Source organism: Coptis chinensis, chromosome 1 (assembly GCF_015680905.1).
Source record: "Coptis chinensis isolate HL-2020 chromosome 1, ASM1568090v1, whole genome shotgun sequence".
Classification (NCBI taxonomy): Eukaryota; Viridiplantae; Streptophyta; class Magnoliopsida; order Ranunculales; family Ranunculaceae; genus Coptis; species Coptis chinensis.
Genome location: NC_141456.1, coordinates 23714593 through 23858771, shown reverse-complemented (window position 1 = coordinate 23858771; position 144179 = coordinate 23714593). Strand labels below are relative to the sequence as shown.

General features: G+C 39.4%; 5 protein-coding genes, 1 non-coding gene and 2 pseudogenes across 6 annotated transcripts; 3 read left to right on the top strand and 5 right to left on the bottom strand.

Moving 5' to 3' along the window:
• The first annotated feature begins 47794 nt into the window (after positions 1 to 47794).
• LOC147523045 (uncharacterized) lies at positions 47795 to 51420 on the top strand. Its single transcript, XM_086596656.1, has 4 exons — positions 47795 to 50222; positions 50296 to 50451; positions 50546 to 50623; positions 50701 to 51420. The coding sequence occupies exons 1-4, from the start codon at positions 49812 to 49814 to the stop codon at positions 51157 to 51159; spliced, it is 1104 nt and encodes a 367-aa protein (XP_086452782.1). The 5' UTR covers positions 47795 to 49811; the 3' UTR covers positions 51160 to 51420.
• Positions 51421 to 56346: 4926 nt separating this feature from the next.
• Positions 56347 to 60151, bottom strand: LOC147523044 (organelle RRM domain-containing protein 1, chloroplastic-like). Its single transcript, XM_086596646.1, has 8 exons — positions 60125 to 60151; positions 59104 to 59679; positions 58827 to 58921; positions 58677 to 58739; positions 58279 to 58486; positions 57884 to 57981; positions 57739 to 57801; positions 56347 to 56734 (listed from the first exon to the last, which is right to left on the bottom strand). Exons 2-8 carry the CDS (start codon positions 59601 to 59603, stop codon positions 56658 to 56660), a joined length of 1104 nt encoding a protein of 367 aa, XP_086452772.1. The 5' UTR covers positions 59604 to 59679; positions 60125 to 60151; the 3' UTR covers positions 56347 to 56657.
• A 9923-nt stretch (positions 60152 to 70074) lies between these two features.
• Positions 70075 to 70539, bottom strand: LOC147523043 (uncharacterized). Its single transcript, XM_086569360.1, has one exon. It carries the CDS (start codon positions 70537 to 70539, stop codon positions 70075 to 70077), a length of 465 nt encoding a protein of 154 aa, XP_086425486.1.
• Positions 70540 to 81807: 11268 nt separating this feature from the next.
• Positions 81808 to 82634, bottom strand: LOC147523042 (uncharacterized; annotated as a pseudogene).
• Positions 82635 to 82754: 120 nt separating this feature from the next.
• Positions 82755 to 85251, bottom strand: LOC147523041 (protein FAR1-RELATED SEQUENCE 5-like). Its single transcript, XM_086569340.1, has 6 exons — positions 84385 to 85251; positions 83469 to 84297; positions 83326 to 83393; positions 83127 to 83222; positions 82959 to 83036; positions 82755 to 82841 (listed from the first exon to the last, which is right to left on the bottom strand). Exons 1-6 carry the CDS (start codon positions 85249 to 85251, stop codon positions 82755 to 82757), a joined length of 2025 nt encoding a protein of 674 aa, XP_086425466.1.
• A 4223-nt stretch (positions 85252 to 89474) lies between these two features.
• On the top strand, positions 89475 to 89564 carry LOC147523040 (small nucleolar RNA snoR8a). The gene has a single exon (XR_015206403.1). It is a non-coding gene; the product is annotated as a small nucleolar RNA snoR8a (small nucleolar RNA).
• Positions 89565 to 91032: 1468 nt separating this feature from the next.
• On the top strand, positions 91033 to 93132 carry LOC147523039 (uncharacterized). Its single transcript, XM_086569330.1, has 5 exons — positions 91033 to 91074; positions 91162 to 91259; positions 92632 to 92709; positions 92899 to 92970; positions 93054 to 93132. Exons 1-5 carry the CDS (start codon positions 91033 to 91035, stop codon positions 93130 to 93132), a joined length of 369 nt encoding a protein of 122 aa, XP_086425456.1.
• A 50079-nt stretch (positions 93133 to 143211) lies between these two features.
• The window catches only part of LOC147523038 (leucine--tRNA ligase, chloroplastic/mitochondrial-like), a 9302-nt pseudogene continuing 8334 nt past the window's right edge, over positions 143212 to 144179 (bottom strand).

Below are 144179 nucleotides of genomic sequence, written 5' to 3'. Positions count from 1 at the left end.
CACTTCAAGTCTTCAATGAGTTATTTCTCTACAAAATCTACTTTTGATGCGCAAAAGAAAAAAGAACAACTCCATCATGATTATTAAACTCAAAAATGAGCTGAAAAATAGAGATTTGCACATCCATATTCTAAAAGACCGAATTTTGGGCAGTAAGATTGTTTAGAATAGCAATCACCATTAATAATTTAATATAAACTAGGAAAAGTGAAAGTAAAATGAGATGACTGGATGAATACCTTCAAACAATACAGTGAATACACCAAGTCAAGTGTCTCTGTCAATAGGTTCAAAAGCAAGGGAGAAACATTTTCATTTGCATTTATTTCCAGCAACTTCATGAAAACTTCCAAGACTTCACGACTCCACGTTCTCCTATTTTTTGGATAATGCCTTCTTCACGTTTTACTTCTCAAAAGCCCGCCCACATTCAATTAAAATTTCTGACTCGACTCGCCGAGTCTTGCATTTCGATTAGTGTGAACGATTATACTCGAAATCAAATAGAGTCGAGTCGACGCGGCCGAGTTCCGGGTCGACTCGACGAGTTTTTAAACATTGGTGTTCACAGATAATCACATGAGACTAACCCTTGTACAAGAAAAATCTACAAGAAACGAACAGAAAATAATTGAGAAGTTAAGACTGATAGACCTGAGGTCATCACATAACACATCAACTATTGTGTAATTAATCAAAAGTGGAATCGCAAGGATTTTTCTTTTCTTTTTTGATCGGTGAAGTAGATATTTTATATTAATAATAGTAAAGAACGAGGATGAGATATCCTATTACAAGGCAAGAACTAGAAACAGGGGGAGAAACAAGCGCAAACAAATTACAAGAAAAACTACAAAGTTACAACATGCCAAGGTAGAGACTCCCAATGGAACACAAATAGGCCAAAAGGTGTATCCCTCAAAGTATCACAAACCTTCGACCAAAGATTTTTTTTTTTTTTTTTGTTAATCATCATATATATACTAGTATACTGCATGGGCAGTGGGGAGTGAGCAGAGTTGCGGAGAGAGAGAGAGAGTTGGGTGAAGGAGAAAGGGTATTGGGGCGAAGAAAAAACAAGAGAGACTCACGAACACCAAACAATTGACATTCTCAAAATTGTTAATCAAATTAATCATTCAACATAAACCATCACAAAACCTCAATTCCAACATTAAAAATTTAAAACATCATCGAAACTTCGAAACCTCATTAATCTTTGAGTGCAAAGCTGATTCCCTCATCAACTAGCAGATGTGTCTTACTACAAGATTTATTCCTTCTATCGTCTCTAAGTGTATTAATTGGTCAATGCTACTCCAACTCAATATTACAATTGACAAACACAAACTAAATATTAAAGAATACTCACATCGAGTCACCAAAGACTTTATGCTTTAAGACTCAACGAGACAAAAAAGCCCAACGACAACAACTGCCCAATAACAAATTATTCTTATCATTAACTTTGATTAAAAAACAACAAAATTATATATTCGGACAACACCATTTCAAATGAAGCTTCATTTGTCCAACTCAAGAAACTGACATTGGAAAAAAACGTACTTTTAGTTTGACCAAACACTTTTTCGTCTACAAAGAGTGGAAGATGGTAAGCTGTTTTTGAGCTCAATGGGTATTAGAGAAATTTGCGATGGGGTTCAAGAATCAGTCATGATTTTGTTCTTCTCCAACTTCTTCTTTCCACACACCTATGCGGTGTTCAGTTTATTTGGTCGGAATTATGGAGAGACATGTCATTAGGGAGAATTATCGCGATTGATTGAGTGGGGGAGGAAGAATAGAGAGGAGTGATTGACTGAGGAGAAAGAGAGGAGAGTGTTATGGCGTAGAAATGAGAAATGAGAGAGAAGTTGAGGACAGACAGAAACCAACCAAGCAACGTTTTGGGCCACCTACCCCCACCTGTCCCAAGAACGTTCGCTTCGCTCACTTGACTATAATCCAAAATTTACAAGAAGTCTATCACTCTTCAGAATGTCACCTAGCCATGGTGGCGGGTTTTCAACCCATTCTGAGAAGTCAGTGAAGTCTAGATTAGATCTACCATGCGCTGCAAGCATGTGGGCAACTTTATTTCCAGTTTTGTTCACCCATTTTGTACAATAGTTATCTATATAGTAGTTAAAAGTGCTAAAACATCCAAAAGTAGTAGTTGAGAAGACTATGATATGTTAACATTCTTCTTTTCCAAAAAGGTGCTGACAATTTAGGAGTCAGTTTCCACTTCCAAGTTTTGTATGTTAAACTTTAAACTCCATTTGATGCCTTGGAGCACTCCTCTACATTTTGCTTCTTCTGGGATGCTATCTCTCCCATGTTCTGTTCCTACAGCCAAGAAACGTCCATTAGAATCCCTTAGAACAAACCCATAATATGAGGCTCTCCCTTGGATGTACGATGCATCAATGTTCAGCTTGACATGATTAATGGCAAGTGGGTTCCAATGCATTTCCTTTGTGGGGTTCAATTGTGTTTCCTGCAAGTTCTGGTTCTCAGTGGAGTCAAAGAAATATTTAACAACCAGAGAAAGTTTAAAGAAATTTGGTGTTCTTTTTTCATGAAAAACAGAGTATCGTTCCAACCAAATTTTCTAGTACAAGTACAAACAAAATTTTGTCTAAAGTTTTTTATTGATGGGCCACTTTGGAGGTGGGTTAAACCACAGGTCGATCCACTGTTTTACCTGCAAGTGTTGAAATTGAGATAATCAGACACTCCAAGGGATATTAGCCCATAGTTACCCATAGTTTTCTAGTGAAATGACAAACTAACAATATATGATGTACAGATTTCACCGGCATTCCACATAGTAAACATGATTTATCATTGATATAAATAATTTGAGCTAGATGGTCCCTAGTTGGTAAGATTTCATTATAACATTTTCAAGCAAAAAGTGATTCTCTAGGGCAATGAATGTTGTGCCAGAAAGCTAGGTTGGTTGTAGGAATGGTGTGTTGTGTAGATTGAGAACTCAGTAGGTGATACATCGACTTGACTGAGTGGGAGCCTTTCTTTGTGAGAGACCATTGAAGTTTGTCTACCAGTTGTGATCTTGGAGGTAGATTTGTTGTATGTGGAGGCTGGTTAAGTTATCAAAGAGTTGATTAAGTAGGGTGATATTCCAAGTTCTGGTGGAGTAAATGATGAGTTCTGACACACATTTGTAGGACTGGTTTGGTATAATAGAGTTTGGAACTCTCCCTTGATGTATACCTGGAATCTAAGAATCTGTCCATATATTGATAGTATTGCCATCTCCAATCCAGTTTGCCAGATAGAGTTATCCTTGATCTTATTAAGAATTTGCTGCATACCATACCAGAACCAAGATTTATTATGTACATGTGGGGAGTTTACGGCAGTAGAGGAGTTGAAATACTTACCTTTCAGCTGCTGTGCTAAGAAGGATGAAGGGTTAGAAATGATATACCAAAGAATTTTACTAAAATGAGCTAAATTATCTAGTTGTGCATCTCTAATACCCAGACCACCATGTTTTCTAGATTTACAAATGAAGCTCCAATTTTTGAGATATAGGGGACGCTTCTTACTAGGACTAGTTCCCCACCAAAAATCCCTTTGAAGGGCACAACTAGAGGTCTAGAATCTTGGTTTGTGTTCTATGCCATTGTAGCTGTGACCTTTAGAGGCAGTAGAAAAGTATTCATTTGCAAAGAAATATCAAGCCTTTTATTACTATATTAATAATAGTGAATGATAGAACACAATCGCAATGATCATGTTGCTTCAACCTAACAAACCATTTGGTACAACTATTTAACCCCTACCCTGTTCATTCCCCTTAGTTTTTTCTTGCAAACTACTGAAGTACAAAAAGGATAAAACCACATTTACACAAAATCTTAAGCCTCCAGTGCACAAAAATTTGGATAATACTTTATATTATTAGTGCCCATCTGGACTCTGTACCTCTATCAGGGTATTCCCGTACTATTTTGTTTACCTTCAAGATATTTAAGACCACTTTGTGACAAGCTTAGCTGCTGGCGTGATGAAATAAATACATGCTAAGTTTTTTTTGTTTTTTTGATTGGCAAGCCTGTTTTAAATGAGATCAGTAACTCTTCGGTGTTGGCGGGGTTCGAATCCCAGACCTCTAGTATCATCACCCAGAGGTTTTACCGACTTTGCTAGTCGGCACCTACACATACTAAGTTATGCACTTCAAAATCACAGCCAATGTTAATTATTTTATATACTAACTTCAAAAGGTTAAATCCAAAAACAAGATCTCGATAGCACAGGTTTGTGCTCTGCACGAAATCCATTTTGTTATCAGGATACATTTAAAGGTGCCAAGCGCTCTCCGAGGTGACTTTCTTTGTATAGTGCCCTATTCTTAACAACTCCCGCCTATAGACAATCATGGAATTTCAGCCATATTCCTTGGCTGAATTGTTTTGATCCATTATGGTGATATATTCAACAATTACGAACATTTTACTTAGTATATAAAGATTCTGTGCTAGTTTAATCATAACTACTGATTTCAATAGCATTAGGAAGTTGAATAATTAGCAGTTTCCTATTTCGAGTTTAATTAGAACTTATTGTTTCTAGTTTATCAAGTTTGGTTTCTCATTTTCTCAACATAAGGAGGCCAAATGGCCAATGTAATTTTTATTTGATCTAACTGTTCAACAAATTAATGTAGCATGCCTCAGCTTATTATGTTCATCTGAGTCTTCATATTCAACAAAATTGATCTTCAACTTTCTTATGTGTCTCTTTATTTCGTCTCTTTAATATCCTCCTCCTCTTATTCTTTCAAAGATCTACAAACTCTTTCCTTTGAATCAGCTCAACCTTACAGTAAGTGGTATCAGCAGTCTCACTTAGTACTTTCCAGATCACCATCTAGAAAGCGATCCACTACCACCACCAAATTCGTTACCTCCACGGGTACTATTAGTTCATGTTTCTTTTTCTTTTTCTTATGTTGTGGTTTTCCCGCTGAGTTCCTCTCTCATCATTCTCTCCCGGTTTTTATCATTATGAAGTTACAGGGAAAAAATTGGTTTTTAGCTTTCTGCCTTTCAGAATTTTATGATCCCTAAGGGCTAAGAACACTTTGCACCTTCAATTTCTGAATCAAAACTTATTCAGAGAGACCAAATTTTCTTTCATTTATATCTAGAAAGTACTCATTTGAAACACACACACACAGGCACCTATTTGGTGTGGGTGGGCCTTCGTAGCAATGCAATGATTTTGTAAGTTGTTTGATCAGAGCAGGGCAAGGGGTGACACCCAGGTACTAGTAGGGATGTCTTAATAGATAATATGATCAAAACAGCTAAAGCTTCGATTGCAAAAGATAAATGGTCCAAGGAGTGACTACCTAGTAAGGATGTGTTTTAATAGGGATGCCTATATATCTCAGGTCTGGAGTGCAAATGATAAGTCGGCCAATGGGAGGCAGCCCAGTTGGGAAGTTTTAATATGATCTAAATAACTAAGGTTATTGTAAAGGTGTGTTTTGGTTCTACCCTACAAATATGATTGGGAAGAGATTGGGTTTAGGAATTGGATAAGACCGAGTTCGTTGTTGAGCGAACTGCCTACGTATCTATCTCTCAATTCTGAAGGGAGAGAAGAATCAGGTTTGACGTAGTTCATGTAGGTGGTATTTATAGATGTTGAAGATGTAGATCTGCATGACACATGTATTGTCAAGGACAAATGTGTGGTTCAGATCGAGGATGAGTGTTAGGTTGGTTTTGGTAGGAATTTTGTAATGATTGGGAGTGGTTAGAGTGGTTCGTAGATCATGGTGATTGGTTGTACAAGTATGTCCTTTGTAATGATTGAATTCGGATAAGGAATTATGCCTTTAGATGAAGCGTACTGCGTTACTCTGGAGCAAGCTGAAGTGTACCACCTACACGAGACAAGTTGCTTATGAAGCGATCTGGTAGGACGATGAGGTGAGGTCGGAAAGATCTCTGCTTATGCTGGACGTGTGTTTGATATTCATTAGATGTGAATATTACTCCTTCACATAGCCCCCTCTCAGTGAGTTGTTTTGCATGGGGAAGCGATCTACTGAGAGAGAACGGTGGCACGCATCCAACATAAGTGGAGAGGATGTTGTCGGATGGCAACATCGAACGAGTTGGAGAGGTCGTTTGTTATTGTACCACGAGCTGACGATAAACTGTAGTGGGCACATGACTGACACGTGGCAGAATCTAAGCAGTTAATTTTGAAAATGCACCGCCGCTTTTTTCGGGAAGTGCAAAAGACAAGACAGCGCTATTGACAGACGTGTGGGCTAGAACCTAGGGTGCAATCATCACACGTTGGGAATTGGGAGGTCGGTTTTACAAAACCAAATTGCAGATCTGAAAAGGTCATTTTTAGTTTCTCTTTCAACAAAACACAAGCTAGGGTTCATTGTCTCAGGTTAGTGCTTCTGCTGCTGCTACTTTTCTCTTTTGTTTTTCTTTCATCTGTGCAAGCGTTGTGTGTCCAGTAGCTAGGTCGTTTTTAAGTTGGGTTGATCAATTTTTGGGTTCATAAGAGAAAAGAAATATCTGAGTCGGATGATACTCGATCGGAGGAGGTTCTAGAGGTGTCATTGAGTTGTGGTGAATATGAGGAAGAACCGGAGAAATCGGTGAGTTTTGAGAGTGACAATGTTAAGAAAGCTGAGGGTAGAGGTGAAGGGGATGATGTGCACTCTGATTCTGTGGGTGCTGTAGCGAGCACGTCAGGTCGTGATGAAGGATCGACTTCTAGCGGGTTGCCCCCTACGACGGTGAATAAATGTGTGACGAAAGCCTTTACCAATTTGAGGGAAGTTTATAATATCCCTGTGAGCGGTCTGGAAATCCACGAACTGCCAAAGAACGTCAAGGTGTTTAGCGAGAACTACACACCACCAAACTATGGGATAATCGTGTGCGAGGGGCTGGTATGAGGATACCGTTCTCGAAGCTGACTTGCGATTTTCTGAACTTTTGTGGTAAAGTGTCGTGCCATTTTGTGGGGAACACATGGCGGCTGCTTAGAGTGTTTGACCTGTTGAATGCGAGTGGTGAATATCGCATAGAGGTCGCTAACATTATAGAACACTTCACTGTAAAGCGATCTAGCGCTTTTAATTTTAGTTTGCAAACATTGGTGAAAAAATCGAGAGTTTTGGATGATGTAAGCAATGAGGCTTGGTAGAGGAGGCCGTTGCTATTAGTTGGAAACTTCTGTGCCCGTGGGGCTGGTTTGAATTATAGGGTTTGTGATTTTACAGGTGCGTGGAAGTGTACTACTCTGTGATTTTGATATGCTGATTGTTAATATTGTAGCTGACATGGCTTTGTGTGTTCTTTTTTTTTTTTTATTGTGCAGAGCTCGTTATACAAGGACTGATAGGGTTATATACTAAAAGCATTACTTTTGTATTAACTCTAATTCTTCTTATTTTGAATGAGAATCATATGGGCAAATGTTATGCATATTATATAAGTTATTAGTTATATGCATGAGTATAATACTTTATATTGTAAATGATATGGTGTGTGGAAGACACACAGAAGATCATATCATCAGTACCTTATAAAGTATAAGTATACGTTCACAACCTAGATGGATTTGGACAAACCATTGTTATGGTTGTAGTATAATCTGGTATTAGTCTATCTTGACTATAGGATTACACTAGTACACTTTGTGTGTATTGAACAGGACTAAGTGTGGTTGTTTCTCTTTATACTGATTATATAAGAGAATAAACACCTCTGTTATTATGGATGTTTGTCCTCTTAATCCGGATATAATAACGGGCACTTACGTGCATTGTACATTGCTTTAAATCATCAATGAGTGAGATTCATTCGTGAATCAACAAACTCGATGGATTGGGTAATGACATTGTACGTAAGGTGTGTTGTTGATTATAAAAGGAATTCGTGACCCGCAAGAAGTCGGGTTGATGATGTCCCCTTGAGGAGCTCAAAAGGATTGTCATGTAAACCCTGTAGGTGGATTTATTCCGACATGACAATGAAGTTGAGTGGTACTACTCAAGGAAATAAAAAGTTGATTAATGTAGTTGTCAGTAACTTGACTTAATCAACGGGCATTCGATATCTTAACACGGGGAGATCAACAAGCATATAATATGGAGCCCATAAACGCTGACGTAATTTAGGATTAGGTGGTAGTGCAACAATGGCCTTTAGTGGAATAAGTCATTTGTTGACGGACTTGGGTCGTGTGTTCTGGGCGAACATGGGAAGCCCAAGCCCGTCAGGAGGCCCAACCCTAATTTTTTCTCATGGTCCCTGTTGTAGCCTATATAAAGGAACCTTCTTTCTCTAGCCGAAATTCACAAGCATCCACTCAGAAAACTAAGGTTTTGCTCAAGCAAAACAGATCTCATTTTTCGGTTTTGAATCAAGAGAGTGAGATAGACTAAGAGAGAAAGAAGGGCTGGTAGATCGTTGCCCACACAACGTCCGATCTAAACATAGGAATACGGCAGAAGATCTTGAGGTTGTTGATTTACGGAGCTTGGATTCTCAGAGAAATCAAAGCTGATCTAAGGGTATGTTTCCTAAACCAAATTATGAAACCATTAATTCCGCTACGCATGGTTTTCACGGTTTGTAGTATATTCACATTCTGAAATAATGGTTCCTACAAGGATGACCTGAGCGGGGGGTAATAGAGCAATTTGCAAGGTTAACTTGCACGGAGAAACAGGCGAAGTTACCCGAAGTATCGACCTACTTCATAGAAAGGGGAGGTCGCGCAATCAGGGAGAAGAGGAGAAGTTAGAAGATGAGGGCTCGAGGCCGAACTGTTGGTGAACCGTTCTGTTTGTCAGTGTTGGAGAAGGGAAAAGGCAGTCTGGTGATTAGGGAAGATCAGAATCGAAGTCGTGGTGGACCTAAGATACCTCCAGTAGGTACTGGAACTTCTGGAGCCGGTGGTTCAAGTAAGCGAGCTGAAGCTCCTCTGGACTTGGAGGAGTTCGAGTTCCATCCTCACGAGCGAAGTAGCTCATTGAAGAGGAAAGCTCTTGCTGCTGAACCAAGGGTGGCCAAGGTTTCTAAGATGGCCGAGCTGGTAACTGAGGGTGGCTCTGGTGAAGTGGCTGGTGTGGAACGAGTTGGTGGGAAAACCTCTCGCAGTTACAGGTCGAGGGCTGTGTTTGACCAAGACATCCTGGATCTAGATGCTTTTCAAGTCGGTCAGAGCCAGACGATAGCTCCTCAAGAACCCAGTCCGATAATGAAGGCGAAGGTCCCCAGCAAGATGAGTGGGAAGGCTGTTGCGACTGGGAAGGCTGCTATGACTGGGGACGACTTGGAGCGTTAGGTGGTGTATGTTGATGACAATGGGGTGCAACAGACGGTGCAGCGAACTGATGTCAGCTTCAAGTCAAGCAAGATTGCGTCCTGCATGATTGACTATATGTCTCTGGACGATAATCGCAAAGAACTGGACTCCAAGGGCCTAGCTGAGAATCTGAGGCGAATGGACCTGGCTTATTGTCTGGTAAGTGTCATTCCTCAGACATCGCTTTTTTAGTTCGTTATTGGAACTTCAAGATATTGATTATGGCTGTAATGCATGTGTGCGCAGCTTGTGAGTGGGTACCAGAAGCTGAAGGAGATCGCCCAATTTGCTGAGTCAGATAGGGAGTTGGTGGCCAAGCTGAAGGACGAGTTGAAGAATGTTGAGGAAGTGTATGACGTTGATCGCAAAGAGCTTGATGCTGTGAAGAAACAGTATGAGAGTATTATTTTAGAGAAAATGACGCTGACAACCGATCTGGAAGGGGTAAAGGTGGAGCTTAGCGATGTGAGGGCGGAGCTTGGCACTGCGAAGGCAGAGCTTGCCAGGGTGGTCGGGTATGCTGAACATTGCAAGGGGGTCGCTAAGAGAGCTACTGAAGCTTACGACAAACTGGATGCTGACTTGGAAGCAGCGTATAAGGCATTGAAGGAAAGTATGCTCACACTTGTGTTACCCGTAATTGAGGGTGCAAGTGGTGTTCCTAACGTGGTTGTACATGATCTGGGAATTGCTGAGCCCCGTGCTGGTGAGATCGCTCCTGATGTAATGATGTCGGTGGATGCTGCTGGTGCCTTGGTTATTTCTGATGTTGAGAACGCTGCTGGTGTTGGGAATGCTACAGCGGACGATCTGAACCCCTTGTCAACTGGAAATTTTTCTGGTCTGCCTTGATTTCGAGAGTTGCGAGTGATTTCCTGTTTTTATGTTGATGATGTTGGCTGTGATACATTAGAGCTGGTTTCCTGGGGTAACCTGGGCAGTTTGCCTTTCCTTTATTTTTGCATAAGATATTGAATGAACTGGCTCCCTAGATTGTTTTGGGGAGCCCGTGGTATGATATTTGATAGCTAACCGAGTTAGATTTCCTGAGTAGACTCAGCAACTCGCTTAGTAGATGAACTGGGGCCGGAGTATGGCTGAACAGTTCGTCATTTTGATGTTATGAAATGTATGCTTGTTGTTTTGTTTATCTCTTGATGCTTTGAATGTGCGATTCTTGATATTGTTGTAATTGTCTGGCTGTGTATGCGACCCTTGATAGGAGTGTGCGTTCGATTGAGTGTCTTGCTATTTAAGGTTAGCGTTGTAGGGGGCGTGAGAGGTCGGGTGAGCATCTCACTATTATGAAGCGTTCTCCTTTATAAAGCGCTCTGGCGAGAGGGGATCGTAGTACGTGCTTAGCATGTGTAGTAATATGAACAGTTAGGGAGATCCACCGATGGTTGCCAGCTGGTCTGACATTTGGCGTCTCGATGTAATGATGATATGCCTTGGGAAGGTACGCAAGTTGAATACAAAAGAAGTGTTATTGGAAGTTTAAGGGCATTTGCTCGTCATCCTCGTCAAGCTGCTCTGCTCCAAAGTTCCTGCACAAGTTTCCTTGTTCGTTGCTGGTAAGAGTCTTTCCTTGTTTCTCTTATGTTTTGAATAGGAAAACCTTGTTTTTGCGTTAACTGGCTGACCATTGGACTGTTTGTAGAATATACCATGGCCAAGCGACGTGGAGATGCTGTTGCTGACGATGGAACGAGGGAAACCTCTCCCCTTGTGATGGAAGAACTTGAGTTCGTAACTCATTGGCGCTATGACCGTGACAAAAGGAAGGTGGAGGCTTTTGAGGCTAGGAGTAATAAGCGATCCAAACGTGCAAGTCATGCAGCTGGGGGCATTATGTTCAGGTCGCCCAGTTGAAGGGATAGAGACGACCTGAATGTTGAGGAACATGGCGACATGAGTCCATTCCACATTGTTGATGGTGACAACTCTGTGCAGCGTTCTAGTAATGTAGGGAGCGAGTTCTTCTATATTGGGAAGACGGGGAGAAAGCGCGCTGTCAAGCGTTCTGATTGTAGCTTCCACTCGATGGTAACAAAGCAGAAGTCGAAGAAGACTTGAAGACGTTAGGGACGATGGATAAGGCTTGTTGTTTGGTAAGCTCTTCATCTGATGTGGTTTCTTGTGGTTTGATGGGATACTTTAACCTTAGTATTTTACTTATAGTTCCTTGCGGGGTATGATAAGCTAAAAAGTATTGTTCAACACCCTGATGATGATTATAGTGCTAGAGTTGAATTAGGGTGCATACGAGCTGCGTGGGGTGTTGACAAGAAGAAATTGTAAGCGATGACGAAAAAGTATCGGGACGTCGTGGATGAGAAGTCGGTGATGGTTAATTCGATGAAGGATTTGCAAGAAAAAACCGGATGGTTAAACATTGCCAAGGTGTTGCACGCGAAGGCTAAGCATACCACCGATTTATCGCGATATGCCGAAGTTAAAAAGAAACCTATGGGCCGGTGTGATTGTGGGGTTCTGGGCACGAGTATGCGTGTCGTACCTAGAGATGTGAGGAACACTCCCTCGACTAGTGTTGCTCCGAAGGACAAACATGTTGTGGCTGATTCTTGATTGTGGCTTCTGAACTTGGTTTTTTAATGTAAGTTGTGATTCCTTTTGAAGTTTTTATATGCTTTGAGATTGGTGAAACATTGTAAAACAATAGAACTGGTTTCCCTGGCTTGTTAGGGCAGTTCACTTTTACTTTTTAGTGCATCGACGTTAAAAGATTTTTGAGCCCCAGTTAGTGTAAACGAACCTATGTGTGAATTCAAATTTTGAATTCCATGGAATGCATGTATTTGGTTTATGTCCATGTGTTCGTGTATATTATTTGATTATGTCATAGTTGTAGCCTAGAGTTGTAGGACTATCATAGATGACATCTCCATGGACTAATGAAACGTGCTGCTGGCGGAGAGCGTTCTCGCTTAGTTAATCCTAAAATTATAGGTCATCAACTAGTTAGAATTTGTAAAGGTTATGAAACATGTGTGCTCAAGAGAGGATGTTAGCTTAAGAGAGCGTGTTAGTCTTAGAGAGCGTCCTCACTGAGTTGAGCCTAGAGGTGTAGGTCATCAACTAGTTAGAATTTGTAGAGGTTATGAAACATGTGAGCTCAAGAGAGCGTGTTAGTTTAAGAAAGTGTGTTGCTCATAGAGAGCGTCCTCATTGAGCTGAGCCTAGAGTTGTAGGTCATCAGCTAGTTAGGACTTGGAGAGGCTATGGAGCCTGTGAGCTCAAGAGAGCGTGTTAGCTTAAAAAAGTGTGTTGCTCTTAGAGAGCGTCCTCACTGAGTTGAGCCTAGAGTTGTAGGTCATCAACTACTTAGGACTTGGAGAGGCTATGGAGCCTATGAGCTCAAGAAAGCGTGTTGCTCTTAGAGAGTGTCTTCATTGAGCTGAGCCTAGAGTTGTAGGTCATCAACTAGTTAGGATTTGGAGAGGCTATGGAGCCTATGAGCTCAAGAGAGTGTGTTAGCTTAAGAAAGCGTGTTGCTCTTAGAGAGCGTCCTCACTGAGTTGAGCTTAGAGTTGTAGGTCATCAACTAGTTAGGACTTGGAGAGGCTATGGAGCCTGTGAGCTCAAGAGAGCATGTTAGCTTAAGAAAGTGTGTTGCTCTTAGAGAGTGTCCTCACTGAGCTGAGCCTAGAGTTGTAGGTCATCAACTAGTTAGGACTTGGAGAGGCTATGGAGCCTATGAGTTCAACTTGGACGAAGCAGGTTGCAATGATGCGCATAAGTAAAGTATACATAAACTGACAATACATAGTAGTATGAGTTCCAACACATGACATTTTTATTGATAAAATCTCTTTAACAAATAAGTGTTCCAAGGACGTGGTAATGCTTTTCCTTCTTGAGTCTTGATCCAGTATGCTCCATTGCCAACAACTCGCTCTACTATGTAAGGGCATTCCCATGTTGGTGCCAGTTTAGAGTTATCTTGAGTCTCTTGAGAACAAGATCGCCTGGCTGAAAAGTTTGAGGGTTGATTCACTTGTTGTATAACTTTTTCAGAGTCTGATGGTATGAAGTGACTCTGATGGCCGCTAGATCGCGGCGTTCTTCTAGTAGGTCGACCTCTCGAGCAAGAATAGAATCGTTTCGGCCCGATTCGATGATCTCTGATCGAGTCATAGTGACTGTCAGCTCGGTAGGGATGAGGGCCTCTGTGCCATAGCATAGTGAGAACGGTAATTCGCCTGTGCTGGAGCGAGCTGTAGTTCGGTGAGCCCAGAGGATGTTTTCTAATTGATTTGGCCATTGACTTCTGTTCTTTTCAATCTTCTTCTTTAAATTTTCCAAAATTGCCTTATTGTTGGCCTCTGCTTAGCCATTGCTTTGAGCATACTGGGGAGTGGAAAATGCATGAACGATCTTCCATTTTGCTAGGAACTCTTTGATTGTCTTTCCCTTGAACTAGGAACCATTGTCCGTCACCAATGTGTGGGGAAGTCCAAATCGGGTGATGATGTGAGTCCAGATGAAGTTTCTGACATGAGACTCCTTGACATGTGCTAAAGGGATTGCTTCTACCCACTTGGTGAAGTAATCAGTTGCAGCAAGGACAAATCGAAAACCAGTGCCCTTTTGTGGGTGAATGGGCCCATAATGTCCATGCCCCACATGTGAAATGGCCAAGGGCTGGTGATGTTGATTAACTTGAGAGCTGGCTAGATGATATTGTGGCCAAATGTTTGGCACTTGACGCATTTCAGTACGTACTGTTTGGCATCGATCTGCATTCGTGGCCAGAAGTAGCCTTGGGAGATCGCTTTGTGAGCCAAAGAGCGACCTCCAGCATGATTTCCACACTCTCCCTCATGGATTTATGCAAAAATCAACTGACCTTGTTCTGGGCTTATGCACCTCAAGTGAGGACCACCAGCAGATTTTCTAAATAGCTTATTGTTTAGCATACAGTAACGAAGTGCCTAATATTGCACTTGTCTAGCTTTGGTGCGATCTTCTGGTATTGTGCCGTGTTAGATGTAGTCTATGATGGGTTGCATCCAAGTTTGACTTATCTGAATATTAGAGAGTGGGCACAGGTCGTTGATTTCCAGCACCCGTTTAACTTGGTAAGCAGGTTGGTCAATTACTTCAATGAGTAACTGTCTAGGGGCGCAGTTCGGTGTTTGGGTTGCAAGGTAAGCTAAGCTGTCTGCGTGGCAATTTTCATCACGCAAGAATTGATGTATTGTAGCTGTCTTGAAGCGTGGAAGTAATTGATAAACAACTTGAAGATATTTAGAGAGGTTACCTTCATGGGTAGTGTACTCTTTTGCAATCTGGCGAACGACTAGTTGCGAGTCACTAAAAACTTTAAGTTCTTGAACACCGAGCTGTAACGCCATTCGCAGTCCCATAATTAAAGCTTCGTATTCTGCCTCATTGTTGGAGGTCGCAAAATCAATACGAATTGACTTCTCAATCATGGTGCCATCTGGTGACACGAGGACGACTCCTATTCCACTTCCGCCTAGATTGCTAGACCCATCAACAAAGAGTGACCAGATGGACTTGTCTTGTGATCTTGTGGATGGAATATCTGCTTCTGGTTTCCAGTTCAGATTGTCAACGGGAAAATCTACAAGAAAGTCTGCAACGACTTGACCCTTCTGAGAAGTTCGAGGAACAAACTCAATGTGATGTTCTCCAAGTTCTTCGGCCCATACTGCCATACGAGTCGTCTTGTTACCTTTAAGAAGGATCTTCTTCAGTGGGAGGTCGGTGAAAACTTTAATTGGGTGTGCTTGAAAATAATGTCTGAACTTCTGTTTCGACCAAATATGATCAAAATACCAAGTGGTGACGAAAGAGATGAAGAACGTAGAAAAGTAGTTAGAAAAGTGATGGTGATCGGGAGAATGATGAGACTGTACCTTGCAGTTACCTACGTACCCAAATTATCGATGGGATCAAGTCTCAAGAATGTAGTTCTGTATGAAAAATAGTTTGGTATTTATATAGGTAGAGTCGAGAATCCTTGTAGCTCAAGTATTCTTGTAGCTTAAGTAATTGTAATTGAATATAACTCTCAACTGATAATTATCTCTTTGATAGATAAGAAACGAATCTGGACATAAATTAATGTACGTTAGTGGCAAACCATGTGGCTAAGGTTCAGCCTTAGACACATGAGTTAATGGGCCTGTACATTAATCCATGGTATTGCAAATTGGGCTTTAGCCTTGTCGATTAAACGAATAAAAATGGAGACCCCTACTAATGGACGTTTGCCACGTAGGTGGGGGTCGAAACACCGCCCCCTCTTTGGCATGTGAACAAAGTTCATATGGCAAAGAAGAGAAGAAAAATCAAGGAAAAAATGGAATAAGAAAAGAGTAAGTAGAATGTATAACAAAGTGTCTTGTGAATGTAAACGATAGGAAAATAGACTATTGGGAAAAATTCGTGAATTATCGGGAACGAAAAAATGTCAAACTAACGTATATGGGACGCAATGTAATTAAATAAAAGATGGCTGAAAATGCACAGAAAAACTAAAAGATGCACAGAAAAAATTGCAAAAGAAATTGTTTGCCGAAAACTGTACCGAACGCATCACGTAACAATACGAAAGTTGATTTCGACGACGCGTGCCAGCGGAATAGCGATACTAGGATTAGACCTTTGAAATTAAATGTAGGGGCAGTTTAGTAATAATAGTAATAAAAGGAAGTTAAATACTAATTGGACTCAAAGTATTCAGATGAGATAAGAATGTGGAGTAGATAAGAATTGAGATTAGAGATGAAGTTGGATTAGATAAGAATCCCACCAGTACTGGAAAACAGCTCGACAAAACCTTATATAAGTGTTGTGCCGCATATCCCAATCCAGGAAAAACACAGTCACTCTCATCAAACAAAACGTGGTCAAGGCTCCCCTGAGGCAAGTACGCATAAACACGCAGCTATACTTCGTTCGCGAAACAACAGCCTAACAACCTGGCGAGAGTCCCTGAAGTCATAGAAAACTATATCACAGCAACGTGTCTCGCAGCAAACAACTTATCTGCGTACACCGACCCAAAACCTGTTGTTAGCGAATAAAGAAAACAATAAGAGACAAGGACAGAAGTAACAGGTAATAACCAAGGCGCGGATTAGGCTATCCTTAAGGAAAGATTTCGCCCCTTCCAATGGTGCAGAAAGGCAGCAGTGGCGTCTTCCTCACAGGATTCAATGGTTAACAGCAGTTTGACTTTGCACTAGAACAAACTACCCTCTAGAACGACAGCATAACTTTCTCTGGCTGCTGACCGGAAGAAGAGAAGAAGAATAGGATGGGGTTGAGTTCTATTTCTCTGAAGGTGTGAATTGCTGTTTTTTGGGGAATACTCTATATGGACGCAAGGTCCTGTATTTTTAGAGGTAAGGTGGTCGGTTCCAGATAGGATAAGGACTCACACTTCCACTCTAAGTCAGTTTCAAACTCTAAAGAGATAAAGACTCATCCTCAAACTCTAAAGAGATAAAGACTCATCCTCAAACTCTAAGTCAGTTTCACCAACAGATAAGAAGAAACCAACTAGACACCGAAACTAGTATTTAGAAATACTCCTAGAGATTCCAACAATCTCCCACTATTTCAAAATATTAATAGTCCCCCACTATTTTGGAATAGGATATTACAAAAGAAATGGGTTAACGAAGCGCCAGAGAGAATCGAAAAAACAATGCATAAGATACTGGTGCTTTACGGGATTGAACCAGTCATAGGATAACATGTCTTATAATACGTGAAAGTGGTGGATTAAAAAATCTTTGAACCAACATTCCCTTGTAGTAAAATAGATCACATGCACCCACACCGCTTTTTTCATTATATATGCGTTTCAGGGTCTTGCGCTTTTTGCCCCTCATACGCCTGTGTTCCGTGAATGCTCTAGAGTACCTGCCCGAATACTCATAAGAACCGACCCAGTTCTACATTCACGTAGGTGGATATCCATCAAGTGTACATTGCAGTTAAAATACACTATCTCATTATAAAATGGACTATGGATTCCAATAAGAGTAAAATAACTCATCCTTTCTTATTGTAGTTCAAGTTATACAAAGTATACAAAAATGCTATCTCGTCATAGGGTGGGACGTCTCAAAGAAAGACAATAACATACTAAAGCGACGAGGTGACTTGTTTTTCCCTTTGAACCTACTTCATGGGATCTCTAATCACATAGGTGGGGTTGCCGTCAGTGTCGCCCTCTATCTAAGGCAAAAGTCACATCCCCCTCGACGTATCAACCACTTGCCTCCTGCTAAGCGGTTTTGTTAGAGGATCGGCCAAATTTAACTCTGACCTCACATAATCTAGAGCCACAACTCCAGATTCCAGCAGAAATGCTTTATAGGCGTAGTCTCGCATTTAATATGTCTGCTTTTCCCATTATACAATTTTCTCTTTGCCTTTGCTATCGCGGCCTGACAGTCACAATGCATAGGTACAGCTGGAGGCGGTTTTGTACCAATAGGAAGATCTGCCAAGAGGTTTCTAAGCCACTCGGCCCTCGGACTTGCTTTATCTAAAGCAATAAGCTTGGACTCCATGGTTGAACGAGCTATCAAGGTCTGCTTAGAAGATTTCCAAGCGACTGCACCTCCACCAAGGGTGAAAATATAACCACTAGTGGACTTGATATCATGAGAATCAGATATCCAGTTTGCATCACAATAACCCTTTATCACAGGTGGAGTTTGTCTAAAACGTATGCCGTAATTCATTGTTTCTCTCAAGTACTTGGCTAGTCTCTCTAACGCACTCCAATGTTCCTGGCTAGGACAATGAGTGTATCTGCTTAACCTGCTAACTGCATAAGCAATGTCCGGTCTAATGCAATTCATCAAATATATGAGACTACCAATAATTTGGAGATATCTAGACTGAAGGACACTATGTTGATCATTTTTCTGAAGTTCACTAGTTGCCTCATAAGGTGTCAACACGAGCTTATTATCATAAAAGTTAAACTTCTTCAAAAACTTCTCAACATAATGCTCTTGTGAAAGCGTATAGCCATCATTGTTTCTGATAATTTTGATTCCAAGAATCATCACATTAGCTTCTCCCAAATCCTTCATTTCAAATTGGGAGGATAAGAACATCTTGGTGTTTCTCACAACATCAAGGCTAGGACTCATGATTAACATGTCATCCACATATAGACAGATAATCACATATGTATTTACATCAAAAGATTTAAAGTAAATACATTTATCAGCATCATTAATGTGATATCCATTAGACATCATGACACTGTCAAACTTTTCATGTCATTGTTTTGGCGCTTGTTTTAACCCATATAAAGACTTAACCAATTTGCATACTTTTTGCTCATTCCCTGGTACTATAGTACTCTCAATTTCATCATCAAGATCACCATTCAAAAATGCAGTTTTTACATCCATTTGATGAATAAATAAATTATGAATAGCAGCGAGAGCCATTAGAACTCTTATAGATGAAATCCTAGTTACAGGAGCATAAGTATCAAAATAGTCAATGCCTTTTTTCTGGGAGAACCCCTTGACTACTAGTCTAGCCTTGTATTTCTCAATGGAACCATCTAGCTTCAGTTTCTTTTTGAATATCCACTTGTAACGTATAGGTTTCGCCCCAGGAGGTAGATCAAATATCTCCCATGTGTGATTAGCTATAATCTAATCTAGTTATGAGTTTATAGCATCCTTCCAGAAAGGTGCATATCGAGAATTGATTGCCTCATTATACGTCACAGGATCATCATCAAGAAGAAACGTGTAAAAGTCATCACCAAAATTGGTGGATTTTCTGTCTCTTTTACTCTTCCGAATTTCTTGTTCAGAAATTTCAGGATATGTTGATTGTTGTTCACTAGGAGCAACCAACCTCTTAATGCCAATTTTCAAAAGAAATAAATTCTCAAAGAAATCAGAATTTTTACTCTCTATAATAGTGTTAGCATCAACAAGGTTATTATCAGATTTTACTACTAAAAATCTATATGCAGCACTATTATGAGCATAACCAATGAACATACAATCAACAGTTCTAGGTCCCAATTTTCTCTTTTTAGGTTCGTTCACTAGAACCTTTGCAAGACACCCTCACATTTTGAAGTATTTCAGGTTAGGTATATGACCTTTCCATAATTCATATGGTGTCTTATTCCCTGTTTTCTTGTTGGGTATCCTATTCTGTATATGGCAAGCAGATAGGATTGCTTCCCCCCACAAGTTCAGGGAAGCTCCAGAACTTACAAGCATAACATTCATCATCTCTTTTAGTGTTTTGTTTTTCCGTTCGACTACTCCATTAGACTCAGGAGAGTATGGTGGAGTAGTCTCATGAATAATGCCATTCTTGTCACAAAAGTCCTGGAAGGGGTTAGACTCATATTCTCCACCCCTATCAGACCGAAGTCTTTTAATTTTACAATTAAGCTGGTTTTCAACTTCAGCTTTGTACTTGAGAAACATCTCACCTACTTCATGCTTGTTTCTAAGTAAATATACCATGGTGTACCTAGAGAAGCCATCTATGAATGTAATATAATAAAACTTCCCCCCTCTAGACATGGTACTTCTGTATTCACCCAAATCCGTATGAATAAGAGTTAGCAATCCAGTTTTATCTCTAGAAACAGTTCTGCAAGGTTTATTTGTGGCTTTAGTCTCAGCACATATCTCACATTTATCATTAGAAAAATCAGAAATATTAGACAATAAACCACATGCTTTCATTCTTTTCATATACTGAACATTCACATGTCCTAGTCTACCATGCCATATATTAAAAGAGTCAAGCAAGTAAGCAGAAGCAGATTCATTCTTATTAATAATAATGTTGTCAAGTACATTTAACATGAAAAGACCACTGTTATTACAATAACCTTTCCCAACAAAACCCTTATTCTTCGTCAGAACGAACTTGTCACTCTCAAAAGTCACCTTGACGCCAGTTTTTCCTAGTAAGGACACAGAAATCAGATTCTGTCGAATCTCAGGAACATGAAGAACATTACTAAGTGAAAGGGTTTTCCCTAAAGTTAACTTCAAAAGAATCTTGCATGTTCCCTCAACAGGAACAGACCTTGAGTCACCCATATAGACGTTTTCATCTTTCACTAGTATGTAGTCTGAGAAGGCTTCAACATCACCACAGATGTGGCGGGTGGCACCAGAATCTAGTACCCTGTTCTTCTTCCTAGTGGCCATGAACACTTGTGATACTACAATAGCAATTATATCATCTCCCTAAACCATATTAGCATTGGGAGGATCATCAGTGTCTTTCTTGTGTCTGCACTGAAAAGCCTTATGTCCAGGTTTACCACAAACATAACAATTTCCATTGCCAGTACCACTCCTTTTAAAAGAAGTGTCTTTGACCTTGAAATTCTTATTTTTGTTGTACTTCTGTTTTTTTAGAGTTTTTGTTGGATTTACTGGGATTGCCTTCAATGATATTGGCTTTGGAATGGAATTCCTTAGACAACCCGTCATCTTGAGTCTTGTTCTTTTCCTCTATGTGAATGTGAATGATCACATCCTCAAGATTCATCTGTTTACGCTTATGTTTCATACTGTTTTTATAGTGTTTCCAAGACTCGGGGAGTTTCTCAATCAAACATCCAGCAACAAAGGTTTCGGGTAAATCAATACCCTTAGTTTTGAAATCATTAATCAGCACATGAAAATCATGGATTTGAGACGTTACATCTCTATCCTCTCTCATCTGGAACTTTAGAAAAGTCCCAATAGCATATTTCTGAGTACCAGCATCCTCTATTACGTATTTTTTGTTCAAACTCTCCCATATGTCATGTGCATTCTTATTTGAACAATAAATATCAAATATTTCATTGGACAAGGTACTCAAAATAGTATGACGACATACCTTATTCCCATTGAGTCAAGCAGCGTGATTTCTTTCGAAATCATTAGAACCCTCCATGGGTGCTATATCAGTGAGATACTTTGCATAGTTGAGTGCATCTAGAGCTGTGAACACCCTTTCTCTCCATCCCTTGAAGTGTGAACTGTTGATGGATTCAATCTTTGACAGATTGGGTAAGTTGCGAGCATTCAGTTGAGGTGCAACATCTCTCATAGTCGAAGTAACTTCCATGACTCCAGAATTGGTTTCTTTGATCGGCGTGGTGTCTGCTGGTGTAGACATCTTGATCTTTCCTTACGATTGTTGTTAGCGAATAAAGAAAACAATAAGAGACAAGGATAGAAGTAATAGGTAATAACCAAGGCGCGGATTAGGCTGTCCTTAAGGAAAGATTTCGCCCCTTCCAATGGTGCAGAAATGCAGCAGTGGCGTCTTCCTCACAGGATTCAATGGTTAACAGCAGTTTGACTTTGCACTAGAACAAACTACCCTCTAGAACGGCAGTATAACTTTCTCTGGTGGCTGACAGGAAGAAGAGAAGAAGAATAGGATGGGGTCGAGTTCTGTTTCTCTGAAGGTGTGAGTTGTTGTTTTTTGGGAAATACTCTATATGGACGCAAGGTCCTGTATTTTTAGAGGTAAGGTGGTCAGTTCCAGATAGGATAAGGGCTCACACTTCCACTCTAAGTCGGTTTCAAACTCTAAGTCAGTTTCAAACTCTAAAGAGATAAAGACTCATCCTCAAACTCTAAAGAGATAAAGACTTATCGTCAAACTCTAAGTCAGTTTCACCAACAGATAAGAAGAAACCAACTAGACACCGAAACTAGTATTTAGAAATACTCCTTGAGATTCCAACAAAACCATCCTCGCCAAGTTGAAGTGAGACAGAGAAAGTAGTCGTGGTGTGCAAATAAAAAACAAGAGAGTCGGTCTTTGCCGGCTCGGCTCTTCTCTTGCAAGATATCGCCACTACTGCTGCTTTACAACTCGGTGTTTTTCTTCGCGTTGCCTAACAGGTACGTTCCCTCGACATTAATCTCGGCTTAGATATAGATTTTCTTTGGTTTGTATAAAGCTAGAAAATTACATGTGGAGGACACAAAACTTTGTGGAGAAAACGCTGTAGAAGATGGCGCCCATATTCGAAACTGAAAACACGATGTTTATTCGCTGTAGTGCTGTCGCCATGAAGCTTTGTGGAGATAAAGTCTTGGGGTGGTGTGTATAGAAAGAGAAAAGTGCATGTGGAGGAAGCAGCGGATGTGAAAAGAAAAAAACGAAAACTCTGTGGTGGCGAGAGATGATGGTGGCGCCAGTATTTAAAAACTGAAATTAACAAACATGATACGGTGCAGCACCAGAAAAGGAAGGGCACCATACATTTTTTTTCTTTAATTTGGCCTGGTACATTCGGAACTAAAAGTAACAAACATGATAAGGTGCATCGCCAGCAAAGGAAGGCCACCGTACCTGTGTTGCATTAATTTGGCCCGGTGCACCCCCATTTCGATAAAGTGAACCCGGTTTTTATGCTATTTGACCCGATTTTTTTTTTTTTTTTGCCTAGGTAGAAAGGACCGTATTATATGGGCGAAAGATAATCGAGACGAAAAAAACTCGATGACGATCGTAAACTTGGTGAGGTGAAAAAAAGGTGACAGATACAGCAAATACATGAAGCCGCGGGGTGGTCACTTAAAGAACTAAGAAAATATTAGTAAAGTGAATTTTTGTCGCACAGAGAAATGCACGGTATTACGAGCAAAATATATTCACAAAGAGTCGACGGAGAAAGGCTTCGTGCATATGTTAATTAATGTCGTAGAAGAATTAAAGAAGCTGACAGAAATTTCGTTGAGAAAGATCGGCTCAATGCTTTAGAAAAAACTAATGAAGCTGTCGAAAATTTTCAACTTGCTCAGAAAAATCGGCTCAATGCCTTAGAAAAAATAACGGAACTGTCAAAAAATTTCGCTCAGAAAATTTCTTGTAGAACGATCGGCACAATACCTTAGAAAAAATAATGAAACTGTCAAAAAATCTTCGCTCGGAAAATTTCTCGTAGAAAGATCGACAAAATGCTTTAGAAAAAATAATGAAGCTATCAAAAAATTTCACTCGAAAAATTTCTCGTAGAAAGATCGGCACAATGCCTTAGAAAAAAGGGGCTTACGCGCGAGCGAGAAAAATAAAAGGACCGGATTGTAAAGGAAAGAATGATATAGAATGTCGGGGTGACTTCAAAAAGCAATGGCTAAAGAAAAAGTGTCGTTCACCGTGGATGAGCTCGAAAAATACTTTAAGCAGAGTCAATGATTGTCGACAGCATTAAATAGGTATGTTAGTATTTTTTATCAGTTATCTTAAAACTTTGGTTAAGTCTGAAAGACTGATGAAAAGATTTGTATTTTTGTCCCAGGTTGAAACGGAGGAATTACGAGCAAAAGATGTTGATGAAAAATTTCGAGTAGAAAGATCTCAATGCCTTAGAAAAAAATAAAGAAGCTGAAGAAAGGTTTTGTTCAGGGTGATCTCGCCGCAATGCCGTAGAAGAAATAAAGAAGTTGGAGAAAATTTTCGCTTAGAAAAATCGGTGAAAAGTGTCTCTCAGAAATATCGTCCCAATGCCTTAGAAAAAATAATGAAGCTGACGGAAAGTTTCGTTGAGAAAGAGCGGCGCAATGCCTTAGAAAAAATAATGAATGCGGAAGATAGTTAACCGAAAGTGCTAAGGGAAGCGAATGCAGATTTCAAAGAAGAAAACAAAGATTTAATCGAGCGACCGTAAGACAATTGACAAAGACAACTGATTAGGTAATTATGTGAATGTAATACCATAGAGCTAGAACTTCTTTTGATGAAAAATAAAAATAAAGTATAGATTTGCTATTGAATATTGTTGTTGTGCAGATAACATACCTGAGGAAAACTGACAATGTTGTTGATTTATGTAGTTGAAATGAAATAGAACGAGACGCTCCCATGTAGAGAAAAACGTCCCCAATGCTATCTTAACTCGGCAAAATTAGACTAAGCGAGTGTAAAAACGTTCAAACTTCGACTGACAAAACGAAACGCGGTGACTTAGTCGGATATTGTCGTAGTGATAGTAACGGACTAAGCGAGCGTAAAAGCGTTCAAACTTAGACTGACGAAGCTAAATGTGGTAATTTCGTTAGATTTTGTCGTAACGATAGTAACGGACAAAGCGAGCGTAAAAAGCATTCAAACTTAGACTGACGAAGCTACACGTGGTAACTTCGTCAGATTTTGTCGAAGCGATAGTAACGAACTAAGCAAGCGTAAAAGCGTTCAAACTTAGACTGATGAAGCTAAACGTATAACTTTGTCAGATTTTGTCGTAGCGATAGTAACAAACTAAGCGAGCGTAAAAGCGTTCAAACTTAGACTGACGAAGCTAAACGCGGTAACTTCGTCAGATTTTGTCGTAGTGATAATAACAAACTAAGCGAGCGTAAAAGCGTTCAAACTTATCTTGTGAAGGCTAAACGTGGTAACTTTGTCGGGGTTTTTTCAATAGCGAAAATGTAACGAACTAAAAGCGGCGTAAAAGCGTTCAAACCCGGTCGACCGAAGGCTAATCAGCGGTAACCGTCGGATTTTTTTGTCGTAGCGATAGTAACGAACTAAGCGAGCGTAAAAGCATTCAAACTTAGACTGACAAAGCTAAATGCGGTAATTTTGTCAGATTTTTTCGTAGCGATAGTAACGAACTAAGCGAACGTAAAAGCATTCAAACTTAAACTGACAAAGCTAAATGCGGTAACTTCGCCAGATTTTGTCGTAGTGATAGTAACGAACTAAGCGAGCGTAAAAGCGTTCAAACTTAGACTGACGAAGCTAAACATGGTAACCTCGTCATATTTTATCATAGCGATAATAATATTGCGATAGAAACAAAATTATACCATTAGAACTGAAGTGAAAGAAAGACTTTATTGATCATCAAATCTTGAAAAGTACAAAGATAATAATGGAAAAGAGACTATTGAACTGGGAACAGACTAACAAATTTTTGTCCAGTTTGTCGTTCAACTTTGTTTATTTTATCCGCTCACTTAGTAAAATAATTTGTTACGACGAGCAAGAAACGAACACTGCCGGGGCTGTCGAAAATAAACCAACAATGTCAAGGCCCCATTTGGCAAATGACCAAGGTTTATGGATTGGATGACGCTTCGTTGCGGGAAGTTTGACTCATATCACATATCATGTTTTTGACAATGCATACACTTTTCGGACAAACTCTTAACATCCTTTGGCATGTATGGCCACCAATATCATTGGGTCATTGCTATGTGAGCGAGACTTCGCCCCCGGGAGTGGTGTTCACATAGTTCTGAATGAATTTCTTCGAGGCCTAGTAAATTGTTCGTTCTGCCCAAACAATGAAGGATATGATTGAGACTTGTGCCGCTGCGATAGGGTTTTTGGTCATCAGGAATTCCAGAGCATTAGCAGCTGCATGATCGTCATCAGTAGATACCGAGACATTATCTGTGCCAAGCTCGTTGGAATCATCTGACAGCATAAGTGGTTAATCTAGTGTTATCGTGATAGTGATGACTTGATTTTCCACGGATACGTATGCGATAGAATTAGGATGCCTTACATTATAACGCGGATACTATACAATACTGATAGATGTAAAATTTCATACAATTCGTTGAACTAAGTCTAAATAAATGTCTATTCTATCATCGCGAGCCGCATATTATCATTCAAAGTGGATAGTAATTAGCTTAGAATAATTAATTATAACTTAGTCGCCCCCAGTTGAAGAGTTGTGCGTATACCGCAAATGACAGTTTCGTACTCGGCCATATTATGTGAAGCGTCAAAACACAAATGTAGAGACCTCCCAATTATGTCTTCATTCAGCTTCAAGATGTCAAAACCAAGACCGGAGCCAGACTTATTATGCAAACTATCGGTATAAATCTAACAATCAACTGATATATCCGATAAGTATTTCAAGTCATCGCCCCGGGGAGGTAATGACAATTAGGAATCGACGTGTTCCTCATCGAGTAATATGCTCGACATAGGAATATCATCGATAAGAAAATCAGCCATTAGCAAAACCAAAGTTTGTCTCGTTTGAACTGTATGAGTGTCAGAGACAATGTTGTAAGCGTTAAGGTAACTTTTCCATTCTACGACTCGATCCGTAGACATTGCAAAAAAACTTGCACAGCGGATATTCGATAAGTATAAACTTATCGAATAAGCTTAAGACGTCTGACAGCATGAAACATGGCCAATGCAATTTTCTCAAAGCAAGAATACCTCTATTCAGCTGAAATAAAAGCCGTACTAACAAATAATATGAGATGACCATCGTCACTATCAAACGACAATGGACAAATATGAATTAGATACGCTTTGCTGAGATTCGCGAAAAGCAACCATTGTGAAGTCCGTATTTATTGTCTTGAACTCGTGGGTAACCATTGCGAATAACGAGAATCTAATCATCACCACATAAACATCCCGTATTTTTATGTTTGCTAAAAAAAATAATAAGTATTATTAATAGGGTTATAATAGTAATATTTTAAATATAGGAAAAAAGGGGGGGCGATAAAGATTAAATAAAAATAGAGAAAATGGGGGGAGAGAGAGTAGGTACGGTTAAAAACCCTTTCCTATTTTTGGGGGTTTGGATATACAAAAGAAAATAAGAAAAGAGAGACGTACGCTAGCACTGGAGAGGGTTGGATAGAAAAAGAAAAAAAAAATGGAAGAAGAAGGCTCTATCACTTAACGCGCCGCCCACATTCGATTTTCTTTTTGGGATTATTTTGGTTTCGTATTCTATCGATTTGATTCATACAGTGAGTAGTTTAAATTTTAATTCTTTCTATATTATGAATACTTTAAAAAAATGGATTTTTCTTGTTAGTAAATTGTCGAAATTAATCCAGTTGGATCTAAGAGATGAAAATAGGTTCGAAGTCATGCATGATATACTGCCGGTTTGATTTTTGTTCATTGGTATGGTTAGATATTGTACAGAAAGTTCACATGATAAGTCGTACTTGGAATTGGAATAGGGAAAAAGGATTGCACATGCTTTTCAATCAAACTAAAGTAAAAAGGGGAGAATAAAACAAATAATGAAATAGACCACATGACATTTCTTTTTATCCTTCTTTACTGCACATGGGATGGTGTTGATGTTAGTTAACATTGTTTTGATTTTTTTTTTATGTGGGAATATGGTCTCAGTAGACTGTTAGTTATTGTCAGAACCGGGTGTTTTTTTTTTGTCAGTACTGGGTATATGCTTTATCTTGTTAGAAGTAGTTATTGTCAGAACCGGGTGTTTTTTTTTTGTCAGTACTGGGTATATGCTTTATCTTGTTAGAAGTATAAGCTTAAGGTTAAGGTTCAATAACTTGAGGCAGTTTCGGTCAACAATCTATTGGATATGTTGGTAGCTTCATTCACTATCTGTTAATCAATGATATTAGATATATTGGTATCGTTTAATTGCTACCTACAGGTGGAATAAAATACCATCCAAATAATGAAATGTGAGCATAAATGAAAGTATTGAACAGTTATACATGAATATATTTTTCTCTGTTCAATTGTTTAATACAATGTTGGCTTATTTGGTACTTGGCATAAAAGATGATGCTAGTGAAGGGTGATAATGTGTGATTGGAAGACTCTGCCGAGAATTTGTTAAGCTATGATATTCATGCATACCTATTTATTTACCCGTGTATTTATTAGTGGACAATGGAACGGGTTATATTTTATTAGCTAGAAAATTCTATTGCCGTTTGTGTATTTACATGTGTCACACATATCTTTAGAACTCTCCATGCCTCCTGGTTGAAGTAATAAAAAGAAATGTTTAATTATGACTAGTGAGGTCATGTAGGAAACCGCTCTAGAGAGGAACTAAGGTATTCGCCTTGCGAGTTGGTTCTATTTCTCGAGTGTACGGGAATGTAGGTCTAGATTCCTTGAATGTACGGGAATGACTTGTTAGTTTTATGCCCATAAGAGGCTTGGTTTTATGAGCATTAAAATCCCAGAGATGGTTGTGACTCACAAGTACGAGTTTACAAGAGGGATATATGATATTTATGCAAGACAAATAAGGCTAAGAACTACGAAGGTTTGATTCCAATCTTGAAAGATTTGAATACGTAGCCAGCTTTGAGCAAAAGTCCAGCCACCATATTACATATTATATATTAGTTTTAGTGATAACTATATGTGTACAATGTTAGTATTAAATTGTGTACATGATAGTGGTGGTTTAAAAAAGTATTTATTGAATGTGTCGTGAATAATCTGTTTGTGTTATGATATGTATTTTTTGAATATGGCGGGAATGACCCAATCAGGTATTCATTGAATGTGTCATGAATGACCTGTTAGTGTAAGGATAAGTGATATTTCCTAATATGCGGGACGAACTATGTGGTATCAATTACGCTTTAATGTCTTAAATGAGGTTTTGATTATGAATGGAAATTTGACTGGTTGAGATAAATCCTTTTATTGTGATGTCTAACTCTTTTTTTTTGCAGGAGGGTAAGATCCGTTAATCTTGTATGTAAGGACGTAAATATCCTATCCTAAGAGGACATGCTGGCTTAAAGGTAAAGTGTATCAAACTCATATTTAAATAAGTTATCATATGTATATATAATAAGTGGAATGTAAGTGGTATTTATATTGTGAGTTAATTTGGAAAATGGGTTATTAGGGTTTCGTTTCATCCTGAGTTTTCAGATGATTGAATAGGGTGACGATGAATATATTTATATCTTGGAAAAACCCCTGTTTTAAATTTTCTGGAAATTTGGGGTGTGACAGTTTGGTATCAGAGCTTAGGTTAGCCTAGATTTGGAAGGTCTAGGTGATTCTCGGAATGTGGTGATTGGGTGTGTTTGAGTTTAAGATGTTTGGAGTACTAATAGAAGTCCGTTTTATTTTAAGGTGATGGCTGGAGATGACAATGACATTACTGGTACTGGAAGTAATACCATATCTGCTGATTTGGGAGCAATATTAACTCAGTTAGTGCAAACCATTCAGAGTGGTCAACATGCTAATCTAGGGGATCCTTTTGCTAGGAGAAACAATGATTTTGCAACTTTAAGAGGCCAGAAGTTCAAGGGAGAGAAAGGGGACATTGATGCTGAGAAATGGGTTACTATGTGTGAGTCTGTGTTTGCTAAGATGCAACTCACTGAGGTGCAGAAACAGGAGTTGGCTTCTCACCAGTTTGAGGGGTCAGCTTTATTTTGGTGGAGGTCTATCAAGGATAATGTGGATGTAGGAACTATGACTTGGAAGGATTTCCAGGTAAGATTTGAGGGAAGGTTTGTTCCTAATGCTGTTAAGGAGCAATTAACTGAGAAATTCTTTAATCTGACCCAAGGAGGGAAAACTGTTACGGAGTACGTGACTAAGTTCAATGAACTATCGAGATATGTTCCTTATCTAGTGGATACCCAAGTAAAGAAGAACCAGAAGTTCATCTGTGGACTAAAGCCATATCTATCGAGTTATTTGATACCCTTTGATTCAAAAACTTTCGATCGTATTTTAGATTTGGCATTAAAATATGAACAATTGGATAATGAATCCAAAGATGAGAGGTTTAAAGAGAATATCCCAAAACAAGCCAGCTTACATCTTATTTCTAGTCAACCACGTCAAGGGCAGAGAAAAAGTCGACATCACCCATATAATAGACAAACAAGTAAGCATGTGAATAAGGACGCTAGTACTTCGCTAAAGAAATTTGATGGTAATTGTTTGAACTGCGGGGAAGTTGGGCATACTATTCGAAGATGTTCTAAACCAAATGAACTAGTAGACAAATGTTATAAATGTGGACAGTTGGGACACTATGTTAAAAACTGCACTGGTTAATGTTAAGTATGTTTGAATTTGTTATTTACTAGTTCCTCTATTGGTACTTAGCATGTAAGAATTTATCATATGATTATGAAAATAAAATGCTTGTTGTTTTAACGGTTAGTTTCTTATGAAACTTACAATCGATTGTTCAGCATGTTATAGTGTTGTTTTCCTAACGGAGTTTTCTATTTTAAGTAAGTATTGGCTAAAGAAGAAATTGTTATTTTAAAATTTCATATTTGAGTAATTTGGAATTATCCAAGGAATAAAGAAACCCTTTCGGTGAATGTTGGATTTGGAATTGTTGATATTGTCCAAATTATGTATATCGTTGGTGTGTAATCCAATATACATAGCATCTCTCTATATGCATCGTTGGAGTTTGATCCAGTGTATACATGTACACCGTTGGAGTGTGATCCAGTGTGCATACCACACATCGTTGGTGTTTGATCCTATGTGATGGTAGAAAGCTTGTATGCATCGTTGGTGTGTGAACCAGTGTATACTTGCATATTGTTGGTGTGTGAACCAGTGTGCATGCCTCACATTGTAGGTGTTTGATCATATGTGATGGTGGACATAGTGTAGGTCGTTGATGATATGAATCAGCCTATACGTTTTATATATTCATTTTGAACAGGTGGTATTTGTGAGACCCTGAGAGAAAGGTTAAGGTTTTTTTTTAAACACCAAGATGGTGGACAGAATTTGTGAGTTTTTTTAGCGAAAAGATTTGACTGGAAAGATTGTTGGGAAATGATTTTTTTTTTTAGATGTATATTAAATATGGAGCGCTGGGACTAGTTGGAAAATACTAAGCGAGGAACTAATTGCCTCGATGTGAGAGGAACTACTTTGCCTTCTTAGTATAATTTAACTCGAAGAATATGAATATGTTGAACTGAGAAAGAATGATTCTAATTAAGTGTTGGCAATTGAAGAAACTAATTACGTTTATTCTTTTTGAGTTGTGTATACTAGCGTATACATGTGTTTCTTGGGTTTTATACGTTTATGGACACACTTTCAAGGTTAGTATCTATATATACACTCCGATGTTAGATATTTTACATTAATAGAGCATGTATGTCACTGAATTTTTTTTGTCATTTCTATTATACGACTAAGTTGCTATGATATTACTAATTATTTGTTTGCTTCTATCTACTTCGAATTTCGGGACGAGATTCCTTTTGAGTTGTGTATATTATAACATCCCGTATTTTTATGTTTGCTAAAAAAAATAATAAGTATTATTAATAGGGTTATAATAGTAATATTTTAAATATAGAAAAAAAAAAAAAAAAAAAAAAAAAAAAAAAAAAAAAAAAGGAGGGGGAGGGGGGATAAAGATTAAATAGAAATAGAGAAAATAGAAAGAGAGAGTAGGTACGGTTAAAAACCCTTTTCTATTTTTGAGGGTTTGGATATACAAAAGAAAATAAGAAAAGAGAGACGTACGCTAGCACTGGAGAGGGTTGGATAGAAAAAGAAAAAAAAAATGGAAGAAGAAGGCTCTATCACTTAACGCGCCGACGGTCAATTTTCTTTTTGGGATTCTTTTGGTTTCGTATTCTATCGGTTCGATTCATACAGTGAGTAGTTTAAATTTTAATTCTTTCTATATTATGAATACTTTTTTTAAAAAAATGGATTTTTCTTGTTAGTAAATTGTCGAAATTAATCCAGTTGGATCTAAGAGATGAAAATAGGTTCGAAGTCATGCATGATATACTGCCGGTTTGATTTTTGTTCATTGGTATGGTTAGATATTGTACAGAAAGTTCACATGATAAGTCGTACTTGGAATTGGAATAGGGAAAAAGGATTGCACATGCTTTTCAATCAAACTAAAGTAAAAAGGGGAGAATAAAACAAATAATGAAATAGATACATGACATTTCTTTTTATCCTTCTTTACTGCACATGGCATGGTGTTGATGTTAGTTAACATTGTTTTGATTTTTTTTATGTGGGAATATGGTCTCGGTAGACTGTTAGTTATTGTCAGAACTGGGCGTTTTTTTTTTGTTGTCAGAACTGGGTATGCTTTATATTGTTAGAAGTATAAGCTTAAGGTTAAGGTTCAATAACTTCAGGCAGTTTCGGTCAACCCATCTATTGGATATGTATTGGATATGTTGGTAGCTTCATTCACTATCTGTTAATCAATGATATTAGATATATTGGTATCGTTTGATTGCTACCTATAGGTGGAATAAAATACCATCCAAATAATGAAATGTGAGCATAAATGAATACCCCTCCAAATAATGAAATGTGAGCATAAATGAAAGTATTGAACAGTTATACATGAATATATTTTTCCCTGTTCAATTGTTTAATACAATGTTGGCTTATTTGGTACTTGGCATAAAAGATGATGCTAGTGAAGGGTGATAACGTGTGATTGGAATACTCTGCCGAGGATTTGTTATGCTATGATATTCATGCATACCTATTTATTTAACCGTGTATTTATTAGTGGACAATGGAACGGGTTATATCTTATTAGCTAGAAAATTCTATTGTCGTTTGTGTATTTACACGTGTCACACATATCTTTAGAACTCTCCACGCCTCCTGGTTGAAATAATAAAAAGAAATGTTTAATTATGACTAGTGAGGTCATGTAGGAAACCGCCCTAGAGAGGAACTAAGGTATTTGCCTTACGGGTTGGTTCTATTTCTCGAGTGTACGGGAATGTAGGTCTGGATTTCTTAAATGTACGGGAATGACCTGTTAGTTTTATGCCCATAAGAGGCTTGGTTTTATGAGCATTAAAAGCCCAGAGATGGTTGTGACTCACAGGTACGAGTTTACAAGAGGGATATATGATATTTATGCGAGACAAATAAGGTTAAGAACTACGAAGGCTTGATTCCAATCTTGAAAGCTATCAAGATTGAGATATAACCTTTATAGAGAGACAAGCTTGTAAAGGGAGATGAGTGATCTAGTAAGGTGAGAGACTGAAAGGAGTGATTGTAATCTTCCTTCCTACTTTATAAAAGGATTAGCGCTTGTATAAATAGGCACCATTGGGCGAACCACGGTATATCTTTGTGTTGTGGTATGTTTGTTCTTCTCTTTACATTATTATCTGTTGTTAATAGTTGTTTAGAGAGTTGGGCATGTTAGCTAGGTTGTAGTGAATATTTAGAATTTGTCTGGAGTTTAAGTGAGTTCATATTACAAGTTATCTGTGTAGTGGGGATCGATTGGTATCGCTAATTTCCCAACAAGTGGTATCAGAGTCTTGGTTAGATTAACCTAGGGTGTTATCCAAATTTTGCTCGGAAGGTGTTTGACAAAATTCCTAAAAGAAGGTTTGAGTTGAAATAGCTTGTATAAATGGACCATTCCGTAAACACTCGCATGACTAGTTTGAATAGAGTGAACTACACCATTTGGAAAGTCAGGATGGAAGACTTGCTTTATTACGAGGACTTAGCACAACCCATTGAGAATGGGGAAGTAAAACCGGATACAGTATCCGATGCTGATTGGAAGACGCTTGATGAAAAAGCAATTAGGTGTATTAGACAATGGATTGACTACAAAGTAATCCGCCTTGTATCCCAAGAGACCACAGCTTTCAGCCTGTGGAAGACTTTAGAAGACCTCTACGAGAAGACAAAAAAGGACGCACAGAATAGCTCCTATCACTCAGAGATCCTTGTTACAGAAAAGCAAGAGAGAGGCAAAAGCAGAAAACCATCTCATTCTAGAGGTGAAGACAAAAGAAAATCTAGGAGCGCGAGCAGACCTCCTAAGAAAGACTTGTCGTGCAATCATTGCGTTATCCATGGCCACTTCAAGTATGAATGCATAGAATTGAAGAGGGATGAGAAGACTAGTACCATACATGAAGACAAGTTTGAGCTAAAAGAAAGCACTGCCAGTAGAGACGCCATAGATATCGCTTCACATGGTGAAGTAGGAATTGTGTCAGATGGTCACGAGTTATTCTTGAGCACGTCAGGCCAGGGTACAGAGTGGGTGGTAGATACAGGTGCTTCCTACCACGTCACACCCCACGAGAGTTTCTTCACTACCTACAAATCGGGTGATTTTGGTGAGGTGAAGATGGGCAATAGTGGAGTCTCAAAGATTGTAGGCATTGGTGATGTTCATGTAGAAACCAATGTCGGCTACACCTTGACACTCAAGGATGTAAGACATGTCCCTGACATTCGACTAAGCCTAATTTCCGCTGGGAAGTTAGATGATGATGGCTTTCTAAACTCGTTTGGTAACGGGGTATGGAAACTGAGCAGAGGTTCCATAGTAGCAGCCAAAGGGAAGAAAACTTGCTCTCTTTACAAAACACAGGCTAGTTTGTGTAAAGCAGAAGCAAATGTGGCAGAAGAATAAGCTTCCTCCGAACTGTGGCATAAGAGACTATGTTATATGGGCGAAAAAGGCATGGAAGTTCTTGCCAAGCAAAAGGCCTTGCCAAACATTAAAGGTACGCATTTAAATAGATGCACTCATTGTTTGGTAGGAAAGCAACACAGGGTGTCTTTCCAAAGATTCCAGTCTCATAGAAAGGACAATGTCTTTGAGCTTGTTCACACTGACTTATGTGGTCCTATGAAAGTAAAGTCCCACGAGGGAGCTTTGTACTTCTTGACCTTCATTGATGATGCATCAAGGAAGATATGGGCATATAGTCTGAAGACCAAGGATGAAGTACTTGGCGTGTTCAAGACATTCCATAGCATGGTCGAAAGAGAGACAGGGAAGCTTTTGAAATGTATTCGCTCAGACAATAGGGGTGAGTACATAGGGCCATTTGAAGAGTATTGACAGAGTCATGGGATTCGTCATGAGTAGACTGTTCCCAAGATACCGCAACAGAATGGTATAGCAGAGAGAATGAACCGGACCATTGTAGAGAGGATGAGATGCATGTTGTCTCACTCTAAGTTACCTAGAAGTTACTGGGTAGAAGTAACGCGTACATCCGTGTATGTGATCAACCTATCGCCGCGAAATCCTCTGAATAGTGATTATCCAGAGAGAGTATGGTCAGGCAGAGATGTTGATTATGGATACTTGAGGGTATTTGGGTACAGGGCATTTGTTCATATTCCCAAGGATGAGAGATCCAAGCTTAATTGACAACAAAGCCAAGCAGTGCATTTTTCTGGGTTATGGGGATGAGAAGTTTGGCTATAAACTCTATGATCCTATTAACAAGAAGGTAATCCGAAGTCGAGATGTTGTGTTATTGGAAGACCAAACCATAGCAGACTTTGAGGAGGGTGAGAAGCTACAGGCTTTCACTAATGATCTTGTTGATTCAGAACTAGAAGTTCCTATTGTGGAATGTGCAGAAGGCATTGAGAGTGCAGATAACCATGAGTTTGAAGCTCATGATGATGATCCTATTGCTCATGATGGGATAGAACCTATTGGTATAGAAGATGTAGATGAAGTGCATGAACCACCACCTGAGCAACCAGAAGTGCATCCTCCTGAGCCACAAGAAGCTGGTGCAAGGAAGTCTGACAAAGAGAGAGAAGCTTCAACTAGGTATCCACCACATACGTATGTTTTACTATCTGATGGTGGAGAACATATGTACTATCAAGAAGCTATTGAGGGTACAGACAAGGAGAAGTGGTTGAAGGCCATGCATGATGAGATGGATTCTTTGCATAAGAATCACACTTATGAGTTAGTTAAGAAACCGAAAGGAAGAAAAATTCTCAAGAATAAGTGGATCTACTAAGTCAAGCATGAGGAGAACAATCCACACCCAAGGCACAAAGCTCGCCTTGTTGTGAAGGGATTCGGTCAAAGGAAAGGTATTGACTTTGATGAAATTTTCTCTCCTATAGTAAAGATGACTTCTATCAAGGTGGTATTGGGTATGACCGCAAGTATGAACCTGGAGGTTGAGCAGCTAGATGTTAAGACAACTTTTCTTCATGGAGACCTTGAAGAAGATGTCTACATGGACCAGCCAGAGGGGTTTGAGGTCAAAGGCAAGGAGCACCTAGTATGCAAGCTGATAAAGAGCTTGTATGGGTTGAAGCAAGTACCAAGACAGTGGTACATAAAGTTTGATTCCTTTATGGCGAAGCAAGGATACAAGAAATCTACTTTCGATCATTATTGTGTGTTTGTTCAGAGATTTCTAGATGGGGATTTCATAGTGCTCTTGTTGTATGTGGATGATATGTTGATAGTTGGCCCAAACATCAACAAGATATCCAAGCTGAAGAAAGACTTGAGTAAGTCCTTTGAGATGAAAGATTTGGGTCAAGCAAAGCAGATACTTGGGATGCGGATCAGTCGTGACAAAAAGAGTGGGAAGTTGTGGCTTTCTCAAGAAAGCTACATTGAGAAGGTGATGAAAAAATTCAACATGGATCAAGCAAAGCCAGTCAGTTGTCCGCTTGGTGGCCAGTTCTGCATGACCAAAGAGATGTGTCCAAAGTGTGAGCATGAGCAGAGTCAGATGGAAAAGATTCCTTATGCATCCACAGTGGGCAGCTTGATGTATGTAATGGTGTGTACAAGACCGAATATTGCTTTCGCCGTTGCTGTTGTAAGCCGATTTCTGTCAAATCCGGATAAGGAGCATTAGGAAGGTGTTAAGTGGATATTGAGATATCTCAAGGGAACTTCCAAATCGTGTTTGTGTTTTGGTGGAAGTAAGCCCTTACTTGAAGGCTACACTGATGCAGACATGGCAGGTGATGTTGACTCTATGAAGTCCACCTCCGGTTATTTGATTACTTTTACAGGGGGAGCAGTTTCTTGGTAATCTAAGTTGCAAAAGTGTGTTGCCCTCTCCACTATAGAAGCCGAGTATATTGCAGCCACAGAGTGTTGCAAAGAGATGCTATGGATGAAGAGGTTCTTCGACGAACTAGGGCTAAAGTAGAAATAGTTTGTAGTCCTATGTGACAGTCAGAGCGCCATCTATTTGAGCAAAAATCCGAGTTTTCACTCTAGATCCAAGCACATACATGTGCGTTATCATTGGTTTAAAGAAGTACTCGAAGATAAACATTTGATCATTGAGAAGATCCATACCGACAAGAACGGGTCGGATATGATGACCAAAGTCTTACCGAAAGGTAAGTTTGATGTTTGTTGTGCTACCGCTGGAATAGTAGCACACTCCTCCTGTTGATTTGGAAATTGCATGGAGGTATCCCCCCTCACTGTTCGGGAGGGGGAGATTGTTGGAGTTATCCCTCACATGAGGAAAGGAGAGAAATTAGTTCATCTTGTGTGGAAAAGACAGAGTGCACCCCGTGTCCTCCACAACCTATTTTGAAGTGCGCCCTGTGCTCAAGCGCCTGGACATCGTCCAAGGCAAGAGCGCACCCTGCGCCCGTTGTAGCACAATTCCAAGCACGCCCCGCGCCCATGCCTATTTTGGCAGGATTCTATTTTTGCGGAACCGCGAGTTTTGCATTAGAAGTTGGGGTTTTTGGCAAAACCTAACACACAAGAGACAACACAGAAGTTAGAGAAAACCCAATCTTGAAAGTTATCAAGATTGAGAGATAACTTTTATAGAGAGACAAGCCTATAAAGAGAGAGGAGTGATCTAGTAAGGTGAGAGACTGAAAGGAGTGATTGTAATCTTCTTTCCCACTTTATAAAAGAATTAGCTCTTGTCGAAGTAGGCACCATTGCCTGAGCCACGATATATCTTTGTATTGTGTATGCTTGCTCTTCTCCTTACATTATTATCTGTTGTTAATAGTTGTTTAGAAAGTTGGGTATGTTAGCTAGGTTGTAGTGAATATTTAGAATTTGTTTGGAGTTGAAGTGAGTTCATATTACAAGTTATCTGTGTAATGGGGATCGATTGGTATCGCTAAATTTCCTAACAGGTTGCTCGTACATCTTTGATAGGGCGGCCATGAGAGACGTTGTCGTCTTCTCCATTGCAATATTGAAAGCAATTGATTTTGTGAGTGATAGTCGAATGGTGCCGAGTGCTTTTCTGTCAAGCACATCCCATTTATCTTGTGCTATGTCTGTCAGTTTTTCACCAAGTGGAAGATAGAGATCCTTTTGATAAAGGTAGTCTTCTATTTGCATCTTCCAGTACCCGAAGTTCGATCCATTGAACTTCTCCATTTTTAACTTCCATTCATCTGTAGTCATTGCTCCCACTCCAACTAAGCAAGAAATTAATTTCTTCTTAATTAGAAACTAACCGCTCTGATACCAATTGTTAGGGTGTAAACAACACAACCCCAAAAATAAATTAGATCTTCGAAGCAATGTAACAAGAAAGTTACAAGAGAATTTAAATGACTACGACAAAATTATGATAACAACAAGAATTTATGAGGTTCGGCAATTTGCCTACGCCCTCAAGAGCACACCATTTTTTTTTTTTGAAGTGGAAATTTTATTAATAACGATAACGAGTTTTACAAATAATTAAGACAAGCGTGCAACAAGTCCTTTCTGAATGGCAAATCCTATCCTCTTAAAAACAAACTCGTTAAAACCAGCTGTCATTACGTTGCAGTCCATAACTTTCTGCAATCTCTTAAGGAGCTCAACAGACTGTTGTGTTAAGAAACCAAAAGTGTCAAAACTAAAAGGAATGAAACAATGCTGGTTAGCTCTACAAGCCTCCTCGTGTTTCTCAATTTTCCCTGTCGCTGCTCTATTAGCTAATTCTCCCACCTCAAAGACTCCATTCCCAATCCCTACCAATAGAGAGGCTCTAGTTACATCAACACACACATGCCTCCCCTCAGACCAACTGTAGATAAATACATCCGCAGGCCGAACTGTCGATCTCCCCTCATTCGGATTAGTGGGAAAATTCACAGGAGCTTCCTTCTTCACTTGTACCCCAGCCCTCCAAAATGGATCACATAAAATATCTCTGACATGATCATGTCAGTATTTGAAGCCTAGAAAATGTCTACAATGTGTTGCATGGTCCCCGAAAGCATCTAGTCTACTCTTTTTGCAAACAGGGCATAGACCACCATCAGAGTACAAAGGAATCATGAGACAGTACCGGAGAATAGAACGATACTCTACAGGGCTCTGTTTTACCCCTTTTTCTCTAATATTCTACAAAACTCTATTTTTCACCTGTAGAATCTTAAAACATAACTTACAAACACTATTAGTCTACTAAGATAGCTAAACAAGAGACATAATCGAGGGTTAAATTGCACTTTTTGAGCACTTATCACAACTCCCAACTAGCCTTTTGCTAGTCTCTTAGCAAATAAGATAAAAAAAAAAAATAGATAAGTGATCAAAATCACATCCTAATAACAAAAATAAAATCCTAACTCACTTTCGCAGGCATCAGCGATTGCATTTACCATATGCAACAAGGCTTTAAACCTTTAAGTTCCCCAAAAGGACGAGTTATAGTCTCGTGAGGGTTTTCGGTGATATACCCACAAAATCAATCAATAGCATGTTCAAGAATGATAGTATTTTTCAGAGAGAGAAATTCCTTACCCACTTAGTGTTTACTCAACGAGGCGGTCTCCATTGCTAACTACATTCTTTGCAAAGACTCATAGATTATGATGGGAGATAGTAAAATTAACAAAATTCTCATTCAAGGCTTATGTGTGTACTCGGTCAATCTCCTATACTCTCCTATCCAAGAAATGGAATCCCTAGTTTACCTTTAGACAGATAATCTCGACTTTCAATCCTCACCGGTCATACTCTCAGCAAAGAATCTCTCAGAAGATGGTCTACTATTTTACCTCATGTATGTGGGGAAAAGAATAATGCATACGAACATCCCACATACTATCTTGAAAAAGAGACTTCTAGATGACAGTAGTCTCATGAAAAGAATGTCAATCACATATGAAGTGTCGGGTCCTTCACTTTAGCATCCTCTCACCTATTCTAGACTGTGTACCATACTGTAGTGATAAGTCATGGGTTGTAACTTGGCTTGGGTATTTGTTTATGAAGGAAAGGTAAAAATGATTCAAAGGTTGCTTCTGAAAAACACTAAGGGTTTTGCTTCATTCTTTGGAAGATTTCTTCAAATTCTATATTGCAGAGAAAATTCTTCCTTTAGCTTTTCCATCCATTCTGTTCAACTTTTTTTTTTTTTTTTTTAAAATTTAAAGCTCAGTGGTATATCCTTAATTAGTACTGGATATGCTTGTTTTCCACTAGCTTCTTTCACTTTGAACAGAACGATGGTCTTCATTGTATCTCTCTGATATTTCCTTGTAATCTTCCTTTTGTGGTCTTTCTTCTTCCTTGTGCCCCTCGTATTCTCAGAAACATATGGGTATGGCTGATAAAGATTTTGGCTATACTCCTTGTCTGGAGTTGGGTAAAGGATAAAGGGTTTTGGAAGAAAATGGCTTATTGTAAGGCTCAAAATGGTTTAACATGATGGTCCTACTATGTGGGATAAAGGGTGAATGGGTTCACTACTTGACTTATCAGTATGATACTCTTTTTCGAATAGATTACAAGACCTAATGGCTATCTCCCCAGTTGATGTCACTTCGTGATTAACCAAATCAACAAATAATGAAACTATATTACAATGACATAAAGAACTGAAAGATGTTGAGTCACTAAGACTCGGATTTTTCGTAAGAACACTCCAAAGAATGGGTATAAAGCTCAAGTCTCACGGGCTAAGTCTAAAAATTATACTTCCAGTTTACTAGGGGTTTAAATCTCTTATCTAGCAAAAGTACACAAAACTGACCAAGTACTATGGTGGTGCCTTGATAAAGAATTCTATCAATAAGAACTATGTCCGAGCATAATAAATAGTCTAAGCGGTAATGAAATCAATAATATCAACTATCTATCAAATTTAACACTAAGCAGTATAGAATATATATATATATATCCCGGACTCATCATTAAAATTCATTTTTCTCATGCTACTGATATAGAAACAAAAATATTTTTGTTTTTGAAAACTAATTTTTGAAATTCATTTCTCAAGTACACCTTCCCCCAACTTAACATATGCATTGTCCTCAATGTATAGAAATTAAGTAAATGAAATGAATGAGAAAAAGGGAAGATGTTACCAATGATGCCGAATATCAAAATTAATTCCAAAAATAAGAACATTTCCTTTTACCAAGATTTTTTTTTTTTTTTTTAGGTCTTTTTAAGTCAGATCTCTTAGACTATATATCATGCATTATCAATTTGGAGTGAGGAGATCATATTTTCTTACCCAAATCTGACGAATGTTTGGAGGACGAGGAGGTCTCACCTTGTGGGTCGTCAAAAATACTCCTTGATATGCTGGAAAGATTGTTGGTGAAGTTGCTTCTCTACCTTGAACTATTTCAGGTCTGATGATTGTGTGATAGGCCTTGTGGCTCCTCTGCGTATGAGATTGACAAAAATCTTTCTTTCTAACAGGACAATAGTATCTGATGTGCCCTTTACCACCACAGTAATGATAATAGATGTCTGGCTAACTGCGCTCAAGGTGGGCGGTAGACTGGTTCACATACTTCTCTCGTTCAAACAATAATGGTGTAGAAGAAGCTTCAGCAGTGCAATTCTTCTTATCAATATGGTTCATTTTCAGCTTCACAAGACTCATTTCAGTTTCTAGATTCTATTGTTTTTCCAAAACTTCTTTAAACTGATTCTCTAGCAACTGATTTTCTGGGTAGAAGTCTGTTGTTCATCCTTAAATGTACAGTTCATCTTATCAAGATATGATACTCTCTCTATCAATTTTCCATTCTGCTCACTTAAATTCTGAATTTTCTGTAGAGATTTCAAGAACATGGCTAGCAACGCCTCTGTGGTGGGATTCTCAGGTTCATCACAGTTTTCTGTAGATTGAGCACTTTCAATTGTATCTTCGAATGGGACGAATTCTTGTATCATGCTATCAAGGAAGTACACCTCTTCACCTTCGGTGTCATCACAATCCTTATGTAACAGGTGAAAGATATTTATGTCCATGGACATCTTACCAAAGTTGATCTTCATTTCACCATTGTAACAATTTATCAAAGCTTTTGCGGTAGCAAGGAAAGGTCGGCCTAGAATAATTGGAATTTTATCAAAGGCCTCCTGGGTGTCTATCATAATGAAATCTACTGGATAGTAGAAATCGGCTACTTGAACAAGAACATCCTCAACTATGTCTCTGGGAATCTTGGTAGAACGGTCAGCCAACTTCAATTTGACTTTTGTAGGCTTTAGGTTCTCCAGGCCTAACGTTTGATACACATGATATGGCAAGAGATTAACACTAGCACCAAGGTCTAAAAGAGCATTACTTGTGAATTTTTCTCCTATCTTGCATGATATTATAGGACTTCCTGGATCTTTGAGCTTGACTGGAGCTTGCTAATGGATAATAGATGTTGTTTGTCCAGTTAGAAACGCTCGCTTTGGAACATGAGTACTTCTCTTTATGTTGCATGCATCCTTCAAGAATTTGGCATATGATGGCAACTGCTTGATCACTTTGAGAAAGGGGATATTGATGTTATCTTTCTCAAATGCCTCATTCATCTCTAAGAATTGCTTGTCTTTTTTGCTCTGAGCAAAAAACATAGGAAAAGGTGCCTTTAGTACAAACACATCAGCATGTGTCTGCTCTTCTTTCTCTTTGGCATTCTTGCATATCTTGTCTTGGTTATCTTGACAAATGGGAGTTGAAAGGATTTCTCCCACTTCCTTTCGAACTTCATTTGAAATCTTGACCGATTGCTCTGTAGCAATGTCATCATGAGAAGGTAAGTCAACCTTGTTGCTATTTTCAATCCTGATCTGAGAGTAGTAACTGAGTTGACATGATCATGGAGGTGATCAGTACTAGAAGTTGTCCCAATGTGGCGTACATCTTCACTCCTCGATATCGGTTCCAATAAGCTAGGTTGAGTGGCTTGTGTCTTTACAGACATAGCAGTAGTGAGTTGGTCGACCTTAGCCTCTAGAGACTCCATTCTAGAACATTGACTTGCCTGAGATTGCTGGAGATTGAGCTGAGAATGTGCAATAAGCTCTAGAACACTTTCAAACTTCTGATTTTTCTGTGATAGCAAAGTAATAGCATTCTCCAGGTTAGCAGGTGCGGCATAATTTCTACTTGGATCAGGCACTAACTCTCCACTTGTATTGGAATTCTGCTGAGAGTATAATTGTTGTTGAGGAACCAACTGTGGAGCTTGACTTGTCTGTGGAATATAACTTTGATCTTGAGAACCTGGGGGTCCAACGTTCTGTCTCCAATAATTGCCTTGAAAATTATTACCACCTTGGTTGGGCCTCTGAAATGAGTTTATATTGTACTCTCCAACTTATGCATGTTGATAGTAACCAGGACATTCTAGAGTTGCATGGGAAGTGTCCGAACAGACTTCGCAGCATTGGCTATCTTGCATGACTGGGAGAGATTTAGCTTGAGACTTGTTGATCTTGGAGGGATTCATGGAGAACTGGTTGAATTTCTTACTCAGAGTTTCAATTAATTTGGCGGTGGCCAAATGTAGACTTCAGTTCTTGACCTACTTGTTCATGTGCTTGGTAACCGAATTGCTTTGGCTCCCCCTCCATGCTAGCGACATCCTCGTTGCTAGTAGTCCATTGTTGTGTTTCTTCAGCTAAATTCTCGAGAAAGTTGTAAGCTTCCTCTCCATCCATTAATATAAACTTGCCTTTGTGCATTGACTGTATCATCTGCTTGTTCATCATCGAGAGTCCTCAATAGAAAAAATGAGCCAGTGTGCTCTTGTCGTATCCATGATGTAGACCGCGAGACTAGCAGATTGTTGAATCGCTCCCAACTACAATGATATTCTTCAGTCGCCTTTCCTTTAAAATTGTTGATAGCTTGCTGCATGGCATCAGTCTTCTGGGGTGGGTAGAACTTGTTCATAAACTTCATTCTTAACTTCTCCCAGGAATCAATGGAATTGATCGGTTGAGCATATAACCATTCAGATGCTTTACCCTCAAGTGAGAGTGGAAAAAGAATTAACTTGATACTATCATCCCTGATATTCTGGTTCTTGAAAGTTCTGAGGACTGATAGAAATTTGTTCATGTGAACATAAGGCTGAACATTGTCTGAACCATTAAACTTTGGAAGCATAGAGATTATTGATGCTCTAAGTTCAAACTGGTTAGCTTCTGTCTCTGGAAAAACAATACTGCTGAGTGGGTTTCCAATGATTGGCGAATAGAAATCGTTCAGCTTCTTCCTTTGTTGTGCTTGCATGGGTGGGATATCTTCTGGATTATTAGTGTCCAAAACACCTCCATCATTGCGTGTGGCCATTGTATCAATTTCGTCTAGTATTTCTTGTGAGTCGGTTGTTAAACCTTGTCCACTGTTGTGTTCTTACCGGACGATGATATGGACGACGGGGCGAAAAATGACGAAAAACTATCCTACTGTACTTGAATGCAATTAAACTAATATGCAACTATTCTAAATTATACTAATATGCAAAACTACTTTCCTTTAACTGGGTTAGGCTTTGCAGCTAGTATCTCGCCCGTTGTCTAAAGCTGTCTCTTCTAGGATTATGGTGAATCACTTGGATTACTTAAGTACCACGGCCCACAGACGATAGTTCATTTGTCAAGATTCAGACAAGAAACACTAGAGTTTGATATTTCGTTGTGTTGGCTTACAACTTCAATTGTTGAAAAGATCTTAAATGCAATTATACTAGAAAGCAATAAAACTAAACTAACTATGATGCAACTAAACTAAGAATGAAGATTCGACTAACCTGGATGGTAGATATTGTCTTCGAGATCTCCTTCAAGCTTCTCTCTTTCTCAAAAGGATGGATGATGCGGCTAAAATTACCTCAAAATCCAAACTTCTAATCTTGAAAGAAAACGTTAAACATAAACAACTTAAACCGGCAGTTGCGCCATTTGACACACGCTCCTTTTTGTGTGTGTAGATGGTATATGGATGATGTAGATAGATGATGGTCGTTAAACAAATAGAAGCGTATCAAAACCTAATTATCCCTCAATAAGTAAAGGATGAGTAGGGTATCGTTCAACTTTTAAGTGTATGTTTATATGAAGGACAGGACTGGAAAGGGGGTTTGAAGGATTAAAAACTATGATTGTAGAGATTTTAGATTCTAATACTAAAATAAACTAAACTAACTAAACTATTGGGAATTTATAAGAGAAGGAATTCAAGATATTATAATCCACCAATACTTTTGATCTGTGACCTTATGCTTCATAGTTGTTCTCACAAGTAGACTACAATTAGGCAATCGAGCGAGTGCCAATGCCCTCTTGGACGAAACATCGTTAACGAATAACTCTACTTAAGGCTGTTCCAATGTTCATGTTACTAGTATCTTATTTCATTTTATGTGAGCTTGGGCAGCTATTCAATGAATCACCATCTAAGGCAAACACAAAGAATACTTCCCTTACTCTAAAACACTACACAACTAGAAGAAAAGTAGAGAATAATAGTATAATATTCAATTATAATAAATAAAACCCTATTCTAGCATTATATTCAATTGCAATAAATAAAATCATGTATCTAGCAAATATTCAATTGCAATAAATAAAACCCTAAACTAGCATGATATTCGATTGCAATAAATAAAAACTTTAATCTATACTTCCATCCTCTAGTCTGGGCAATGGAACTAATAACTAAAAACATAAATAACTAACCTGATTAGAGAATATCATGAACCATAAGAATCAACAAACCCTAAGCACCGGCTTCATCTCCTCCCTTGAAGGAGAAGATTAGTCTTCCATAAAGAAGGAAGAACACAAAGAATGAGAAGAAGAAGAGTCGAAGAACATAAGACTAGAAAGACTAATTTATTAAGACTCAGCTAGTTAAAACCGAATATTTTATTATTAATCTCTCTCTGCCTCAAGTTCTGGAGACAAAAGTATAAGTGAATTGGCAAATTACATGAGGCACTTAGGTCCTCTATTTATAGGGGTTACAATGAGTTCTAGAATCATTCCAAACCGTCATTTGTTTCCTAATACAAATCAACTTCTTTTAGAGTCCAACTTCATCTCCAAAACTGAGAAGGAATTGGCTATAGTGTCGTTTCATGCGTCTGGACTCACAATTAATGCATCCCAGACGCGAGCAATGCGTCTGGACGCGCGATACATGTGTCCCAAACGCATGAGTCGCGTCTGGACACACGATAGTCGCGTCTAAGACACGAGACTCTATTTTTCCTCTTTTGCTCCATCTTTCTTTCCTCTTTGTGGGTTTTGGTCCAAGTAATAAATCCTTTTTCTTTGGGCTTCCAAATAGGCTTTAAAATAGGTCCAAGTCGCATCTTTAATAGCTTCAATTCATTGGCCTTCTCCATGATTGTCCTCGGGCTTCCCATGTGATCCTTAATGCTCCGAATTGCTCTGTTTTACCCCTTTTTCTCTAATATTCTACAAAACTCTCTTTTTCACCTGTAGAATCTTAAAACATAACTTACAAACACTATTAGTCCACTAAGATAGCTAAACAAGAGGCATAATCGAGGGTTAAATTGCACTTTTTGAGCACTTATCAGTTGACAAGCTTTGGCGGTGGTCACTCATTCACTTTGAATTAAGTTGTTGCTTTAATTGACTTTATCAATCAGGCTTCACACTTACCTATCACAAATAAACAAGTAATTACTAATGATATAAATAACAACACTCCACAAACCAAACATAAACAATCAGTACAACTTAAAAAAAACTAAACTATCTTAGCATCCATAACTAGTTTAATCCTCAAAAGCATATTAACTGCTTCTTCTTTAGTATCAGTGGCTTCTTTCTGAAAACAAAATGCCTTTCTTTCACAAACCATAATCTTTCTTACAGTATTCAATAACATATTTGCATACACTTTCTTCAAAACCAAAATTTTCTGCAAACAAACAAAAAAATCAAATAAAATTAAAGAGTTTATGACTATTTAGTACCACATACTTTTATTTTTTTTTCTAAATGGTACCTATACTTTGTTTCTCGCTTATTAGTACCACGAACTCTTAATTTGTTTCAATTTAGTATCTCTGTCTGTTTGCCATCTCATTCCGTCCAATTTGTCTAATGGGGACCTCACGTGTTTAAGCACGTGAGCTGGGTTTATCTAATTAGCGGCTAAATAGCTCAATTAGCCCAATTAGTTATGACAGACATAAAAAAAAACAAGAGTACCCAAAAAAATCAAAAAACACAAAGAGTAAAGTGTTTAACCAAAAAGCCCAAGAAAGTGTGAACCCTAAAACTAAATTGAATGTCAAAGTGAAGACAAAGAATAAATTGAAGCTCTTTTGAGGAAGCTTGATTGTTGGGTTGTCTCAGTAAGTGTTTTTATTAGAATCAAAGTTATTCCCTTTGAGTCATCCCTTTTGTTTAGTTTATTTAACTCAAAAATTTTGGGGATTTGTGGATTGAAATTGTATATTGAATCTCATATACTTTTATTATAATGTAATAATTTATTGATAAATTATTTTTTTTGTTTGTATATAGTGGAAAAGTTCAACTTAGTATTACACCATGGTGGTTTGTTCTATTGGGAGCCAATATTGCATTATGAAGCTGGGTATAAGCAAGTGTACTATGGTCTTGATCTTGCTGCTATGAACTTGTGTGATCTTCATGCTAAGTTTGCTCAATTGGGTTATATACTCAACTACAATTATTGGAAGCTATGTTATTATTATCCTGGGTTGTCTCTAGCAGAAGGTCTTAAATTAATTCGCAGTGAAAGATCTATTTCTGAAATGTTAAACCAAGCTGTTGTGTATGGAAGCATTGATGTGTATGTTATCCATAAAGAAGAAGATTCTGAGTTTGAGGTTGAAGATGAGTTTGAAGAGGAAAGGGGTGTTGATGACATCAGTGAAGTTGGAAGTTTAGACTTTGCCACTGATGATGAAGAATTGATAAAGGTTAGGGTATCAAATGCACAGAGGAAGGTTGAGAAGTTGGCTTCGAAACGAGGTAAACAAACAGCTACTGAACCACCCACTGAACCACCTACTCATTCACCTACTGAACCAATCACTGAACCACCTACTGAACTAATGAATAACCCACATAATGAAGCTATGGATGTACCTATTTATCATGTTAATGATGGTTATGATACTAAGTATGCTGATAGTGATGATTATGACACTCCTGAGTCATAATTAGATTATAAGTGTGACACTCATGTTGCCAATAGGGGGAACCCAAGAACTAATTACCCTGTTTACAATCCTCAACAGGACATGTTTACATTTGTGCCTGAAGTTGGACTGAAGTTTACCTCTCCTCAACAATTGAAAGAGTGTTTGAGCAACTACTCAGTTGCAAATGGTTTATCCATTTGGTATAAGAAGAATAGGGCAAGACAACTTCTAGCTCTTTGTGCTCCAAAGTGTCCATGGAGGCTACATGCAAGCTATATGCAAGATTCATCAACTTTTCAGATCAAGACATTGAGAAAGTTACACAAGTGTGGTAGAAACTACAGTGTTAAAATGGGGAATTCTTAGTGGCTTGCGAAGAGGTATTACAATGAGATACTTGCTAATCCAACCTAGAAGCTTGCAGACTTTAAGGCTGAAATCTTGAATAAGTTTACATTAGAAGTAACGACAACACAATGTCTGAGAGCCAAGAGGAAAGTTTTAGGTGGTGTTGACAAGGGTTTAGAGCTTCATTATGCCAAGGTGTCTGACTATGCACATGAAATCTTAAGGTCTAATCCAGGTAGTACAGTGAAAATAGAGGTTGATAGACCTAACCCAGTACATATGGAAGTGGATGCACCACTACCAGTAGATCATTTCCAGAGGATGTATGTTTATTTTCATAGTTTGAAGAAGGGTTAGTTGGAAGGATGTAGACCTGTATTAGGTCTAGATGGCTGTTTTTTGAAGGGATTTGCCAAGGTTGAGCTTCTGATTATAGTAGGAAGGGATGGGAACAACCAAATGTTCCCTATTGCATGGGTACAAGTGGATAGTGAGAACAAAGACTCTTGGTGTTGGTTCCTTAACAGATTGCTTAATGATTTTAATATTTTAGATGGACAAGGGTGGACTGTTATCACAGATCAACATAAAGGACTGGTTGAGGCTCTACATTTATGCCTGCCATTGGCTGAGCATAGGGCATGTACTAGGCACATATATGCAAATTTTAAGAAAAAATATTGTGGTTGCAACTTAAACTTGCTTTCTGGAAGGCATGTAAAGCTAGTACACCTCAAGAATTTGATACTGCTATGGAGGAGTTAAAGAAAGTGAACCAGGCAACACATACATATTTGATGGATAAGAATCCAGTTGCATGGTCAAGGGCCTTTTTTGCAACTCACTCTAGTTGTGAAGCTGTTGAGAACAACATGTGTGAAGTGTTTAATGGGACAATTGTTGAAGCTAGGAGTAAACCAATAATCTCTATGCTTGAGGAGATTAGAATGAAGTTTATGGAAAGAATGGTCAAGAGAGTAGATATGATGCGAAGATGGGAGGATACGATATGCCCTAGAGCTAGAGAAAAGTTATAGGCAAACAAGTTGGAATATAGGCACTGGAGGGTATTTTATTTTAGGAACCAACAGTTTGAAATCAAAAGGGATATGATAGCTTATATAGTGGACATGAAACAGAAGACATGTACTTGTAGACTGTGGGAACTCAGTGGAATTCCTTGTTGTCATTCCATTGCTACAATGTTTAACAGTGGAGATGAACCTGAGAAATATGTTGCACACTGGTATTCTGTTGAAAGCAATAAGAAGGCATACTCACACTTTCTCATACCCATGAATGGTGAGAATCTCTGGATAAAGACCAAGGTTGCAAAGTTTTTGCCATCCAAGAATAGGAGAATGCCAGGCATACCAAAGAAGTTGCGGAGGAAGGACTTCCATGAATCACCAAGTAAGAAAGCAGATGTTGTTAGTAGAAAAGGTAGAAAAATGACTTGTCAAAGATGTAAGAAGGTTGGCCACAACAAGAAAGGATGTAAAGAGATACTAAATGCACCTGTAAGTCTCTTACATAATTGAATTAAATTTTAGTTACTTAATTACTTTGAGTACTCACTAACTTTCATTACAGGAAAACCAAGTGAATGATGACACTCCTATGAATGAAGAAATGACTAGTGATTACATGAATGTGGAAATGAATGATGTCATACATGAGACTGTAAGTATTCCCCAAAGGAAAGCCAAAGCCAAAGATAATGTTGTTAAAGAAATACCCCCAAAACATGTAAGTATTCATTTTTAAAATTTATTTTATGTTGTTTGAAGGTCTATTAAGAAAACCAAAACATGTAAGCTATTTAACTTCTTCATTTTAACAGGTGAGAAAGTACAATAATCCAATTGTACCAAGAGGTGTTTTAAACTTAGTTGGTCCAAATGGTGCCATATTCACGAAGGTAATTGTTTGTGTATGTTCTTTTGTGTCCATTTATATTCATAGCTAAGTTAACTTCTTCTTTATTTAGGTTCATAGCTTCCTGGTCAGAAAAGAGGTAGATGGAGTGCTCCACTTGATCCAGCTGCTTCAACAGATGTTGAGCAATCAGCTCCTAGTAACACTGCATCCATGCCAGCAGTAGTTGATCCAATACCAGTTGAACAGACATGTCCTAGTAACAATGCATCCATGCCAGCAATAGTTAATCCAATGCCTAAAGTGGATACCCAAACTAATGCATTATCAACAAGTTCTGTCAAACCAGAAATGGCTCAACCTGCAACTCAAACAAGGTCAATGGCTAGACAGACCAGAAATACCACAACTGCAAAGAAAATAACTCCAAAGAAGATGGTTGGTAGACCTGCAACTCAGACAAGGTCAATGTCTAGAGGACCTGCAACTCAGACAAGGTCAATGGCTGGTGAACCTGCAACTCAGACAAGAGGAAAGACACCTAGTGGTAAAGGGAATGCCAAAAGATGGCATATTTAGTTGAGTACTCGACTGTGTTTTGAGTACTTCAGTAGATCGAGTCATTGCAACTCTATGTTATTTTTTTGCTTTTTGTGTTTAGTACTCCAGTAGATCGAGTAATTGAAGCAAGCAACTCGACTATTTTTTGTGTATGGATTATGTTGGAGGTTTAATAGTTAATTTTTTGTATTTGTGTGGGGTTTTTTTATTAGTTAGTTTTTGAGGGAATGTGTATTTGTTTGTCAATGTATGATCCTGTCAGTTTTTTAGGGAACTAAACTCTCTGCATTTTTTTTATTAGTTTTATGTTAGAAGGGATTCAGTTTTTATGTGAAACAAGGACTTCAGTTCTTATATGAAACAAGGGCTTCATTCAGTTTTATTAGTTATGACTGTGAAACAAAGGATGTGAAAACTCTGACCGATGTGTTTGGGCTGTCAGAACTCACAAGCTAAAACTCTGACAGGGTTCGGGGTTTCACAGATGTGTTTGGGCTGTCAGAAGCTAAAACTTCAACATGGTCATGCCTAAGTGAGTTCAGTTTTTATGTCAGAGGGCGTTAATTATGTGAAAAAAAAGGGTTTAGTTTTTATGTGAAAGAGTAGGGCATTAGTTCTGTGAAAAAAAGGGGTTCAGTTTTGGGTCCGGATTTTGGTGATGTGTTTGGGGTGTCAGAAGCACAAGCTCTGACAGGGTATGTATCTCTTGAAGTTTCGGTGATATGTATCTCTGCAAGTTTTGGTGAGAACAAGGGCTTTTGGTGATATGTATCAAAACAAGTTTTGGTGAGAACTTTGGGCTGTCATAAGCTAAAACTCTGATAGGGTATCTCTGCAAGTTTTGGTGTCCTGTAAGTCTCTGCAAGTTTCGGTGACCTGTAAGTCTCTGCAAGTTTTGGTGATATGTATCTCAACAAGCACTTCAAACTTTCCAAATCATGATAGAGAATTACGAAAGTAAACAGAGAAGTACATCTCACAATTCATCAAGTATTGTCTGTTCAAGTACATCTCACAATTCCAGTACATTCTCTTCACTCTTGTATAAATAGCTAAAAGCTAAAACTCTGCAAGCTAAAACTCAACAGTAAAATGTATAATAAGAAAGAGTACTAGTCTAAAATCAACACAGAACTGTTAGATTACATGCCTTACAGAGAATCCTTTAACTAAGAAACAAGTCTTACATGCCTTACAAACAACAAAAACTTTTGTCAGATTACATGCCTAACAAACAACAAAACTCTAACAGATTACATGTCCATTACAAATCTAAAACTCTGACAGAAGTTAAAGATTAAGTTGACAGAGTTTTGCATTCCAAATTACATGTTCATCTATTGATATTTAGTTTAGAAAATTCTGACAGGGTCATTTTTAGGGTAACAATGGGTTCCGCAGCCAAAGTGGTTGTCTTCTTTCTTGCCTCTGCCAATATTGCATCATGAAGCCATTCAAATCCCCCATAGCTTTTGCATTTCAAGTACTTTTTTCTAACATTTAATCCATACTTCGTAATCTTAACAGTCCTCCTTCCCCTACAGTCATTTCTATTGCATTCGCAGTCTACCCAAGGGAAATCGAGCATCCAATGGCCTGCCTGACCACACTTAAAGCATTCATTTGTTGACGTGCTTGATCCAATCCCAGAAAGTTTTTCATAAACAGCTTCATCCAACCATTGCAAATAACTTCGACATGTAGCATGATGACACTTCAAGTATTTCCTTCCTGGATTGCGAGCTGTTTGCGATATGCCCAACAATCGGATACCATCACATGTAGCTTCTTTACATGGAGAGTATAGAAATTGGCACTCAGTAGCTGAGTGTCCAACTTCATCACAAATCTGACATTCAACCTATGAACAAAACATGTACTAACATCAAAATTTGAAACTCATGAAGATATGGCCTATTACATATGCAGAAACAATTTAGCCATAGTCCAATAGCATATGTATGCCTACAAATTAAGAATTGTCAAAAAAGAGGGAAAAAAATCCCAAAAGAAAACTAAACAAGCTGTAATTTTGTGTATTCATCAAGTTCCCATAAATCAGTATCTCATGCCTCCAAGGATGAACTTTCTTAGTTTTATCAACAATCCTCCACCCAAAAAAAAATAACATAAGAGAATTAACACATAAAAATTCATCAAGAAGCACAGGTAGTACAAACAACCATACTCAACAATAGAATCTTGGATTAGGGATTCTTCATCTCACATATCTTCATCACTGAGACAAAACTACATACACTTACAAGTACAAAAAATATAAGAAAACAGACATCATGCAAAAAGCTTATAAACTCCAATACATAATCAAAACCAACAAAAACAAGCAATGCATGAAACTAACAAACCATTTTTGAATCACTATTAATATAAACACTATGCTTCCCTATAGCATCACCATAACGTTTACAAGTACAACTACAAATAACTTCCACACAATCTTGACATCTTCTAACCTCAAACAACCATTTTTGAATGTTTTAAAAGCTGAAAAGCATTAAAAAACGAGAAATCAAGACGCCCCAAGAGAGAAAAACAAAACTCGTGAGTGATTCAGTGGAGAAACTCAACCAGTTCATCAAAAAAGATATTCAACAATTACCTTCATATATTCAACAAAAACTTAATTATAAAACTCAAACTTAATCAAAGTGATAAACTTAATCGAAATTACCTTCATTTTTGGTAAAAAGAACTCGTGATTAGCTTCGTCCTTCCTTCTTTTGGCAATGGAGATCTTTTGCAGTCGACTCTCTATGTTTTTTTTATTTTTTTTGGGTACTCTTGTTTTTTTTTGAAGTCTGTCGTAACTAATTGGGCTAATTGAGTTATTTAGGCGCTAATTAGATAAACCCGGCTCACGTGCTTAAACATGTGAGGTCCTTGTTAGACAAATTGGACAGAATGAGATAGAAAATAGACGGAGGTACTAAATTGAAACAAATTAAGAGTTCGTAGTACTAATAGGCGAGAAACAAAGTACAGGTACCATTTAGGGAAAAAAAAAATGAAAGTACGTGGTACTAAATAGTCATAAACTCTAAACTGAAATAACTAAAGCACCAAAATGAAATTTATATATATATATATATATATATATATATATATATATATATATAGAAAAAATGACCGTTTTGTACCATGAACTTTGTTGGTTTTATCAATTTAGGCCAAAAACTTTTTTTTTTAGCAAATTGGGCCATGACCTTTCTTTTTTGTATTAGTTTGGGCCACTGTTACCATTCTGTTACTTCACATGCTTATGTGGCGTGCCGGATGTATATGTGTCCAACCAAATGCTCATGTGTCACCGTTGAAGTGCACACCTAATCACTGGTGACATGGCATCGAAAATTCAAAGTGTTTCGAACCTGAAATTTCACAGAAAATTTCAAAGTGTCACTGAAATTTCAAAGATGGCACCGAAAAAACACTATTCATGTGAACATTGTTTTTTCCTTAAAAATTAATTCTTTAATAAAAAAAACATTATTCACGTGAACAGTGTTTTCACTAATCACGTGAACTTTTTTTTTGTGTGTGTAATAATCTTTATTTAATCTTTTGATAATAAAGATTATTACACACACACCAATAAAAAAAAATTGTTCACGTGAATAGTGTCTTTTGTTATTTAAATTTGATTTTTGAAAAAACACTGTTCACGTTAATAGTGAAAAATGCTGTTCACATTAATAGTGTTTTTTGGTTTTAAAATTTGATTTTTGAAAAAATATTGTTCACATGAATAGTGAAAAAGCACCGGTGACGTGGCACCTAATCACCGGTGATGCCATCTTCCGTTAGCACACATCAGTAGACGTTTGTATACATAGGCAGCCATTTGTACACATAAGCAAATTTTCTAACGAAAATACACCGGTGGGCCAAACTGATACAAAAAAGAAAGGTCATAGCCCAATTTGCTCAAAAAAAAATTCTTAGCCCAAATTGATAAAACCAACAAAGTTCATGGTACAAAACGGCCATTTTTTCTATATATATATATATATATAGTTACAGTTATGTTTATTTTGGTGATAGTGAAAATGGGTGTTTGGTGGTCTTAAATTTTATGGTTTTTTTTTAAGTTTTGAGGAAGGAACCGTGGGGAAAGAAGAGGTGGTGGGGTTTTTTTTTTTTTTTTGGTGTTCTTGCAAATCCACTCTTTTAATCAGTGTTATCAGACCCGACTCGGTGGTTTGACCCAATAAACCGATGACCTGGTCACCAATCCGGGTTGGGTGACTTAGCAGATCGTTTAAGCAATTAACCCAAATAGAACCATGTTAACTCGTCCGATTTTAGTGCAAACCGCTTAAACCCGAATGATTTATTTTGATAGTAAAGTATCGGGGCATATATGTAATTATATGCATAATTCTACATAAAATATGGTGGATGTTTTGTAATTTACGATGAAGTATAGGTGATGTTACGTTAGTTTATTGCCCATAAAAATTGTAATTATATTATGGGAGAGGACCAAAGGACATATATACGTGACACTTAGTTTCACTCAAGTTGCTGACCGTAAGATGGGTTTAAAATCAAGGACTACGAATTAGCCACGTGGCAAGCCAAAATCAATTCTTTTTTGTTTTTCCCTTCAGCCCAAGCCAAGGCAGCCACCAGTTCTGTCTTCTTCTTCCTCTTGACTTTTATGGCTTTTTTTTTCTCCCTTTTTAAGACGAATTGTGACTTGTGAGGACGCCAATTCCGTTTATCAAAAAACGATCTGAAAATCATACCAACAGAATCCAATTCAGTAGAAGATGTAGTCATGAACTACTATACTATTATCGTATTTCTTCCACTAAAAATGAACAACCTCTTTCAAATTCGTATCTCCTCACTTGAATTTATTTTTCTGTGTCTTACATCCCACAAATTCCATGATCCACAAAATCCAAGCCCCATTTGGTGAAATCGTAGTCTTTGATTTTAAATCCATCTTCCAGTCAACAACTTGAGTGAAACTAAGGTGTCACTCACGTATACCTATATGTCCTTTGATCCCCTCCCATAATATAATTAGACAATTTTTATAGGCATAACAATAAACTGACGTAAACAACCTCTATACTTAATCATAAATTACAAATCATCCACCATATTTTACGCAAAATTATGTATATAATTACATATATGCCCCAATACTTTACTATCAATTATGCAACCTGCCCATACGCTTTAAAAAAATTTATTTATTTATTTAAAACAATACGATTGGAATCTCAATACTTTGAGCACCAAATAATTGCGGAAGCAGCGCATCGCGCGTACCAAAAGACTAGTGTATACTAATTATTACAACCATATATATATTGTGACTTTTTGACAGTTTTTTTTATTTGATTGGCAAGCCTGTTTTAAATGAGATCAGTAACTCTTTGATGTTGGTGGAGTTCGACCCCCAGACCTCTGGTATCATCACCCAAAAGTTTTACCGACTTTTTAACAGTCACTCACAAGTTCCGCACTTTCCGGCCGCATTTTCAGATCTTCGCTTTATCATAAAAACCAACCCTTCTTGGATGATTTTTCCTACGGTTAGGAGGTGCAACGCAAAAAACTGCATAAAAAGTATATTAAACAGAGTTAATTTGCTATTATCGACAAAAAACAAGTAAAAAAATAAATAAAATAACAAAAAACAAAGTTAACTTGCCCAGGAAGCACTGTTAGCATATCACAAAAAAATTAGTATATCCTAGAAGAAACCAGTAATGATAGACCGACACACTTATTTGACCTACTATTTGGACCTACTGATGTGTTAAAAGTCATAATCATTGATTTACATAGAGATACGTGTCCGTCTGTATTGCAATGCAAACCAACGTTATCCAAATAGTGAGTCACAATAGTAGGTCTAAAAAGTAGGTCCGTGTTACTCAGAAGAAACACATAACTGAGTAATTTTAGTTCCAACGATAGGCAAGAATTTCATTAGAGATAGTAACTTCAACGAAAATTAAGAAAGTCGGTAAGTCAAAATTGTGTACTTGGAAGAATTTTTTTGTTTGGCATAAATAAAAAAATAATAATAATATTGCTTATGAATTTATAAATTAGACGTAACTTTAAAAAAAAAAATAGTGCGGATAACATACCCATTTGACACAATAAAACAAACAGCAAATAAAGAAGTGAGACAAACAAACAATTCATCTAAGATAATTGTGATCTCAAATTCTAAGGTTATAATGTCGAAATAGCACCAAAAAAAAATTAAATTGAAGACCTAAATACAAGTTGGTTGGTAGAAGTGTCCCTTATCAAAAGGGGGTTGGAGTTTGGATCCTGTTAGTAAGAATGTCCTCCCCTTGTTATTGAGAGAATTGCTCTAATCGTTTGCACCTAATTCTAATTGTATACAAGGACAACAGACTTGACCAAATCAAGCTGCCCAAAGGCAGGACATCATAACCAGTGTTCAAACAAAATAAAAAAGAACAAAGAGCAAACCACATCAAAATTTCAAACTAGGAACACATTTTTTTTTTCCTTCAAAATACAACAAATAAAATATAACAACTAAAATATAACAAATAAACGATGACATAGAAGCCTTACCTTCATCCTTGTACTTACAACTAACTGAATAATCCGGAAGCAGTGCCAGAACATCCTGCAATACTGTATAGAAGTAATCTACGTTAACAACGCTTCCTCTTATAAAATATTCAATAAATCATTCCTAAACAGAGAATACACTAACCTTTAAGCTTATTTACAGTTCCCATATCAATTTCAGCACCAAATCCAAATGGCTCCGCACACCAAACAACGTAGATTTTCTCTTTTGCTTCGTCTTCACTGATAAAAATGTCAAGATTTTGAAAACAAAACAATTAACAGATTAAAAGGGAATAAACTAATGGCTAAATGAATAAACGGACTAAAAAACTCGTAGGGGAGAACTTTCTTTAGTTTAACTTAGGGGGAGAAACCCTAACAATTCGACCTATAGATTTTTTTTTTGTGTGTGTGTGGGGGATGGATGTTCAATGTAAAACAAAATAGAGGTGTGTGGGAGGGGGTAACTATAACCCTAAATGAAGTAAATTAAAACAATATACTGTTCTACATAGCCCAACAGTATCTCTCACTCACCTTCCAACAACTTCGGCCAACAATCTAACACAATAACGAATACATTTAGTGTAATTTGAGAATAGACATTCAGGATCCTTTAGATGAACAAGCCAATGATCAGATTTGCACTCAATGTTAGGTTCAAACCGAAAAAAATGATAGCTGTAGAGATCATTATAAATGATACTATCCAGATTAAACGCGGTAAATCGAGCGACTGGTTGGACTGCAAGAGAGGAAACAAGTCCAAAATCAAAACTGATAATAGTTCCAAATTAACAACACGAACTTGAGTAAAATACAACAAACAAAATTAACAAAAAAAAAAACGGACTGACAAATGGGGGCGTCCGTCCCTGCAGCTACACATACATGTATGTGTACAGAGAGCACTTAGTAAAATAGTAAAAGCTTACCACTGCCGTCCTTGATCCGAGCACTATGGTAGCGATCTTCCCTGATAAGCTCAACTCCGCATTCTGTCGAGGAAAATATATACAAGCAGCTGCTTTAATTATGAAGAAGCCATTACATTACATGATATATACATGAGATATCAAACTAACCTGCCAGACATTTTTGGGTAGCCATATCGAACTCAGCACCATAACCATATGGTCGCTCACACGAAACAAGGTAAATTTTCAGTTTTGCTTGTGCCCTGTTAGAGAAAATATGAAGAAACACAGTTGGTTAACATATCATTATAAAAGCAGGGTATCGTAATAATAAAATACATTTTTATTACCTTTGTTTTTTTCTAAGTTAGCAATGTATTCATATGAAAGATGTTACAAGAAGGTTGGCTTAATTGGGATTATATTTCCCAATTAACCTCATTACCTGTCAACGCCAATAACATACGTTATTGTCTTCGCATAAAAATCAAACAACTCTTTCTCTGAAAAGGAGTCTATACCTTCGCAATCCACATGAACAAGCCAATGATTCTTATCTCCAAGTTTAGAGGGAGCTTGTAGTGCCTCATCCATTAAAGATCCAAAATTTTTAACCTTTAGAGGATTCCAAGCATAATCAGACTCGTTGAAGTAATGGTTACCAGTGAATATGATGTTATTTTTTTCATTAGGAGTGGTAGTTAAATCATGAGGAGAAGGTGCTGCTGATGAAGAGTAAGGACGAACATTGGCGGCTATGAGAATGGAAGAGAGAACTGATGTTGTTGTTGTTGTTGTTATCTCATTCTCATGATTGAAGACCAATTGGCAAAATACTGACTTTTGGCGGAGGTTGTTGATGAGAGGATGGATGGTGGACGAAAAAACTGGACTTTTGGCGGAGAAAAACGAGCATCTTCGGACAGCCCTCATTGCAGCAGCCATTGATTAGGGTTGTCGTTATCGGTTTCGGTTTCAGCTGAATTTTGCAAAAACTCGGGTAAAGATACCTAAAAATCATCTAGGGTGTGTTTGTTATTATGGAAACACTATGGAAAGGAAAGAAAAATAAGAGTGGTCCACCTTTTCCATAGTTTTTAAAGCGTTTGTTTACCCATGAAAAAGAAATGGGCTTTTCCATTTGGAAACAAAATCATATAAATGGAAAAGGTTTTGTGTCCTTAGCTAACCCCTGAAATTTTTGTAAAAAGGAAAGGAAAGGAAATAGATAGATAGGGCTTACTACTAATACACCCATGACCCAACAATACAATTATTCATTTCCATAGCTTTTGCAAACAAACATGATTATTCCTTTCTCCAGTTTTTACTTTCCTTTTCTCAGTTTACCAAACATATACCATTTAAAATTATTTCCTTTCCATTCCATTCCATTCCATATTGGACCACCCATTTTATTTCCTTTCCTTTCCATGAGTTAAAATTTAACAAACACACCCCTAGACGTCTAATCTAACTTCTTTAAAGAAAACTTCTTTAAATAAAATGAGGGCTTCAACAGTAAATTCGTCATTAATTTTTTTTCCAATTTTACCTCTCTCGACAAACACCAATATTACAACTCATGCTATTTTTATGTTTTATTTTTTTTATTTTGTATTTTTGTAGAGGTAAAATGGTAGTTTCACATCCATAAATTAATGAAAAATAAAATAAAACCGGAGACTGTTAACGCACAAAAGAGACTAGTCTCTTTAATCATCCTTATCACTGCTCTACTCTACTCTACTCACCCTTTTATATTTACTAGCAAAATGCACGTGCTCTGCACATGGATACATTTAAAACTGGTTGCAGAGTGTGATTTTGGTTTCTAAATGTTTTTTTGTGAAATTATGAGCACTCTTATACTTCAAGCTTTTGAAATTGGAATGCTGATACAATGTGGAACTGATGGGATACCAAAATAGTACACACATGCCAAACTCGAGGTTCAACTAATGAAAACTATTACACACAAATTTAAAATAGACACAACCTAAGCACCACCCAATAATCCCTCTTTTCATAACTCATGACACAATCCAGTATCGTCTCTATAGCACAATCGTTTAAGCTTTGAGTTAGATAATAAGGTTCTTCCGAGGTTTTAGGTTCCAAATATTACCATGTTATTTTCTTCTTGAAAATTACGAAACCTAACGGTTCCATTACATATCATGCTCAAAAGTGAGTACAAAATCTGATCAACCCACAACACCAGCCGAACATGGAAAAGAGTAATCTACTATCCATGTCTTATGGTCTAACATGAAAGCTAGTGAATATATAGATGTCCAGTTACTTTATGCAATTGTTACCAGACCTTGCCAACATTTAGAATGGGGTGACATTGATGCCATCATAGTATATAGGTGGGAATGACATATCATCCAGAAGGCATACACCATAGTTGGCGAACATGTCAAAAACTCAAAACAGACCAATGTGCCATATGCAAACATTTAACCTCGCTTGAAACCATGGGATATCTTGAAACGTTCCAGTTACATTGACAACTTCTGTCATACACCTGATCACCACAAATACAACAAAGTAACAAAAACAATCACCACAAATACATACAAAACCCAAATTTAGTGCATTTCATTTAAAAACGTATACAAAACTTTTGCTATTTATCATAAAGTGGGTACAGTTCACTAAAACACAAATGTTCACGCAAACTCAATAGGATTTTTACAAAGTTGTTCATTTTTCAGGGATTATCGCTAGCAACTTAGTGCATATGCATGTTCCATGATTTTTCAGAAAAAAAAAAAAGGAGGCATAGTTTAAGGAGTTGGGTTTCCATGCTCTCATTGTCATACCCAAGGAAACCATTTTCTCGGCCTTTAGAATTTGTACTTACTATCAACTGACAACCACTAACAGCCATTGCTAATTTCCTACCTGAATTATAACCATTGGACCGAAAAGCACTACTTGTCCTATAACTACTTCCATAGTGATCATACATCCTATCGATTGGAAACATTCTGTTTAGATATGCACACTCAACACGACAATACCATACCAATTTTATTAAATACCTCAAACAATATAGCAGTTTGATGAGCAATTCCATAGCTAGTTAATTCAAATTAAAGTTAGAAAAGAAATGATGGATAAGCAATGCTTACCATAAATTTTGGTTGCAGGAAGATTTCGCTTTTTTCTAGCCGAAATGATGTAGGCATGTGATAGAAAATAGGGGATGCTACTTGTTGCAGGTTTATATTTCTATGTTTCCCATCAATATAAGTTGGGCCATCCAACTAAGGCATATGCGCGACTTCACCCCTGTAAAATAAAATTGAATATGGGGTTCGGTCCTAGTAACCGAAAGCAGGGATGCCTCCAAACTTCAAAATCCACTGCCCATACGACCCATTCCAGTTCAGAGATGAGTTTGGCGTTTCAGCAGCATTAACCCATTACTGATTGCAACCATGATCTTAACCCTTTGACAATTGAATAATTCCATTAAGCACTTCAACTGACAAAGTTGGAATACCAACGATGATGGAAGTGGATAGCTCGCTTGTATGGCTTGCCAGGGGGGGTTGGTGATGGGTAATATGGATATTAGTACTGGTACAGTCCATATAATTGGCTATCATGTCAATTGTAGGAATTGGTGATCGATCCATGCATATTTGCATTATATGGATAACTGAAACCATGATACATGTCCCCATAGACTCTTGTAAATGAATATGAAAACTTTAGATAAAGTGATTAACTGAAGATTCGACAAAGTGGTCAAATTCTTGACAGATAAAAGAGAAAACTTCATTAATTTATATAGAAAACAATACTAATTGCATGTTAAACTAAGTTTAACAAACATACAGGGTGGGCATGAACCCTCTACCACAGCGCTTTCTATGAGTGAAATCCTTGTTTTCAGGGGTTTTTATGATACAAATACAATCAAAATGCAACCATACATAATTCTCCTTCTTACATGGATTTGCACATGGTTTGAAATATTTTATATTCTGCATTCGGGATTTGTGAGCGAAATTCAATTTCTGCATTGCATACTTGGGATATGTATAAATAGTAAGATACACAATATCTATAAACTATATTAGTGGTTCTCAACCATGGTTTTACCTTGCAAGCATACAATGAGTGAGCAGAGCAAATCAAGATTGTAACAAAAGTCCAATTTTACTGCTCAACTTGTTAACAACCACAACGATATCCATTAAAACGCCTTTGGACATCCATTCGTGATCTATCCCATCTCCAAAATCTAGCAACAAATGCATGTGATATGCATCTCAAGTTGACTTCTATAAAAAACTTTTTTTAATTCCTAGGGCTTTTAAATATTTAAAACTTTGAAATTCATTTTCTCATAAAATGAAAAATTGTATATCATTTGTGAAGTGTGAAGTAAATGCAGTAAATTGAGACTTACCCCAAAATCATCACAAAAAAAAAAAACTTCCATGGCTTTCCTTGCTTCATAAATCTAGTTCGAAGGAGTGGTGAACAAAAATATGTCAAAATTAGTTTTACAATGAAAAAAGAAGAATATTGGGAATATAACAGGTGTGTTAATCTATTGCTCATCTCTGGTCTCGTTTATAAGATGAAACTGGAAACTCAAGAAATACCTGAAAGAATGACAGGCAATTAATAGCAAATTGGATGTCTCCGGCACTATAACTTTGACTGGTCGACTTTGACTGCATAGAAGCAAGTTTGATACTGTTGAAGAGGCAACAAAGAATTGAGTAATAGAAGGTACATGTACATGTAACAAAGAAAAAAAGCTTCAATAATATAAGATAATTGGAAATGAACAAACAACCTCAGAAGAGCCACCCATTCTTCCCATATCAACAACCTTGCAACCTGGATGTTATCTATTCGAACCTGAACCATATTCACAATAACGATATTCATGTTGGAGCTTAATAGTAAACACATCATACAAAGGTAATAAATCATCACCATACCATCTACCAACTACTTACATATAGTAAAGACCAATGAAAGAAGACGCATAAACGTTGTTTACATGCTAACCATCCCTAGAAAAGTGTTAAACCATATCAGTAGAAATCCAGTACATAATACCATGAGCTTATAGAATTTGTTTTACAACGGATGTGGAAAAAATAATAAGAATATAATTTCTTAATTCAAATATATTGTTGGACCAATATACTATTGAATTAGCACTAAAGGAATTGCAAATACAATATTGAGATTGAATTTGCAGCAATGAACAAAACCAATACACTTTCCTCTAATTCAACCGGACACGCAAGTTTATCTTCATTTTTTTTTTGTGTTATCCCCATATCTTCGGATTGAAAAATTATGCTAAAAAATCAAATTTGATCATTCTCCATATGCAATTAATTACTACAATCGAATCGAATTGAATTCAGCCGTGTAATAATCCATGCCCAAAACTAATTCAATATATGGGAGTATGTCAAGAAAGCGGTTCCCCCGGCAAGCATATGGATGAAAGAAAACGTAGCGGCTCTTGCAATTAAAAAAGTACCATATTCACCTGAATAAGTCTAGATGACTATTAAACTTGTCATTTACACCGCACATGTATATGAAGTTTGATTATTTTCTTATTTTCCACCAAGTAGCCTCTGTGGTCTTCTAGCCTTCTTTGCCGAAGTGAGAGAACGAAAAAAGGTGTATGAGAGTGTAACCTGGTCATTTGTGTTTTGATGCATAAGCTATGTTTGTAGATAAATAAACCAAATTCTAACCTAGTAATAAACCAAAAAAAAGTACCAGTGTAGTTTAGTGCACTGTAATTTTCCAACAAAACCATCTCCCCATGAAAATCCACAATCTCCTTTTGTACATAAATCAACTTTTCGGGGGATTCATTTGCCTTCAACATTCTATCTTGCAACTCCTGCTCAACACAAATAAAACTCCCACAGTTCACAACGCCATTGAAATAGTAAATAACTAAAGACCCAAATCAACATAACCCAAACAATTAGTTTATTTCATTGGTAGTATAATGAATAGCATGTAAGAAAAAACAATTACCAAAAAGATAAAAAGTAAGTGTATACCTTTTTAGGAACAGGGGTACTGGTTGGGTCTTCTTCACTGCCCACTAATTTCTCGGCACTCCTCCCTTCCACTACTTGGTCTTTATCCTACTACCTCTACTAGATTCAAAGATGGTCCTTCTTCACCTCCTGTAGCAGCTTCTGGAAGAACTTCACGAGGAATCTCAGGTTCGATCTAGACCAACCAGCCTAACTCCCCGCCTCGCTGCCAGGTGAGCCGGCCTTCTGCGGTGTTCTTTGAAAAAGCCCTCTCCTCACAGCTGTAGCATTGCCACCCCTTCCTCTTCCAACACCACCACCCCTTCTTCCTCGTTCGAGGTAGGTTTGGGCTAAATTTTCTGCTTGATAAGAAGGCTGAATATCATCAAGTTTTTGGGATCTTAATCTAGCTTGCCTAACTCCACTGCTCAACTCTGGCATTATTTCCCCAATGCAAATTACACCCGCACCAAATTCCAGTGAATCCCTACACGTCTACTGCAACAAAACATCATAATCAAGACATAAAATGACATTGCGTTAACAGAAAAATAAAATTAACACCTCAACACATAAAAGACTGATTAAGAAATTCAATTATTCAACAGGCAATTGGAATTTCATATTAGAATTCCGCAACAACTACGTGTTCAATGTAAAACTACATGCAGCCTAATTTTCCAATATCAAATAAGAAGAATCAAATACTACCAAAGTAATTTTACTCCAATGCATACACAGAAACTATTAACTAACAATCACACCATTAAACACTACTAATTCTAAACAAACATATTGATCATCACGACTCAAATCAAATCTTACTAATGCACCAATAAGAAAAACATTGTTAAACAATCTAACTACCGATCATCATCAAACATCAAGCTAACTACAACTACAAAATCAACAACATATAGTTACCAGGAATATCAGGTGTAGAACTCCCAGGAGAAGTGGCTGTCCTAACCTGCCCAAAAAAGAGGGCCTGCACCCCATCAGTTTGCAGGTCCTTTTCCTCTCACTCTTGCCCACACCTGGGTGGCCCTTGAGAAACATATCAATAGCACGATAAAGTCCGTCATGAGCTGGCCTTTGATACAATATCAATATCAATAGCACGATAAATGCATACATTCATCACTACATTATCCATAAAAAATTAGTGTTTTAACTTTGTATAATCATTATTGGTTGCATCCCTTGAGCCAATAATACATTCTATAATCAACGATAGGCAGCCAATACTAATGAGTCATATTTTTACATCTATATTCTACTGGTAAATATATATCTAAACGAAAACCCAACTTCCGAATCAAACCACTCAAATTAACAAATATACTTCAAACACATAATCTAATTAATCCCTAAAACACCCAACTGATAGATAGAACGACAAAAAATGGAGTATCCCACATAACAATCACGCAAAAAATCTCAACTCTCACATCAAAGTTAATATAAAAAAAAATATGGCGGAGAAATAATAGTTACCTTAAGATTCGGAAGCAAGACCGTGAGGCCCAGTAATCAATTATATAGTATTAGTTATCTTCTCAACCCTTTGAGAGATTTCACAGACTCACCTGATTCCGAATCTTATATTAGAGTGAGGAAATCAAATCCTTGCAGGAAGACAAAATTCGCAGCCAAAACACACTGAGGATCCTAAGTTAGTTTCCTCATTCGCTTCAAAGACAAATTACTTCATCCACAAGTAGCAACCGAAGCAATAATGTGGCTGCAAAATAAACCAAAATAGTTATTACACATTCATAGTAGTATGGTACATACACATAGTTGTAAAATTCCAAGCGATATGTTTCACAAACCCGAGTTAATAAGTTGGCTTCCACATAAATAGTTGTCAAAGATTCCCTCCATTTCGATTGAAGTGGTATGTAGTCGAATTTCATAAGAAAATGCATTGTCAGTTGCAACAATGAAGTCTCTACATAATTTCTTCTCAACAGTAAAATTATAAATGCTATTACATCCTCCAATGAAGCATGCTAAGCATCAACAACTCAAAACATCTTTTGTATTGACAAAGTTATTGATCAAATAAGAACATTAATAGGCACGAATAAAACTGAAACAATGGGTAAGAACTAAATTACAAAATGAACAAATGGATACTAATAAAAATGAAAGATAAAATTTGAGTGGTACCTGTTAATGGATCGTAGTAACCCAAGACTTCAAGATGTTTGCCATCTCTGCGACAAGTACTATCAGCAGTCATAACTCTGTAAAACGGTCTGTTCCTACATCCCAACCTCGCTAATCTTATCTTAACTGCCATTTCAATAAGCTTCAGTTTTTGCTACTTCAACGATAGTGAAAGGATCGGCAGTAGAGAGACAATCAGGGATATATGTTTGTTTGTTTTTTTTTTCTTTTAGTTTTAGTTTTTCTAAGAGAGAGCAAATGATGGGAGATTTGGGAGAGAGAAATGGGCGCATAAGAAGAAAATGAAAAGAAGAAAAGAGACGGCTGGTTTCCTCATATTTAATTTCGGTATAAATGGTAATAATTTGGGGCAATTAATGTGAATGCTAAGTTGTCACACCCCGAATTTCGATAAATCAGATAATATAAATGATATCCGACTCCTCGATATCCGAGATGTGAGACCAACCTCAAAACCCAATCTATATCATAACCCTTAATGAATAATAACACATGCGGAAAACAAATATAGTAAAATACTCAAAACAATCCACTCATCATTATGAATACTTGTGATCAGAATTAAGTTACAAACTTCTTCACTTAATAATAATACGGAAAAATAAATTAAACATATATCCCCAACAAATTTCCACTACATCTCTGAGGAAAAATGAAACAACATCTTATTGAAAATAAATGCTAACATCAATCACGAAACGATGAGCCACCTTCTCCGAACATCATTAACCCCCCTCATTCAGTGATCGACTATGTTCATATAAGAACACACCCGATTAGCAAACATGCAAATCGGGTCAACATTATAAATAATGTTGGTATGAGTAGCCTTAAAAAACCATAAAGATATACATAAAATTTCATTCTCTACATGGCAGGTAGTTCCTCCATCGAGGCGCCTTAGCTTAAGGTAGTTAGTTCCTTCATAAAGGCACCTTAGCTTCTAACTATGAGTAAATAACTTATAGCATCCTAATACTTACCGTTATGCATGCTCTATCACAGAGTGGGTCCTCTCTGCAAGAATAATTAGTTTAACCCACTCTCCTGCAAAGCAATTTGTGATAATCATATTATAAATTGAAACTTAACTTGCTAACCACACCAAAGGGAATAGTAACATATCCGTAACATTTATCAAGTGTCCCTAATAATACGTCGTCTCTATGTTTTACCTAGTTTCCCCGGCTACCACAATCGCTACCCAACGCCGAACATGTACATCCACATGCCTCCCCTTACATAATGAACCACTCCGTGCGTAACCACCCTGAGCGGGATGCCGCACACCAGGTAAATCCTCACACGGAAGCAATTATGTAAGTACTGCCACTATTCGGCATAAAATATTGCGCATCATCGTTCTATTTTGCGAACGGAATAATCAAGCCACTATTCGGCTACGATTGCCCAACACATGGGTCAATCACATCTTATATATACACCCAACACATGGGTCAATCATATCATATACGCCCACACAAGGCAAATCACATGAGTTGTGGTAGTCAGGTTCTAGGATTTTCGTTACGTAATTTATTCCAAGGTATATATCTATGCATCTTAAAATTTCTCTATTTTCACGTGTCAATATTAACACAAGATCAACGTCAAATCTATATTAGATACTGACTAACAAGTTTATACAAGTATCACCCACATCCTATCATCGGATTGGTCCATAAATTCAATCTATAACATTTTTGGAAAAAGTCAACAGTCAACGGGTCAACAGTCAACGGGTCAACAGTCAACCCAACAGTCAACGGTCCTAACCGGTGGTCATTCCACCCGGTCCTCACCCAAATCCATATTTAAAAAGTTCAAACCACCTCGGTCCTAGCGATCATTAAAGCCCGACCGGGGTTAACCCGGTCCATAACCGATCCGGCCCAACTAGAAATCTCAATTCTAACTAGATCCCATGCAACCCAATTCAAATTTTAGGACCGACCACATAAACCTTGCAAACCGCCCAACCCGGAACTAATAGGGTCCGCCCAACTAATTAGTCCTAAGTCCAAAAACTACACAGCGACCTGGAGCACTGGATCGCTCACTCGGTCATCCCTTCCGCAGCAACAGCCGCTCCTTCCAGCCACCCCAAAAAAAACCTTCACACACCACCCAAATCTATCTAAGCGAAAATGGTGTGGGTGAAAAACCCCACCACTTTGCTTCACCAAGCACCCCCGATTTTCAGTTAGAAAATACTTCAAAAATTTGTTAGATCCGACCACCATCACTGTTCTTGGGAGTTTTCGAACCCCCACAAACTCTCTACCACCACCATACCTCAAACCAACAACCCTCCCTACCAAAAACAGCTCAAACCCGCACCAATAAATTCACAAACAAAAACTGTCTCCGATGCGCAAGAATAATGGCGAAATGGCGTTTTTTGACAGAGGAGGTTAGGGGCTCGCGCCTCCCTTCCCCACCACCTAATGGTGTTGACAGTAATACCAATCTACTAAGGTTTTAAACATTCATATAAAGGATACTCTTTGAAGAGAAAATGTGAGCGAAACCAAATATGAAAAACGAAATATGAACAGAAGGTTTTTTTATATTGGGCGTCATACGATTCAACGTGTCCATAAACGGGAAAAACCAAAAATAAACTACTCACCTCGTGTTATCGGCAACAGAAAAATATCGAAGAAAGAAGAGAGAACCAATCCCAGCTAGCTCGCAAAAATCCGCGTTCTTCTCCGTTTTAAGTTTGTGTGTGTTGTCTGTGGTTTTTCCAGAAAAACAAGTTTCTCCGGAGACACCCTATATTCTCCTTAACTTCCAAATTACTAAGTATTCTTATATCCTAACTATGGAAACATTATTTCTATTAACAGTATCATATATATTATGTTCCTTAAGTTAATAACTTGTTTCCTTTTTATTTAAAAGCTTACCAAAAATTAAAGATAAATTACCCCCATTCAAAATTCAAAATGCTAGTTTCCTATCTTATCATTATTCAAAATTTCTATTTAGTATTCCCTCCTTAACTATTTGGTATTCCACATGCTAGCACGTTGACCAGAAAATACAGTCAAATACAGAAAATATTAAATATTGGTACGCAGATAATGTAAATATAAAATAGGGGTCTTACAGCTATACACACCTTAAAGGGATCTCGTCCCGAGATTCAGCAGTAGAGGACACTAGGCGAATAACTCTGGATGCGCGACTCTAACCTTGTCCTCTAACTCCCACGTAACATCCTTTCCATCTTCACTCCATTGCACCTTCACCAAGTTCACTTGTCGCCGCCGAAGTTGTTTCACGTCACGGTCCACGATGGTGATAGGTTTCACCGAGTGTGTCAAATCGTCATTGATCTCGATCTCGACTGGCTCAACAATCTGTGTCGGGTCTTTCACACACTTCCGAAGCATGGAAATATGAAAAACATCATGCACCGAGGATAAAGTATCAGGCAACGCGAGCTGATATGCCACACTGCCAACACGAGCAACAATCTCAAACGGTCCAATAAATCTAGGGCTCAACTTGCCCTTTTTCCCAAACCTCATCACACCACGCATAGGGGACACCTTCAAAAATGCAAAATCCCCAACTTCAAACTCAACTCCCTTCCTCTTCCGATCAGCGTAGCTCTTCTTCATTTACTCGAAATGCCTTAATCCGTTCTCGTTATCACCCTAACATTCTCTGCGGTCTCCCTAACAATGTCCGGGACCAAGTAAGACACCATCACCCACCTCGCCCAACACGCCGGGTGATCTGAGGGCCTCCCAAAAAGGGCCTCGAATGGTGCCATGCCAATACTAGAGTGAAAACTATTATTATCACGCAAACTCAACCAAAGGAATATGTTCCTCCCAACCGCCTCAAAATCAAGGACACATGCCCCAACATGTCCTCCAATATCTCGATTCACCCGCTCTGTTTGTCCGTCCGTGCGAGGGTGATATCGTCAGCTCAAGTTTAGCCGTGCCCATAGCACGCCGAAGCTCCCCAAAACTCGATGCAAAAGGGGATCTCTATCGAGAGACAATGGAAACAGTGCATGCCATGGAGTCTCACCACCTCTCGAATGTACTTCACCGCCAAACTATCGGTGTTTTTGCACTCCCAATTGGAATAAAGTGAGCAGATTTCGTCAATCGATCCACAATAACCCGGATAGACTCATTTCCTGCGGGACTTAGGTAATCCATCCACGAAGTCCATTGAGATTTGTTCCCATTTCCACGTGGGAATCTCCAAAGGTTGCAACAAACCTGAAGGCCTTTGATGCTCTGCGCTTCACTGGCCGACATGTGAAACAACGAGACACATACTCTCCCACATCTCTCTTCATACCTTCCCACCCACCAAAGTCCTCTTCAAGTCATGATACATCTTCATTGCCGGGATGGATAGTGAACCGAGACCTATGAGCCTCATTCAATATCTCTCTCTTCAACTCAACATTATTCGGAACACAAAGTCTATTCCGGACTCTCAAAGCACCATCAGAATCCACTGACCAATCTGTAGGGCAATCATCCAGAAGATCCACCACTAAGTCACCCAAACGCCGTACCAAAGAAAGATCACACATCTGTAGGTTCAAAACCTTACTCACTAAGGAAGGCTGGACAGTCAAACTACCAACAAAAGCTCTAGCCGTCCCCGACTCAACATGCAAATCTACTGAAGCTAAAATCTCTAGGGACTTCCACTCTTGCACCATAAGTGAAGTCATCACACTGTGTTGCCTACTCAAAGCATCAGCTACCACATTTCCCTTACCAGGATGATAAAGAATCTCAAAGTCATAACTGCTAATGTACTCCATCCACCTCTGTTGTCTCATGTTCAACTCCTTCTGTGAGTACAAATACTTCAAGCTTTTGTGATCCGTGTACAACTCAAACCTCTCCCCATATAGGTAGTGTCGCCATACCTTCAAAGCAAATACCACTTGCCGCCCGACTCCAAATCATCGTGGGGTATCGCCTCTCATGGAGTTTCAATTGTCTAGATGCGTAAGAAACCACCTTCTGGTCCTGCATCAAAACACATCCCAAACCCGTACCGCTAGCATCAGTAAAAACCACCAACTTCCCACCTCTAATAGGAATAACTAAGATCGGCGCTGTAGTCAATCTTTGTTTCAACTCTTGGAATGCTTTCGTTCACAATCATCATTCCATAAGAACTTAATTTCTTCCGAAGTCAACTGTGTGTCATCGGTGCGGAATAAGAGAAAACTTCTCTATGAACCTCCTATAATACCCGCCAATCCTAAGAAACTCCTCACTTCAAAGGCATTTGTAGGTTGCTTCCACTCTTTAATCAAGCTACAACCTTCTGGGTCTCTTTGCTATCCCCTTACTCGATATCACATGCCCCAGAAATCTGACTTCAGCCACCCAAAAATGGCACTTGCTGAACTTTGCATATAACTGCTGCTCCCTAAGAATCTGTAACACTAACCGCAGATGCTCCTTGTGCTCCTCAACACTCTTGGAGTACACGAGAATGTCGTCAATGAAAATAATAACGAACCGGTCCAAATACGGATGGAACACCCGATTCATCAAGTCCATAAAGAATGCAGGTGCATTAGTCAGTCCAAATGGCATAACTGGAAACTCATACAACCCATAGCGAGTACGAAAAGCTGTGAGAGAAATACTCTGCTCTTCCACACTCATCTGATAGTACCCAGTCCTCAAGTCAAACTGCGAGAATATCAATGCCCCTTTTAGTTGATCTAGGAGGTCATCTATCCCGGGCATGGGTACTTGTTCTTGATCGTCGCCTTGTTCAAATTCCCATAGTCAATGCACATCCTCAAGGTACCATCCTTCTTGGACCGCGAAAATAGCTGGTGCAGCCCACGGCGAAGTTACTTTCGGACGATAAAACCTAGTTCATACACACCTTAAAAGGTTTATACTTATATCAACACATAATAATAAATAATAAGCACACAGCACACCACAACAAAAGTCAAACACAAACAACAAGGCTTACCCTTTCTGCAACAACTCCTCAAGTTGAACTTTCATCTCATCCAGCTGCTTTGGCGCCAGTCTGTACGCTGACTTGGAAATTGGAGCTGTCCCTGGTAGCAAGTCTATCCGAAACTCTACCTCTCGCTTAAGCGGTCCGGGGGATCTCCCTGAAAACGTCGGTATAATCGCAAGACTACTTCCACCGCGACTAATGTCCTTTTCCGTATTTCCACGAAATACGTGAAACTAGACATCACCGAATCTCCCGAGTACCACACTCATAAGTGGCAAATGGTAATCCCGGCTACTAAAAAAGAAATGGACCTCGCAAAGACAATCTAAAGTAGCATAGTTCTTACTTAACCAATCCATTCCTAATATGAAGTGAAAACCTTCAAACCCAAAAACTACCGTGTCTACTATGAACTCCGCGACCCATAAAAGAGATCTCAAAGCCCTTACGGTAATCATACAAAGTCACTGAACCTCCTAATGGTGTTTCAACACGTAAAAGGTTTAGGGGAGGGGGTGGTTTTAACATTTTCTTTTTCAACAAGCTGACGAGAAATGAAAGAATGAGATGCACCGGTGTCAAATAGAACTCTAAGACTGTTATGAGATGTAGCAAAAGTACCTGCTACATTTCCCTGTCCTGCAACAGCTGCGAAGGCACGAGCTGGTGGTGCCTGTCCTTGTCGTCCTTGCTCTGCCCTAAACTCGTGTGGGCAGGTAATAGCCCGGTGTCCCTGTCGTCCACATTTATAGCATCTGCCTGGAATTGGGGTGAAAATTCTCGGACCCGGAAGAGCTGCCATCTGGGGCCTAAACTGTCCATTCTGCTGTGGTTGACCGTGGTAACCTTGTCTCTGATTGCCATTTCCCGGTCGATTATGATATTGATTCCGCTGGGCGATTACGATCTTGATTTCCACGCCTCGAAACCATTTCCCTGCTGGGGTCTCGGCTGGATCTGTTGAGGTCCCCTGTTTCCCTGACCATACGGCCCGGGTCTGTACCGGTCCCCACCATGACCACGATGTGGTCCAGAATGTCTGGAATCACTAGCTCCTCCCTTACCCTTGTCCCGTTTCCGCGAAACTCCTTGTTACGCTCCTCATACATCAAAGCAAGATCCAAAACTCATCCAAAAGTGTCCTTGCCGAAAAGGAAGTAATGACCTCGACAAGTAAGGGTTCGATCCCTTGATAAACTTTCTATTCTTCTTCGGGGGTATCCACCAAATAAGTAGCAAACCTTGACAACTCATTGAATCGGGTAACATCTTTGTTCAACTGTCGTCGACCACAATGCGCTTGAGCTGGCTGAAACTCTTACGCCTTACGTTCCCTCACAGCTGGGGAATAAACCTAGCCTCGAACTTCTCCTGGAACTCAGTCCAAGACATCGTATCAGCATCAACATGTGGAAGAATAGACATCCACCAGAACTGTGCTGCATCATCCAACTGATGGGCAGCCAACTCCTGCTTCTGAACCTCTGTCAGATCCATGCGCTTGAAAATCATCTCGCAAGCTTTAAGCCAAGCTTCGGCTACAAGAGGGCCAAGGGTTCCAGCGAACCTCTTACCACCCAGGTTGGCAAAGTCCTTATTACGCTTAGCAAACGGATCATTATGATTCCCTGGATTAGTCTGCACGGCCTGCAGGAGCCGAGTCAACTGTCCCCCTGTCATCTGGACAGGAGCGTTCCCTACAGGTTCAGCACCATTGCTAGCTCGTGTCTCAACCATGATCTACAGTTCAAACAAAACTCCTATTAATACTCACAGAAACCCCAAAACACTTAACACTATAACCTATAATCCACATCCGAGGATCACTTAGACATTCCCAATCTAAGCTAACCAAATGCTCTGATACCAAACTGTCACACCCCGAATTTCGATAAATCAGATAATATAAATGATATCCGACTCCTCGATATCCGAGATGTGAGACCAACCTCAAAACCCAATCTATATCATAACCCTTAATGAATAATAACACATGCGGAAAACAAATATAGTAAAATACTCAAAACAATCCACTCATCATTATGAATACTTGTGATCAGAATTAAGTTACAAACTTCTTCACTTAATAATAATACGGAAAAATAAATTAAACATATATCCCCAACAAATTTCCACTACATCTCTGAGGAAAAATGAAACAACATCTTATTGAAAATAAATGCTAACATCAATCACGAACAGCCCGCCACCTTCTCGAACATCAGCCTAACCCCGGTCGGTGATCGACTATGTTCATATAAGAACACACCCGATTAGCAAACATGCAAATCGGGTCAACATTATAAATAATGTTGGTATGAGTAGCCTTAAAACCATAAAGATATACATAAAATTTCATTCTCTACATGGCGGTAGTTCCTCCATCGAGTATTAGCTTAAGGTAGTTAGTTCCTTCATAAAGGCACCTTAGCTTCTAACTATGAGTAAATAACTTATAGCATCCTAATACTTACCGTTATGCATGCTCTATCACGAGTGGGTCCTCTGCAAGAATAATTAGTTTAACCCACTCTCCAAAAAAGCAATTTGTGATAATCATATTATAAATTGAAACTTAACTTGCTAACCACACCAAAGGGAATAGTAACATATCCGTAACATTTATCAAGTGTCCCTAATAATCGTCGTCTCTATGTTTTACCTAGTTTCCCGGCTACCACAATCGCTACCCAACGCCCGAACATGTACATCCACATGCCTCCCCACATAATGAACCACTCCGTGCGTAACCACCACCGAAGCGGGATGCCGCACACCGTAAATCCTCACACGGAAGCAATTATGTAAAGTAATCGCCACTATTCGGCATAAAATATTATGCGCATCATCGTTCTATTTTTTTAAACGGAATAATCAAGCCACTATTCGCCACGCACGATTGCCTAACACATGGGTCAATCACATCTTATATATACACCCAACACATGGGTCAATCATATCATATCGCCACACAAGGCAAATCACATGAGTTGTGGTAGTCGGGTTCTAGGATTTTCGTTTCGTAATTTATTCCAAGGTATATATCTATGCATCTTAAAATTTCTCTATTTTCACGTGTCAATATTAACACAAGATCAACGTCAAATCTATATTAGATACTGACTAACAAGTTTATACAAGTATCACCCACATCCTATCATCGGATTGGTCCATAAATTCAATCTATAACATTTTTGGAAAAAGTCAACGGGTCAACAAATCAACGGTCAAACAAATAACCCAACCAATAACGGTCCTAACCGGTGGTCATTCCACCCGGTCCTCACCCAAATCCATATTTAAAAAGTTCAAACCCTGGTCCTAGGCGACTGGGCTAAACTGACCCGGGTTAACCCGGTCCATAACTGATCTGGCCCAACTAGAAATCTCAATTCTAACTAGATCCCATGCAACCCAATTCAAATTTTAGGACCAGCCCACATAAACCTTGCAAACCGGCCCAACCAGAACTAATAGGGTCCGGCCCAACTAATTAGTCCTAAGTCCAAAAACTACACAGCGACCTGGAGCACTGGATCGCTCACTCGGTCATCCCTTCCGCAGCAACAGCCGCTCCTTCCAGCCACCCCAAAAAAAACCTTCACACACCACCCAAATCTATCTAAGCGAAAATGGTGTGGGTGAAAAACCCCACCACTTTGCTTCACCAAGCACCCCCGATTTTCAGTTAGAAAACACTTCAAAATTTGTTAGATCCGACCACCATCATCGTTCTTGGGAGTTTTCGAACCCCCACAAACTCTCTACCACCACCATACCTCAAACCAACAACCCTCCTACCAAAAACAGCTCAAACCCGCACCAATAAATTCACAAACAAAAATTGTCAAGATGCTTCGGTAATGGCGAAAATGGCATTTTTGACGAGGAGGTTAGGGGCTCAGCCCTCCCTTCCCCACCACCTAATGGTGTTGACAGTAATACCAATCTACTAAGGTTTTAAACATTCATATAAAGGATACTCTTTGAAGAGAAAACAGAGCAGAAACCAAATATGAAAACGAAATATGAACAGAACAGTTTTTTTTTATATTGGACGTACAGTTCACTGTGTCCATAAACGGGAAAAACCAAAAATAAACTACTCACCTCGTGTTATCGACAACAGAAAAATATCGAAGAAAGAAGAGAGAACCAATCCCAGCTAGCTCGCAAAAATCCGCGTTCTTCTCCGTTTTAAGTTTGTGTGTGTTGTCTGTGGTTTTTCCAGAAAAACAAGTTTCTCCGGAGACACCCTATATTCTCCTTAACTTCCAAATTACTAAGTATTCTTATATCCTAACTATGGAAACATTATTTCTATTAACAGTATCATATATATTATGTTCCTTAAGTTAATAACTTGTTTCCTTTTTATTTAAAAGCTTACCAAAAATTAAAGATAAATTACCCCCATTCAAAATTCAAAATGCTAGTTTCCTATCTTATCATTATTCAAAATTTCTATTTAGTATTCCCTCCTTAACTATTTGGTATTCCACATGCTAGCACGTTGACCAGAAAATACAGTCAAATACAGAAAATATTAAATATTGGTACGCAGATAATGTAAATATAAAATAGGGGTCTTACATAAGTCGTGAACAATGAAGAGAGATAATGATTAATGTGAATGCTAAGTTGCGAACAATGAAGAGAGAGAATGATGGCTGATATTATTATATTTTCTATTTGAAAAAGAGGAGCCGTAAAGTGGAAGACGGTTGGTTTGTTGAATTTAATTTCATAAAAGGTAATTATTTGGGCAATCAATGATGGGTAAGTGGCGAACAATTGAATAGGGGCGTATAGTTGATTTCCGACCTGAATTTACACATACGTTCTTAAATTACTATATAATCTTGAGGGTATAGATGGTAGTAAATTATAAAATGACTAAGTAGTCCTTCTCAAAGGCATTGAATAATTGATTTTAATATTTTATTAAGGGCATTTCATGGTAGAAAAAAGATTGGTCTAATTTAAAGGTCCATATTAATTATGGTATACTATACTAATAGAGATATACACAAGTAAAATAGATAGGCATGTGATGAGTTTGTGTGTTGATGCCCCTTGATGGATGGTGGATTGGTAGGCAAGATAAGAAATTTCTATTATAGGAAGAAGTTGACAATAATGCTGAAACTTTACTATCTTCTGTCCAAGCACATTAGTCAATAATAATGACACAGTTCGCACACTCCACTTGTCACTTTCAACAAATGTTTTTTATGTCATGGACAAGACAACCTCTTATTTGTGAGTAATCCAAAATGCATTGTGAGTTAATCCAAAATCACTTCTGACAAAAGATTACAAGGACTGACAACATTTGAATACGAGGTTTTCACTTTTCATAGCAACATCCAGCTCAAGTTTGTGATTTGGGAATTTTGACAAATCTAAAAATCGGAATTCATAATATTTCAACTCAAGTCACATTTGAAATTTTGACTAATTTCAGAATCATCAATATTTTGACTCTATAGTGTTTTTTTAAAAAAATTTGAAAAACCAAAATATCAAGCGAAATTTCAATATTCTATTCAGAATCATAAACAATAATCTAGCACGAAAAAGTTTGGTGTACTTTAATTTAGATCACACACAAACATATTCTGGAATAGATTTTCATCTCGAAAATCAAAAATCAATAATCAAAAATAAATCTAGAACAGACAAATATTGCCGATTAGACCTTACTGAATAGACCAAATTAAAGCGATTTTTCAGTTGCCAATGTACTGATGAATACCTTTCTTCAACGTACGTAACACATGGAGTTGATGCATCAATAAAATTATGAGTCGTAAAATTATTGTACGCTGACTTCTCAAAAAATACACAAAACAAAAACGAAATAAAAGGTAAATATGTGTTTATTGTTGCTAGTGATTTTTAATACAATCTTGAAATTGTGCCGGATATATCGATTTTTGAAAAAACTAAATAGAATCTAAATATCAATATAGGGTCTATGTGCACTCCACCAAATATGCCCATCACATGAAATCAGGTGCGGACCCAGGAGAGAGCTACACTAGGCTTCAGCCCAGGTCCGTTTCGTTATAAAAAGAGAGTAGTATGCATCGCTCTAGACTTAAAAGACCCCCCCCCCCGTCTCTCTCTCTCTCTCTCTTGATTCTTTTATTATGCTATTTAGATCTATAATTCTCATATATTGATTATAAAGCTCAAGCTTTTACACACTGACTCGTTCAAAGGTATGTTCCGTTTATTATTATTATTATTATTACAATATATATCGTTGGTATTTTGAATGTTGTTGTTACTGGTCGAAAGATTATTGGAGCAACGAGCAACTAACCCTTCTAAGTCTGTTCCTGGAACTATTCGTGGTGATTTTTCTGTCAAGATTGGCAGGTAATTAGATTTGTTGTTCATTTGTTACATTGGTTTAGTTGTTGTTTTTTTATAGATTTTAGTTACATGAGTTGGTCTGATTATAGTATAATCTTGTTATGGTTGTTTGAATTAGAATTGGGTGAATAAGATATTTCATGAATTGCAAAACTATTTCTGCCTCTCCCATGGGTAGGATCTTTTTGTGCAAGTGTATTGAAACCATGTTTTCTTAAGGAGTAATTTGTAAGGTTTCATGGGGGCATTTCTTTTGGTCCTGACCATGATGGGAATTAAAATTAACAATTTATATTTTAATTAATAGTTATCATTTTCATTTAGTTTAACATATATGGATAGTGATGATAACAATTGAGGCTTTCAGTAATCCATGTGTGCTGCGTTTCAGTCTTTTAATTTTTTGTACCACCTTCCTCTCTATGCGTATAGTTTTCATTTAGGCTTTCTCATAAGACAGTTATAGATAAATGTGTTTTTTTTTTTTTTTTTTTTTTTTTTTTTTTTTTTTTTTTTTCAAACGTTCAATGTCGAAGGGAGTGCGAAAGATAGATTATTTTTTAAAACCAAAAGAAATGCTCGACACATCCAATGTTGCTAGTACTATTGAAAATGATGATCAAGGTCATTCAAAGTTCCAAAGAGTTTAACCCATTGAACAAGTTCGTTCAAACTCTCAGGGGATTGAACCTATTGAACAAGTTTGTCTCAACTCTCAAGGGATTGAATCTAGTCAAACCGGTGTTACTAGTTCTTTGGTACGTGACCCGGGGTTACTAGTTCTTTGGTACATTGAAAGAGATTTTGCTAATGATATTGATCTGTATTTGGTAATAAATGATTTTGACCCCCGCAAGACCCGTAAAATACCATTTAAGTTTTTCTTTTTAAATAGATTTGTAGTCGAACTTGATTAGATATTTAGATGAATTAGTATATATATTTGGCTAATTATGAATTTTGGTGTTTCAGTTGTTTCTTTGGAATGTGTTTGTTATTTTTATTTTTTTGTTTAAGACTCTAGTTATTATCGTTGTTTAGCCTCGAGAGAGTTGAAATGCTAGGTCCACCTTGCATGAAATCATAACTACTAGAAATCTTTTTGATAGTGGGGACTGAGGATTGGGGAGTGGGGACCTGTTATATAATCACGGGTATGGGGTACCACATAAATACTAGGAATCAATGTCATGATTATCATCTAACTACTATAAAGAGAAAGGTTCGGTGAACAGTGACTTTTTCCAGTTATACCCCTATATGGGTTCAATTATTACAATTATGGTCAGAAAGGTATTATGTAATAACACAGGTGAGGGAGGGGTAAAAATGTCAATTTCTACAGTGAAATTCAGACGTTTCTCTCTCGATTTAGCACATTGCCTTCAATTTTGTAACCAATTACGATATTGCTACTGACTGAATTTTAACTTTTTGTTCTGCCCAGCTGATCGCACACGTAGCCATGTGCCAGGAAGCTAGTGAATTTAATGAAAAAACAATTGTAGGCAAATTTAGTGTGCATAAAATTTAAACCTCGTTGAGACATAGCTAGATTACTCTAATCATGAAGCAAATCAAATGCAGTGGTCCATTTTAGTACTTTAAGCACCTGGGTTTAGGGAAATTGGTATAAGAGAGAGAATGATTTATTATTATTTTATTTAATTTTCGAAATTGGTGAAAATAGAGAGAATAAGAGACAGCTAGCTGAATGATGGTGATGTACTGGTTCAGAGGCCAACTCATACCGTGAAGACTGGTTGTTATTTTCATGGTTTTTTGCAGATCATTAAAGTAAAGTTTCAATATTTTTCTTATAATAGAAATTTCTTATCTTGGCACCATCCACCAACTGACCAACACACTTTTATCAGAAGACAAGCTTTCTACTGTTTCAGCCTTTAATGACACACCACACTATCACCCACCTTTCTCGTGAATTTTTTAATTTTTTCCTGTTAATAAAAAAGATATTGAATCTGGTTCAGTATTTTCTCCTACTTTTTTAGCGCCATGGAGGGTCCCATTTTAAGCAGTTTTCTATCCCCACCAACAAACTCTACCACGCCAAACAGCTAACAATAAATATTAAATAGTACACAGTACACCACGTCAGCAGCCCTTGCAGATGAGAAAAACTTCGTTCCATAGCGCTTAGGACGCAAAACCGTCCACAGCGCTTCTACACTATACACGTGTCCCATACTACAATTTTTATTAACTTGGTTTTTTTTGGATAACTCTAGTTAACTCTCACCTATTTTCTCTCTAACCTAATAAACTCGCGCCTAAAAAAAAAAGTTCGCTATATTGCCTTTTAGTTTGATGGCAAATATACAACTCACTATAGTTGCCTGATAGCATTCTTCAAAGTTCAAAAACAACTTCATGAAGAATGTTGACTTACAAGATGTCAATTAAAATACCAACTACGATACGAAAAGACATAAAAGCAACCTGTTTCGCATTCCATTTTCTACCACTTTTATGCTAAATCCATCTGTAATTTAATTGGATTTTTCACATTCACCACACAACAAGTTTCTCAATTTTTTAATATCCACATAATCCTAACAAACACCAGCATGTAAACAGTTAACCTAATTGAACAATTTCATTATGCACCAACCAAAGCCTATTGGCAAGGTACAACATTAGCTGCTGCTTCCAACGTTCTCCTTACTTTTGTATGTGGGTCAGAGAGTTCAGCAGAGATTTTTCCATAAATGTTCAGATTCAATGGTGAAGCTCCAGTAGCCAATAATATCCTCACAACATCCACATGCTCACCTCTTGCCGCGATGATGCGGGCGGTATCGCCTTCCACATCAATCAACGTGCCTAGCATCCGCTTCAAACAATCGAGCTGCTAGCAGCATTGATGAGAAGCTGGGCAATTTCGGCAAAACCCCCTGCACAAGCATCATGAAGAGGAATTGCCCCATCCTCATCCTTGGTTTCCAAGCTAGCTCCCCTTTGCACGAGTAACTGGACACAGGACAAATAACCATAGAGACAAGTCAAATGAAGGGCAGTATCTCCATCTTCCAAGGGTTCGTCAATGCTTCCGCTCAAGTTATCGAGAGCGTTAGTAAGGGCGGTGAGATTGCTTGAATGAGCAGCTTCTGCTAAAGGGCGAAGGTGTGGAGGTGTTTCAGTATCAAATTCTTCGAGTATTACTTCAAACAAACCTTCTTCTTCTTCTTCGCCATCAATCATTCCATTTCTTTTACTTGGAACCGCAATTTCTTCTTCACCATCAATCATAAAAATAGCTTGTATATCAAAAATAGATAGCTACTACAAATTAATCAAAAAATTGTACCACAATCCATAACAAAATAACAAAATGGCTGAGTTCGATAATCCACGATAAACTTTTGATCAAAAAGAAATAACGGTGTTGCTTTTGAAAAGTATCTCTGTCCCATATTGTCAGCTGCATCACAAAATTTGTTTGGGAAAAGACTTGTTAGACGAAGTCTACTGTATCTTCATGGTGACTCCCTTGTAATGCTTGGGTGCCCATGGATGGTTGAGTTAAGAGTCCAAGAAATCCCTACGGTACAACAACACAAATGATGCAAATAGCATGCATGCAACATATGTATCATTCTCTATCTATAAGCTTTTAGTTAACATAAAATTATATTCAAAGGAAGTAAGAAAGTCATACATGGTCAAATTGAAAAGTATCCATTTCTGCTTGTAGTGTTGCTTGAGTGGTAGCTTGTGTGGTATGAGCAATGGATTCCTATACATTTATAAAATCATGTAACCAACTACCCCAACATAAAATCTAATGCAAAATGATTTAATCAACAACTTTTACTTTATATTATACATGAGAAGTATGGTAGGGAACAAAATATGATGTCATGTTTGAAACACCACTTATGCCTTCGGTGCTAGAATCTGGTGGATACCCATGCTGAGCTACCTAATATATGAGTAAAGACAAAATTTATGTAATTAAAGATAAGTATGAGAATATATTGAATGTCATTGATTACAAGTAGAAATGTTTTTTTTAAAAAAGAAACCTTATGTACAACTACTTCATGTAGTCCATCATCTGCCATAACATCCTTATTTCTTTCTGTATTCAGGCCTAAAAAAATGGCAACTTTATTAGAAAGTGTAAACTGAAATACATATAAAAATTTATAAATAATAACTTACTTACCACGTCTGCCATTTCTAGAATTTCTTTGAGCTTTGGCTGTCCTTTTCTTCTTCTCCAATGCATGCTTGATTCTACCATATTTGTGGTCCTTATTTTTCTTGCACGGCGGATCTTTTAACCTGATATTGTGTTCCACATGGCTGCCACCACTCTCTTTATGTGTGCTTGCAATTTTGCCAAATAGACCATGATCACTTATTTGTAAGCATTGATCCATTTTTCTCAACAAAATCATTAGCTCTTCCTTTCCTAACTCATAGGATTGGAGAGTAGTGGCAGCTTTCACTACATAAGCAAGTGCAATGTGAGCCAACTCACTATAACGTAAAGCTGGAGATGTTTTAGAGCTAACTTTCGCTGTTTTACTCTTATCAATAACAAGACCAGATGTTGCATCTTTGGTCCATCTATGTAGATAGTACTGCTGCGGTATACTCGACAATTGCCTTCTTTGCAAAACTTTTAGAGCATGCGGGCATAAAATACCAACAAACTCAAACATTTTGCAACTGCAATGCACTGAACTATCAGAGGAATCAAATGTAACTCTCCGATTATCGGCATTACCAAAAGACGAAACCTTATATATGAAGATTGTTCCATCCTCTTCAATTTGTTCCTCAAAATAATTCAAACATTCTAACAGTTGATGCTGAAAACGCTTGAAGATGGTTCTTGTATACTTTCCAGCTGCTTCTTCCTCTACTTTCCATCTTGACTTCAAGATTGGTGATGTCTGCCTTGAGTCAAAATCTTCAGAAATTTCTTGTTCACGTCGATCCAATACCGCTTCCTCATATTTGTGACAAACTCTCGTAAAAGCATGGTCCTTTTGAAATACTTCTTGAAATAACTATTCATGCTCTCGCTTCTCTGTGTAGTTGTGATGCCCGCACAAAAATATTCTCTCGCAAACACTAGTGCCCATTTTTTTCCTTAATTTATATAAATTTAGTAGCCAACTATTTTTCTCTAAATCATACTCTTTAAGCAACATATTCCAACATGAATCAAACTGTTCCTCTGTCTCATTATTGTAAATGCAATTACTAAAACTTGTTGCAAAAGAAGTAAACTTGTCGAAAACATGAGAAAGATTTTTCGCTGCGTTTAGATTGATATGCCACAAACACAAACGATGATATGCATCAGGAAATACACTCACAATTGCATTTCCAATAGCTTGAGCCTGGTCAGTGAAAATTGTCTTTGATTGCTTACCCTTCATTGCTTGTAGAAATGCTTTGAATAGCCATTCAAATGACTCAGTTGTCTCATCTAAGAGTAAACCACAACCAAATAGCACAGACTGCCCATGATGATTGACTCCCACAAACGGTGCATATGGTAAGTCATACCCATTGGTTTTGTAGGTGGTGTCAAAACATACAACATCACTGAAGAAACTATAGTCCACTCTTGATTTTGCATCACACCAAAAACAGCTAGAAAATTGATTGTTATCATCCATATCTATGGCATAGAAAAAAGAAGGATTACTCATTTCCATGTCCATGAAATACTTGAGTAAATTCTGTGCATTTCCTTTCTTGAGGATCTCACTTCGCTTTCTTTGGACGTGGTTCTTCAAATCCTTTTTTGTGAAATTCATGTTTTGAAATCCGCCTGCTTCATTACGCATATATGAATGAATCTTTGAGGCACCTATCCCCGCTGTTGACATACTATTAATAACACCACCTTGGGAAAATTCAATTTTCCGCTGCGACTTCAACTTATGAACTTCAGATTGCTTCGCCAGATCATGGTTGTGTTCTTCCATAAACTTTATCAATATATATATTGCCTATTGTAACTGGATTACAAAGCATGCTTTACAACCAACTCATGTAATTGGTCGTGGCTTTTTGGGGGAAACCAATTGTGCGCGATTCCTACGAATACCTTCTCTCGAACAACAAAATTCCCTCTTCAGTATTGTTTTATCCTTCTTACGCGAGAAGGCAGTATGATTAATTCTAATGCTGAAACCTATGAATCTGGCATAAGCATTGTAGAAATCGTAGGCTTCATAAACTGAATGGAATAACATATTGAGTTTAGGAATACTATCCCATATATTATTTGATTCAACCGGCACCAGCTCTCTGTTCTCGTCATTCTCTTCAGTTGGATCCTCAGAGTCGGACTCTACTTGCAAAGCTTCTTCTGCAATTAACAAAATGTACATAGTTAACTACAAATTTGCAATCACATACTTGAAAAATAGTGTTAACACCAAGAATGGAATAAGATGTGTAACAACAAAAATTCTTCTATGTAAACACTAAGTAAAACAACCAGACAAAAAATCCACGTTTAACTATTGAGAAATTCAAAGAGAACAAATATGTTGGATACAAATAACCATTATTTTCTTTTTACCTTCGTTAATCATTGTTGAAATTGTAAAACACTTGTTTTTTTCTTCTTTTTCTCCTTATTTTTTTGGGCGCGAGATTATCAGTTGGGATATTTTTTTGGGTATAGTTGAGTGCTAAAAATATATAGGTAAAAGATTTGAGAAGAAAAAATAGGGGAGAATTAAGTTAACCAAAGTTGTAGTATGGGACACGCTATGGACGGTTTTGCGTCCTAAGCGCTATTGACCGAAGTTTTTCTCCAGGACATAGTAGATTAGTTGGTGGTAAATAAACTGGTATTTTGATTTGGACTTAGGGCTGACCCGCTGACGGTGGATCAGGAAAGAGTTGTGTTTTTACTTTTTAGGTGAAGCCCTGAAAATGAGGTGAATTGACTTTTTTTATGTGGTGAGACTGATCCAATGCACTCAATGGATCTGGATATGGACCTATTGGGTCTAGAAAATAAACATAGTTGGAGTTTCTCCAGCCTCCAGGCCCATTGAGTCTTGGAGCACAGGGGGCTTTAGCCAGGCAGCGATAATAAAGTTGATAAGCTTGGAGAGTAACGCTTTTCATTGAAAGGATGAGCGAACCAAAATTTTAGTGCCAATTGTAATTTGTTAATTTTCTTTTAGCGCATTAATCATTTGGATTTGGACCACATACCAACTTCATAGATGACTTTTATTAGTACCTGGGTTTTGCCAATTGGTTGTAGATTACAACTTCACAAGTTCACGACAACATAGCGGAAAGCTAAAAAGATAGATTTAAAACTTCATAATGACCTTAAGGAATGATTACAGTGATTAGTGTAATGGAGTAATATTCTCGTTAAGGAATACTAAGCACGCGTTAAGTATAAGTAGAGATAGTAACGAACTCATGACATCGACTTGCAAGCAGCTCGCTCAAGAATGCTTCAAGACGAATGAACGACCTAACGCAGAACGCTTCGAATAAAGACACTATCCCTAATCCAGATGTAATCATCACCAGAGCCTTACCTGTACTTCCAATCACCGTGAAATATGAACTACTGCACTCACTCCCAATGATCACCGCATTCCTACCAAAACCAACCTAACACATATTCATAATCTCCACCCTACATATATACATGTCAGTACACATGTCTCATGGATCAACACCCCCTTATGCCTATAAATACCACCTACGTGAGACCTGATTCTTCTCTCCCCCCAGAATCAAGAGAAGATACATAGGCAACTTGCTCATCAACGAACTCGGTCTCTCCAAAACCCAATCTCATTATCCTTCCTCCTTTGTATGTAAAGGAAAACTAAAACACACATTTACATTGGCGCCGTCTGTGGTCTCGATTACTTGAGAAACCACTTTCACACAAATAAAAAATCCAAAAATCTCAAGCCCACGAAGCATGGCAAGCCTCGAAGCTCAAGTTCAAAGCCTCACAAACCAACTAGGTGTAACGAATGAGAGCATTTCCTTGCTCAGGCAGGAAAATGTTGCTCTACGTGCACAAGTAGACGCTCAACAGCAACCAGTTGGTAACATCACTGAGAATGACATCAACGAAGTTAATCAACAGATTAACGAACTGTCACAAAGGATCGGTCAGAGCGCAGTAAGAAAAGACGCCACCCAGATCGTTCAGAAAATGCTCAAGACGTATTGCGCATCCCCGTTCACTACTGAGCTACTCAGTAAACCTTCTCAAGATTTCGTTAAGCCACGTTTTCTAATGTATGATGGCAGCACGTGTCCTGGTCAGCACGTGACTCGCTATATTCAAAGCCTGACACTTTACAGTTCTCCTGAGTTTGATCATCTCCATTGTCGATTATTTCCTTCCAGCCTCAAGGATGGAGCACTCGATTGGTTCTTTTCACTCGAATCAGACTCAATAAAGACCTTCGAGCAGCTCACAGATCTATTTGCTAGTCAGTACGTCCACAATAGACATAAAAAAGTAGATCTTGACTCACTCTTCCAGCTATCATTTGGCGAGGATGAGACCATTTGCCAATTCCTGGGTCGGTTCAAAGCTGAACTCTTATGCATGGAGAGCGGCCTCAAAGAGTCTTTTGCCACATTGGCATTCTCCAACGCTTGTAGAGTGTGTAACACAGATCTCTCCAGATCACTGATGAAAGAGCGTCCGGAAACGCTATCCGAGCTATACGCTCGGGTAGACAAATACATTAAGTTACAAGAAGGTCTGAAACGCCAAGGCCTCCCAAAGGACCAAGAGGTCGCCGCGATCTCTGATGACATCCCACGTGCCAAAAAGCGATCCAGGTCGCAAGCACCAAAATCGGGCAACCGATTGGACAACAACAGAGAGTTCACTATCCTGACACGCTCCCCCAGTTACATATTGGAAAAGATCAAGCGAGCTTCATATTTCCGACCTAATGTGCGACAACCGGTAGACCGACTTGACAAACCATACTGCGCATTTCACCAAGCCAAATGTCACTAGTCTGACGCATGCTGGACATATCAAACAGTACACCAACATTGCCGATGGCGATTTGCACCATAAGCTTATGGCTCACCGAGTGCGCAGCAGATCTCCACCTCGCCAGGACCGCCACAATGCTCAAGCTCCCTCCCACAGCAGTGGCCATCAGTTGACTAGTCAAGGATCATAAATTGTCCTAAATACCCTTTTTCTGTGGAAATTATGAAATTTGCCATTGACACTGTTCAAAGCCCACAACTCAAAGCCCAAACTCGAAATTACACTAAAATTAAATGTTGAAAAACTTTACTGAATATTTTAGGAAGCCTATACGCGTGTTAATAAGGAATCTAATTAGTCCCCACGAGCCATCCTCTGCCGAGAATTTAAACCGTGACAACCTGAAATGGGAGAAGCATCTTTTGCTTTGTTCTTCCCCATCTGAATCAACTTTAAAGAAGCCGCCTCAATGCTCAAGACGTCCCTCAAACCACCTTCAGGCAAAAGATAATTCGTGGGGATTGTTTTTTCAGATTTGAACTTCAGGTATGTCCTCAATTCTTAGTTAATCTTCCATCAACCTGCTTTGTGCATGCCCTGTTTAAATCATGTCGCGCTTGGATGGAAGAACATATGCCCAAGTTTGTTGTCCGAAAGTAAAAAGGAATGTGGATTCATCTTCTGATGAAGTTAGTAGAGGTGGAAGAAGTTACCTGGATTTGTATTTTGAGATCATCTGTGATATATTTTTGAGACTTCCCATTAAGGATCTTATGTGTTGTAACTTGTAAGTGCGTATGTAAGACCTGGTACAAATTAACAAGGGATTCTGAATTCATTAATATGCATTTGAAGAGAGCACTGTCTCATCCGCTTCACATTATTCTTGAACCGAAAAATGGCTATACCTATACTGTTCCTAATGTCTATTATTCTGACGGCCATTTGTTTCCTAATTTATATTATGCTGATCCCCGAAACTCTCTGTTCTTGATCGATAAACAGAAATGTATCCCCATTCCAGTGAAAAACCTAATATTGAGAAGTGGATATACTATAGTTGGTTCTTGCAATGGTTTGCTTTGTATGGCTTCAACTGACATTACTTTGTATAGATACTATGAAGTATCTATACCGATATCCATTTATAATCCAATCACGATTAAAGAGAGATAAGAAACTGGTTTATTGGCGGTTGCTATGATTATACAAATTCCTCGTACTGACTTGCTAATGCTATTGCATGACAGACTCCATATACACCCATAGAATATGAGCATCACCACTGCCAAAATAGTTTCACATTTTTTTTATTTTTTTTAGTTCATTTTTCTTATTTGGTTTTTGTTTGAATAATTTTATTAGGTAATTGATTTTTAAACTTTGATTGGAGTTTTATTTTTATTTGTATTTTAACTTGTATTTTCGAGTTTGGGCTTTGAGTTGTGGGCTTTGAACAGTGTCAATGGCAAATTCTGTAATTTTCACAGAAAGAGGGTATTTAGGACAATTTATTATTCTTGACTAGTCAACTGACGGTTGGTTGACTCCTTTTTTTGATCGTCAAGTTGGGGAAATCTAATTTCAATTATTATGGGGGTAATCCTAATTTCAACTAGTGGTGGGGGTATGTCAATATAATCCTTAATTGTTTTACCCGACTAGAACTCTCTCAAACCCTATTCAAACCTAGGGTTCCAAATATATCACCCATGAAGATGAAGACGACGCATCTGGTTCGATCTTCGATTAAAACTGGAGGTACACCGTTATTTCTCTTCCTCACTTGAAATTTTTTCTACTTATTGTCACTCGGTTTGGGAATTTGATTTTGGATGATTCAATTGAGGAGCTATTGTTGCAGAAGTCAGTTTTTCAAGTGTTGGGTTTCATGTTTAGGATTTTTGTTAATAAGTCTTGGAAAATAATAAATCTTGTTACTTTGTGAAGCTGTTGTGTCCGTCTGTGTCAAAGTAGTGTGTAGAAGAAGTAGTGGTTTTGGAAGATGAGAAGGTGGACATGGGGTTCATCTCTCGTTACTTCCGGGTCGGGACCACACTCTTGTCAAGCTCAACCGACACTTAATCGGCAAGTCGTCCCCTCTTCTTCTTCCCCCTCACTTGGAAATCTCTACTCTCTCTTGCGGTCGTCCGAGTTTGATTTCTTTGTCTGCTGAGTAGCTGCTATTAAGCCTGTTTACTCAGCATGCCATTTGTTTGTAACTTTGTCTGTGCTTAACCCTTTATGTGTGCCTTATCTGCATTTCTTTTTTAATCATCTCTTGATTATTGTTGTGATTGTTTTGTAATAAATTGCAGTCTCAATTCTTGACAAGTGGAGCCCAAGGAGATGGACAATGAATTGTCCCAATCACAGTATGATGTGGTTCATATAATGCTCGCAAAAAATTTCTCTTACAAACAAAATCGAAGCTGTAGAAATGATGGATCTTAAGGCTCTACAAGTGCTACAGAACCACCAGAAATGGATTAAGCTTAATGTTGACCAAACAGGCTTCTACAGAGTAAAAATATGATGATGAACTTACAGCCAGACTCCGACATGCAATAGAAGCCAACGGATAGATTTGGTAAGATGATTGTTCACTCACTATGACAAAGCTTCTTCCGCAATATAAAAAACTCGATCATTTTATTCTTTCTATCAAGCATTTTGGATGATTCATTTGCTCTGTCTATGGCTTGCAAACGGTCATTGTCTTCATTGTTCAAACTTTGATGAAACTTACATGGAGGAGCTTGAGTATACTGTCTTGTCGAAATTGATCACTGTAATGTTGATCTCCATAGTTTGTATGTGCTTGCTCTTCCAAGTCTATGCTTCCTTGACGTTAATTTCCGGTTTCTTGATTTGTCAGATGAATAAGAAAGTTGCAAGGATTGCTGCTGATGCCAGTCCTGAGTTGTTAGAGTATATCAAACTATTCTTGATCAATCTTTTTCAGTATTCTGCGGAGTAAGTCTAATATCTTCATTCCATTAGTACTTAAAACATACTTAAATATTATTATTTTTTTACCACTAAAACTGATGTGATTCTAGATTAAACCATTTATTTTCGTACTTGTTAACAGTTCATGATCCTTAGCCTAAAATGAATTTTGTCTATGTGCCACCCTTTTTACGAGAAAGTTTTCGAGAGGCCGCTAACAATGGCTTGCTTGGTCCTCCTTAAATGTCTCCAGAACTAGGACAAAATGTAATGAATATAACATTCTTCCCTATTGAACTCTCTTTAACTTGAGAAAGTGTCTGCTTTGTTGAACAAAGTACAAAAAAACTCTGCGGATTTACTCTTATGTATCCATGTTTTCTACATGAAAAGATTCAAAGCATCAAATGATAAAGTTAAGAAAAAAAAAGTTTACACCAGAATGGTCAATTCCTCCAGAACAATACTAGGTAAACTATGTAGGCTCTGTTAGCTTGCGATGATAACCTATTTCTTGATTCTTCTACCTGCATTGTTTATTGTTTGACCTAAATTCATGATATGAGATTATAACATGGTGTGAAACTATCATTTTTATTTTTATTTTAATATAAAATGAGTATTTCCTTGTAACATACTTGTTATGCACTGTCTCTCCTCCATTGAGATGCTCTATAAATATCCAAATTCTATTGAATCCCTGGACCTGGACTGCTTTAGTTTTGTTGGGTAGAGATTTTAACTTTCTTTCTTTTTCTAACTTTCTCTTGAGATCTCTTTTACCGCAAATGATAAGCCCCGACACAAATCTTCTTCTCAACATTGAAGTGATTCTTTGATCTTTGTTCAAATATATTTAATGTTAATGGCAATGTACATCTAAATGATCACCTTAAGTGGGTTGTGTCTTCCATATGGAATAACTTTTCATTAGTTCAATATCAGAATCTCCAAATGCTTTTTTGATTTTTCTCCAATAGTTAAGTCTTTTCGGGGAACAATATTCCATCTACATCTTCAATTTGGAATGTTGCTCTTTTGGAAGAAAAGAATGTGTCTTCTTTTTCCAGCTTTGTGGTACATACCATTTCTTTCCCCATGGTTTTAAATTTAAACATTTTCTCCTAGTTATGCTTCTTTTGCAATATAGTATATCCATCTTATTTGAATCAGCTATGTCTTCTTTCCATTAAGTTTTTTTCGTTTTTAAAGTCTGCTTACAATGATTTCCTCTGGCATCTTTTGAAATTACTATGATATACACATTTTTGAGTTGTGTGAGACCGTAAAGAGTGAAACCTTCAGAATTCATGTAGTTGTAACTTGTAAATATGGACTCAACGTATTTACGTCAATACAAGGAAAGTGTCAATTACGATCACATTGTTTACTGTAGTCTAGATGGTATCTTGGAGCTGAAACCAATGAGTTTGTATGATCGCCTTCTCTTGCATCGCCTGGCGGACATTTTCGGGTAAGTTTTTTTTTTTATGTTACAACCCAACTTCTTTCTTCATAATTATATATTTGAAAGCTATAGCCAGACTTAAAATTTCTAAATCTTTTTGCATAATTATTTGATATTGCCGATCATATTTGTTTCACCCATCTGTCTTTATTACAAGTTCATTCTAGTGACTCCGTGAAATTTTTTTGGTACTAGATTGGCTCATAAATCTGTTGGTGAAGGAGATGACCGCCATTTAATCTTAGAGGGATCCCCTAAGTCATCAATGTATGTTGATCCCACAGTCGAATGGAACATTGGTTCATAGATTACTTTTCTTGAATGTTTCCTGTTCATGTTTGGAATTGCAGACCATCAGTTCTTGTCAGTGATATCCTGTGGCAATGTAATGACTATCGGGTCTCTGCTTTGCATCCCATCAACCGTTGAGGAGAACAAAGGCTTTACCGTAGTGCATTTCCCACTTCTCTTTGTGCTTAGTATCGGTAGTTTTAAATAACAATATTGAACTTCGGCGTAATATATGTCCAATGAAGCTTGACTTTGTACTTATTAAAAGTTTGTCATTTTTCACATTGTCATGTGCTACAAGCATTACGTAGAACTTATAGCTTTGTTCTACAACGTACTGTATCTTTGATAGAGTGAATGGTATAAACACATAGATTGGAAATTGTATGCATCCTTTTATATAAGTGATTAACGAATTGTCATAATTGTGTACTTTAATGTCTTACTTTTCCTGATTATGATATCCTTCTCACAAAATTCAGTTTGTTACTAGTGTGATTGACTTTTTCTTTTCTTTTTATTTTCTTTTCTCTTTATTTAAGCCGCAAAGAATAATCCAACATCTTTGGGGACTACGCTAGAGGAAAGAAGCAGCTTATCTTGCTGCTCGTGAGCGGATCTTTTCTGAAGAGAATGGAGGGATAAGAGAGTCAATCGCACCAAAGCCGCGGAATGTACCTATATATGGTTGCACGCCGGCTGATTGCTCATGCACTGTTTGAAAAGAATGAGGAAACCCCAAAGAACCCTCATATTCATGCAAATGCTTTGGGTGTCAAAGACGATAAGGAATTTGAAGGTCAGGAGATGCTTCATAATAGCACATTCTCTCTCCTTTATTCTTATATAGTAACTCTCACATGTTGTGCTTTGACTCATCCAGATGACAAATTTAGAACTGAAGGAGACATACATGCAAGATGAACTTGACGATGTTCGACTCGATATTATTCAGTTCATCCAGGAAAATGGGGTGTTTCAGCAGGAAGCGAATGAGGATGAGTTTTAGCTATGTTTGGACCCCTCCAGTTTAATTTATGAGTCTTACCTTTTTAATTTATGAAAAGGAATTTGAAGTTTGTTTTCTTAGTGCACTCAAAAAATTAATGGAAGTTTTTTTATTTTATTATTATTATCTTTTTTTGCAATGTTTGATAGTTTATTGTACATTTTGGAATTTGTTGGGAAGATGAAAATGTTATGCGTGGGCGGTATGTTTTGTTATTTTTGTTTTATCTAGCATTATTTTAAATTTTAAGTGGAAGATATATATACTAGCATTATTATTAAATAAATATATATATATATATATATATATATATATATATATACCACGGTTTATATAATGAGCATAAACCGTAGTATTTAAACATATAACTATATACCATATACGGTATTATAATACATACACTAATATAAACCACGGTTTCAATAGCTTATATGCCATAATTGGTTACATGCATTGACAACCGTGGTATATAATGGATACATACAAACCACGGTTCTTTGAAAAACCGTGGTATCCGTTAAACATATATACCACAGTTTTTTGTTATTATTATATACCACACCACCTATTGTCACGGTTGCATAATTTTTCAAGCTTTTGCATTCCCTTTTTGATTTGATTTGGTAAATATATTTATACTACACTTAAAAACAATGGTATAAGTGTCATTCGTAGTTAATCTCGGTATCTAGACATCTCACTAGCGGGGGAACAAGGATTTTATTCTTTTTTTTTTTTTTTTTTTTTTTTTTCAAGTTAATATACATACAATAATTGAAACATCTACGTTATGAGCATGCATGCAAAATCTAATAATGAAATGTACGAAATGCGGGGCCGTTTCGGATCCTTTGGATAGCGTCCTTAATTAGGTTCTCCGCGGTATGTGTCGAATCACAATTTCTCTCTTATTTTTCCACTCAAGCTTTTGCTTATCTCCAAAAAGCATCTGTGCAATGGGCACGTTTCCTCACATACTCAATGATCTTTGTTAGAGGAAGCCAAGGTCGAGAAGTCACAACTACTACTTTATTATCACACTATCCTATTCCTAATTGATCGGGTGAAACTCGCTAGAGGTCTTTATTAGGTGTTATGGGGCTTAGGTGGTTACCTAAACCAGAAAAAATGGAATAGAAAATTCAAAAATGATAAGTATGAGAGAATAAGGTCTTGAGATATTTATACTAGAGGATCCTTATTTTCTTTCCTCGCTTCTAACACGGGTTTCCATACTTGGATTTTTCAAGCTTTTGCATTCCCAACTGAATGGTGGATCTTTTGATTTGATTTGATTTGATTTGATTTTTTTTTTTTTTTTGGGGAATTCTAACCTTGACATTTCTTTTGATTTTTGGAAACATATTTCTATTTCTTTTGATTCCAAACTATTGTAATACACCATGATTTTGATTTGTGACAAGGTTTTTTTCTTTCATTTTTCAATCTTGGAACACGGACTTCATCCTATTTCTCATATTATCATCATCTAGGTAGGGTTATTTATTTGTGGTTACTAGATGGGTAATGATTTTTTTTTTTTTTTTTTTTTGAAGTAGAAAACAGGATTAATGAAAGGTTTTCTTTTCATTTTTCGCATTCATCCTACTAGCGGTAAATTTTTTTTACAGGTCGCGAATTTTTTTTTTACAGGCTATATCGATCCAAAGAAGGCCTAAATTCTCTAGGATTTGGGTAGTGATCAAGTAAGTAGGCGTGTGAACTCTCTATTCGGAAGAACTACTCCTCCGTGGTAATGGATTACTCATATATCATACATTTTGAGGCTTTTGGTTAGATTCTTATAGGATATGGAAATTAAGTTGTCTAACCGTGGGTCCTAGAAACTTATCATGTACATTTAATGATAGTCGGTGCATGAATGCTCATGAAAAGATGTAAAACTATTGCATACATTATTAAATTAAGTTTCTAAGAACAAGTCCTAATTTTGATGCTAGGGTGAGATTTCTAAATATTTTTCATCATAGAAAGAGAAACGAGAATTTGTCACTAAATACGTTTATTTAGACATTAAGTAACAATATACAACTATGCATGCCTAATTTTTGCAAAAGGTTCTCACCACCCCCAAAAAAGATTCGGACAACGGTCCTCAAAGTGTTAAGAGGAAGAAGGAGTATACCGGTGGGCTTTGAGCAAAAATAAAGTTGACATCTTCCACAGAAATTTATTGTAACACACTATATATTATGCATCATAAAAGTAGAAGCACACTGTTAGAGTAGCACACTATTAGGTTATTTATTTATTTCATATCAAAACGTAAAACAAATATGTACATGCATCAACTCACATTGCCCCATCCTTGAACTGGGGGATAGTCCCTCCTTGCCTCGTCCCTGTAGAAATGCCATTCCTTCGCATCCCGCCAATCTATCATAGCTTTCCAGACTTCACTCCACTTCCTCTTCTTTGCATTGTCTAGATGAGCTATCATTTTATCATCATCAAGGAAAGAATGAACTTTCTTAAGATACCTTGCAGGGCGTGTCCATGTCCGAAATCGCAAAGAATGAATTATCTTGTTTGTTGGACACATAGAGTCGACCTTTACCCAAATTCCGAAAAGGTAGCTGCAAACTTCGAGGGAAGTATCGTCCTCACTATCCCCGCATCTTTGAATCGGCGGGGGTGATATAGTGTTGCCGAAAAGACCGAGCCTTCTTAAGATTCTCAATTACTAGTTCTATAATGTCGAAGGTGGTATGTTGCTGGGCCAATGCATGGAATGTCTTACATGCTTGACTTTGATCAGATGGAAAAATGCCAATCCCCATGATGTTGAAAGAATAAATAACATGGCAGTTCCAACATTCATGGTCATAATCAAGCTAGTGGAATAGTGAATTCCGCCATCGGCCCGGCTTGATGCGTTCTTTGACGTGGGCAAGGCCATCTCCATACCGGGCAACAAAATCTTCCCTAGAATAGTCATTAAGGTCATTCTCTATCATGTATTGAATGGGGAGATCTGGCTAAAGAGGAGGAAGATCTAGAGCCATAGCCACTGTTGGCTCATAAAAAGCGCGTCGGGTGTTACCAATACGTGAGTGTAAAACCATTCAAAGGGAAAACCCTGGACACCTGGTAGATCTTCCATGTTATCATAAAAATAAGTTGCCAAACCTGGGGAGTATGTCTGCTTCGGTGTAGAATGAGAGAGTTCCAACCAACTTGAGTTATGTACTCTCTCAAAAGATGTCCATATGCTTGGGAGAATTCAAAGAATGAATGGAAAGATTGTTCGGAATCATCTTTGGAGCTTCCATTGTGTGAAAAAATGTGACTGTTTAGACAAGGATAAACAAATATTAGAGTATGATGAGAATAATTAAGTAAAAACAATTTACCATACACGAAAATTAAAACTAAAAAGGAAAATTGCAAAATTTAAATGGTTTCATTGGCCCAAGTAACGGGCGAGGATCCTTTTGTGGGAGGAATCCGTTTATAAGATTCTCTATGCCGTCAATCCGTTACAAATGTACTGTTGCAACATTTTGTTTTCTGTTTGGTAAATCTCGTGGTTCTCCATTATGAGAGTGTGATTTGCCAAGAATTGGTTATGGTCATGCAAGAATTGTGCTTGTTCCTCTTCGTTTATTGTCCGCAGTCCCCGAAATTCAAGAAGGTGGTGATAATAATGTTCGACGTTTGAATAATGTCATCAGTCCTTGTTGAATTAAGCGAAGCCCTTCCATGGGATTAAATACGTTGCATAATGCATTTTAGTAAAGATGTTGTCGATTGGAACAATCTTCGTTTGGTCTGTCCGACATGGTTCTTTGCAACGCCGGGGTTCCGAGAATCCGTTCCTACATACCTTGAGTGAATGGTAAGAATGTTGGTCGTTCAAGAGGTGTATGAGGAGAAATGCTAGAAAAACCCCAATGTATCATGATAAGTGTCACAATGGTTGGTAAAGGAGCTGCCTTTTTCCCGCACGTCGCGATCGCGATTCCGAGAAATTTAATAATGCAAAAATCATTGCGGTTACTCGCAAGACCGAGTAAATGGAAGAGGGGTTTGGTTATTTCGAAGTCTTAGGCGTGCCTAGGACATTATGAGCTACCCATTGGATCCGCGATAATTGGTTCTTTTGTAAAGATCTCTGATAAACAATACGGTTTTTCCGGTTGTATTCGCCGTGAAGGATAGTTGCAAACATCAGATGCCGGATATTATCGAAAGGTGAATCCTAAAGGTGTACTCCTTGGTTTGTAATAGGAATTTGAAGTACCTCAGAGATGATTTCCATAGTCAATTCATTTTTCGCATCCGTTAGCACGGACAAAGAATTGTCCGTTTTGGAAATAACCGCTTTTATAAAATAACAAGACCAATTCTCTGGAATAAAATGCTTGCTTATGGTGTAAAAGAGGGTACCATCCTTGCCGTAATATTTCAGTGTCAAAAAAGGGATGAAAAAGACCATTTTGGAAATTTTCCATAAAATTTTGCTCGGGCACGAAACTTCGAGTGAGGGCCATTAAAGATGGAGTGGTGGAAAATTATTTTTGAAAAAGGGAAGTTAAATTTTTTGAGGTGCCTATCCTTGTTATAAATAGGCACCCATCCGAAATGTAAAAGATACGTTTCGAGGTGTCACAGGGTAGTTAGAGCACGTGTATCTTCTAAGATATGTGTAAAAGTGGATGGTGTGTGGATGAGAAGAATGGGGCATGTGACAAGGAGTGCCCCCTTTGTTTGTTTGTTTGTTTGTTTGTTTTTTTTTTTTTTTTTTTTGTTTGTTTGTTTGTTTGTTGTTTGTTGTTGTTTTTTTTTTTGTTTTTTTTTTTTAACTGAAGTAGAAGGACAAGAAAAATGTAGATATACTATCACAATAAGATGTAAGAACGTACAACGGTATGGAAACACAACATAATGATTTGATGACTTAAATACAAACCTAAATGTTAGATAGAACTATATGCCACATGAACAACATGACTATAATAAAACAACCGAGCATGAAGACTTGAGTAGCATATTCAATCTGCTGCTGCTCAAACTTTTCTAGTGCATCAATGAATCTTGAGCTTGGAGTGATCCAAAAACGGTTTTTAGAATAAGAAGTGTAGAGGGAAGAATATGAAATGAGTGAATATGGAGGAAGAGTTGAACTTATTTATAGAAAGAAAATTGCCGTTTTCTGACCGTTTTCTGACCGTTTTTTAGATGTGGTTCATGACCATTTTTTGATGCGTTTTCATTATCGGTTTCTGAACGTGTTAGTTACGTTAAAATTTGTTGTTTAAGTATGACATGTGAAGTATATTTATATATATGTATATAATTTATTATTACCAATATATGTTCCTACCTATATACTATAATATTAGATATAGCTAATATATCAAGATAGAAATATTTAGGAACTATCTACTATTAAGCTAGAAAATGCAAACACGTAAATAAAATATCTTATATAAATATTATACAAGACCGGAAAAAAATAAATCTAGCTACTGATGATCCTCCCCAGTGTCAGAGCGTAATCCTCGGGGCTGCGGAAGAAGAACCGAGGAGTCCCGGCGAACGTCGTGCGATCTGAGCTCCGTGGAGGCTAACTGCTCCTGGATATCACCCAGAGTATCCATCACCTGAGCCTGAAACTGATGATGGCTCGCCATGAACATTCAATGAAACTGGTTACGGCGAGTAAGCATATTGTCTGAAAAATGCGATCATGGAGGCTCTCATTTCCTGCTGGAATTAAGCCCATCTTTCTGCATCATCGACTTCGTGGCGAGTGGTCATATCTATCCTTAACTTCGCCCAAAGTGCGTCTCATCGATACCGGCGAGTGTACATGTCTCTCGACCCAGCTGTTCCGCGACGTAGGGCCTCTATGGGTTGGGTGATCTTACTCATGGCAGTCTCATCAAAGTATGGTGGGTGAGAGGATCCTACGCTAGTGTGCTCAGGCAGCCCTAGGTGCTGTGGGTTCCCAAGGGTCTTGTATGCATTTCTTGAAGACAAGCATATTCTCATATTGTGGTATAGGGAGTAGTGGGGTGGCAGACAGAAAACCCAGATTAATCATGACTTGCGTTACTAGAACGGCAAGGGGGGCTGACCTAAGAGTGGCATGTGTGATAATATCAAAAAGAAGGTAACGATCAGAAGTTACCCTTTCGCTCTGGAGGATCCGAGAGAAGGTGGAGGAAGGTCTTGTTGATGTCCGGAAGGCCGAGGTGCCAATGACGTTGAGTCCGACCATTGAGTCATCAAGAGCTGGTTCCGTCGCCTTTGGCCGATACGGCGCATTTCCCATCGATGTTGTACTCTCCCTCGATTAGCGTGTCGAGCATTAGGTCTTAAGTTCGTGGGTATATGGACTGCTGCTGAGTCAGTACGTGGTCGACCAGAGGAATGCCCGTGATCCCAGAGAGCAACACAGGTGTGACTACGTGGCGCACACCCTCGACGATGACCCAAAAATGGTCGCCATTAAAGCTCCCATTGTCGTAGAATTTCGTCACCAAATCCTTGGAATAAAGCCCTCCATTGGCATATAACAAACTCTCCCATCCTCTAGAGTGAATTTCGTGATCAAAGAACGGAGCAAACATCCCATTTTCAAACAAATTTCCAAAATTTCTTTCCACACAAATCCGTCTGTTTCCGGCCATTGCTGGTCTTAGAGAGAGGATGACTATTGATTACTGATGAGGGGAAGAATTGGGATGTTCTGACGGAAGGAAAACTTTGTCGGAGCTGTGAGGGTCTCGCGCAAGACCTGGTTTTAGTGTGGGCCTGTCTCGTGCTAGACTTAATCGAGAGGGGGCAAGATCCGGTTTTTGAGGAAGAAGAGTGATGGAAATGTGACGCGTGTTATCGGTTATTTTGGGTTTAAATAGACCGAGAAATCGATATTTTGGTTGGGCCAAAAATTTTCTCGAAGCCCAAAGCAAGCCTAAAGCCCGATTTAAACCTACAAAATCTAAATGCTTACCCACGACTCGTTTTGACTCCGAATTGGACGAATGAGATACCGAAACGATCGGCACGAAAAATGCTATCTAATTGTATGAGTCTTTCTTGAAAGTCACAATTTTTTTTTTTTTTAAAAGAAGGAGAGTGTTTTATTTATAAACAAAGGAGATATACGTGAAAAACACTGGATGTCCAGGGGATTCACCATCTTAAATCATAGACAACTGTCATGTCGGCTCTGGAGCGAACCAAATCCAGCCAGACTGTGGCTTCACCTCTATGTATTATGGGGTTAGGGGCAGGACGGTACCATCCTAGACCGTGCGCGCTACGGTATAATAAAATTTTCCTTATTACATACGGCTATCCTCAAACCGCCCCAAAAGGAACTCAAAGTAACCAATTGTAGGGTTGGTCTGGTGGAATCCATTGCCCGTTTGTGTTCCAAGTGTGCAACATCTGAGGTTGGACACGAATCTCATGTGCAAAACTTAATGCAAAGGGAAAAGGCAACAATATAAACATATCTACAAGGTGAGTCTTTTAACGTCAGATCCTCAAGACGAGTCCCAACCTGTGGGAGAAACGGCGCGGCGACGAAGATTATCTTGCGCAGCTGGTGTCAGACAAAAGTATACCATAAACTGGCTAGTATCGGATAGGAAGTCAGGGCCTGAGATGAAAGGGTGTTTGGCAATGCATACACCAGCCCATTCTTCGCGCACGTCGTTGACGAGCAAAAGAACTATGACCATTCCCTATTCGTGATGAGTGAGACTTACACCAAATGATTAGCTGAAGTTCGCGAGGTAGAGAGTAGAAAAGGGAAGAGAAGGAAGGAGGTGAAATTTTAGGTACCCATCGTTTACCGAAAAGCACGTTTGCTCGTGTTGCAGAAGACATTTATACTCAGTTCTGAAAAAGAGTTTTCGTGGACTAAGGTTCCGGCGCTTGCAACCACACACTTCAAAGAACTTTGGAGATCATAAGATAGAAGATGGCCCGGCTACCAAAATGGCATGCACCCTCTATAGAAACAAGATCGAGTATGCCAAACGAAACATCTAGTCGATGTATCTTTGGATTCGAAGAAGAGTCCGTTTAACGGTGGTGGCGTAATTAATTGGTAATGTTTTAGCGTTGTCCATTGACTTGAAATTCACCGCTTATCTTTTGGATTAAGCAAAGAGATTGCCCCATAATGTTTCACAGGTGACACAATGAAAGGACCGGACCATCGTGTTTTCAATTTACCGGGGAAAGATGTGTAATCTGGAGTTATGCAAGAAAACTTTTAGGGCCAATTTTGAAATCCTTACGCCAAAATGTGCTTGTCGTGCACTCTTTTCATATTAACTTTGTAGGATTTCGAGATCATAAGCATCACTCGAATCTCCTCCAGTTCATTTAATTGCAGTTTTAAGCTTCTGCCTGCCTCGATGATATTGTAATTGAGGCTTTTGATGGCCCAAAGGCACGATGCTCAAGTTCAACCGCGCGATGACAAGGTTTTCCAAAACAATGCGGTAAGGAGACATCCCTATAGGTGTCTTAAATCTTTGTTCGGTATGCCCACGGGGCATCCGATAAAAGCGGAGAGACCAATCCTTCCTTGATGGGTTGGTCAGTTTTCTCGAATAGACTTTATCTCTCTGTTGGAGACTTCCACTTGGCCACTTGTTTGTGGGTGGTATGGAGTAGCAATCTTGTGAGTAACTCCATATTTCTTCATTAAAAACCCAAAAATTTTGTTACAAAAATGTGTACCCCCATCACTGATGATAGCTTTGGGAACACCAAAAGGAGAGAAAATGTTTTCTTTTACAAATCTCACGACAGTCTTATGGTCATTTGAGCGACATGGGAGTGCCTCAATCCATTTAGACACATAGTCTACAACGACTAAAATGTATAGAAAACCTTGAGAAATAGGGAAAGGTCCCATAAAATCAATGCCCCAAACATCAAAAATTTCCACAATCAAGATAGGATTTAGGGGCATCATATTTCGTTTGGTAATTCGACCTAGGTGCTGACAACGAATGCAAGCTATGCAATGTTAGTGGTGCATCGCGAAAAAGGGGGGCCATAAAAACCACATTGTAACACCTTGGCCGCAGTTTTCTTCCCAATCGAAATGACTTCGCAAGATTGTTCATGGCAAAAGATAATATCGTCGGTGTGTTCCCGGTCGGAACGCAGCGATGAATGAGTTGGTCGGAACAATACTTAAAGAGGTAGGGTTCATCCCAGAAATAATATTTTACAGTGGATAAGAACTTTTTATGATCAGGACGTGACCAAAATGAGGGGACTTCCTCAGTAACTAGGTAGTTAACGATATCCGCGTACCATGGAGATGAGAAAATAGAGTACAAGTATTATTGCAGGAAGGAATCACCGATGGCTTCGAATCACTATCGATGTCACCAACCAGCCTTGATAAATGGTCGGCTTACATTTTCGGTTCCTTTCTTGTCATTGATTTCCGGGGTGAATTCTTGTAAGAGAAGGATCCAGCGAACAATCGTTGTTTTCGTCCTTTTTCGCGAAAGTACCGAATTGCTGCATGGTCGAGATTATATCACGATGGTTGATGTTCCAACTAGGTAGGGCTTAAACTTATCCAAAGCATAGACAACAGCTAGGAACTCTTTCTCGGTTGTGGTATAATTACGTTGGCGTCGTTAAGAGTTTTTACTAAGCGTAGTAAATGACAATGGGTTTGTCGTCACGCCCTTGGCCTAGCACGGCACCAATAGCAAAGTCGCTAAGCGTCACACATCAGTTCGAATGGTTGAGACCAATCAATCAGGGTTGAATGATAGGAGCGGTAGTCGAGGCGGTTTTAGAGTATCAAAAGCTTGTTTGCAATTGAAATTGAAGTCGAATCTGCATCCTTAAGTAGGAGATTGGTTAAGGGTCGAAAGCAACTTTAGAAAAATCCCCGAATGAATCTCTGTAAAACCCGGCGTGGCCTAAAAGGCACGGGATATCATGAACTATGCGTTAGAAAGGTAGCGAAGAAATTTTAACAATTTTAGCTTTATCGACCTCTATCCCGTCTTTTTGAAACAATATGACCTAGAACAAGTCCTTTGGTAACCATGAAATGACACTTCTCCCAATTGAGTACCAGATTTTTCTCTTACGCAACGCCATTAATACTTTAGAAAGGTTGGATAAACAAATCGTTAAAGGATTTCTGTAAATGGAAAAGTCGCCCATGAAGACTTCCATATAACGCTCCACCATATCACTAAAAAATGTGAAGCATGCAGCGTTGGAAAGTGCACTCGGGGCATTACAAAGACCAAAAGGCATTCGATGCGTATGCAAAGGTTCCAAAGGGACATGTGAAAGTTGTCTTTTCTTGATCGGGGATCGATGACAATTTGGAAGTATCCGAATAGCCATCAAGAAAAAAGCGATAGTAAGCATGACCGGCTAAACGTTCTAGCATCTGGTCAATGAATGGGAGAGGGAAGTGATCTTTACGGGTTCTGGCATTAAGTTTATGATAGTCAATGCAAATTCTCCATTTCAAAGGAATGCGAGTGGAGATGCACTCACCATTTTCATTTTGCACAACTTGAATGCCGGACTTTTTGGGAACAACGTGGACAGGACTAACCCAGTCACTATCTGAGATAGGATATATGATACCCGCATCAAGTCAAAGTAAAACTTCCTCTCTCACTACTTCCTTCATGGCAAGATTAAGGCGGCATTGTGGTTCTCGCGATGTCTTTATGCCGTCATCAAGATGTATACGATGCGTGCATATGCTAGGGTCTATCCCCTTAATATCATCTAAGGACCATCCGATAGCGGAGCGGTGTTCACGAATGACGTGAATCAAACGTGCCTCTTCATCTGTAGTCAAGTGAGCAGAAATTATTATAGGGTGACTGCCATTGAGATTGAGATGCACGTACTTCAAATCAGAGGGTAAAGGTTTTAAATCCGGAGTTGGAGGATTGGGGATCAAGGATTCGTGAGGGATCATCTCTTCAATGGAAAAGAGCGAATCCGGTTCTTCTGAATTAGTTTGCACCAAGCATTAGGGTCAATAGTGGTACCGACTCTAATAATGCATGGACATCCCTTATGTGCGAAGCCATCGTCAAACTCCGGATTATCAAAAGAGAGGAATTGTGTATCTCGTGCGGGGAAAAGAGTTTGTGAAATAATCATGACCCGGACTATCAACCAAGCTAATCTAAGCCCTCCATTATAGGATCGGGAAACTGTTTCATTAATTTGAACACGTTGAGTTTGACAGAAAGGTTCCCAAAAGACAATGTCATTGAACCGTCTCCGACAATTTATGAGAGCGTTAGCAGTTGCAAGAAAAGGACGTCCCAAGATGATAGGGATGGAGTCACAAAGCTACTTCATATCTAGAATGACAAAATCCACTGGGTAGTAAAAATCTTGGACCTTTACTATAACGTTCTCTACTATGCCTTTTGGGTATTTGATGGAGCAATCCGCGAGTTGCAGAGTCATATTGGTAGGTTTTAATTCATGAAGACCTAACTGCTTAAATAAGTAGTAGGGAAGTAGGTTAACACTGGCACCTAGGTCTAAAAGTGCGATAACGGTATACTTGTCGCCAACGCATGGGTTAATTGGTCACAGGTCCTTGTACTTTACCACACCATTGGTAGTGGTAATTGAAACCGCTCATGAGGAACGCTTTGTTGAGGTACATTAGATGCGTCGTTTGGTGGTGCACATGTCCTTCAAAAACTTGGCATGCTTGGGCAAATGCTTTAGCGATCTAGGAAAGGTAAGTTTATGGTCAAATTTTTGAAGGTTTCCGCGGATCTCATCAAAATGTTCATCATGTTTGTTCTTTACCAAACGGGCGGGGGAATGGAGCTTTTGAACGAATCGCCGATATAAGGATCAATGGCGCGTCTTTCCCTAGGGGCGTAGGTGTAGATTTTGAAGGTACAACTTCGTCCGTTATAGGGTTGCAAGGTAGGAGTTGGAAGGGCGTCGGTCGTGACTTCCGTCGATTCCTCGTCGGCATAATGATATTATTGTCGATGGTTCGCCCGAATCGAAGAGTGGTAATGGCATTTACCTCACCCTGGCTTGGATTACTAGGTCCCCGGTGCATTGTTGAGTTCAAAGGCGGTGTTTGTAGGCTTAGGGTTTGAACCGCTTGCCCGGGGAACACGCCTTTTGACTTTTATCCCGAGCTAACAAACAAGAAGAGACCGTGGATAGAAGCTAGGATTTGATTCTGTTGATTCATGTATGTCGGGGAAAGTTTCAGCCGTTTATCGGTACGTTGATTGACTAAAGGGGCAGCAGGGAACTAGTTCACGGTTATTATTCACGGGTTGATTTTGGTAGCCATATCCTTGATTAGCGGGAACAAGGTTGCGGTTGTTTTGGTACCTATATTTTGCGTTGTTGGGAAAATTACTTTGCCCCTTGCTGGAATTGTGGAGGATTTCCTTGACGATAGGAATTGAGTTCGGGGTGGTCGTGACAGAACGTTGTTGCCACACCAAGGAGCTTGTTGTTGGACGGGGCTTTTGAAGCTAAATTCGGGATGTTGTCGCCAAGGTGCATTAGGGATGTTGAAAGCACAAGCCTCTTCAGAAGGTTGGGGATGACACTCATATACCAAAGGACAATAAGAATCGGCGTGCTCAAGACTTAAACAAAGAGGGCATGGGGAAGCGTTGGCAGCCATGACCTGTTTGGGTTTTTGTTCATTTAATTGTACCGAAAGAGCATCAACCTTTTTGTTTAGGGACTCGATTAGAGTTTTTAATTCCAGATCGGGTTTCACCTCAAACATAGACGTAACTTTGGTAAGAGTATCTTTAGAAGATCTAGAAGAATCAGTGTTTCCCCAATGGGTGTTTCGTGAGGCCTGTTTCTCAAGAAAAGTGTATGCTTCGATGGCCCCTTGTCCATGAAACAACCGCCGCTCATGATATCTAATGTTTCCTTTTAATGGTCGAGAGACCATTAAAGAATGAACGGACTAATACAGCGTGTGTCGAGTTGATGATGGGGACATTCGAGAAGTAGATCGATAAAATCTGCTCCACGCTTCAAAAAGGATTCACCCGGGTGCCGGCGAAAGAATTGAATCTTTTGAAGCATTTCGTAGTTTTCTTCAATATAAAACTTTATCATGAATGCTTGAACAAGTTTGGCCCATGTGTCAATGGATTAATTGCTTGTCCGGGCGAGAGCCAAACCGAAGCTTTATCAACCAAGGTGAAGGGAAACAACCTAAGCAAGACTTGTTCGTTGGTAACGGTTTGGATGGCGGAAAGTGGTGACTACTTGTTGCATCCGACGAAGATGATTGTATGCGGTTTTTCATGGTCTAACCCATGGTAAACGGGTAACAAACCGAAAATGTTTGGCGGAATACTGAAAATCACCTACAATCGCATTGAGTTTAATGCGCAGAAGCGTGTCCTTCACGTAAAGGCAAGATAGAAATCCGAAGGGGTTTCTCGATCAGGAGATTTTCCTCGACCATAATTAAAGGAGATAATGGCAACGGAGATGTTTGACGAGGTTGATTTACGGAGGAGGGACTATGTCTAGGAGATAACATAAACAGTTGTTTCTTGTATTTTCGACGATGATATGTAAGTTCTAATTCCTTATGTTTACCATACCGTAGTCTCATACAAATATAAATTTTAATTTAAGGCTCATAAGGAATGAATAATGACTGGAGGTTTTAGAATTTAGGAAGGAGGGAGTTGAAGCACGTCTTCCCGAAGCTGCCGCTAACTTTCGAAAGCAGGAAGCTAGGATAACGTGTGAATATTCCAGCAGCCAGGTCACCTGAGAGAATTGAGGGAGGTTGTTCGTGCTAGCACGTTCCTTAATTAGGCAACCTCAATTTTTTTCCAACTTTCCTAGGCACTGATGAAATAGGATGATGATTTATGATGGTGTATTATGCGGGGTGTTATTAAGATGATTTAGATGAAATTTTTAATTACTATGATTTTTTATTTTTTATTTTTTTATTTTTTATTTATTTTTTATTTTAATTTACGTAATTAGTGTATTATGGAGACGTGATTACGAAATATGTAATTAAAAACGATAGATGCCAAAATAGAAACTAACTAACATATACTAGTTTACGCAGAAAGTCTACCCATGCAAATCTATATTACCTATACGTGCAACTATGTGTAAGTTATACGTGAGCTAGGGGAATGTCAAGAATGAACTCATGCAATTGAATACCGCGTACGTGAATTGATGTAACATACACATACAAAAATATTCTAAGCAGTGGTTTTGGCGCCACGATATATCAAAATATATTCAATCATATTAATTGTGTTTAATGAATATGTAATGACGAACCACCTTTACATGCATGGAGAGTTCTCATGCCAACATACAAAATATACGAGGTAAAACAAGTTATAGCAAATAATATCCTCGACAAAGTTTGAGGAGTTTAAGAGTTTGAAACACAAGGCGTCCCGCGATTCCTTGTATAGCGATCGACTACTCCCGAAAGCTATGCTTACTAGCAAAACAGGACCAAAGAGCCCAAAAGAGTAATCGAAAAGGAAAGTGGCCTGTACCTGAAAACCGGAGTGTTGATAGTCCGTGTTAGTCTCAAGATGCTACTAATTCAGTCTCGTCCCGAGACTCTTTTTATCGCTGTTCAAGATTTCAAATTCCCTCGAGTTACTTAGGATCAGCTCATGAAAATAAACAAACTTGGTTCACAGATATTTGTTAGTAGAAAAAGTTAAGGTAAACTGTTCCGTAACTTGTTAGTATTGTAACAGAAATGAAAATTAAAAAGATGAGGTAGGGGTAGGGGTTTTTATGGATGTATTCCAGTTATTACGTTAAGTCCAGAGTCCTTCGGCGTGCAGCGGCGCCATTTGATAAAACGCTCTTTATACACGTTTATTGGTTTCAGTTACTTATTTTCTTAAGTCCGAGGTCCACAGTCCAAAGTCCGAAGTCCACGTTCCAACGTCCGTATAGTCGTACGTTTTAGTCAAGTTACCTTACTCACGTGGGTTTGGTAGGATAGGTTGAGTAAGGGATCGTCCAAACCTTAGGGCTCGGATAGGTTCACAACTGGAAATTACAACTTTTAGTGAGTAGGATTTTTAGGTTTCTTTTTAGTTGGTTTTAATTAAATTAACGGTAATGTAAATTACTACAGCGATTAAATGTAGGTAAACAAAATTAGAGAAATAGGGAGAGAGTTAATCATGCTCATGCAAGAATCATTTTTCAACAGTTTTTATTACCAAATCACTACATCTCTAGTTCGCCTCTCGTTTAGACGACGCCGAGTATTGATCCTTAGTGCATGCCCACATCTCTAGGTCGCATTTCACTAGCATAAGGAGTTTCAATAATACCTCATCATCTCGGTATATTATTTCACTCTCGCTCGATTTCACATCACCGGACGAGTTGGAGAGCTGTTTGACACCGCAGAGAGTCGCTACGAGACATTTTAGTCGCGCGGCCCGTCTGGAGCATCGGCAAATCCAACTTTGTACGATCTCGATCATTTTGGGACCGGATGTCAATTCTATGCCTAATTCCTAAGTAGTGATTCTAGAATAGTAACGAAGTCAATCCAGTTTTCACGAAAGCAAAGATAACCCTCCCCCGAGGGGGATTAGCTCATGGTCATAGAAGGAATAATAAAACTTGTTGTATACATTAAGTAAATAAATGCGGGACGTAAATTAAACTAGAAAAGAAATGACTGTTATTAAGGGTAAAATAACTTACGGATTTAAAAATTTCTGAAATGGAAATGGCAAAATGTAAGTAATCAAGAAGAAAATCTAACTAGGGCGTAGCTAAAGCATTAATATCTTTGAAGGAAGATATATGAAGACCCTCTCACATATATATATAGGGTCGGGGACCCTTCACGAAATCTTAATATCGAATCGGGTTTTGTTTTTAGCCCAATTCAGTTTGTTAGGATCAAAACTTCGGTTTTATAAAGTTTTGTTTTATTATCATTTGTTTTGTCCTTTTATGTTTTGGTTTTGTATTTTAGCCCAATTCAATTCAAACATTGAATTGGTAATGCGTCTTCCTCATTGCAAGGTGACACTAAATTGAAACCATCCTTTGCCACCTGCCTATCTTTGACTCGTCATGCCTTACGGGCCCAGAGTGGGTCCACTTAGTGTGTCCAGATCGCTTGCGCCGATTTTGGCATTTTTATTTACTTTTTGTCCTTTTGTAGAGTTAAGTTCGCGTTTCGGTCGCTATATGGCAGCTTCACTAGCCAACGCCGGCATCTAGATTTATCCGATTTGAGCTTCCTAAGTTTGTTTGCTTCTTTATATGTGGACCCGCTCTGACCGGGTTTTGTTCTTTTGAAACTTCGGCTCTAGTCGCCTCTGTTGGGCTTCACGGGGTTGAGTGGGAAACTTCAAATATTCCTCAGATTTCGTGATTTGGCGGCTTCACTAGCCAACGCGGCATCTAGATTTATCTAATTTGAGCCGGAAGTTTGTTTGCTTCTTTATATGTGGACCCGTTCGCACCGGTTTTGTTCTTTTGGAAACTTTGGCTTTAGTCGGCTTTGTTGGGCTTCACGGGGGTTGAGTGGGAAACTTCAAATATTCCAAGATTCCCCGCATTCTCGATGCATGTTTTATCATTATATTCATTTTAATTCGGAAACCTACAAAAGTCACGAAAAATATAATTATTACATGATTATTAAACACATAATCGACCAAAATGCTATGTCTCTCCGGGGTTTAATATTACAGTTTTGGGTGCTTATCACACCACCCCCAAAAAGACTTTGCTTGTCCTCGCTAAAGAAGAGACATTAAAACGATAAGTGATAAAAAATGTGTTGTCCTAAGCTAAATCTCATTTAAGTAGAGTCGCGGTTGCATTGACCGTGATGCAACAAGGCCTTGAACCACTAGGAATTCCCTAGTTGACGAGTTATAGCCTCGTGAGAGTTTTCCAGAGAAGATACTTACAAACTTCATTTATACTACAATGACTCAGTAACAAAGGCTTGTTTCCTTAATTAATCTCAGGTATCTAGACATCTCACTAGCAGGGGCAACAAGGATTTTATTCTTTTGAAATTCAAGTTAATATACATACAATAATTGAAACATCTACATATGAGCATGCATGCAGTAATCTAATAATGAAATGTACAAAGGGGGCGGCTTTTCGATCCTTTGGATAAGCGTCCTTAATTAGGTTCTCCGCGTGTATGTGTCGAATCACAATTTCTCTATTATTTTTCCACTCAAGCTTTGCTATCTCCAGTGTGCAGTGGGCACACGTTTCCTCACATACTCAATGACAGTTAGAGGAGACAAGGTCGAGAAGTCACAACTACTACTTATTATCACACTATCCTATTCCTAATTGAGCTAGAGGTCTTTATTAGGTGTTATGGGGCTTAGGTGGTAGTGTAGAAGAAAATGGAGTGTGAACTTCTCTATTCGGAAGAACTACTCCTCTGTGTCATTACTCATATATCATACATTTTGAGGCTTTTGGTTAGATTCTTATAGGATATGGAAATTAAGTTGTCTAACCGTGGGTCCCAGACTCACAAGGAAAATAAAACAACTCGCATGGCAGTGTGGGCCGAAGAACTCGGCGAACACCACATGGAGTTCGTCCCTCGAACTTCGCAGAAAGGTCAGGTCGTAGCAGATTTCCCTGTCGATGACCCAAATTGGGAACCAGAAATAGAGATCGTGTCAATAAAAGAAAATGTCAAGTCAGTCTAGTCTCTCTTTGTGGATGGTTCTAGTAACCCTAGAGGGAGTGGAATCGGAGTCGTCTTAGTGTCCCCAGATGGAGCTATGGTAGAGAAATCAGTTCGCATCGAATTTGTGACCTCCAATAATGAGACGGAGTACGAGACATTAATCATGGGACTTCGAATGGTGCTACAGCTCAGTGTAAAGGAACTTCAAGTCTTTAGTGACTCGCAACTGGTTGTTCGCCATATTGCAAAAAAGTACACTACCCACGAAGGTAACCTTTCTAAGTATCTCCAAGTCGTTTATCATTTACTACCTTCTTTTAAGAAAGCCACCATACACCATTTTTTGCGTAACGAGAATCGTCACGCAGACAGTTTAGCTTACTTAGACACTCAAACACTGAACTGCGCCCCTAGACAGTTACTCATTAAGGTAGTTGACCGACCTGCCTACCAAGTGGAGCACGCCCTAGCAATCAGCGATCTGTGCCCACTCTCTGACAATCAGCTGAGTTAGGGGTGGGCAATGGGCCGGGTCGGGCTAGCCCGGCCCTAAACATTTAAAGCCCTTCAGATATTAGGGCCGGGTCGGCCCGACCCTAAAGTTAGCATAGGGTCGGGTCGGGCCGGGTCACAAGTCTAAACCTCAAGCCCTTACCCTACCCTAAGCCCTCTTTAAAGGCTTTAGGGCCGGGCCTATATATATATATATTTTTTTTTTTAACTACATAAGTTTTAAAACTCATTTATATTACAAAAATGTACAATAATCTACAAACTCAAAGTCCAACCAATCTAGTAATAATTCTGTATAAGTCCAAAAATTTAAAATGCACATCCACAATCTAATGAACTGAAGTACATTGAGAGTTCGGAATTTGTTCTTCCTTGTACTCAAACCTCACTACAATTACATTTAACATTGAAATACATAGACAAATAATTATATTATCATTTTAAAGGAAGAAGTAATAGATATAAAGAAGAAACATAATAGTTTTGGTTAAGGGTTATGGAAGTTGTTAAACTATTTGTAATATCATAAATTATTTCTATAATAGATTCAAACAAATATAATATTACCTTTCTTCTAATTTAAAAGTGATTCAAGCTTTGTAAATGGAAATGAAAATATTGGCTTTTGAACAAGTGATGGAGAAAGGTTTGAGATTACAAATGTCATTTTTCTGACAAAGGTTGTTTTTTGGTTTCTATGTTACAAATGTCCGCTCAGATTTTGCTTTAATGGTGTGGAAGGAAACCTTTAGTTTTAGACTTGGCTTGGATGTGAATAAAAATATAATTTATAAGAAATAAGTGAGAAAAGAAATTGAGAATAATAAGTTATGGACTTTGACTTGATGATCAAAGGAATAAAGTCTTATTTTTTATTAGGCTAGTGCTCATTGTTCTTCATGGCTGCTAAGTTGACAAGTTTTTGTTATATAAGACAAGTTATTGGAAGTACCCTTGGGTGTAAGTGATAAATTATAAAGGACAATGTTATTTTAATTGAAAATATTTAACAAAGAGTTGGACAATTATGGTATGTGTATTTATAGTGAAAGTGTGAAACAGGGCCGGTTAGGGCTTGGTTAGGGTCGGGCTAATGAGGGCTGGATTAGGGTCGGGCCTATGTTTTAGAATCTTAGCCCTAGCCCTGCCCTAGAAGGCATTAGGGCCGGCCCGGCCCGGCCCTAAACTCTGTGAGGGCTTTATAGGGCTTAGGGTCGGGTCGGTCAGGGCCGGGTTAGGGTCGTTAGGGCCAAATTCCCACCCCTAAGCTGAGTCAAACATGGATGCAGCCCATCATAGAATACATCCAACACGGCATGCTCCCAGACGAGCGTACCAAGGCCAGGAAAATCCCATATCAGGCACGCCGTTACTGCTTAGTCCATAACAAGTTATTCAGGAAATCTGTTGGTGGACCTCACTTGAGATGCATTAGTCCAGAACAAGGTCAATTGATTTTTGCTGAGATTCATAAAGGAGAGTGTGGAAACCATGCTAGAGGCTTTTTGGCCCACAAAGCAATTTCCCAAGGATACTTTTAGCCTCGCATGCAGATCGATGCCAAAGCATACGTCCTCAAGTGTATAAAATGCCAAACATTTGGCCATAACATCATCCAACAAGCTCGCGAGTTGATCAACATCGCGAGCCCATGGCCATTTCACATGTGGGGCATGGACATCATGGGACCGTTCATCCCACAGAAAAGCACCGGTTTCCGCTTCATCCTAGCGGCAACCGACTATTTCACTAAGTGGGTCAAAGCAATTCCATTAGCACATGTCAAAGAGTCACATGTCAGAAACTTCATTTGGACTCACATCATCACCAGATTTGGTTTGCCACACACACTGGTGATGGACAATGGCTCCCAGTTCAAGGGCAAAACTGTCAAAGGGTTTCTGGCCAAGTGGAAGATCGTTCATGCATTTTACACCCCCCCTACGCCTAGAGCAATGGTCAAGCAGAAGCTAGCAACAAATCAATCTTAGAAAATTTGAAGAAAAAGATTGAAAAGAACAAGAGCCAATGGCCAACTCAGTTAGAGAACATTCTATGGGCTCATCGTACTACAACTCCCTCCAGCACAGGCGAATCTCCATTCTCCTTGTGTTATGGCACAGAAGCCGTTATCCCCACCGAACTGACAGTCACTACGACTCGATCAGAACTCGTAGAGTCGGGGCACAATGACTCCGTCCTAGCACGAGAGGTCGACTTGTTAGAAGAACGGCGTGACCTAGCCGCCATCTGAGTCGCATCTTATCAACAAATTCTGAAGAAGTCCTACAACAAGCGAGTGCATCCTCGATCTTTTCAACACGGCGATCTAGTTCTGAAAAAGACTCAAGATGACTCCAAACTGGCACCAACATGGGAAGGCCCATACATAGTGGAACGTGTTGTAGGCAATGGAGCGTATTGGATCAAAACCCAAGAGGGGAAATTGTTGCCACGCCCTTGGAATACTTATTTGTTAAAGAAGTTTTATCAATAAAACTACATTGTTGTATATTCCATGTTTTCATTTGCTGTAAATTCAAGTTTAGTTTCTTTATGTTTGTTATTACCATATACTCCGTTTACTTTCATCACCAAAGTCATGCAATTCGCACCACAAACGTCACTAGTATACGCGCGCTGTCAACACTTTCTGAAACAACAACGCTCTCAGTGAGCAATACGCTTCCATAAGCTACCACGCTCTCTTGAGCTTACAGGCTCCATAACCTCTCCGAGTCTCGCTAGTTGAGGACCTATACTTCTAGGATCAACTCAGCGAGAACGCTCTCAGTGATCAATACGCTTCCATAAGCTACCACGCTCTCAGTGAACAACACGCTCTCTTGAGCTTACAGGCTCCATAGCCTCTCCGAGTCTCGCTAGCTGAGGACCTATACTTCTAGGATTAACTCAGCGAGAACGCTCTCAGTGAGCAATACGCTTTCATAAGCTACCACGCTCTTAGTGAACAATACGATTTCTCAAGCTTACAGGCTCCATAGCCTCTCCGAGTCTCGATAGTTGAGAACCTATACTTCTAGGATCGACTCATCGAGAATGCTCTTAGTGAGCAATACGCTTTCTTAAGCTAACACGCTCACCACGAGCCGCACGCTCTCTGGAACTAACAGGCTCCAGCGCCTCTCCAATTCTCTCAGCTGAACACCCTTAACTTTAGGGTCAGATCAACGAGAACACTCTCAGTGAGTCTTACGCCATATAGTTACTGTATGTGGGCAGCTCACATATCAAAACGTAGCTCACTTGCCTATACTATCGATATTTGTGGTCAGCCCACAAAACAGAATGATACTTACGAGCAAAACGCTTCCTTAAGCTAAGTCTCAGGCTCCTTAGCCACTTCACATCATAAGCATAATAAACAGAATAATAGCTACAAGCAATCAAGCAAAAATATGCATTCCATATACATCCACCAATAGAACTGCCCGGCCAACCCCGGGAAACCAGTTCACGAATCACCAATCTGCTGGGTCTACCCAGAAAATCCATATCGGTTTTTCGAACAATTGTAGCAAATTATCGAACTGCCACTTTCGTGGAAACCAGTTCTCTGTATCAACACAGGCGAACTGCTCAGGCAAGCCTGAAAACACAGCTCTATTGTTTAACTCTCACATAGAGAGGAGAATAGACAAAGTGATCACAAATTTTCAACAATTACAGAAGACAAGAGTAGAAATCACCATCAAGGAGCAGCCACAACATGTTTGTCCTTTGGGGCATCACTGGTCGAGGGAGTGTGCTTTGCAGCTCTCAGCACAACGCGCATACCCGTACCCTGATCCCCATGTGCCTTCTTCAACTGGAAGTATTTCTCATCCAGTTCGGCGTATTGGATACAGGCCGTGGTGTACGCATCTTGCGCTTTGCGTGCAACCCCCTGACATTGCTTGGCATACTCGGTAACTTCAACTAGCTTCCCCTGCAGATCAGTCATCGCGGCAACAAGCTTAGCATTCTCCTCAGCAGCATCACGATACTTTTTAGTCATCGTTTCCAGCTTCTTCTTGTCAACTCCCCACGCAACTCGCATACATCCCAGCTCGACTCGAGAGTTAACATCAGTATCAGCGTGCTGCACAACATTCTTCAGTTTGTCCTACCCCACAAAAAACTACAAGTACAAGACCAAGGTTAGAATCATTCAGGAAATAGAAAGAAAAACATAACAAATGAACGCTTACCAAACAAGTAGCCATATCCATGGTTCCCAACAGCGTCTCTATATCTTCATCTTCAACCTCAGCTTTGTCACCATCCAACACGATCCCTTTCAGAAGACTGGTCGCTATGGGTGTCGAGTGGAAGCTGCAGTCAGAATGTTTCATAGCACGCTTCTTCCCCGTCTTCCCCATATAGTAGAATTCGCTCCCCACATCCCCGAGACGCTGGGGCGAACTCTCACCAGCATCGGGGTGGCCTTGCCCAAGGTCGCTACATTCCTCAGCAGCCCGATCGATGTCATTCACCTGCCGGGGCGACCTGAATACAATTCCACCAGTCGAGCAACCTGATTTCCTGGGTCGCTTGTTGCTTTTTGCCTCTGAAGCAACAACTTTTCTTTTACCACGGTCACCATGCACATGAGGATGGATCTCCATTTCTTCCATTATCAGAGGGGAAGTCTCCCTCAAACTTCCCTCTCCCCTAGTGTATTTGCGGCACCTGGCCATAGTGAAATCTACGAGCAGAATGACACTACGTGAGTTAGCAAACAAGCCGTAGGTTTCTTTTCAAAAGGTATAGCCAAAAATGGAAACACACATACCTGAGTAAGCAGTGAAGAAGATGGCGCACAGCGGTTTGGAGAAGAGGAGCTAAAGCAGGAAGACAAGCAAATGCCTTTGGTATTCTAGGAACAGTTCTACTTATTATGAAATAACGTATCTTCCCTAGGTACATCATAATTACATCGAGACGCCAAACATCAGGCCACCTGGCAGCCATCATTGCACATCTCTAACCGCTCATTTTCTTACACGTGTCACATACGTGCGGAAATACTTCCGCTCTCCAGAATGAAGGACACGACATATGTCCTACTATCTCCGCAGTCCCTCATGAGTCAATAACTCTCACTACATGCGACCTACAACGCTAAATGATCAATTAAGGACAGGACGCTCATTCAAAACTACAGGTTACTTAGACTCACCTACTTTTGCAAGCAATCATCTATGCAACTACACAAATATAGCAACATCGCCACTCATACATTCAACCATGCAAGAGGTAAACAAAGCAGAGAAGCAAGCAGCAAACGTAATATATAAGCAAAAGATGAACTGGTCGTAGAAGCCCAGATCACAGTTCGCATCTTAGCCGAGCTGCTGAGTCTACTCAGGAAATCCAGCTCGACTAACCACCATTCATCATCATACTGGCACCCCAAACCAATACGGGATACCAGGTCGTTTAGTACGTTAACAAATAGAAACAAGAAAAGCGAACTGCCCAGATTACCCCGGGAAACCAGCTCTATTGTATCACACCTTACAATCATTCAAATCAACAAAACAATCTCACAGCTTGCCAGCTCCAGGTAGAACAACCAAATTTGAAGCCGCCAATGAGTCCTCAACTTCAACGTCCCTCCCCTCAATCACAACTGACACTCCATCCGCATCTAAGTTCACAAATACATCTGACGTGCCAGCATCAGTTCGAGGTTCAGCGACCTCTGGAGCAACAACTGAAGAAGTAAGAGCACCACTTGCATCTCCTTGTACCTGTACCACTGAGGTACGAGGAACCCCGTGTTCATGCTCCTCTTTCAAAGCTTTATAATCGGCCTCCAGCTTAATAAAATCAGCATCCATATCGTCATAAGCTTTCGTAGCGTCTTGAGCAACTCCCTTGCAGTGCAGGGCGTAGTCATTCAACCTACCAATTTCCACAGTCGCTGCAATAACGTTCTCTTCAGCACCCTGTAGTTTCAGCTTCAGATCTTCCGCCTCAGTATCCTTCAGCATCTTCGCCAAACTAAGAGCTTGATGTGTTTTCTTCAGTTCCTCAAGCTCCTCGTGTTCCATCTTAGCGGCGTCCTGAACATTCTTCAGCTCATCTGTCAACTTCACCACAGTTTCCCTATCTGTCTCCGGTAGAAATGGCAATCTCCTTCAAACACGAAATCCACTCACAAGCTGCAATCACACACATATACTAACAATCAGTTCGCAGCAAGTTTTATAAGTGAACAAATAAATCAAAGTGGGACAATTCCATGTACCAGACATTGTGCGACTTCCATCCGCTTTAGGTTATCAGCTAGCCCCTTGTCATCCAGCTCCTTACGATTGCCATCCAGAGCTATATGTTTAAGCAAACAAGCCGATACCTTACTCGACCTGAAGCTACAATTAGTTCGCCTTACAGTCTAGTGTACCCCATTGTCATCTAAGTACACTAGCTGTGACTCCAAGTCATCAGCAGTCATAGTTGACTTCCCACTAGCCTTACGGGGACCCTTTGCCTTCGCCAGCGGACTAGGCTCTCTCAACACAGGGGACGAGCTCGGTCTAGCTCCAAAAGTTGCCAGGTCCAAAACCTGTTCCGGTCTCGACCGAGTCCTGCAAGTGGCTGTACCGCCAACTCGACCACCACCAGAACTGCCCCCCGTGCTGGAGCTCTCCCCAAGAACGTGCCTCGCAGCTTTGGCAACCTTTGCAGCGTCTTGCTCCGACGCGTCGGCTTTCCTCTTTGCAGAGCTGCTCCACACACGAGGGTTGAAGACCACCATCTCGACTCTACAAAGTCAATCAACCCCCTTCAAATTCGCCAGCTTCGACCCACTTTGCCCCGGGCACCGGCAAGACCTAGAACTACCACGACCTTGGTTCCTATCCTCCCTGGTTACCAGGTCGCTTGTTCGTTTCTCCATCACTCCTCTCCTAGCTAGCTTGACCTCGAGCCCGGTCCTTTTGAACCATTCCTTTCTCCTGGATCGTTGGACCCCCCTTTTCAACAAAGAAGTGAGCTACTTCAGGCAGCTTCGCTTGTTTCTGTGCTCGAGTCAACCGTACGAACCTCTCTATCTCCCGTCGATCAGTTCGGGTTTTTATAGGGAAATCTGCAAACATAACAAAAGCACAGGTCAGTGAAAAATAACAGTAACCCACCCATTAAAACGACATGAGCAAGACACTCCCACCCACCGGAGATATTGCAAATCCTAGTTTGCAACCTACATCCGCTAGCACAGTAGTTGCCAACTAGTAGCAACGACCTCTTTTTCCAAGCCTCGTTGCTTACACCGTCAATCACACCAGAACGTGTTGTCATAGTTTGCAAGTTAAAGTTGAAACTACCAGATTGTCTTACAACGAAGTGCTCAATAATATCAGATACCCCTATGTAGTATTCACCACTTGCATTCAGCAGGTCGAACACCTTGAATAGCCGCCAGGTGTTACTAACAAACTGACAAGGGGATTTCCAACAATGAGTTAAAAAGTCACAAACCAACTTCGAGAACGGTATTTACATATACGCTCTCAACTGGCCCTCACAGATTATTACCCCACCGTTCGGCGGGTTGTATTTCTCACTCCGCACATTTTCACTCGACCTTGGTTTGTATATCTCAAAGTCTGGTACATTTATCCCGTAAGCTACCCTCAGTTCGGGGAACGCACTTGCTGCACGACGATCCACCGTCCTAAGGGGCAACCCACTTGAAGACGACCCCTCACCACGACCTGACATGCTAGCCACAGCACCAACAGATCCAAATCGTACACTACCCTCGTCTTCCCTAACTTCCTCACCATGCTCAGACTGACTACCAAGACTCACCGACTCCTCTTTATCTTCCTCATACTCACCACAACTTAAAGAGACCTCCCAAACCTCTTCAGATCGAGTATCATCAGAGTCAAACATTTTAACGTTTTCTTCTTACCAAATACCCAAGCTTAAATAATAAAACTTAACACTGACCTACCTACTAAACACACAACACTTGAACAATAAGACAGAAAATTGAAAATGGAAAGGCAGCGGCAGCAGAAACACTCACCTGAGAAACCCTAGCTTGCGGTTTTGCTGAAGAAGAAAATAGGAAATAACTTTTCAGTTGTCCCAAATTTGATTTTGTGCAACCACCCGTTTAGTTACCAAAGAGTTATGATTACAGCCTACGCCCTAGCCCGCACACGTGTCTCAAGGACCTGTCTTTTCACGATTTTGGAAAATGCGGCGACACGTTTCTTTACCAACTGCTATGATTCTGTCACGTGCCAACTTTTGTTTCCCGCCAAATCATCATACAACACGACTCGAACCTTACGATGTGCCAATCACTCCGTACACCAGCCCGCTCTTCTACTCATGCTCAACACGTGCTGCCGTTTTCTCTCAGCAGATCGCTTCAATGAACAGCACAATCTACTGAGAGGGGGATGTGTAAGGGAGTAATATTCTCATTAAAGAATACTAAGCACGCGTTAAGCATAAGTAGAGATCGTAATGAACTCATGACATCGACCTTCAAGATCAACTTGAGAGCAGCTCGCTTCATGTGGGTGGTGCACTTCAGCTCGCTCAAGAATGCTTCAAGACGAATGAACGACCTAACGCAGAACGCTTCGAATAAAGACACTATCCCTAATCCAGATGTAATCATCACCAGAGCCTTACCTGTACTTTCAATCACCGTGAAATATGAACTACTGCACCCACTCGCAATGATCACCGCATTCCTACAAAAACCAACCTAACACACATTCATAATCTCCACCCTACATATGTACATGTGTCTCATGGATCAACACCCCTTTATGCCTATAAATACCACCTACATGAACTACAAGAGAAGATACGTAGGCAGCTCGCTCATCAGCGAACTCGGTCTCTCCAAAACCCAATCCCATTCTCCTTCCTCCTTTGTATGTAAAGAAAAACTAAAACACACATTTACAATTAGCTTGTCTAATTTCCTAAGAATAGGTCCACCACTAGCCTATCAAAAGCGGCTTTCAAGGCAAGGGCCACCAGTCCACAAGTTGTTGCCTCCATAGCTCGGAATTTTTGGAATTTCGACAAATTCAAAAATCGAAATTCATTAAATTTCGACCCTTGTTATATTTGGAATTTCGGATGATTAACGGAATTCCGAATATTGAAAATCCGGAGTTTCGTTCGGAATCACGAACTATGGTTGCCTCAATGGCTCTTATCTCTAGTTACACCGACAGTGAGGGCAAAGCTATTGTCAAAAAAAAAAAATGTATCGTGTTTCGAGGGCCCAAAATATAATTTATTTCTTCAAGAAATGGAAACAGAAAAATGAAGATGAAACCTTAATCATCATATAATACAAACTTAATTGATCACACAGGCTCATTTTCGGTTCTGCGGTATAAACTTTTGATTCGAATCAGAGGGTCTCGGTGTAGTCGTTCAACCGCATTCTCGATGTTGTATGTACCAGCAATCTCTACTTCTCTCTATGCTTGAACGGTTGAACCCATTGTATTGCATACTGGACCGGGCTCAATTACTTTGCCAAAACAGAGTATAGTTGGTATGTTGTGTATTGGAAAGGGCCAGTTTGGTTTGATCAATTGAGTTTCTCTGTGCATTCTGAACTCTGAAGTTTGAAAATGGAGGAGCTAATGGTAGTTTGGCACGTAATCTCAATCTCAATTGGGATTAAAGGGCCGGGCTTACTCATCTGGTTCTGACAAGGTCTTGGACCTAAGCCATTTTCAATTATGCATAGGTTCTAGTCTAGGTTTGTCTTCACTTTTCTGTTTCTCGTGTGCTAATCTATTAAAATTCCTAGTTACTCTTGATCAGGATGAACTTTATGCATAAGTGATACGTAGTTCTATTATTTATTTTTATTTTTTATATTTATTTTTTATATGTGATAGATATTTATCGATTAGGAAGAAAAAAGGTAAAAAAAAAAAAAAATACAGATGTGAGAGAGAATCTCACTAACCCGGTACTACCGAGAGGAGTCCGGTTTTGCTGTCCTAAAATACTGTGTCCTAGCTATCCAGATTCAGTGTGTACTGTCGGTTTGCATTGAAATACACATGGACATTTGTATGTAAATCTCAAGGCATTATATAAGCGGTTGTGATCTATTTTGGATAGCTGGACATCAAACATTGGGACATCATAACTTAGTTCCTACCGAGAGACCACCACCTAAGGCCCGTTTTAAAGCACTCTTTTAAAACAAAAACACCCCCTAGCAACCTAAAAACAAGCTCCCAATTGACTACCTAGTCCCTAGTAAAAGTGAAACCATCAGACTATAAAATATTTAAACTACATGGTAGTCTTCATTCCCCCTTCCCATAATGGGCTGATTGGTGACCAAATCAATCCCCAGTATGCCCAATCCCAATCCCACACTCATTATTGTTATTTCTATGTAATTTGCCAAAAAGTTTTTCAAGACCTGATCTTCCCATGCTAGATGATATCCCTAAAGCCCCTGCTAGTGGCACAACCATGTACTTGATCCAATCACGAGGGTCGTCAATGTTTTGATAAATACTACTCGCAATATCACCCACATTACCTTCATTAAGATTTCCATTTCACATCTCCGGAGAGCAATCATTCCCCACGATATTGTCATTTGAGCTAGCATCTGTCCCTCCTCCAGTTCCAATAATTGATGGCTCCGCACCACCACTTCGTGATACGTTAGCAAAATTAGCACCACTGCATAGCTCAGTCTCACCCACTCCTTCGATAGCCACCTCACCAACTTCTACGGAACCCGATAACATTAGCATGTTATGCTCACTTGCAACTCTCATGTTTTGCTCATTTTCATAGCCAGGTCTCCCCTCTTTCTAATTATTCTTCACTTTTTTTTTTTAGTAAATAATTATTCTTCACTTAGGCTAAGTCCAATGGTTTGGTGCGCCATCCCGCCAAACCACAATAGCATAGTGTATAGAGTTGGCGGGTTAGCGTTTCCCAAGCCAATGGTTATTTTCACAACCGCCAGTACCTATGGCGTATAAGATTTTTTTTTTGGGACTCTCCAGCCACCATTCTCACAGGCATGTAGGGGGGGGGGGGGGGGGAAATTAAAATGATTTTTGGACTCTTCGGCCGCCATTCTCAAAGACGTGTGGGAAAAAAAAAAAAATAAAATAAATTTTAGCCGCCACACAATGTGGCGTGTGGCTTAGATTTCTTCTACCCGCCACTCATACTGGCGTGTATACTTGACAATATCTCGTTAAAACTGGTGCTATATATAGGTAAACTTATGCCGATAGCGTTGGCGGGTTAGCGTTTTGACGCACCGTTGTATCAAACTTTCCGTGATATTTAGTGTTTTGCCGCACCATTGGACTTAGCCTTATAAGAGATTGATTCAACTACTCTGATCTAATAAGATCCACTACTAGCAATTAAGTAGCAACAATAAAAACGAAAAACCACACTTCTTTCTTCATCCTTAGAAGAAAATCTTATTAACATTGATCAATAATGCTTACACAACTCCAAAAAAATTGTTTCCATCAGACACTCTCTCTATCAACAGTGCACTCTCTATCAACTCTTATATATAGATCAAACCATGCATGCCTAGGTCTAATTATCCGTGGCCCGTGGGAACCATGAGATAGAACAAAGAGCGTTTCATTGGGCCTGCACCTGCGACAAATATAAGGAAGGTCCTCATGTTACAGAGCCCCCCAACAGATAAAAACCTACAGACTACTGAAGTCCATGACAGGCTAGTATCCAACCACCTAGTCCTGGTCCTCAGTCCTCATTAACAAATGGTCTCCCTTAATAAGCTGCCTATTGAATATCCATTCTCTCGACTGAAAATGGAACTATGGAAATTCAGTACCAAATGCCAGACTTTGCAGTAATTATCTTCTCCAGATCGATTTTATTGTTCACCACAATATTATACTGTATAGGAAGTGACTTCCCTAGGTATGAGTAGAACTGTAGAAGTAACTCAAAAGCAGAGCCATCCACTTCAATAAACATTTCCCATTTCCATTTATCCATCATTTATGAACGAAAGTAACTTAAAAGGTTGAGCCATATGTGTAAAGGGGAGTTTTGGTTTTTCTATAGATGCAGTGAAGAAAGGAGAATGGATTGAGGTTTTTTGGAGAGACCGAGTTCGCTGATGAGCGAGCTGCCTACGTATCTTCTCTTGGCTTTTTCATGGGAGAGAAGAATCAGGTCTCACATAGTTCAAGTAGGTGGTATTTATAGGCCTAAGGGAGTGTTGATCTCTGAGACACATGTACCCTCTTGTACATGTGTAGGGTGGAGATTATGAATGTGTGTTGGACTAGTTTTAGTATGAGCGAGTCGTGGGTTGATTGGAAGTTGGTGCGGTAGTCCCTATTTCCCGGTGGTGGGAAGTACAAGTAAGATTTTGGTAATGATTACACCTGGTGGTGTTTTTGTCTGAAGCGTTTTGTCTCCAGCCGTTTGTTCGTCCTGAGACATCCTTGAACGAGCTTAAGCATACCACCTACATGAAGGGAGCTGCTCACAGATCGGTCTTGGGGGTTGATGTCTTGAGTTCTATTATGCTTTGCGCATGTACAATATTCCTTAATAAGGATATTGCTCCCCTACACAACCCCCTCGCAGTAGATTGTTTATGTCCATGGAAACGATCTGCTGAGAGAAAAACGGAAGAACGTGTGGAGCATGAGCGAGCTGTGGTGGACGATCCGACTGAGATGCCGTAAAGTTTGAATCGTGTGGCATGATGATTTGGCGGGAAAGAGAAGTTGGCATGTGATTGGCGCGTGACAGAATCATAGCAGTTGGTAAAGAAACATGTCGCTGCATTATTCGGAACTTTGAGAAGACAAGTCCTTGGAACACGTGTGAGGGCTAGAGCATAGGCTGTAATCATAACTTCTTGGTAACTGAACAGGCGGTTGTACAAAATCAAATTTGGGACATTCGAAAAAGTATTTCCTATTTCCTTCTCCAACAAAAACGCAAGCTAGGGTTTCTCAGGTTAGTGCTTCTGCTGCTGCTGCCTTTTCATTTTCAATTTGCTTTCCTCTTGTTCAAGTGCGATTTGTTGAGTAGGTAGGTCAGTGTTAGGCTGTAGGGTTTAAGCTTTGGTAGTTGATAAGAAGGAGACGCCATAATGTCTGATTCTGACGATACTCGATCGGAAAAGGTTCGAGAGGTTTCATTAAGTTGTGGTGAGTATGAGGATGATAATGAAGAATCGGTGAGTGTTGGCATTCAGGTTGAGTTGGATGAGGAAGTTAGGGTAGACGAGGGTAATACACGATCTGGGTCGGAAGGTGTTGTGGCCAGTACGTCAGGTCGAGGGGAGAGTTCGTCGTCAAGTGAGTTGCCCCCTAGGACGGTGGATCGTCGTGTTGCGAGCTCGTTCCCCAAACTAAGGGTAGCTTATGGGATCAATGTTCCCGACTTGGAGATATACGAACCGCGGTTGAGTGAAAATGTACGCAGTGAGGAGTACAATCCGCCGAATGGTGGGGTAATCATCTGTGAGGGCCAGCTGAGAGCGTTTATGCAAATACCGTTCTCGAAACTGGTTTGTGACTTCGTGGCTCATTGTTGGTAGTCTCCTTGTCAATTTGTTGGTAACACCTGGAGACTATTTAGGGTGTTTGATCTGTTGAATGCAAGTGGGGAATACCACATAGGGGTATTCGACATAATTGAGCATTATGTTGTGAGGCGATCTAGTAACCTGAACTTTAGTTTGTAAATAATGACGACGCGTTTTGCTGTGATTGACGGTGTAAGCAACGAGGCCTGGAGAAAGAGGTCGTTGCTGCTAGTTGGCAACTACTGTGCTAGCGGATGTAGGTTGCAAACTAGGATTTGTAACATATCCAGTAGGTAGGAATGTCTGTCTTTTGTCGCTTTACTTGGTGATTTACTGTTGTTCTAACTGGCCCATGTCTTTGCTTTGTCTGTAGATTTTTTTGTGAAAATGCGAACTGATCGTGGGGAGATAGAGAGGTTCGCGCGGCTGACTCGAGCAAAAAAACAAGCGAAGCTGCCCGAATTTGCTCATTTCTTTGTGGAAAAGGGTGGGCCTGTGATCCGAGAAAAAAGAAAGGTTCAAAAGGACCGAGCTCGAGGTCAGACTAGGCGAGGGGTGATGGAGATGCGTGCGAGTGATCTGATAACGCTGGAAGATAGGAATCGGGCTCGTGGCGGCTTGAGACGACCCTCTGGAGGTGGTGCTTCAGGGGTTGGTGGGTCGAGCTTTCGACCTGAAGGGGGGTCGATTGATGCTCCTTTAGAGCTGGAGACGGTGGTCTTCAATCCTCGTGTAAGGAGCAGGTCGGAGAAGAGAAGAAATGACGCCTTCGAGCAAGATGCTGCCCGAGCTGTCAAAGTTGCGTGGCATGCTCTTGGGGAAAGCTCCAGCGCGGGGGGCGGTTCTAGTGGTGGTCAGGCTGGTGCTACGGTTACTCACCGGAGTCGGGTTCGACCGGAACAGGTCATGGACTTGGCCAACTTTGGGGTGGGGTATAGTCTGTCTCCTGCGGTGCGAGAACCCAGTCCGCTGGCAAAGCGAGTGGAAAATCTGTTATGATTGCTGATGACTTAGAGTCACAGTTTGTGTATTTAAACGACAACGGGGTTCAACGAATCGCGAGGCTTAACTCGACCGTAAATTTCAGTCGAGTAAGGTATCGGCTTGTTTGCTAGAACAGATAGCTCTGGACGGCAACCGTAAAGAGCTGGATGACAGAGGGCTGGCTGATAACCTGAAGCGGATGGAAATTGCACAATGTCTGGTATGTGGATTTGTCCCCCTTTAATGTATCGGTGCACTTATGTATGCTACTGTGACCTGATTATTAACATATGTGTGCCATTGCAGCTTGTAAATGGGTTTCAGAAGTTGAAGGAGATTGCTCAGTTCACGGAGGCAGATAGAGAAGCTGTAGTGAAGCTGTCAGACGAGTTGAAAAGCGTTCAAGACACCGCTAAGATGGAACGTGAGGAGCTTGAAGACCTGAAGAAAGCATACCAAGCTCTGAGTCTGGCCAAGATGCTGAAGGATACCGAGGCAGAAGATCTGAGGCTGAAACTACAGGGTGCTGAAGAGAACGTCATTGCAGCGACTGTGAAAATTGGTAGGCTGAACGAGTATGCCTTGCACTGCAAGAAGGTTACTCAGGACGCTACAAAGGCCTATGACGTCCTGGATGCTGACTTTGTTGAGCTGGAAGCGGACTATAACGCTTTGAAGGAGGAGCATGCACGCGGGATGTCTCGTACCGCAGTGGAACAAATGCAGGGAGATGTCGGTAGCGTTCTCGCTCCTTCAGTGATCGTTCCAGAAGCCGTGGTACCGCGAGCTGAAGCTGTTGTGTCTGAAGTGCTTATGAGTTTTGATTTGGATGGAGTGTCTGTTGTGGTTGACGGGAGGGATGCTGAAATTGATGAGTCACTTGTGGCTAGAGAACTAGTTGTTGCACCTAGAGATGGCGAGTTGTAAGTTTGTCTTGTTAATCTATTTGCTTGTAAGCTGTGATACAATAGAGCTGGTTTCCTGGGGTAACCTGGGCAGTTCGCCTTTCTTGCTTTTATGTGCTACTACTCTGAAGGATTTGGTATCCCGTATTGGTTTGGGATAACCATGTGATGATGAATATTGCTTAGCCGGGTTGGATTTCCTGAGTAGGCTCAGCAACTCGGCTAAGGAACGAACTGTGGTTGTGGCCTGTCTAAACAGGTCATTTTTGCTTATATGCTATGCTTGTTGCTTGTTTCCCTGTTGTGTGTGGCGCTTATCTGATTGAATGTATGAACGGTGATACTGCTTTAACTATGCATGTCAGATGGACTGTGGTGATAACTGACGGGCAAGTAACCTGTAGGCTTGCATGAGCGTCTTGTAGTTAAATTGTCTTCAGCTTTAGGTGTCACTCGTAATGATGTTACCAGATCGCTGTGATCTTGTACATAGAGTAGGACGTGCTGTATGCTGTTCATTGCCGCAAACGACAGTATTTCCTCACGTGCGTGACACGTGTAGGAAAACGAGCGGTTCAAGGAACGTAATGATGGTAGGCAGGTGGCGTTTGGCGTCTCAAGGTAATTATGAAGTGCTTAGGGAAAAGACGTTACATAATAAGTAAACTGTTCGTAGAATTCCAAAGGTATTTGCTCGGCTTCTTGTCTTAGCTCCTCTCTACCTTATCGCTGTGCACTACCTTCGTCGCTGCTTCTACAAGTACGTTCGTTTTCATTTTTGAATGTTATCTCTTTGAGAAGGAGTTGGTGTATAGTTTTAATGCAGGCGGTGTTATCTATGTTCGTAGGTTTGATCATGGCAAGGTGCCGCCCATATGTGAGAGGAGAAGGAAGCATGAGAGAAACTTCGCCTCTGATAATGGAGGAGATGGAGTTCGATCCTCATGTTCATGGTGATCATGGTAAGAGGAAGGCTGTTATTGTAGGAGCCAAGGGCAACAAGCGACCTAGGAGAGCTGGTCGTTCGACTGGTGGCATTGTGTTTAGGTCGCCACAGCGTGTAGGCGACACTGATCGTCATGCTGCGGAGCATAGGGACCTGAGGCAAGGTCGCCAAGTCGCTGGTGAGAATTCGTCCCCGCGATGCGGGGATGTGGGGAGCGAATTCTACTACCTGGGGAAGACGGGAAAGAAGCGTACAGTGAAACGCTCAGACTGTAGCTTCCACTCGGCACCCATAGCGACTAGCCTTCTGAAGGAGATCGTTTTGGATGGTGACAAGGCAGAGGTGAAAGATGAAGATATGGAGACGTTGTTAGGGACGATGGATATGGTCGCTTGTTTGGTGAGCTCCTTATGCTCTGAGTTGTTGTGTCTGTTTCCAATGCAATTTTGATCTTTAACTTCGTACGCGCAGTTTCTTGCTGGGTATGATAAATTGAAAGATGCTGTTCAAAACTTTGAAACTGATGATAACCCTCACGTCGAGATGGGATGTATGCGAGCTGCATGGGGGCTGACAAGAGGAAGCTAGAAGTGATGACCACAAAGTATCAGAATGCTGCTGCCGAGAACGCTGCGTTGGTTACAGATATGACTGACCTAAAGGGAGAGTTAGCTGAGGTGGCTGTATATGCTAAAAAATGTCAAAGGGTAGTGCGCAAAGCACAGAAGGTGTATACCACGGCCTGTGTCACATATGCCACTCTAGACGAGAAGTATCATGTCCTGAAGAAAGTGACTGAAGGTGAGGAACAAGGACAAGGTATGCGCGTGATGCTGAGATCTGCGCGGCACACTGCTTCTACTAGCGCTGCCCTAGAAGATAAGCATGTCTTGACTGATATTTGATGATGCAATCTACCTTTGTCTATTTTAGCGAAAAATTGTGAGTGTTGTATACGTTCTCCTCTCTTATATGAGAGTTAACAATAGAGCTGTGTCTTCAGGCTTGCCTGAGCAGTTCGCTATTTTGGTACAGAGAACTGGTTTCCACGGAAGTGGCAGTTCGATGCTTTGTTAAATTTGTAATAGACACCGATCTGGATTTCCTGGGTAGTCCCAGCAGATCGATGGATCTAGTTGTTGTGGCGTTGGCCAAGTATTGCTACTGATTGTGCTCAAAATGCATTTTTTGCTTAACTGTTTGTAGTTAGCATCCTGCTTATTATGCATGTGGCTTGAAATAACTGAGGAGCTTGAGACTTAGATTAGAGACACGTTTTGCCTGTGATTAGCGCTTTCTTCCTTGTTCATCATGTTATAAGAGAAGAAACGCTGAGAGCATTCTAGATAATCTGAGTCTAGAATTGAGAGTTCTCCACTAGGTGCATTGATCTGAGCTTAGATGTAATACTCAAGAGAGTGTTTTGCTCAGGCAGAGCATGCTGGTTTATAGAAGCGTAATGCTCATGGAGAACGTTCTCGTATGGTCAACTCTAAAAGTATAGGTTCTTCAACGAGCGAGGTTCGGAGAGGCTGTAGAGCCTGTAAGCTCCAGAGAGCTCTCTGCTCACGGAAAGCGTTCTCGTTTGGTCGATCCTAGAAACATAGGTCCTCGAAGTGACAAGACTTGGAGAGGCTGTGGAGTCTGTAAGCTCCAGAGAGCTATCTACTCATGGAGAGCGTTCTCATTTGGTCGATCCTAGAAATATAGGTCCTCGACTTGACAAGACTTGGAGAGGCTGTGGAGCCTGTAAGCTCCAGAGAGCTATCTGCTCCGCGAGAGCGCGCTCTCGTTTAATTCGATCCTAGAAATATAGGTCCTCGACTTGACAAGACTTGGAGAGGCTGTAGAGCCTGTAAGCTCCAGAGAGCTGTCTGCTCACGGAGAGCGTTCTCGTTTGGTCGATCCTAGAAATATAGGTCCTCGACTTGACAAGACTTGGAGAGGTTGTAGAGCCTGTAAGCTCCAAAGAGCTGTCTGCTCACGGAAAGCCGCGTTCTAGCTTATGACAGCGTATCGCTCGCTAAGAGTGTTGGACCAGGTAAGTGTACTGGTCATGCTTCTGATGCGAATTGTATGACTTTTGGATGCAAGTAAATGGAGTAGATTGTAATAGGCAACATAAGAAATTTAACCTGGAGTTTACACTAAACGGAATATACAACATCAGTGGTTTTATTGAAATTTTTTTTTTAGCAGATAAGTATTCCAATGGCGAGGCAACAATTTCCCCTCTTGGGTTTTTAACCAGTATGCTCCATTGCCTATAACGCGTTCAACGATGTATGGGCCTTCCCATGTAGGTGCTAATTTGGAGTCGTCTTGCGTCTTTTTTAGCACTAGATCGCCAGGCTGGAAAGATCTAGAATGCACTCGTTTATTGTAGGAGTTCTTCAGAGTTTGTTGATAAGATGCAATTCTGATGGCGGCTAAGTCATGCCGTTCTTCTAGCAAGTCGACCTCTCGTGCTAAAACAGAGTCATTGTGTCCCGTCTCGACGAGCTCTGACCGAGTCGTAGTGACTATCAGCTCGGTGGGAATTACGACTTCTGTGCCATAACACAAGGAGAATGGAGATTCGCCTATACTGGACCGAGCTGTGGTGCGATGAGCCCACAAAATGTTCTCCAACTGATTTGGCCATTGACTCTTTTTCCTTTCAATCTTTTTCTTCAAATTTTCTAAGATGGCCTTGTTGTTGGCTTCTGCTTGACCATTACTCTGAGCGTATTGTGGAGTAGAAAATGCATGAACTATCTTCCACTTAGCTAGAAATTCTTTAACTGTTCTGCCTTTGAATTGGGGGCCATTGTCCATCACTAGTGTATGTGGCAAACCAAATCTGGTAATGATGTGAGTCCAGATGAAGTTTCTGATATGTGATTCTTTGACATGCGCTAAAAGAATGGCTTCGACCCACTTAGTGAAATAGTCAGTTGCAGCTAAGACGAAGCAAAAACCAGTTCTTTTCTGTGGGATGAATGGTCCCATGATGTCCATGCCCCACATGTGAAATGGCCATGGGCTCGCTATATTCGATCATTTCCTGGCGAAATGGGATGATATTAATGGCCAAATGTTTGGCATTTTATACACTTGAGGACGTATGCTTTGGCATCGATCTGCATACGGGGCCAAAAGTATTCTTGGGAAATGGTTTTGTGGGCTAAAAAGCGACCTCCAGCATGATTTCCATATTCTCCTTCATGAATTTCTGCAAAAATCAATTGACCCTATTCTGGAGTAATGCACTACAAGTGTGGTCCACTAGCAAATTTCCTGAATAACTTGTTATGAAATAAGCAATAACGACGTGCTTGATATGGGATTTGCCTGGCCTTGGTACGTTCTACAGGGAGCGTGCCATGCTGGATGTAGTCTATGATGGGCCGCATCCATGTCTGACTCAACTGATCGGCGGAGAGAGGGAACATATCGTTTATTGCTAGGGCGTGCTCGACTTGATACGCAGGTCGGTCGACTACTTCAATGAGTAGCTGTCTTGGGACGCAATTCGGAGTTTGAGTGGCTAAGTAAGCTAAATTGTCTGCGTGACGATTCTCGTCACGCAAAAAATGATGTATGGTAGCTTTCTTAAAAGAAGGCAATAAATGATGAATGACTTGAAGATATCTCGAAAGGTTACCTTCATGGGTAGTGTACTCTTTTGCAACCTGGCGAACGACCAGTTGCGAGTCACTAAAGACTTGAAGTTCTTGTACACCAAACTATAGCGCCATACGAAGTCCCATGATCAATGCTTCATACTCCGCCTCATTGTTGGAAGTTGCGAAGTCGATTCGAACAGACTTCTCTATCATAGTTCCATCGGGTGACACTACGACGACCCCGATGCCACTCCCTCCGGTGTTGCTAGAGCCATCTACAAAGAGAGACCAGATTGATTTGATATGTTCCTTTGTGTCTGCGAGCTCCGTTTCTGGTTCCCAATTTGGGTCCTCGATAGGGAAATTTGCTAGGAAATCTGCGACGACTTGACCTTTCTGAGAAGTTCGAGGTACAAACTCCATGTGGTGTTCGCCGAGCTCTTCGGCCCATACTGCCATACGAGTAGTCTTGTTTTCCTTGTGGAAGATTTTCTTCAAGGGGAGGTCGGTAAGTACTTTGATCGGATGTGCTTGAAAGTATGGCCTGAACTTTCTTGCCGAATACAACAAAGCAAGTACGGCTCTTTCAAGGAAAGAATAATTCCTTTCAGCTGGCGTGAGCGTCTTACTTGTAAAGTAGATCGGTTTTTCTGAGTTGTTCTCTTCTTTGAAGAGAACTGAGCTGATGGCAAAGTCTGATACTGCTAGATAGAGCCCCAGTGTTTCTCAATCTGTTGGTTTGGCTAAGATGGGAGGCGTGGTGAGGTACTCTTTGAGAGTGGCGAATGCTTGGTGGCATTGATCGTTCCATGAGAATTGCTCGCCTTTTTTGAGGAGTTGTAGGAATGGTCGGCACTTGTCTGACGCCCTGGATATGAATCGGTTGAGTGCAGCGACCATGCCTGACAACTTCTGTATCTGTTTCTTTGTCTGTGGATCGGGCATGTCTATGAACGCTCCGATTTGGTCTGGATTTGCTTCGATCCCTCACTGTGACACCTGATATCCTAGAAACTTTCTGGAGGACGCTCCAAAGAGGCATTTCTCTGGGTTCAGTTTCATTCGAGTTCGGCGTAATCTGGAGAACGCTTGCTCAAGGTGAGTGAAGTGGTCGCCTGCTTTCTTGCTTTTGATGACCATGTCGTCGATGTAAACCTCCATGGTATCTCCTAACATGTCCTTGAACATGTCAGTTACCAGACGTTGATACGTCGCTCCAGCGTTCTTAAGGCCGAACGGGAGGACGTTGTAGCAATAAATTCCTTGCTCGGTAATGAATGAGGTTTTCTCTTGATCCTCCTCAGCGAGTGGGATTTGGTTGTATCCGATGTACGCATCCATGAAAGAGAAAAGTTCGTGCCCACAGGTTTGGTCGACAAGTCGGTCAATGCGAGGTAGGGGAAAACTATCTTTTGGTGTTTCTTGATTTACATTCGTGAAATCGACGCATAGGCAAACTGTTTCATTCTTTTTGGGGACCGCAATGATGTTAATGATCCAGTCTAGATAGTCTACCTTTCTGATGAAACCGACTTGCTTGAGTTTGTCGACTTCGTCATTGATGGCTTTCTGAAATCGCAGGGATAATCGGCGAGGCCGTTGGCGAACTGGTCTAGCATTGGGATTTACATTTAATCTATGACATGCTATATTAGGATCTATTCTGGGCACGTTGATATATGACCAAGCGAAAACATCTTTATTCATGGCCAAAAAGTTTACAAGTTGGGCCTTGAGTGTGGGGTCAAGGTTAGCCCCTACATATACGAACTTGGGGATCATCCTCAGTTCCTAGGTTCACTCGCTCTCTGTCTGCATGTTGAGGTGTTGTCTTTGGCGCTAATGCTTCCTCAGATGGTGATACTTTATCGCTCTGAGGGAGAGTGAAATTGGCCGCACGAGCTGGAGCGATATCTGTGGCGACGACAACAAGGGCTGGAATGGCCTCTGTGGTCATGACAACAGAGTCTGGAGTGACCTTCGGAATTGATATTTGTTGCGCAAAACATGACGACGCGACTTTTGGGGTGCTAACTGGTGGAACAACAACAGAGGTAACTTCGGGGTCTTGGCTGATCACCGGATTGACAACAACTGATGTGACTTCTGGGATCCGACCTGGTGAATCGACAATGGTTGGACTGACTTCTGGAGTTGAAACAGACGACTGAACCTTCTTGCTGGAGCTCCCAGCGTGCTGTTTTGATGCTTTGGCTCTGACCTCGGCAACCAGGTCTTTGGCCATTGTATAACTGGTGGGCTCGCTCCTTGTGTGGATTGGTACACTGTTGGTCTTACTTGCTGATAGGATTTGATTACAATGATACGCTTCAAGCTGATTCCTACGCAGTTCCATCATTCCTCTAGGGCTTGGAAAACGGAGAAATTGATGCAATATTGACGGTACAGCTTGCATTTGATGGATCCAACGCCGTCCTAATATGACATTATAGGACGACTGGATGTCTAGAATGCTGAAGAGTGTATTGCAGCTGACTTTGTCTTCTCGAGACCCTACGGATACTGGGAGTATGATGTCACCGATGGGGTCGGCCCTGGAGCCATTGAACCCGTAAAGGGGGGTAATCGGATCTATGAGGACTGATTTGGGTAAGCTCATCTCCTGAATGGTGTGATAGAACAAAATGTCGCATGAGCTCCCAAGGTCGATCAGGATGTGCTTGACTGTCTAGTCGCTAATCTTGACGTGGACTACAAGTGCGTCGTTGTGAGGGAGGCAGACCTTGTTGAGGTCGGCCTCTGTGAAAATGATATCTCCCCGAAGTTGCGACTGAAGCCCGGAGCAGTCTTTACTGTGAAGTGAAATGATACACTTCCCCGAAGAGCCGACCGACGTTTTCTCTCTCGGAGGAGGTTACGTAATCATCGGGAAAGTAATCATATGAATGGTTCGGCATTGTCACGATCCGACGAAAGTGTTGTCTTAAATTCGCGGGCGAACGGTCTCGGCGCCCCTCTGCTTTGAGGGCGAGCTTGAACCTCTTGGTGGTTATGGCGAGGCGGAGATCAACTGCGTACTCAGCGAGCCATAAGTTTATGGCGCAGGTCTCCATCAGGAATATTAGTGTACTATTTAATATGACCAGCTTCCACGAGGTCCTGGAGATAGTGCTTAAGCCCCCAGCACGCATTGGTTTCATGGCATTTTGCTTTGTGGAATGCGCAGTAGGGCTTGTCAGGTTGATCTATTGGTTGCCTCACATCTGGTCGGAAGTATGAGGCTTACTAGATCTTGTCCAATTGTAACCGGGGGCGGTCAAGACAAATGAACTCTCTCGGCTTGTTGTCCGTCGTCAGTACCGGCTTTTTGGTGCAAGCGACTGGATCGCTTTTTGGCACGCGGGGTGTGATCAGAGATCGCTGCCACCTCCTGGTCCTCGGCTAAGCCATGGAACTTCAAACTTTCTTGCAACTTAATATACTTATCTATCCGACGGATTCGGACCGGGATCGTTTTTTTAGCGCTTCTTTCAAGAATGATCTGGAGAGGTCGGTATTACGCACTCGACAAGCGTTAGAAAATGCCAGTGCGGCAAAAGACTCTTTCAGGCCGCTTTCCATACCTAACAGCTCGCCCTTGAACCGTCCTAAGAATTGGCGAATGGTTTCATCTTCCCTGAATGATAGTTGGAACAGTGAGTCAAGATCCGCTTTCTTTCGTCTGTTGTGCACATATTGACTGGCAAACAGATCAGTAAGCTGTTCAAAGGTTTTGATAGAATTAGACTCAAGTGAGAAGAACCAATCATGTGCGCCATCCTTGAGACTGGCGGGAAATAATTGACAGTGAAGGTGATCAAATGTGGGGGAGCTGTAAAGCGCTAGACTTTGAATGTATCGAGCCACATCTTTGACCGGAGACGCGTCTTTGCCATCGTACATTGGGAAACGTGGCTGGATAAAATCTTGTGGAGAGGGTTTATTGAGAACCTTGGCACTGAACGGAGATGCGCGGTATATCTTGAGCATTTTCGAACAATGCACGTCGTGATCCTTTTTCTTTAGCGCCGATCCTTTGCGATAATTCGTTAATCTGTTGATTAACTTTGTTGATGCCGTTCTCAGCAACGTTACCGACTGGTTGTTGTTGGTAAGCATCTACCTGTGCTCGTAAAGCAGCATTTTCTTGCCTGAGCAAGGAAATGCTCTCGTTTGTTAAACCCAGCTGGTTTGCGAGGTTTTGAACTTGAGCTTCGAGGCTTGCCATGCTTCGTGGGCTTGAGAATTGGTGATTTTTGAGTTGAGTGACAGTGATTTCTCAAGTAATCGAAACCACAAACGGCGCCAATGTAAAGGGGAGTTTTGGTTTTTCTATAGATGCAATGAAGAAAGGAGAATGGATTGAGGTTTTTTGGAGAGACCGAGTTCGCTGATGAGCGAGCTGCCTACGTATCTTCTCTTGGCTTTTTCATGGGAGAGAAGAATCAGATCTCACGTAGTTTAAGTAGGTGGTATTTATAGGCCTAAGGGAGTGTTGATCTTTGAGACACGTGTACCCTCTTGTACATGTGTAGGGTGGAGATTATGAATGTGTGTTGGACTAGTTTTAGTATGAGTCGTGGGCTGATTGGAAGTTGGTGCGGTAGTCCCTATTTTCCGGTGGTGGGAAGTACAAGTAAGATTTTGGTAATGATTACACCTGGTAGTGTTTTTGTCTGAAGCGTTTTGTCTCCAGCCGTTTGTTCGTCCTGAGACATCCTTGAACGAGCTTAAGCGTACCACCTACATGAAGGGAGCTGCTCACAGATCAATCTTGGGGGTCGATGTCCTGAGTTTGCTTATGCTTCGCGCGTGTACAATATTCCTTAATGAGGATATTGCTCCCCTAGTCTCCAGCCGTTTGTTCGTCCTGAGACATCCTTGAACGAGCTTAAGCGTACTACCTACATGAAGGGAGCTGCTCACAGATCGGTCTTGGGGGTCGATGTCCTGAGTTCGCTTATGCTTCGCGCGTGTACAATATTCCTTAATGAGGATATTGCTCCCCTACAATATGGATCCATTTCAAGTTTTCAACAAACATCTCCATTCATCCCGACAATCAAAATGTCACCATTCTCAAACGTGATGTTTCATCACCATTCTGCATTAAAATTTGGAAAGGACCATGGTAACGCACTAACGCCATGTATAAAATTCTGTATCTGTTTCCTAAATGATGACTATTATGTGTCCTATTGTTTCCATTATAGGCTGTTAAGTTTATTTTACCTTAATTACTCTTTAAATGGGACTGGAAAACATCTTAACAAAAATGGGCAACTGACAACCATTTTTATGTTAATTGCAGTTAATTTACAAAATGTATATTGAAAACTTCCCTCTTTCCTGTATTCAGTATTCTCCTATTGAAAGGTCTGCGCATCCAGCAACCATCCCTGTTGGTGTTTTAATGGCTAACTCTGTCCAAGTATTATAATGGCTAGTGCGTGAACTTTGAAATATGTGTCCATATGCAATTCAGGTCGGTGAATTGCACCTGACCCAAATCCCTGTTATCAACTAGTATCGAAAACAGTAATAAGAATACAAATAAAACTTATCACTGAGGATTGTGCTCTGCACAATTTCCTTAAGACGAAAAACGCCGCCAGTATGGATGCTGCCAGCCTCAAGCCGTACATCTCCCAGGATACAACAGTGGAAGAGCGAGTCACCAGCCAATGACCAGCTCTACAGAAACTCTCAGCGTACTCCAGACATGGTTTTGATAAGAGGAAAAATAAAGATGTTCAACTTTTTTGATAAACAAGAGAGACCTCTGTTTTATAGATCTGACACTCGCAACTCCTCTACTGGCTAGTTTTTAATGTGCGAGAAAAAGTGCCGAGAAAAACGTGATTTGGTTTGACTTGATCAGTAAGGATTGAAACAGCAGTTTGGAAAGAAGACCAAAAGGTATTTTCCAAGCCTAGACCCACGCGAAGCCCAATTTGGTGGATTTGCACCCCCCCTGCGCGCAACGTGTGTGGGCGCACACGCACTAAAGTTTTCTGGAGCTCCCACCTACCGAGAGCCCCCAAACCAAGGCGGCCTTGTGTGCGCGCGAGCACCTCCTTGTATCTGTCTACACTATCCCTCCATAAGAACACAAACAATATAAACTTAAGAGACTTAAGTTTAGTAACCAATGTGAGACTAAAGCCCCCTACAATAGAGAGTAGTAGAGACATAAGGTCATGGGTTCAAACCCATGAGGACACAATTTCATTCAATATTCCAATATCCCCAAGGTCTTGATGCTTTTAACTTGGTTATATTTAAGATTTTAAATACGAAAAGATGTATCAAACTTAAAACTTGTTCTAAACGGCTACTCTTATGGAAGTTGGTTTGTTATTCATATATGTATTCTTACTTTGCTCACGAAGCTTGTTTGAATATTCAAGATTCATAATAGTTACCAAAAAAAGATTCATGATCCAAATGTAAAATGTAGAATAAACTACCCTGGCAATGATGTAGAATGAAAGCCTAATTTCACTTTGGTAACTACGTAAGAGTATCATCAACGCATTGTTATAATGTGTTTCCAATGTGACAGTTGACAATTTTTTTAGCAATTTTCATCACCAACGGGCGGTCAAAACATCGTTTTGATTTTAACAATTGTCAAATCTGAAACCAAATTCGTCAAGAATATAGAAATATCACGCACGGGACAACTTGTCCCGTCCAAGAGTGGGACGGGACTACTTTTACCGTCCAATATTTTTTTTTCTATTAAAAAATTAAAACGACTCGAATTTGCATGTGGGGTCCAAGATGTTGGACAGGACAAGTTTTGCCGTCCAGAACTTTTTCAATTTTTTTTAATAAAAAATTAAAATTAACAAATTAAAACGGGCTATATTTTTTTGGGCCCAAGATGTTAGACAGGACAACTATTCCCATCCAAAATTAAAAACCAAATTTTGCCCAAAATGCACTGGTTCTCTCTTGTTTTTAGAAATTTTGAAGTACAAAAATTGCTGAGCTGTCACAACATAAAATGGAAATGCGTTGATGATGCTCTAAGAAACATAGAATAGCTGAAGATGGTTCTATGAGCTCCACTAAAACGAACTCCAAATGAATTCCACCACTTAACTCAATGAATTAGAAACTATTTTTTGGTAGAGATGTTATCCACACAATAGAGATCATCTTTGCAAAAAATCAGCTCATTTGAAGATTACAACCTCATCAAAAATCGTTTTGGACGTTATAAAATTATCCAATGGTCTAGATTTTTTTTTAATTTTGGTGCAATGTTTGACAAGGTTACAAATATTCAATTGATCTGATTTTTTGTGGGGGTATTCTCCATCATAAGATATATACATCCACAAAAAATTAATCCTCGTTTCATTTTGTAAGTTCATTTTTAGGAGTGGGATAACTTTGGAGTCATTATTACTGAATTCAGATATTAGTATTACTGAATAATTCTATTACAATAATCTCAAGTATAGATTAAAGAAGAAGCTTAGCTTGTGAATCAATTTCACTTAAGAGTTAAAAACCAATCAATATACAAGTCTCATTCTAACTAGTCAATCCAAACAAATTGTAACTTCCACACTCGCGATAGGCGATCGCTGCATTTGGGTCCAATAACCTTCCTAGCTTGGTTGTGGATTAAAACCAATCATGCAACCGTAGGGGACAGCATATACCTGGCTCGCTCAGTATGTAAAGGCTTCTAATCACTATTGGCAATTAGGCATTGCTCTATCACTCAACGCATCGACAACTCTCCAAAGCGATTCGTGTATTTTACCCAAACACAAGCATCCCCATTACGACTCCAGAGTGGATTCCAATATAAATATGATGTAATGCGGCTTTTAGTTAAAAGTGCACTATAAAGTACCACATAGTCCCCCAAGTCGAAACTACAAATTTAGGCCCAAAATCCTAACTTGACCGTTTCAGTTTGCCTAGAATTAAGGTGAAATTAAAGGTTAATCAATTCGAACTTATGCCCGATTCCTGGAAGACATATTCAAATTGAAACTTCCAAACTAAAGATTAAAATTAGAAAGGACAAAGTAACGTTCATGTTCACATAAAAAATTACTGCACTTTTGACCATTTCTGAGCCTAGTCAAGCCATTTTTCTCATCTGAACCACATTCATCAGGAGTACTCCATTCATCAGAGCATTAACAAGGTACTGTCATTTTCTCTGGGACCAATAGCACAATTGGCATCATACAAACGAAATCTATGGCTACTCTCAAGTCTCAAGTCTCATCATCCATTACAGTATAATAATCATATCATCACCAAGTTCATCCGCAGTCCACATGTACTAAAAACAGATCAGTGCCATCATTCACACAAAACCTAGTAAAACAACAAACTATATATAATCATCGATATTCTTAGATTGTTTGTGAAACCTATATGAAGCATCGTTGTTAATCTAGACATACGTAGACTAAAAGTAGCCCAACAATGAGGATCATCTTTTTCAAAGTCCTAATATGGCATTCCTAATTATATTAGAAACATAGAAAATTTGACTCCAGGTAGTAATTAGTCTTATTTCAGCTAGTCTAAGACCCAAATCAACAAGTGTCATCCTCTAACTTCATATTTTGAAATTCAAACAACATGGTAAGCTCCTGAATGTGAATAACATTAGTTCCTGAACTCCCCACTTCCCCAGCCAGATTGTTGTGGATCAAATAATATCACTAAAATTCAATTATGCAAACTTGTTCAGTGTATATAAATGAACTTCTAATAAGTTGGAACTATGCGTTGTTGTATTCTTGTGGAGTTGTGGTTCAATTACTCTGTTGTAAAGTGCCACCATCCAAAGCAACTTATTGAACTTCTGCTATTTTGTAGGTACATGTATATGCATTGTATTCTTGTGGAGTTGTGGTTCAATTACTCTGTTGTAAAGTGCTACCATCCAAAGCAACTTATTGAACTTCGGCTATTTTGTAGGTACATGTATATGCATCAGGGATTCAGGGCTCAGGAGACTTTTAGGTGTTGTCACGCTACATGCAGCCACCAAATTCAAGTGTATTCCCCTGTTTGCAATTTCACATTCAATATTGCATTAACCGCAAAGAAAATAATGTACTGTAGTTTCTACTACGCGCTATCGTGTGCAATTGAAGACCAACTCTAAAACGTTAGTTAGGCCTTTCCTTCCTGAAAGCATAGTTCGTGATTCCAAATGAAACTTCGGAATTCCGAATATAGAGTCGAAATATCTGAAATTCTGAAAGCATCTGAAATTCCGAATGTAATAGGGGTCGAAATTCAATAAATTCCGGTTTTTGGATTTGTCGGAATTTCAAAAATTCCGAAATTCCGAACTATAGATATATACAAGAAGTCGAGACCCTTTACCCAAAAAAAAAAAAAAAATAGTGAGCAATAATAACAGGTATGGCATGTTATTTCTGTTGTAGAAGCATAGTGTCGATCACAGATATATCGTCACCAATCTCTTCACCAATAATACTAGATTGCGAAATTGCTTCTCATTTAAGTCATGATGGCTTGGAAAGATAGGAGAAAGCTATCCTCCATGCATGCTTGATGCTTCCATATAGTTTCTGATTGAAACATTTGCAAATTTTCAGAGTATTTTCAAATTTGGTGTGTGCTCTAGAGGGTAGGGAATCGGGTAAGGTAGACCTGAATCTGACCCGACCCGATTACCGAATATATCGAGTTTAGGATCTATTTTCATATCCGTTTATGTATTCAGGTCGGATTCGGATATAATTTTTGGGGTTTTTTTTTTTTTTTTAATTTTGTTAGTGTTATCCGATCGGGTTAGTTGGATTCGGGTCGGATTCGAATATTAAATTTCGGATATAATCGGGTTTGGGTTCGGATTCGTATATAGTCATATCCGACTCGAACCCGACCCGATCCCTGCCCTAGTGCTCTACTACTATGCATAGTTAGGGATTTCGGAATTCCGACAAATCCAAAAACCAAAATTCATTAAATTTCAACCCCTATTACATTCGGAATTTTAGATGATTTCGAGATTTCAGATATTTCAACTATATATTCGGAATTCTATTTTTTTGAAAAACCAAAATATTAAGCGGAATTCCGACGTTTCGTTCGGAATCACGAACACTGCTACTATCACTACAAGAAACAGGGTCTTTGGCGACAAACAATTACGTCGCTGAATATTGCAAAAACGTTGCTAATTAGATTTAGCAACGTTTTTTGGAGCGTCAGCCGATCGTCGCTAAAGCTATAGTCATTAAAGATACATAGCAACAATTTTACAACGTTGCAAAATATGATACCTTCACCGACGATAATAATCGTCGCCATTGCTTCAATTTTGTCGCTAAACTATTTTCTTATTCTTTATATAATAACGTCGCAATAGATGTTTTTTGGATGACGTCTTTAAAATCGTCGCTATCAATACCTTATTAGCAACGTTTATATCGTCAGTAAAAGTCCAAAATATTTGAAAATTTTAACATTATTAGCGACGTTATAATCATCACTAAAAATTCAAACTATAAAAATGGTGTTATTAGCAACGTTTTTAATATCGCTAAAAATAAAACTAATTTGAAATTTTGTTGAAATAAACAACGTTTCTATCGTTGTTAAAGGTCTAAACTATTTTAATTTTTTACTAATATCACCGCCAAATGTGAACCATTTGTACAAACATTTAGCACGTCTTCCTTGTATCATTTTTATTTTTTGCTAACATTCAATTGAAACACAAAAAAACATCACATATCAACCCAAGACAAAAGTATTCATTTATTAAATATAAAAACTGAAAATTTACATCATTCTTTGACATGGTCAAAATATAGAAAAAATACTCTAACATCCTACAAGTAATTTTATTCAGTCTAAATCGCCTCTATAAAATGGTCAAACATCACATTACTGCCCAGATTGAACAACTGTCTTTTGTAAGTTGTAATAACCAAACCAACCTTTAGTGGTTTCACACGTCCATCTGCAAAAAAACAAAAAATATATATAAATTCCTTTACAGACTCTAATATAGTTTGGTGCCAAAGACATCAAAAAATAAAAACCAAATATTAAGAACCAGTAAAGAATAACACAAACTAAGAGCTTGTAAGTTCATCATGCATAAATTATATAGTTAACCTAAAGGAAAAAAAAAAAACAATATGAGGAGATTCCATGGCTATGCAACACGAGATAGCTGAGAAACTGAAATACCTTCTTCCTTCCATGTCCTGTATTCCCAGCCGACTCTATCACTTTGGAAGCAGCATCTTTGGAGAGCAAGCCATTAATGTTAAGTCCAACTGCAGTATTTGAAGAATTGATAATAATTCCATCTCTAGCATATGGTTCTTCAAAGTTACTGAAACTTTCATCATCCGGATTTACAACACAATTAATGAATTGGTATATCATATCTCATAGCAAACTCATGGTCATGAGAATCGTGAGCAGGTACAACCATTATCGTTGCGGTACCATAGCTGCAGTCGTGCAGTACAGTAAGAGTTCGTATAACTTGGAGAAAACGAGTATAGTCATTGCAAGTTTCACAAGTTTATCCTAATAGTCATTTACAATATTAAAGGAGACAACTATTGAACTAGGTTTTTCCTTAATTAAAAGATTAAATACAAGTTGCTTAATAAACATAGCACAAATCTGACATAAAGTTACTCCGAAGCAAAAAGAAATAGATGCAAGAGAATGAATATAAACAGACCTTCCTAACACATAATCTGCAACCCATATTGGAATAGCTTCACCGCTAGCTGGATTTCTAGCATATGAACCACTGAAGACTCCTGTTTTTTCCTTATGAAGTTCAATCCTCTCGAGTTCACTTCTTCTTGATGCAAGCTCTCTATATTCCTCCACCTGCGTTTACAAATTAGTCCTCTCCTA

What these genes read in the sequence shown, in the direction of transcription:
- LOC147523039 (XM_086569330.1), top strand. Translation starts at nt 91,033, where the DNA reads ATGGAGGAGCTTGAGTATACTGTCTTGTCGAAATTGATCACT. An exon ending in TCTTGTCGAAATTGATCACT is followed by an intron (nt 91,075 to 91,161) that starts GTAATGTTGATC and finishes TTGATTTGTCAG; the next exon opens with ATGAATAAGAAAGTTGCAAG. An exon ending in CGCCTGGCGGACATTTTCGG is followed by an intron (nt 92,710 to 92,898) that starts GTAAGTTTTTTT and finishes TTTTGGTACTAG; the next exon opens with ATTGGCTCATAAATCTGTTG.
- LOC147523041 (XM_086569340.1), bottom strand. Translation starts at nt 85,251, where the DNA reads ATGGAAGAACACAACCATGATCTGGCGAAGCAATCTGAAGTTCATAAG. An exon ending in GGAAAAAAATGGGCACTAGT is followed by an intron (nt 84,298 to 84,384) that starts GTTTGCGAGAGA and finishes GTATTTCAAAAG; the next exon opens with GACCATGCTTTTACGAGAGT. An exon ending in ATGAAGTAGTTGTACATAAG is followed by an intron (nt 83,223 to 83,325) that starts GTTTCTTTTTTA and finishes CTCATATATTAG; the next exon opens with GTAGCTCAGCATGGGTATCC.
- LOC147523044 (XM_086596646.1), bottom strand. Translation starts at nt 59,603, where the DNA reads ATGGCTGCTGCAATGAGGGCTGTCCGAAGATGCTCGTTTTTCTCCGCC. An exon ending in TATGTTATTGGCGTTGACAG is followed by an intron (nt 58,922 to 59,103) that starts GTAATGAGGTTA and finishes TTTCTCTAACAG; the next exon opens with GGCACAAGCAAAACTGAAAA. An exon ending in TTGTAAGTACAAGGATGAAG is followed by an intron (nt 56,735 to 57,738) that starts GTAAGGCTTCTA and finishes CTTTTTATGCAG; the next exon opens with TTTTTTGCGTTGCACCTCCT.
- LOC147523043 (XM_086569360.1), bottom strand. Translation starts at nt 70,539, where the DNA reads ATGAAGAAGAGCTACGCTGATCGGAAGAGGAAGGGAGTTGAGTTTGAA.
- LOC147523045 (XM_086596656.1), top strand. Translation starts at nt 49,812, where the DNA reads ATGATAGCTTATATAGTGGACATGAAACAGAAGACATGTACTTGTAGA. An exon ending in AAGAGATACTAAATGCACCT is followed by an intron (nt 50,223 to 50,295) that starts GTAAGTCTCTTA and finishes CTTTCATTACAG; the next exon opens with GAAAACCAAGTGAATGATGA. An exon ending in ATGGTGCCATATTCACGAAG is followed by an intron (nt 50,624 to 50,700) that starts GTAATTGTTTGT and finishes TTAGGTTCATAG; the next exon opens with CTTCCTGGTCAGAAAAGAGG.